The sequence below is a fragment of the Dendrobium catenatum genome, unplaced genomic scaffold, assembly GCF_001605985.2.
Source record: "Dendrobium catenatum unplaced genomic scaffold, ASM160598v2 fragScaff_scaffold_1263, whole genome shotgun sequence".
Taxonomy (NCBI): Eukaryota; Viridiplantae; Streptophyta; class Magnoliopsida; order Asparagales; family Orchidaceae; genus Dendrobium; species Dendrobium catenatum.
The window spans coordinates 604,310-748,488 of NW_021319725.1; the positions used below are offsets into that span (position 1 = coordinate 604,310).

The 144,179-nt window shown below is 35.4% G+C and overlaps 7 protein-coding genes across 17 annotated transcripts; 3 read left to right on the forward strand and 4 right to left on the reverse strand.

Moving 5' to 3' along the window:
- Nucleotides 1–3,558: 3,558 nt before the first annotated feature.
- Nucleotides 3,559–32,048, forward strand: LOC110106244. Of its 2 annotated transcripts, XM_028699363.1 has the most exons (10): nt 3,559–3,996; nt 4,220–4,320; nt 4,427–4,811; nt 11,835–12,740; nt 14,247–14,304; nt 20,101–20,232; nt 24,674–24,735; nt 24,813–24,919; nt 25,004–25,091; nt 31,346–32,048. In XM_028699363.1, the coding sequence occupies exons 1-10, from the start codon at nt 3,859–3,861 to the stop codon at nt 31,613–31,615; spliced, it is 2,247 nt and encodes a 748-aa protein (XP_028555196.1). In that variant the 5' UTR covers nt 3,559–3,858; the 3' UTR covers nt 31,616–32,048. The 2 variants fall into 2 exon arrangements, with proteins under 2 accessions (XP_028555196.1, XP_020691732.1); XM_020836073.2 differs by lacking the exon at nt 20,101–20,232 and having other exon boundaries at nt 3,561–3,996.
- Nucleotides 32,049–46,956: 14,908 nt separating this feature from the next.
- On the forward strand, nt 46,957–47,977 carry LOC110106233 (zinc finger A20 and AN1 domain-containing stress-associated protein 5-like). The gene has a single exon (XM_020836046.2). The coding sequence runs from the start codon at nt 47,038–47,040 to the stop codon at nt 47,725–47,727; it is 690 nt and encodes a 229-aa protein (XP_020691705.1). The 5' UTR covers nt 46,957–47,037; the 3' UTR covers nt 47,728–47,977.
- A 190-nt stretch (nt 47,978–48,167) lies between these two features.
- Nucleotides 48,168–51,694, reverse strand: LOC110106241 (protein POLYCHOME-like). Its single transcript, XM_020836059.2, has 3 exons — nt 51,586–51,694; nt 51,253–51,498; nt 48,168–48,801 (listed from the first exon to the last, which is right to left on the reverse strand). The coding sequence occupies exons 2-3, from the start codon at nt 51,490–51,492 to the stop codon at nt 48,415–48,417; spliced, it is 627 nt and encodes a 208-aa protein (XP_020691718.1). The 5' UTR covers nt 51,493–51,498; nt 51,586–51,694; the 3' UTR covers nt 48,168–48,414.
- A 4,759-nt stretch (nt 51,695–56,453) lies between these two features.
- LOC114578318 (ras-related protein RGP1-like) lies at nt 56,454–67,043 on the reverse strand. Its single transcript, XM_020836033.2, has 2 exons — nt 66,509–67,043; nt 56,454–57,020 (listed from the first exon to the last, which is right to left on the reverse strand). The coding sequence occupies exons 1-2, from the start codon at nt 66,733–66,735 to the stop codon at nt 56,576–56,578; spliced, it is 672 nt and encodes a 223-aa protein (XP_020691692.1). The 5' UTR covers nt 66,736–67,043; the 3' UTR covers nt 56,454–56,575.
- Nucleotides 67,044–69,054: 2,011 nt separating this feature from the next.
- Nucleotides 69,055–83,701, reverse strand: LOC110106222. The gene is made up of 6 exons (XM_028699364.1): nt 83,176–83,701; nt 82,432–82,671; nt 82,213–82,347; nt 70,126–70,254; nt 69,959–70,045; nt 69,055–69,757 (listed from the first exon to the last, which is right to left on the reverse strand). The coding sequence occupies exons 1-6, from the start codon at nt 83,554–83,556 to the stop codon at nt 69,311–69,313; spliced, it is 1,419 nt and encodes a 472-aa protein (XP_028555197.1). The 5' UTR covers nt 83,557–83,701; the 3' UTR covers nt 69,055–69,310.
- A 5,953-nt stretch (nt 83,702–89,654) lies between these two features.
- On the forward strand, nt 89,655–111,545 carry LOC110106181 (probable glucosamine 6-phosphate N-acetyltransferase 2). 8 transcript variants are annotated; one of them, XM_028699366.1, is made up of 3 exons: nt 89,655–90,211; nt 106,121–106,141; nt 111,443–111,545. In XM_028699366.1, exon 1 carries the CDS (start codon nt 89,692–89,694, stop codon nt 90,193–90,195), a length of 504 nt encoding a protein of 167 aa, XP_028555199.1. In that variant the 5' UTR covers nt 89,655–89,691; the 3' UTR covers nt 90,196–90,211; nt 106,121–106,141; nt 111,443–111,545. The 8 variants fall into 8 exon arrangements, with proteins under 8 accessions (XP_028555199.1, XP_020691678.1, XP_028555200.1 ...); XM_020836019.2 differs by having other exon boundaries at nt 89,655–90,202; XM_028699367.1 differs by lacking the exons at nt 106,121–106,141; nt 111,443–111,545 and adding an exon at nt 103,447–103,718.
- A 6,035-nt stretch (nt 111,546–117,580) lies between these two features.
- On the reverse strand, nt 117,581–120,211 carry LOC110106166 (transcription factor bHLH130). 3 transcript variants are annotated; one of them, XR_002304205.2, is made up of 7 exons: nt 119,282–120,211; nt 118,775–119,037; nt 118,529–118,702; nt 118,372–118,437; nt 118,167–118,235; nt 117,837–117,986; nt 117,581–117,701 (listed from the first exon to the last, which is right to left on the reverse strand). XR_002304205.2 is itself a non-coding variant. In XM_020835945.2 (6 exons), exons 1-6 carry the CDS (start codon nt 119,718–119,720, stop codon nt 117,912–117,914), a joined length of 1,086 nt encoding a protein of 361 aa, XP_020691604.1. In that variant the 5' UTR covers nt 119,721–120,211; the 3' UTR covers nt 117,716–117,911. The 3 variants fall into 3 exon arrangements, 1 of the variants encoding a protein (XP_020691604.1); XR_003702342.1 differs by having other exon boundaries at nt 117,581–117,704; nt 117,833–117,986; XM_020835945.2 differs by lacking the exon at nt 117,581–117,701 and having other exon boundaries at nt 117,716–117,986.
- Between the last annotated feature and the right edge of the window lie 23,968 nt (nt 120,212–144,179).

The following is a 144,179-nucleotide window of genomic DNA, read 5'->3' on the forward strand; positions in this document are numbered from 1 at the left end:
CTACAACTGAGTTTGTGATGGATAACATTCAAATCGTGAAATCAACTCACACTGTAAATCTTGGCAATCAACCAGGTTTAGAAACTTCTTTCGCTTATCTCTATGTAACAACTTCTTTAATGTTTGCTTATACAAGTCTACAATGAAGGCATCCTGAGATAGATGCCAAGGGTGATAAAGAATAATATTGTCTACATCACAAGGTGGCCAATCAACAACATTAGAAATGTTACATTCTCTGTTACATCGTAGCTCATAAAAACATATTTAAATAAAATAAACACTAACTAGGTGGTGATATTTATCAAAAAACTTACTTTTCACGTATCTCCATCCTCTAGCATTTAAGAAATTTCATGTTCTGTTTCCGTCCACCCTCATCACCTCTCTATATGAAATCTTGAGTATATAATCACAACATTCATGCAATGTGTGCATGTAACATCTATATATTTTATTTGCACTTGCTAGTTGCTCAAGAGAACCATCAAAACACCTTGACATACATTTGTGTATCCTATTGTTAGCGATTTCCATAAAGTCTTTCATTAGTATACATTGAGACTTCTCAATATCCGATCAATACAGGTGATAGAGTATAATCAGAATAAAAAGAAAGCTGTTAGAGGAAACTTATAATGCACCTTAAATAAATCAAATGTTATAACTACCAATCTTAAAGAGATAAAAAGTTACAACTACCCACCTTAAATATTTGAAATGTTATAACAACCCCGCTTAAATAGCTGAAATGCTACAACTACCAACCATTAATAGCTTTCAATATCAATAGTGCATAGCGATAAATAATGATACACAACATCACACAACGATACATATCAACATAAAAGAGGCGATACATAGTAATGGTATGTATTTCTCTCTGAAGCATTCTAGTATATTTGAGAGCTTGAAATGACTCACTGATGAACACTATTATGTTATGGTGGCCTGGTTGTTAGGTTTCCTTAATTTTTTCTTCTCCTAGTGACTCTTCAATCTTGCATTAGAGATGTATTTATGTCTGCACTTTAGTGGGTCTTTCAATTTTTTAAAACCACCTTATGTGTTGCTTATAAGCTTATGATTCTTTCTCTTTCTATCCAGAATTAAGTCTATATTTTCAGTCGTGTCATTCATTACAGCCAACATATATTATTCTGCCTCCTAATTTCCCTGTGCTTATGTGTTAATTTGATATGTAAATCTACTAAGATGATTCATAAATACCATACCACTATATCCCTCATAAGATGTACTGTCTTTCTTTCCCATACCTGTGAAAATGTGGCCAGCATAAATATCTTTTCTAACTATTGCTTACTATCTCAATAGTAGGTACTTCGTAGGAATATTAACTATATATAAATGTCTTATAACTTTTGTGCAGTGAGAACATGAAAAACATATAATGTCAAACTTCCAACATCTACATTAAATGATAGCCTCTTTTACAACAAAATGAACAATCTAATGGATCGATTGATGAATCTTCTCAACTCTTTTGACGAAAGACATTGATGAGTCACTTGAGGCATAATCTATACAAATTTTTTGAGTAAAATCATACAGCTTAATTTAGTATTAAGCTACTTTTTATTACATGTACTATTTTAAACTTTTTATATATGAAACCTTCATCGTATTCATTCTAATGCAAAGTCATAATCACATTCTCTAAGCTCACATAATAATCAGTTATAGAATTTGTTGGCTTTGAAATACAATGTTATACATTGTCAGTGGGCTCGCTATGCTGTTTTGAAAGAATGACAGTGTTAAAATAATTCTTATTGAATATTGTTGACTACTTGTTTCTGATCCTATAAAGCTCCTTCAATCAATTATGGTTATGGAGGCCCCCTTTTGTGACCATTTTGGGCCAAGTTCTCTCGAACTCCTCCGTAGAATCCTTAAACATCTATAAAAAAATCCTCTAACTTTAATGTTGCTATTGAAGCACCACACCTTGGATTGAGCCTTCTTGGTGATGTGCCTTAGCACAACCTATGACATGTCAGAGATAAAACAAATTCTATTGCCCTAGCCATTACCTGATCCTGACCACTAAATATTATTATGGGATATTTATTATATATTATTCGTATAAATGTTCTAAATAATCACATAAATGATTCAATTGTCTCATCCGATAGAAAGGCCACCCCTAACAAAATATTACATTAATGATTATTAACTATAACAAATGATGTATAAATTAAGTTGTATTTATAATTAAGCTTATAACTAGTATAAAAAATAATAACATCTCCAAAATAGTCATAATTTATTCTCCCCAGCCCACCAGAAAAAAACAATCTATCATCTTTATCAGTTTGGACGTCCAATACAGACATATTGTCATCAACGTGTTAATTTTTAAATAGTTGAATTAGGGAATTGGTGTCCCCATACTCAATATTCACATTTTTCTTTTTATGAATATAGTTATATGCATCACTCTTAGAGAATCCAACATTTTCTAAATCTCCAACTTCATCGGGTAGGTAAGTAAATGCATCAACGATTCTTATCTCGGCTTATGTCATTGATTTAAGAATTGATGCATTCTCACCACTAATATTCTTACATGATCTAAATAGATGTAGATCTTCTAGTATAGCTAATTCGTGATTTTGACTATCTATACATTGTTGTACCATCCAAATTTCATTTTCATCCACTGAAAATCTGGTCATAGCGGGACAACTCGTTATGGTATTTGATTTTTTATATTTTGATTGAGAATTTAAGTCAATTCCCTTCTTAAAGCTAACTTTTGAACTGATAAAGTCCTTGAATTTAATTTTTTTAAAATTAGGCCAGTAAGTGTATTATTCTTTACAAATTTTAGAACCAACATTATGAATATAATGACATAACATATCATATGCTTCATTATCAGAATTATAAATACCATGTCCACAAGAGAAATATATTAAATCATATTGATATAAGCATGGCAATACATAAAAGTCACAATGGTACACATCAGCGGTACACAATAAAATTACATAGTACTAATATACAACAATATTACATGATAATATAGGGTTGATCTAAATTTGTACACAAAATTGAAATTGAATCTAAGCTTATGCAGACCATCCGAACTTTTGAGGATAAAAAAAGATTTGAACGATGCATCCTAAACAATTAAAAACTCTATATTTATAGAAAAATAATAAAATCTCTCCGGAGTTTGAAATTTACCGATAATATCGTCAACTTATCTCCCATGATTCGCTGCAGTAAGTTTTCTTGGACATTTTACATAATGCCTTCCATCTCCTCTGAGAATTTGATGTCCTCAAAATCGGTTTTCATCCACATGGCCTCTTCCACTATTTTCTTTCTCAGCTTTCTTTTGAGAAAAAATCCATCTCAGGTGATGAAAATTAGTCAACTAAAATTCTAAACTCTAGATATTAGGGCACTAACGTGGGATTTTTTTTAAATAAGCTTAAATTTTTATGTCTGAACTAAATCGGGCAGTCGCCATACGGAAATTGGTAAAAACATTTGGACAAATATTATAAATATAAGTGTCGGCGCTATATCGGAGCACATAATAATTTCCCCTCGTCACTTGGTGCGGAATTTCTGATGGGTTAGTCGATTGGAGCTCTGTGAATCGTCTGTAATCGGTTTTTATGCAGCCCTACCAATAAACCCTCGCTAAATTGTTTCCTAATTTCGGCGTTTCGATCCTTCGAATCGGCTATATAAAGTTTCCTTTGAAATCAGCAAAGGGTTAGTGGGTTCAGTTTCGTTTAGGAATTTCCCGAAGAAATCTTTCAGGGACGAGGAGGATTTAGGGATTTGGCTTTTGGGGATTCTCTTTTGCTTCTGTAGGTAATGGGAGAGGTTGAACGTGCTGGTGATGATCGAACCTTCCGGTTGAACTGCGCCGGTGAGAGCCTGGCGGGGTTGCAGGAGAGGGTGAAGGAGAAATTGAAGGAGTTTATGGGAGATTACACCGACGACACCCTCGTGGTACGATGTTTTTCACTTCCCCACCTTTCTCGTCTCCGTGATTTATTTTGACTGTCCCTGCATGTTCATAATCATGTGTACTTTAGAAATGAAGGGAATTTTCTGTTGAAATCTCTGCAAGCAAAACGAGGGATCTTTATAATAGTTGTTTTTTTTTAGTTTTTCTAGCTGAGTTTCCAATGGAATGCCTACCTTTATTTGCTACTTGATTTCAATTTTGCAGGAGTATGTGATTGTGCTGCTCAGGAATGGGAGGGGCAAAGAGGAAGCAAAAAGGGAGTTGAATGTTTTTCTAGGAGATGACAGCGACTCTTTTGTATCCTGGTAAATTTCCCTTCTTCAAATGCTTGGTGGAACTCCTATTGCTTTTGAGATAGTCATTACCTTCTTTGTTTCTATTACTGCGTAAAGAAAACTCATTCCTTTACAGGTTATGGGATCATCTATCTCTAAACTTGCATCTATATACCCAACCAAACGAATCCCTTACTGAAGAAGTGGTTAACAGAAAAGTGACAACAAATGACCATTATGGGATATCAAATCTAGAGATGGTGCCGGCTGGTGGTACTTCATATATTGATTCTGAACACGAGGGTGAAAAATCAGTTAATATCTCCAGAAGTAGGCGTAACAGGGAATGGAAAAGTCTCGCAAGTGAAATGACTGGAAGTTTTCCTCTCAGAAGCACTGTGATTGAGGCTTTGCATTCGCGAGAGAAGACAGGTCAAAGACCTGATGTTAGTAGCTCCTCTTCTCCTAGACCTCAAGTCAGTAAAAAACGGAGCAGAGATAATGAAAGGCAGCCATTAAAGGTGCATGCCTTTTTAATTTGTCATGTTGATTGATTTCTTGTACGTCTTTTTTATTTCCGAACAGATTTATTTAGCAATATGATAGGAAATACTTGAGTTCGCAAGTAACCCTAAGGTAATACTTGAGTTCAGAAGCAAACCTAACCCAAATCGGCGAACAAACAGCAGCCAAATGACTGTCCACAGTAGGAAAACAGCAGCAATCTGCTGTTTACAGCAGAAAAACAGCACTTGTCCGGGAAAATCTGAGAGAAAACTCAAGAAAAGACTTGTATTCCACTTAGACGATGAATAAAATAGCAAGATACAATTGATCCTCAATTCAAGAGGAGGATCGATCTCTCCCAAATCTCTGGCAACGCTAAGAGCCCAAAGAAAACCTAAATTTAAGAGATCTCAAATTTCAGCCAAATTTAAGATGATCAAACCCTATGAAAATCAACTATTTAATGAATACAAATCAAAAGGAAATCCCTAAACAATCCCTACATTCAAATTCCCTCCTAATCTTCCTCAAAATTTCTTCTTAAAATGCTCCGGCAAGGCGAGCGGCTCGCGTGGCCTCCGCCCAGGCGAAAAACTTCCGCTGCGCGCGTCTGGGCCGGTCCCGCGTGAATCGACTGGACCGGTCCCGCGTGAACCGATTGGACGGTCCATTGGACCGGTCTAACAATACTCCCCTCCCGAAAATTCACCTTGTCCTCAAGGTGGAGATATGCTCGTGTTCCGGTGGAGGTGGCCATCCTTGAGAGGACTGAAAATCCTTACTATATTGCTGAACCAAGGGCTGCACTGAAAGAGAAACATCCCCTCCCTCTTCCAATCTGATCGCATCCAGCCTGTGTAGTCCCACCAGATAATTTTCCCCCACCTCTTGTACGTCCCTAACTGTGGTCTTAAGTGATGTGATGGCTTTGGATAGCCCTGCATCTCCCCTTATGACCACCCTTCTCCCATCCATCATTAATTCCATCGTGAGTGCTCCCCAATTGTCCTTGGTTTCCCCCAAAGTTTGCAACCACTTCATCCCCAGGATGACATCAGTGCTTCCTAACTCTAGTTGGAGAAAGTCCTCCCTTACTTGAATCCCCTGGATAGTCTACACCACTCTTTTACAGATTTCTTGACCTTTCTCCACCTTGCCTGTACCCGTCATCACCCCATAACAACTAGTGTCCACCAATTTCACTCCCAGTTGGTTGACAACCTGAGTGGAAATGAAATTTTGGGTAGCCCCACTATCAATTAGCACCACCTCCTCACGGTCAGCTATCTCTCCTTTCACTTTCATAGTGTGACTCGGAGTGAATCCCACTACAGAGTTCAGAGAGACTTTTGCCACATCCAGGTGCAGCTTCTCCTCCTCTTTAGATCTGCTCCCACCTCCCTCCTCGTCTTCCGTGTCTTCATAGACAAGGAGAACCTGAAGAGTTCGGTCCTTGCACCTATGCCTCGGCATGTACTAAATAAGTCTCGAGGCGTTTTTCGTCTGTGAGGCGAGGCGTAAGCCTCGAGGCGGTGTGAGGCGCGCCTCAAAGGAAATTGCGCAATAACGCTTATGAGGCGCGCCTCACTCCACCTAAGGCGTACGCCTCATGATGCCTGAGAATTGCGTAGGCTTTGAGGCTATTTTGAAGCAAATTGCGCAAAGGCGCACCTCAAATTGCGCAATTTTAAACTATGCTTGTCCTCTTATCCTGCATCTCCTTCTCTGTCAGCCTCTTGAAATTTTCCCCACTCCCTCCTATCGGCTTCTCCCTGGTGGTCTCATTAATGTTGCCTGATGCAGGCCGCTTGGGTGCTAGAAGAGTGGTCGTCGTCCCACAAGATCCCCATGAATAGTTTCCTTGAGCCCCTCTTTCTGATTTCTTCTGATCTTCCACAAACTGCGCCAGCTCCATAGCCTTCCCTAGGTTCCTCGGCTCCAACACCCTGACTGCTTTTCGTATATTCGGTTTAAGCCCCTTCATGAAGTTCCCTTCCAGGGCTGACTCTGAAATGTGATCCAATCTGCTAGCCAAGTACTCAAACATGTCGTGGTAATCTGCCACAGTCTCCTCTTGAGTCAAGGAAAATAATTACTCATAGAAGTCTCCTCCCCCATCGGCTCGGAAACACTCAAATAAGCAATCTTTGAACTCTCTCCAGCTCCGGATGGGCTCCCTCCTGTCACGCCACTGATACCATGCCAAGGCTTTTCCTTCCAAACACAATCCCTCCGTTGTCAGTTTCTCTTCCTCTGTCAACCCGTTGACAGCAAAGTAACGCTCCACCTTGTAGATCCAGCCATGACCGTCTTCACCCTCAAAGACGGGCATCTTCAGCTTCCTCACTCGTGGGTCTCCCCAGTTTCCCCTGAGTCCTTCATAACCTCCCATTTCTCGAAGAGGAGGTGCTTCTCAACTATCACGATCCTCCCTCCGGCGATGATACCCGAACCCTTCATCATATTCCCCTCTTTTCCCTTCAAAATCAGCACCCCGGCGATGAAAATCTTCCCTTCTCCCGACGAAATCAGCACCTCTCCGGTTATTTTCCAAACTCATCTCCTTTCTAGAAAGTGGCTCTAGAGGTGGCATGTCGTCTTCTCCCCCAATGACCTCCACTTCCGGATTTCTCCTCCCCCTAAACGGGTTCGAATTCCCTCCTACTCCATGGCCTCCGGTGGTCCCTTTTGCTTCCGATGTCGTAGGATTGGTCTTCAACTCCAACAATTTCTTCAACATCTCTTCCATCACTGTGAATTTCCCCTCAATCCTTTCATTGTTGGAGGTGATTTGGTTTTGAAAATAATTTTTTTTTTCTCCAAATCTGACTTTAGTTGCCCGATCTCGCCTTCCAGTACTTCTACCTTCTTCCCGGCCATCTCTCTTCCCACGGATCACAAAGATCTTCTTCTGATTGTCAAAAAACCGCTGAAATTTCCAAATTTCAGCCGCCGAAGGTCCCAAATCGATGCTTTGATACCAATTTGATAGGAAATACTTGAGTTCGCAAGTAACCCTAAGGTAATACTTGAGTTTGCAAGCTAACCTAACCCAAATCGGTGAACAAACAGCAGCCAAATGGCTGTCCACAGCAGGAAAACAGCAGAAATCTGCTGTTTACAGCAGAAAAAACAGCACTAGTCCGGGAAAATATGAGAGAAAACTCAAGAAAAGACTTGTATTCCACTTAGACGATGAATAAAATAGCAAGATACAATTGATCCTCAATTCGAGAGGAGGATCGATCTCTCCCAAATCTCTGGCAATGCCAAGAGCCCAAAGAAAACCTAAATCTAAGAGATCTCAAATTTCAGCCAAATTCAAGATGATCAAATCCTAGGAAAATCAACTATTTAATGCATACAAATCAAAAGAAAATCCCTAAACAGTCCCATACATTCAAATTCCCTCCTAATCTTCCTCAAAATTTCTTCCTAAAATGCTCCCGCAAGGCGAGCGGCTTGCGCGGCGTTCGCCCAAGCGGAAAACTTCCGCTGCGCGCGTCTGGGCCGATCTTTGTCATTTTGATCACTTGAGTATATTTCTGGAATAAACAATATCCTGATTAAATTATTTCCATAGTGATTTGTATGCAGTTTATTTTGGTTTGTAAAATTTGTATCAACGATTTGTGTCATTTTTCATGAATATAGATATCTAAAATAATATTTTCTAACATTCAAGCATTCTAGCAAATGCCTTTCACATTGCACTATTTCTGTCTATTTCAACAAATGATTTGGTACCTTTGATAGATGTAAAATGAGCATTTTGTCTTTATATAATATCATCATCTAAACAGAATAAGAGGTTTGCCTTTAATCTGAAAAATTGCAGGTTTGTAGAGTTTAATTGCACTATCTACTTTCTGAAGTTTTCTTAATGTTATAGGGGACATGTTGTAAGTAGCACCTATTATTGAACCAATATTGCGTTTTGGCTCATAATTTTAAAAATACCTATATTTAATACCCGTATTTTTGATAAGCAACAATTTAGGTTTTTTCAATAGGTATATTTTTATTCTAGTGAATTGATATGAAGACCTTTATGCAACAAAGTTATCATTCACTCTTGCCCTTCCTTACTCTATGTTGGATAGAGGAGTGATGCAAGGAGCTTGTTTGGCTAATGTTCTAACTCGCTTGATCTCTCTCTTTATCTCTATCTCTATCATACAAGCACTTACACACTCCACCTGTCTCTTACTGCCCCTCTCCTTCTACAAATTATGATAGGCAATTGTTGGCCATATATGCGGATTCTAATGATGCTACTAATTGGAGGAAGCTACCATTATTGACGCTTGTTAAAGGGAATATCAAAAGGATGCAACTTAAATCAGGGATAAAATTGCATAGCAACCCAAAACATGAAAAAGCATGACACATCAGAATATCTAAGTCAAACAATGAATAGAGAAAGGCGTGAAACATGATAGGGAAAAAGTACCATGCTCTTAAAATGTGATATTGTTAGTTTATTCATAAAAAATACCTAGAAGTGTCACACGAGCCATGTAACTTAATCCCACATGAAATAGGAATAGTGAAAATGGATTAGATTGATGAGGAAATGAAAAAATGATTATGACCGAGACTACCCTCTCAAGTGCTTGCCTAATTCGCAAGTCCTTTTCATCAATTATTGACTACAGAAACTCAAATTTATTCATATTTCATGTTTTAGGGTACACATGAAGAAAATGTTGAGAGACTCTTTTTGCCATCTTTAACTTGTCATGAAATTCTTCAGGTCTATTGCATTTTCCTTTTTTTAATAAATTTATTATAAGCTTCTTATTACAATTTTTTTAGTTGCATTGGGAAGCAGTAAACAGAAGCTATGAAATTTGTGTAAAAATGGCATTTTGAAAGATTTTATTTTTTTGGCGATCATAAATGTTGTAGATACTACTAATGTAATTAGGAATGCTGTTTATGTGAATTAATGATGTTCAGATGCACAACAAATTTTTTAAGCAGTATTTTCTTTTAAAAGGATTGAATATTTTCTTAATAACCTTACGGCTCCTATGTGCATGGATTTTTTTGTGAAAATCCTTAAAATTCCGAAAATCCTTAAAATTCCTGATTGTAAATTTTTCTTCAATAAACATATTCAATGAGAATATTTATGATGATGATGATGCATCTTTAATGTTGACTCAAATTCTTGTAAGTCTTTTTTGCATAACTTATAGCTAAGTTATCTTTGTTCTCTTCCCTTCTTTCTTTTTCTTTCACATTTATTATTTTCCTTGGGTTGTCTCTTTAATTCTCCACTATGCATACTCGAAGCACCTAACTTTATTTTCACTACATTTATCTTCAATACATTTGACATAACCATCTCCTTAATCTGATTATTTAATGCCGCACCCTTTCTAGTTTAAGCCACCTATCCATCTTTTTGATAGAGATAAACTTCTTTTGTGCTTTGTGCTTCGCAATTTGACACACGTCTATCACATCACTCATATTTATGACACCAAACTTTGTTATTACAGTGATTATGTATTTATTTATTTTGTAAATGTTGATGTTGACTTGTATATTTGATTCCTATTTTCTCCATGTTCTCTTGCATTCCCTTTGCATGTTTCTAGCAAGCATTCTCATCCACTTATGATCATAGTTTAAAATTGCGCAATAAGAGTCGCACCTCTGCGCAATTTTACCCTAAAAGAGCCTCATTGCTTAAGCAATTTCTGGTCTGGGTGAGGCTTACACCTCATGGATCCTGAGGCGCGCCTCAGAGGGTTAATTGCGCAATTTTGGTTGAGGCTTACGCCTCATGGAGCCGGGTCCCACACACTTAAGTTCTTAAAAAAAGCCATTTCATCCCTTTTTTCTTTCCACCCACCCGAATTGGACGGAAGAGCTCCGCAAGCTGCAGTCCGCACGCCCTAGCTTCCCTCGGCCGGCCTTCCCGCCGCCTCTCCCACCGGCGCCGTCTCACGCCGGTGAGCAACTTGAGTCCGGCCGCCCTCTACGACACTTATACTATGGGTTTTAGGTATTTTTTTTTTTAATTCAATGTTTGATTTTTCAAGTTATAGAAAATCTAATGTTTAAATTTTTTTGAGATTTTTGGTTTGATTTTGCATTTGTGCATTAGGAAACATGGTTAGGGGAAAGGAAAAGTCAAATACGTCATTGCGGATGGATCATTCTTGGAAGTACAGTGTACATGTTGACGTAGGCGGCGACGAGAAGACATACGCGTATTTGAAATGTAATTTTTGCGATGAGACATGATTGGATTTTAGATGTTATTTCTTATTTGTACTTTTGGGAGTTTTGACTTTTGATAGACTTCAAGTTGTGATTTTGTACTTTGAATTATGCTATGAGATGCATATATTGCATCTATTTTATTGTTTTCCACTAAGTTCACTTTTCATTTAGATGTTTTTATTGTATCATAGTTTCTTACTGTTATTTACATGCTAGAATACTTAAATTCCCATTTACGCAATTCTTTGTCCGTGAGGCTTACGCCTCGCACCGCCTCAAGGCTTATGCCTTGCCTCACGGACGAAAAACGCCTCGAGGCTTATTTATGCAATTTTAAACCTTGCTTATGATAATTGGATGATGCATTATCCTACCTTTAGGAACTTAAGGATTAAACTAATAACATCTAATTAGTTGTTTTATACTTTAAAGTTTCAGTTTTTGATGATCATTAGCTGTTTGTTTGGATCAGAGAAGTTTAAAAAATATTTGCTTTTTTTTTCTTGGATGTTTTTTTGTTGCATTTAAATTTAAGCTAGAGTAAACTGTAAAGAATTTGGATTCAACTTTAGTATTGGGAGAAAGGAAGAGGATTGTTTAAATTGCCTACTGTATGAAAGAAACAATGGTGGCTAATTATTTAAACAGTTGACATGCTGAGCTAGGTACTAGTAATAATTTTGAATTTATATCATGTACCTTACATTTTTAATAGCTATTTTCTCCTTATTATTATTTTTTTTTTTGCTGAATGGATTCTGTGCAACTTCTCTGATGCATATGAAAATTGATGCCAGAGAGATGTAGCTTCGCTTCCAAAACTTGCTCCCTCTCGTCGGCTTCTTGAGTTTGCTGTTAGAGATGCTGTGAAAATCGTCCAGAAGTCCAGCTCTAATAGAGATGCTGTGAAAATCATCCAGAAGTCCAGCTCTAATGTTGAACCAACTATGAAGCGACTTCGTTCTGTAGTGTCTACATCTGTGGATACTAAGTTAGATGAAAGACTCCAGAGGCCTAGATCCAAAATGAGAATACCAGTTTCAGCATCAGTGGCACTCAAAGCTGCTGCAGAAGCAGCTGAAGATGTAACAAAGAGTAGAAATGCTGGAAGTGTTTTTGATAGATTGGGCCGAGTTAAAGACACTCCTGGCTCCATTGATCAATCACCTAATATGAACAGGGCTATCTTGCAAGATGCAGAGGATGAAGAGTTTGGTCAAAGTGCCAGGTCTGCCCATGTAAACTATAATCATAAAATTGGTTATGATGGAGATTTTGATGGGAGTAGTTCAATGTTGAACAAGGTTGATGACATGGCTGTTGATTCAACTTCAGATAATGATGGCTATGATGATTTTGGTATTTCCAGTGATCATGGTTTGGATGCTTCTCAATATGCTTACTCTGCAAACAAGGAGAGTTCATTAACAGTGCACTATAATGTTCCCGAAGAGACTGATGCTGTTGTAAAGAAAGCAAAATTGATCCAGCAGGAGACACCACCTACTACATTAGCAAAGCCTTCCAGCAAGATTGTGAATATTTCTGTTAATGTAAATACATGGAAACCTGCAAATTATCAAGTATCCAGGAACAGTAATGAGATTGAAAATCAAATGGTTGACGATGGTGAGCAAACTATTGCAAAACCGAATGTTCGGATCTTGAAAGATAACACTAGCTCCATTGCCGGGAATGACAATGTAAGTTTGTTTTTGGTGATATGTAACCTCCATGTTGTTTAATATTTTTTCCATTGATGCTAGCCTGCATGAAAACAACTTGGTCCTATTAAGTTTTTCAATTTTGGCAGAAATTAATGATCATTATGTATTACTTTGAGTTCACAGAAATTAGTAGTGGACATGAAATGAAGCTTGTTTCTTACATTCTTGTTGGCTAATTTAAAGAACGTTTTTTAATTGAAGCAGGGCATTGGTGATGTCGTTTCCCTAAAATATATTGTTTGGTATAATGCCATATAATATAGTTTATTTAGAGAAAAAGCCCAAAATAGTCCCCTACTATTTGTATGTGGTCTATTTATTCTCGGAGTATCACATTTGTTCAATTTAGTCCCTTTGTTATGCAAAATTCATTCCAAATGACCCCTCATGGAGTAAATTGGTATCAATTTTATACAATCAACGGACTAAATTCGGATTTATTTTGTATTCTAATTTCTATGAATTTTTATTTGAGGTATCATTTTAGATCAATTATGGATAATTACTTTGGGACTTAATTGGCTACATATGAATAGGAGGAGGTCTATTTTGGTCTTTTTCCTATTTTTTATTGTTGAAATGAAAATTAAATACATTGATTATTTTTAAACATGCAATTAAACAGTTAGCAAAATGAATGTTGAGAGATGCTGATAGATGGTAAGACTTGAGAACATAGGAAAAAAGAAGAAGAAAATTTACATGATGAGAGATGATGGAGGTATTGGAGGGTATGATTTTAAGGAGATCTTTTGCTATTATTTTGTGTGCAATTTTAAAGAGAATATAAGAGAGGAGGTAGAGGTAGCAAGTATTATTTTAACATCTATTCATGCAAAAATTCTTGTAGCTATTATGTGAGGGTCATGATTATTCGGCAAGTTTTACGCTGGCTGTCGACTACCTAACGCAATCTTCCACTTAGCTCGTCGAGGACTTGGGACCTGGCAACGACAGTGTTAAGAAAGGTAGAGGTAGACCTAAAAGACTTGGTTAGTATTAGAAGTGATATTTCTTTATTAGATTTAAATTAGAATTTGACTTTTAACCGGACACAATGGCGAAAAAGGATTCATGTAGCTGATCCCATGTAGTGGGACAAAGGCTTGATGTTGTTGTTGTATTATGTGAGAGTTAGAGGGGCGATAGTCAAACTAATGAGTGTTTTATCTTATTATGGAATCCTTAAAATTTAAGTTTCATAGAGTTTGGCCTTATAATCTCATTGAAAGTGAACATGGTTCGGTTTTTGTCATATTGTCATAGGTAAAAGAATAGGATGCACTGTCCCACCTTTTTGATTTTCTACTTATTGTTGGTATGATAATAGTTTTCATTATTTATGTAGATCTTCGAGATGATTAAATAGCTTTTTTTCTAAATCATTTGTACTTGCACACTTCTCTTCATCTACAGCTTACTGCCTGCACATGTATTATATTGATCTAATTATTGATATAATGAATTCATGATTTTATGTAGGAAATGGCAGCCACAAACATTCAAAAAGAGTCCCAAAAGCCTCAATTATCAACACCTGGTATGTTTGACCTTGAACCTTGAATTTCATATCCAACAATTATGCTCGTAGAAAACTAAGATTTTGGTTTTTGATATGCTAAAATTATTTTTTTAATTTTTTTCACTACCTATAAAATCAGATTATATTTTTGACATAATTATGAGAAAAGCTGGTGTATTATCAACCAAATATTGTCTAGAGATATATAGTAAGAACTAGGCTAAATAAAAGAAACTCTTGTATGACCTAATCCTCACAAATCATGGTTACCTACCGGGATATACATTTGATGGACCGGCTGAGCCGATCCAGCCAATCAACCCGACCCCAACAAAGGTGCCGATCTAGCTGGCAGTCGGAAGAGCCATGTGAGGGGTCAAAGGGGATTAATTCTATTTTTAATTACTTACCATAGAAAATTAATATTGAGAGAGAATTTGGAAGGTTTATTTAGGTAAAGAGGACTGATTTGAATTTAGATTTGTGAATGAATTTGGATTTATTTAGGGAAGGATGACTGATTTGAATTCACATTTGGGAGGGAATTATAAATGTTTATTTAGGATTAATTAGGTTATTTTATTTTCATTATGTGATTTTGTGTTTTGCAGTATTTTTCTTTGGAGTTGTTACTAGCGGCGCCTAGGGTTTCTCGAGAGTCGATCTATCTCTCGAATAATAGATTAACTTGTATCTTGGTTTGTTGTGCTTGCCCATAATCACATTCTTTCTTGTTGATTTATGTTGTGTTTTCTATTTGTTATTGCTATTTTTTGGCTGTGTGAAGATCAAATTCCTATCAAATTGATATCATAATACCTTTTTTAGGAACTATGGCGCCTCAGAAGTTTGATGCATTGGAGGAGAGGCTTGATGGGGAAGTTGGAAATCTGAAATATTAATTAAGAGATCGAATTTCAGCAATTGAGGGCATATTTTAGAACCTGGAAGAGATGATGAAAAAGTTTTTAAGAGTTTCAAGCCAAGACAACATCATCGGAGGCAAGGGCACCGTTGATCGAACAAGGAAGTGGTGGAAAATCCTAGTATAGGGACAATGAGGGAGGATCAGTTGGTGAAAATTTTGTGGGAAGAAGAGGAGATGCCATCTTTGGAGCCACTTCCAAGGAAGGAAATGGGTGAATGGTTATGGCCGACAAAGAAATTGAGATGGTGAAAATTGTAGAACTGATTTGGGGAGAGGGAAACATGGAGGGATCATAACACTCGATACACTAGAGGAGAAAGAAGCAATTGGGGCGGTGGCGATCCTAGGGTGAGAAAGTTAAAGATGCTGGTTTTTGAGTAAGAAGATGCTAATGGGTGGATTTATTGAGTGAGAGATATTTTGCTGTAAATGGGTTGACATAAGATGAAAAACTCATTGTAGCCGCTCTTTGTCTGGGGGGAATGCTTTGTCCTGGTACTAGTGGAAAAACTCGTGAGATCCGATTTGATCATGGAGGGAGTTCAAAAACTGTCTACTAGAACGTTTCCGAACCAGTCCGGAAGGAGACTTCTATGAATAGTTATTTGCTCTAGTGCATTGGGGGACAGTGATATAGCACCGGGAGAAGTTCGAGTATTTCTGAAGCCGATTGGAAAGGTTGTTAGAGGCTGTGCTAGAGAGGAACTTTATGAAGGGGCTCAAGCCTGATATTCGAGCATTATTCTAATACTGAAACGATGTGGCTTAGGGGAGGCTATGGAGTTAACTCAGCTGGTGGAGAATAAGAACTCCTTAGAGTGGATTAGCCGTAGCCATGGTTTAAAATTGCGTAATAAAAGGCGCGCCTCAGCGCAATATGACCTCTTTAAGCCTCAAAGCCCACGCAATAAGTTCAGGTTTTGAGGCTTACGCCTCAAGTTTAATGAGGCGCGCCTCAAGGCGCGACTCGCCTCACATTTTTGAGGCGCCGCCTCTAAAAGAAAAAAACTAACCTAACATATTTTTGTTTAGTTCGGACCCTCCAATTGCCGACGTGGATTGCCTAGTGAGATGTCGACATGGCTTCAACATTTAAACCCTGTTAAAGGTAAAATGGCAGAAAAAATTTCACAGTTCATATGGCGTTTCTGTTTTCAACTTCCGACATACATTTCAAGCATTCACTTCGGAGCAATTTGAAACATTAATTCAGTTCCTTCTCAGATGTCGTCACCCCCAAAGATGAGTTTACAAACCCTGAAATAAAGTTGGGATTGTATCATTGCATGAATCATCTAATAAGTGATGCAACTGAAAGATTAAATATTGACATGAAATTGCTACCTTTTAGGAACAAAGAAAGCTTTTTTAGATTACAACAAACAAAAGATACAAATGCCATAAACGAGTCGAGCTCGAGCCAGCTCGGTTCACTTACACCCCTAATTGGGAGACATTGAGCTCTATAGGAGAGGAGGAAGAGGAGAGAGCAGTTCATCATAATGATGATTCAAATGAAGACCCACTTAGTGATGATTGATGAGTGATGACAGTGCTGATAACTAGTGAGTTCTTATGTGATATGCCAATGTCATTGTTATTTATCTTGTGCATTTTTATGTTTTATATATTATTTACTCATTAGTATATACAAAATTTATTATTTTATGTTTACGCAATTTTTTGATTTTGAGGCTTACACCTCAAAAATGTCTTGAGGCTTACGCCTCACCTCACGAACGAAAAATGCCTCAATACCCGATTACACAATTTTAAACATTGGTCGTAGCAGCAGTTCGGTAGTCTCCTACCGCATGCCACTACATTTCTGGCACCAAAGGTGCTGACAATGCTTATGTAGAAGGAAGCCCCAAGGGATAAAAGTCAGGAAGTATGATTAGAGGGGGAACTTCAAGAGGTTGATTGAGTCAGAAATTAAGGAGAAGAAAGCCAAGGATTTATTATTTAGGTGTGATGACAAGTTGCCGACCCCACGTAGTGGGATAAAGGCTTGATGTTGTTGTTGTTGTTGTGTGATGATAAGTTCGCTCCAGGCCACTGTTGTAAGGACCATTCATTGAAGGTCCTAACAATCTACAATGAGGATTAAGATGCTGCAGAGGATAAAGTAGAGGAGGAAGATGATCATCTTCACTTAGATGTTGTAGAGGTATCCCTTAACTCAGTGTTCAGATTCACACCGAGCCACAACATGAGGGTTAAGGGGAAGATCGGACATCAAGAGGTGGTAGTACTAGTGGATAGTGGAGTTATCCACAATTTCATTTCCAACAGGATGGTGGATCAGTTGGGATTGAAATTAGAGGACATAGGGGGCTTTAGGATTATGTTGGGAATAGAAAAAGTAGAGAGGAGTAGAGGAATTTGCAAATGGGTGGTCCTAATCCTTCAAAAGGTTCAAGTATTGGAAGACTTTATGCCATTGAATTTGGGGAGCAGATATGTGATACTAGGAATGAAGTGGCTAGAGAACTTGGGGAAGACCAAGATTGATTGAAAGGCTCTAACTATGGAGTTCAAGGTTGAGGGGAGGAGAGTGGCTATTAGAGGGGATCCTAGCATGTCCAAAACTATGGTTTCACTCAGAACCATGATGAGGGCAATCCAGAGCGGAGCTGCATAGTTTTGAAGGAGAAGAGGATGGGAGAGGTGTTCCAACCAGTTTAGGTGTTGCCTCTGTCGCGGGAACACTAGCATGCTATCAGCATGAAGGAAGGAGTCTCATCTATTAGTGTTTGTCCGTACTGTTACCCCAAAATCTAGAAGGATGAGATTAAGAGAATGATCAGGGAGATGTTGGAGGCAGGGATTATTCGACCCAGTGTCACTCCATTCTTTAGTCCTGTGCTATTAGTGAAAAAGAAAGATGGCAGTTAGAGGTTTTGCGTGGACTACTAGGTGTTGAACAAGGAGATCGTGCCAGACATATTTCTTATTCCAGTGATTGATGAGTGGCTCGATGAGCTTCGATCCAGACATATTTCTTATTCCAGTGATTGATGAGTGGCTCGATGAGCTTTATGGAGCAGTGTTTTTTTTTAAGATTGATATAAAGTCAAGGTACCATCAAATCCAGATAAGGTGCGAGGATATTCTCAAGATGGCATTTAGGGCTAATGAGTTAAATTATGAGTTTTTAGTGATGTCATTTCGCCTCACTAATGCTCAAGCTACTTTCCAATCCCTGATGAATAGGGCATTCCAACCATATATGCGGAGGTTTATGTCAGTCTTCTTTGATGATGTTTTGATTTACAGCTAGGTTGGGGAGCACTTAGACTACTTGGGATTGATGTTATCTACTATGTGGGACCACCACTTGTTTTCCAATATGAAGAAGTGCTCATTCGCCTAGCTTAAAGTGGAGTATTTAGGGCATGTGGTATCACAGGAAAGAGTAGTAACTGACTTGAGCAAAATCGAGGCCATGCTTAAGTGGCTAGCACCCAAGAGCTTGAGGGAGTTGAAACTTGAAAGGGTTCTTGGGGCTTACAAGCTTCTTTATAAAGTTCGTGAAGGGATACAATTCAATAGCTTGGACTTTGACCGAACATCTAAAGAAGGATAATTTCAATTGGGGTGAAGTAGCTACCAAGTCCTTTGAGGAGTTGAAGAAGACGATAACCAGTGTGCCAATGTTAGCTCTGTTCGACTTCAGCCATCCTTTTGTGGTGGAGATAGATGCTTTGAGGTATGGGCTAGGAGCTGTACTTATGCAGGACCAGAGACCAATGGCTTATTTCAGTCAAGTGTTGACTGCCAGGGCGAGACTCAAGTCAATCTATGGGGGGGGGGGAAATGGGGGGGGGGGGGGGGGGGGGGAGCTGATGACGATTGTTCTGGCCATCCAGAAGTGGTGACCCTTCTTGTTGGGGCGACACTTCTTTGTCAGGATTGATCAAAGAAGCTTAAAGCTTCTTCTGGAGCCAATGGAAGTGAGTGGAGTTTGCTCGACAATCATAGGAGCTAGAGAAGTGTTGATCGAGTGGCAGGATCTGCCTAACTATGAAGCAACATGGGAATCGTAGCAGATGATTCAATACAGTTTCCTTCGTTCCACCTTGAGGACAATGTGACTCTTTGGGAGGGGAGTATTGATGGACTAGTTGAGTTGATCCAGTTAATCAACCCGGCCCCAGCAGGGGGGGTATAGCTGGTGGGCGGAAGAGCCCTATGGGCTCCACTAGTGTTGGCAGAAGGCAAGGAGAGAAGGGGGCTCAAAGGGGATTACTTCTACTTTCAATTACTTATCATACAAAATCAAAATTGAATTAGGAATGTTTACTTAGCTATTTTGAATTCCGATTTGGGAGGGAATTAAGAAGTTTTATTTAGGGAAAGATGACTAATTTGAATTCAGATTTGAGAGAAAATTAGGAAGGTTTATTTAATATTAATTAAGTTGTTTTATTTTCATTATGTGATTTTGTGTTTTGTAGTAATTTTCTTTGAGTTGTTCCTAATGACGCCTAGGTTTTGTGGAGAGTAGATCTACCTCTCGAATAGTTGATTAACTTGTATCTTGGTTTGTTGTGCTGATATCAATAAAATTTACCCATAATCTCATTCTTTTTCGTTGATTTCTGCTGCATTTTCTCTTCGTCATTGCTGTATTTTGGCTGTGTGAAGATTGAATTCCTATTAACATTCTAAATTCAACACACACACACACACACACACACATATATATATATATATATATATATATATATATATATATATAATACACATTTTTTCTTTATCTATTGTGCTATATAATCTATGTTGTTTAATCTCAACATATTTATTAATTATAGCAATCTCTGTCAAGCTTGTTAGTGGATATTTTCCATTTCCAGTTTGTTGATTATAGTCTAAAAATGCAGAACCGTCCAATTCTTTTGTTTGGACATGCACATTTTTGAATCAGGTGGACAGGAGTAAAATCAGTGTGCTATCCAACTTCTTTATAAAATGTTTGCCAACTTTCCATATTGGGTGCGGTCATGTTGCACAAGGTTATGTGCAATATCAACTGCTAACTTTTTATCTTAATATAGTTTCATAGGTCCTTTCCACAAAGTCTTGAGATCTTCCATAATTATTTTCAGCCATAGAAACTCACAAACTATTAATGTTTTAGCTATGAAATTTGCTTCTACGTTTGATCTTGCAACTACATTCAAATTCTTGCTTCTCCATATAAGAAGTTTACCTCGAAAGAATGTTTAATATTTTAAAGTAGATCTTTTATCGTCAACTAATTCAACATAACCTGCATATGTGTGTGCTTTGATTCATTGGATCTTCTAAACAACATACTTTCTCTTGGAGTACCCATTAGTACTATATAATTTGATTGTTGCTTGAAGATGTACTTGTGGGTTTTACATAGATTGATTCACCACTCCTACTACATAGGCGGCTATATCTGGTTATGGTCCGAGGAATATAAATTAGGTTAAAAATTAATCTTTAGTTGATTCTCTATCCACCATTGCATCTTCTAGAGCTTAGAGTTTCCACTGATTTTTTACCATAGTTCTCTTATTTCAAATAATAAATCAACCATATATGATGGTTGAGATATAACGATCCCATGTTGAGAGTGAGCCACTTTAATACGGATTAAGCATTTTAACTTGTAGAATTCTTTAATCTTAAAGCTAGCAATAAACACTTTTTCAGTGCCTCATTTCCTTGCAAATTATCTCTTGTTACTACTATGTCATGCACATTGATTTATAGATCTATTACTTACTTTGAAGTAGAATGTTTGACAAACAATATGTAATCACCATGACTTTGTTTGGAACCCAAAGTTTCCGTTATTCTAGCAAACATGCCAAACCAAGTTTTGTGAAATTATTTTAAGCCATAAAGTGCCTTTTTCGAATTACCTTATTCTTCTCTGGCGCAAAACCAACCTTCGAGGGATCTCAATATAGATTTCTTTGTGAAGTTCGTGTAAAAGACATTTTAACGTCAGCTTATTACGAATTCCCACCACGATTAACTACTAAAGATAGCAAGCTTCTTATAGTATTCATTTTTGCAATATGAGCAAATATTTTAAGTTAATTTATCATGTAGGTTTGAGTTATACCCATCACCTACAAACCTTGCCTTACTCAATTAGGAAATTCAACTACGTTGGATTTCACATTGAAGAGTTATTTACACTCCAATAGCTTCATTCATCGAGTTAGTTCCGCCAAGTCTCAGATTATGTTCTTCTCTAATGGAACTATTGATGGTCTACACGTGGTTGTACAAGTGGTGAATTGGGTCTCGTTGTTTAACAAAAACTTATTTTGTTGTACGACTAAGTATTAAAATGAACTTCTACCAAACAACTTTTCATATGATACAGAGCTAAATTAGGGGTCCATAGGTTGTTGAATACACTTTACTATGACCTTTTGTCATGCAATATGAAGATTACAATCATTAACAATAGGCACATTATTTTCCTAATATGTAGAATTTAGGAGTTAACCTCAATATTATCGACACCATAGATTGTAAATAAGAAGTCCTAGAGTGTACCTACAATGGGCAAGTAGCACTTTGAATCTCCTTATCCTTTGCTATTAGAATAGGAGTATTCAAATTTGACTCATTTAATGAAGGAAGTTAAACACATGATGATGTAAGATTTTGATTTTGTGAGGATGAGGATGAAAGATCAAGGAAAACTAAATATCTATCCTAATATTCCATGAATGATTTCTCCCCCAAATGATAATGATCTGGAAAGTATTCCTCATTTTCAAAAAAAAAAATGTTACATCCATGGAGACAAAACTGTTTTATTGGAGGATGATGCATGTACCTATTATTTGTGGAAGAACATCCCACAAAAATGTTCCCATGGGTGCATAATCAAAGACCCTCAGAACCAAGTGATTTGTTTTTATGAAGTTTGAAAAAAAAAAAAAAAAAAAAACTAGTTGCGTAGAGCTGTTATCATCAAGAACTTGTGGGGGTAATCTGTTTATTAAATGGGTAGTGGTTGAGAAAACTTGTCTCTAATATTTATTTAAAAAAAAAAAAACCGAAGCTTGAATACTAGCTAGAATATGATCATTTTTTTTAGCTAGAATATGATCATGTTTTCAATCTATCCTTCCATTTTGTTGTGGCATATTGATGCATGAAAAATTTTGAATTACCCATTTTGATTTGGGTACAATCATTAATAAATGAAATATTTTGTTATGGCATATTAATGGATGAAAGTGTAAACTTCTGATTTTGTGCATGAAAACTTCAAATTACTCATTTTTATTCGAGTACAATCATCAATAAATGGAACATGCCAATGAGCCTCAAAATTATTATTAACTGTATAAGATTTCCAAACATCATGTGAATTAGAATAAAGGGTATTGAAAGTCTAATTTTACAACTTAGCAAACGTCAAAAATAAATGAGCATTTGATTTGCATGTTAACAAACATCAAGATGATATTCAAATCAAATCCTTTTAAACAAATCTGAAAACATTACTTTTTGAACCCTAGAAGGGGAATGACCAAGACAAAAATGATACAACCATATTTTGTTTTTATTGGGAAGGACTCAAAAAGGAAAGACAACAATATAAGATCCTTAGTTCTATTTTTCGCTACAATTTCCTATTTTTCGCTACAATTTCCTAAAGAAGGTAGAGCTGATTCTCTCCTTGGCAAGTTCAATCATAAGCCCGTGCTCTGATGCTGAAATTTACAAGTTGCGTAAGTAATGTTCATCATAAAGTTCAGCTTGTGAATTGATACTAGATTGGTAGACGATTTTGACAAATTTAGAACATTTTTTTTAAAAGGAACTTCTTATTTATTGCTACATCCCCTCAACCAGCAACCAGAATAATTATTCCATCAGCCATAGCAATTTCTTATTAGGACAAGTACTATAGGAAACAAATCTACGAGAAGATTGAGCCATATGATTCACAACACTGGAAACCTTAGAGTTGAGAAATATCTGAAAGGACAAATGAACAAGCACCTGCACCACTGATAGGTTTTCCAATCCCCCCAAAAACTATCTTAGCTTCTCAATCTCTACTCTATTGAACTTGTATCACTCCTGAGATAATTCTCCTCCTAATTTTGTCAAGGTCAAATGTGCTGGTCCCTACCCTGCTTGTGTACTCTCTATTATCAAAGAAGTATTTGGAGTATCTGGAGGCTTACCATGTAGTTTTCAGCACGTATTCCTATTGTATCATGGCTTTTTAGAGAAGGTAAAGAGCCATCACTCATGACAACTCATTATTTCTTCTTATTTCGTTTGAATAGGCATTCAATTGCTGCTGCCCTGATTTTACGTATATGCCTAAACCCTATAACCTTTGTAACGGAGGCTAAACAATCCATACATGGAGGCTCCAACATTACTCTTCGTTCTTCTTTTTCATGAATTATGGCAATTGTTTCATTGAGTGAAGGAATTTCTTCCTTTCTTAATACTTGCACTCACATGATTGAACTCAAAGTTTATAAAGCAAAAATGTGTAAATCCTCTCTTTTTCTATACAAGTTAAAAACTTCACCAAAGAGGAGTTTTCATCCTATGAAACAGACTTCGGATCATCTTATTTTGATTTTTTGAAGTTTAATTTGGTTCTATCCCATGAAAATGATTTAGTTTGACTTTTCCCTTTAAGAAGTTTCAAACAAATTGAGACCGCTTCAAATATTTTTTGCAGTTGAGATGTAAACTTGGTTGAATATTTTACAACTCTCTTGCCGTAGTGTTTGTGATTTCATTTTGTGGATATAAGTTGAAAGAAATATGGGCCAAAGAAAATCAATTTGTTTTTTTTTTTGAAGAAAATTTTTTCACGGCCATGCAGGCCACAAACTTAGATTCCAAGAGAGCATTCATCTCTGATACAGCACTTAAATATGGGAAAACCTTTTGTATTAACATCGTGAAATATGGGAAAATCTTTGTATTAACGTCTAGCGAAGAGTGTAAAGAGATACAAAGGAAGAAGTATGCAATATAAAGGAAACTCTTCTATGATTTAATCCCCATAAATCAGGGATATTAAGTGCCATAATATACATTCTAAATATTGCATATATATGTACACGCGCGTGCTCACAACTTTAATACACATTTTCTATCTACTAAGCTATAAAATCTGTTATCCGGTCATACCATATTTTCTAATTCTAACGGATTTCTCTTCATTGGAATTGTACATATTACCTGTAGTGGCCATATTTATAATATGAATATATTATAGTTATCATTTTAGCTTGTCTTCATCGAAATATTTGCCTTTCAAAGTGGCTTTTGTAGTGTAGTTTTGTCCCAAGAATCTTAATATGCTGATTATCTTGTCAAGGTGTTTTATTTTCTTTTATTTTCTGCTATAACATAGATGATCTTGCATTTTATTTAAACATTATACTAACTATGGCCCCTTTTTTCTACGAATAGGTGTTTCCTACACTGCAAGTCCTTCTGAGGATGTTGATTCTCGAACCATTTTTGTTAGTAATGTATGTGTTATCTATACCCTAGTTTATTTTTTATGACTATATTACTGGTGTATGGCCCTAATAATTTTTTTTTGCAGGTCCATTTTGCTGCTACTAAGGATACCCTTTCCCGACATTTCAATAAGTTTGGAGAAGTTCTAAAAGTGATAATTGTGACTGATCCTGCAACTTGTCAACCTATAGGGTTAGTGTTAAGGTGGCTAATGGTTGGTTTTCCAGTTTCTATTCCAAAATATGTAAAATTTAAACTGTTTTTCTATTTAAACAGGTCAGCTTATGTGGAGTTCCTGCGTAAAGAATCTGCAGAGCTAGCACTTTCATTGAATGGCACTTCATTTATGTCTCGTATTCTGAAGGTATGATGATTATATTGTTGTATATTTTCTTGAAAAAAATGAAAAATGATTTTCATGTTTTGGTTTGTAAGTGGCATTCTTGAAAATTGACTCTTTAATGTGACATTAGTCAACACTTGCATATTATTATCAAGACATTTATTAGATTGAAAATATTTAAGTTTTAAGCATTGCCTTTATTACTGTTATATGCCCTCATTATTGAGGGTATTTTCATCTTTATTTTTCACTATTTCTTTCTAGTTCTCCAATTGTGACTGGTATCAACACCAATATTGTTGCCCATTTTCTTGACGGTTGCCTATTTACACCTTCCAATTACTTTTGAAATGATTCATGACATTGTACTTATCATTTGATACAATTTTTTACATCCTTTGATCATTTATCCTTTTCGCTTCATTAGTTTTCCTTGTCTGTTTCTATAGTATTTATTTTTATAACTTATCATGAAGCATTGCTCATTTCTTCTAGGAGCATGCAATAAATATTTAAATGGGGGGCCCTTTTTATCTGCTCCCCTAGGACCTTTTTCAATCCCCTGATAGAACTAAGATCTATTTCTTGTTGTTGGGTTTTCATGGTCAAGTTCTTTCTAGATGGAAACCATTGAACACCTGTCTTCTATAAAGCTCCATTAGTGCCAAAAGGTTGCACTTTTTCATGACATTAATTTCATTGAGGCATTTTCTCCATTTGTTTGACTTAGGGTATATTTGGGATAACTTTCTTACTGCTTTGCTTTTTATATTGCAATCATATTTTTATTGACTATTGCTTTTTTGTTGCTTTTTCCTTGTTTTCTAGAAGTTTTTGTATTGGTAAGCTATTTTTAATAATTAGACTTTCACTATTGTGTGATAGCTGTATGAAAGCTGTTGTTTGACTTCTTAATAAAACATTATAATACTCAAAATAATTTTCAAAAAGGTTACTTTACATTCAATAACTTTACATCCACCTTTATAAAAAGTTGCAACTGTCTTAAACAAACTCTTAATTTTATTCATCTCCTCTCTAATGTCATTAATCGGGCTGAAATTTCAAATAGATGTCAACAATGCTTTTACCCACTGAGAATTATTCTAAGCTCTTTATATGGAACAACCTCCATGGCATTTCTTCCATGGAGGGACAAAATTTATAAGCTTTGGAAATTGTATATTTGTTGAAACAAAGCCCTCATTATTAATGTTGAATCACATAGTCAAGGGAGGGCCACATCAGTAATCCGTGGGCTGCAGTTGGAGATTTGTGGGATGTTGAATCACGCAGCCAGGGGGTGGGGGGCAATAATTCGTGGGTTGCAATTGGAGATCTATGAAATTGAAATCCGCGCCGGGGGGGGGGGGGAGGGGGGGGGGGGGGGGGGGCGGGGGGGGGGGTTGCATGTCAGCAATCCGTGGGCGACAATCCATGGGCTGCAGTTGGAGATCCATGGGATATGATTTTTATAATTAATTAAATAATTGGATTAAATGTCTTTCCTCTTTTATTTGTTATAATTAATTAGATTAAATGTCTATCCTTTTTCTATTTACTCTCCTAAAATTTATATGTAATGATTCTAAGGAATACAATAGAATTTGAATTTGGAGATCCGTGAGATGTTGAATCACGCAGTCGGGGGGGGGGGTTCATGTCAGCAATCCGTGGGCAACAATCCATGGGCTGCAGTGGAGATCCGTGGGATATGATTTTTATAATTAATTAAATAATTGGATTAAATGTCTTTCCTCTTTTATTTGTTATAATTAATTAGATTAAATGTCTATCCTTTTTCTATTTACTCTCCTAAAATTTATATATATGTAATGATTCTAAGGAATACAATAGAATTTGAATTCCCTATAAACAATTTCTTCATGGTATTAGAGCTTAGGAAAATCCTAAGCCTTCTCTGAGTGCCGGTGGCAAACCATCATTCTTTTCTTCCAAACCCTCATCCAACGGTAACACATGTCGATAGTCTCTCTTCAAGCACATGTAGTCATTTTCCAAAATTCATCTTCTCTTTCAATCGAGGAAACCTAACCATGTCCATGTATAGTGAGATCGCATATTTCGACCCAAATACTTCTGGTTTAAACACTAGAAACTCTAGATCTGCAAACAACTATTCTCCTCCTCCAGAACTTGCTACCAGCCTATACAGTCACTCAGGTATAGAACAGTCAAAACTTTGGGTTATTGACTCAGGAGCATCATATCACATGATGAGACATTACACTCCTAGCCTTATCATTCAAATCGAGTAGTCAAGGTTTTTGATGGCTCAACATCCAAAGTTTTGGGAACTGGTTCCGCTTTTGTCATAGAAGCTATCGCCTTTAAATCAGTGCTTTATGTGCTCAATCTTGAGTGCAATTTGATTTTCATTAGTAAATTGATTCGTGATTGTAGTTGCTTAATAATTTTCTCCAATAATGTATGTAATATTCAGAAACTGAATTCAGAGAAGAAGATTGACAGTGCTGAGATGTGTTCTGATTATATTACATCAAGACACCCAAATGCATACAAACCTTAATTGTTGCTAAGAATCATCCTATTGTAAGTTAGTTGGTTGAGTCATTCTAGAGTCAGTCAAGATAGATAGTTATCATGTGGCATTATAGGTTAGGTCATCCAAATTTCATGTATCTTGAAAAGCTTTTTCTCCATTTATTTATTAATAAAAATTCAAGTTTGTTCAAATGTGAAACTTGTTAATTGGCTAAACATACCAGATCATCTTACCCAATTGTTCCTCACCAATCTTTCTAAATCCTTTGCCTTGATCCATAGTGATATTTGGGGACCCTCACGAGTTAAAAATAGAAGTAGAGCAAGGTGGTTTGTGATATTTGTTGATGATTATGCTAGACTCACTTGGGTTTATTTAATGAATGCAAAATTTGAAGTTGAGAGGATATTCAAATTATTTTAACTTTTGATTCAAAACAAATTTGATATAAAAATTCAAATCTTAAAATTAGACAATGGGAGAGTACTTTCATTCTATCATGTGAGAATACCTATCAAGCTAAGGGATATTCCAAGTGAGTTCATGTGCATATACGCCTCAACAAAATGAGGTATGTGAGAGGAAAAATAGGATTACGCTATTCAAAAAAATACTAAAATATCTATAGGGGGAAGTAATTCTTATTGCTGCATACCTAATAAATGGGTTACCTACTCGGGTATTAAAATTTGAAACACCTTGACGAACTCTACTCAAAGACTGTCCTCATGCTCGATTCATATCATCAAATCTTTTACCTAAAGTTTTTAGGTGCTCTACCTTTGTTCATATCTATCTACAAGATAGAAGTAAGCTTGGCCCAATATAAAAAAAATGCATCTTTATTGGCTATTCCCCGACAAAAAAGAGGTTACAAATGCTTTTACCCTATTTCTAGGAAAATATTTGAAACCACAGATGCCACCTTCTTTGAAAACACCCCATACTTCACTAGTTTTGAAATTCATGAGTGTAATTCTTTATTATACAATCAAATAGAGTCTAGTCAAAATAAAAAAATATAACAAGAAATTCAAACCACTAATATTTATCAAGATATATCTCTTATGTCTCAAACCCCGCCTTCAAACCTATTACCTTCACCCATAAGTTCTAATCAACCCTTGCAAAGAGTAACAATTAAGTAACAACAATATGTATACTCAAGAAAAAGAAAGAAAATTAGCATAAGCCGAGCAGTGAGATGCATCTTGCACCTGTCAACTCTCCTTTAATGGATCCAACAATTGTAGAAATTCATAGAGGAGAAAAATGAGGAAGTTCAAAAAGAGAGAGAGTCGTTAAATATGGGTGATGATGAATCTCCCACAAGAAAAGAAAGTTGTGACTTGCAAATGGGTGTTTACTGTAAAGCATAAGGTGGATGGTAATGTTGAGAGGCTGAAAGCTAGACTGGTTACAACAGGATTCACTCAGTCTTATGGAATAGACTATCAATAAATTTTTGCTCTTGTTGCAAAGCTCAACACCATCAGGATTCTTTTTTTTTTTAGCAACAAATTTAGATTGGCCCCTACATCAACTAGATATCAAGAATGCATTCTTGAATGGGAACCTGAAAAAAGAAGTCTACATGGAGATTCCAATGGTGATTCAGAAGTCTTATGGAGGGGACAAAGTGTGTAAACTACTGAAATTCTTATATGTATTAAAGCAATCTCCTAGAGCATGGTTTGGAAGATTCTCAAAACATGTAAAAGATCATGCTTTTAGAAAATGTCGGGCATATCATATCTTATTTGTGAAGTCGTTAGAAAGAGACAATGTAGCAGTACTGATTGTATATGTGGATGATATATCCTTACTGTAAATGATATAGAAGAAATGATGAAGATCAAACAGGCTTTGCCCAAGGAGTTTGAAGTTAAAGATCTAGTATCACTTAGATACTTCCTTGGTATGGAGGTAGCTCGATAAAGCAAATGTATATTTGTTTCCCAATGCAAGTATATCTTAGACCTATTGAAGGAGACCGACATGCTAGGATGCAAATCAACCAATACACCTATGGATCCTAAGAAGAAACTTGGGATAGAAAAGGAGGGGGTTCTAGTAGATAAAGGAAGATCTTAACAGCTGGTAGGAAAGCTTATATACCTCTCTCACACCCGTCCAGATATTGGGTTTGCTATGAGCATGGTAAGACAGTTTATGAGTAATTCTATAAAGGAGCACATGGAGGTAGTATATCAAGTCTTGAGATATCTCAAGAACACTCATGGAAAGGGATAATTATTCAAGAAAAATTATATATATATATATATATATATATATATGTATGTAATGATTCCAAAGAATTCAATAGAATTTAAATTCCCCTCTAAACAATATCTTCAGTTAGTTTGATAGACTTTACAAGGTCTTTGTTGATATTGATTTTTGAAGTAGATCATTGATTACTTTATGTTCTTCGCCATCGTCCTCTGCGACATTTATCCCAGAGGAGTATGTTGTCAATAATCGCCTTACTAGCAATGATGTTTCTAATATTCTTACTAGAAATGATGTTTCTAATATCTTTAGAAGATATTTGTTACTTCAAATGTGGGGTGTCCATTATTCTTTTTCTCATTGAGTTCTGGTTGCAACTACAGTATTTTTTTTTCTTTCAAAGAAAACGTCACAAACCTGCTTGAAGAAATTGGGCTTGTCGGTTGAAAACCTATTAACTGTTCTTTGAATATTCTACAAATATCAAATGATGATGAAAGCTTTGAAGTTATTTCTCGTTATTGATGCTTGATTTGAAAGCTTATCTATCTTACCTTCCACCTAACCTTATATATTCTTTGCTGTTGGTATTGGTATGTTAGTGATATGCTAAATAAATAAAAAAAGAAATGATGGGAAGCTATCTTTAGAGTTTAGAAGTCTATGGAAAAAAGTTTGCTTCATCTTAAATACCACCATTTAAAATTGAAGCTTGTTTTAAAGATTGAAGCTTATTATGATGTTGGTTGTTCTGGATCCATTAAATATTGAAAGTACCTTGGGAATTTCTTTGGGAAAAAATGTTATTTTTTTGGATAAATAGTATGCAAATTGTTGTCAGTGGATATACACCATTGAAGATTATTATATTGTTATGGTCACAAACTACCTATAAAATGATGTGGACTAACACTAATAGAAGAATTTGGCTTCCTTCTAACTCAATTATGATCCCTAATTGTGATAATCCAGCATCAATTCACATCACAAGCATTCCTATTTTTCATGAACATACAAAATATGATAAGTGGATTGTCACTCATCAGAGATGCTGTCCTATCAAATAAGATCACCACTCACAGCTCCATCAAATAAGTATTAGAATATATTTTAACTTAGGCTCTAGCATATTTTTACTTCTACAATCTCTAATGCAAACTCAAATCCCTTGATATATATGCTCCAATTTGAGGCAAATTATTACGTACGGTGTCCGGACCTTCCAGAGGCGAATTCGGACGCGCCACGTCACCCGGATGCACCGGGCTCTAGGTGATGTGGTGCGTCTGGATTCGCATCCGGACGAATCCAGACATCGCACGTAATAATTTGCCCCAACTTGAGGGGGTGTTATCTCAGAGATTTTACAAGGTTATAAATGTTTAAATTTTCAATATTTTAATATATCTTCATAATGGAGGATAATATCTTTATTTTTAGTATATTTTTTCCTATTTATCACTTGTATTGGCCTATGTATAACTATTTAACGTGCATTTGCAAACACTTAACGCAGGTTGTTCGGAGAAGCTCTGTGGAGGCCCCTGTGATTGGTTGGCCACGAATTGCTCGTGCCTCTCCATTTGCTTCAAGGTTTGGTAGAATGCCATTTCCAAGGGGCATCCTCACTGGTGCTTTCCGACCGCGCCTCCCTGTGAAGCCTGGAGCCAGAAGTTTGCAGTGGAAGCGCGGCACTGTTGCTCCTCAAACGGCTGGATCACCTCGAAATACTCCAAACTCCATTGCTGGACGAAATCTCACTTACGTTCGGCCTGAAAAAACCTAAGAAATTCTGGCTGGCTCTGTAAGTAGATCTTCAGGCGTGACTTAGAAGGGTTACTTATAAGGCCATCTTTCTTCCTTCCAGAACTTCTGCGTTGCCAAGCAGGAGAGATGATTTCTAAGCACTTCGAACACAGTAATTTACCTTGTTCGGAGAATTTCTACTTTTCAGATCTTGAAGAAAAATTGAGCTCCAGAAATGGTGGCTTTTTTCAGGTGTTCGATAGATGATTTGCTTGGCAATTTAACTATTCAGGTGGGGTTCCATGCATAGACCGTCATTGCAGTAAATGAACAGCTACTATATTTTCGGTTTTTTTTTTTTTCTGTTGATTCTTGCTTGTATTATGAATTTGATAGTATGTTTATTCTAAGAATCAGCCAGAGTAGTTATTTTCCATTTCTCTTTCAATACCTATTGGTTCTGCTTATTGAAAGTTGTTCTCAAATTTTATGTAGCCATGCAAATTTTCATTGCTTTTTACTATACTTAGTGTACATATATATCAACGGCTTATAAGCTATTAAGGTTTTATTTGGGATAATTTTTTTATTGTTTTATTTTTCATTGCTCTTAATAAACTTATGTATTAATAAGCTACTTTTTAAAATGTCTTTAAAAAAATATTTTTTTATAGCAATTTAATCATAGCCTTTAAAAACATCATAGCGGTCCCAAATTGACTCTAAAGCGGCACTTAATATGGATGTTTCTGCCGCTTATGATTTCATCACATATGGTTAAAAAGATTGATTCATGGGGAAAGACTGTAGTCTGGTGATGTAGGTCGGAAGGACCGTAGTATTTAGGAAACTGAGGTCAGAAATACCATTATTCTGCAATGTAGGTAGGAAGGACAGTAGTAGACGATGGAGGCTGGAAGGACTATAAGCGGCAGGAGATAGAGATCAGAAAGATTATTGTCTTACGATGTAGGTCGGACGGACTGTAGTATACAGGAGACCGAGGTCAAAGAGTATTGTCTGGCGATGTAGGTCGGAAGGATCATAGTAGGTGAAGGAGGTCAGAAGGACCGTTGTAGTAGGGCGGTATTCTGATAGAACTCTAGTCATCAAGTGGTGGTCCGGCAGAAGTTTGGACTTCAAGTGGTGGTCCAATGGAAATGTTTCTCTGCCGCATATTGATTTCATCATAGACGGTTAAAAAGATTGATTCATGGGGATTTTTTTTCCTTATTTTAAGGTTTCAAAGTTTATAATTATGGGCATTATAACATTTGAATAAGTGAAAACTGAATACAACAAGGTATTGCCGCTACAGGAACCTTCAAATTGCTGGCAGCGGCAGTTCTCCATGAGCTGACCTTTTTGTTGCGTTACAAATTGTGCAAAAAGAGGAAGATACGTAACGATAAGTAAAATAGTTTCAAAGTTGTTGGCAAAAGCTTTGCGTAGCCTGTAAAATACATTTCTGTGAGATTGATAAATTTGTACGCGTCCAAAAAAAAAAAAATGTACGCGTCGAACATTCTACGTCATCAATTATGTGTCGGCCAAATGCCGTGAAAATGCATGTCTGAAATTTTTTTTCTTCTGTTTGAGAGTAATTTCAGTTATTAGAATTATTATTATTTTTTAATTTTGATTTTTAAATTTATTTTTAATTTTTTTCTTTTACATTCTTAATAAATAAGTGTTAAATACAAGATTAAATATTACTTTCAACATTCTCACATGACTGATGATTGATTCATAATTAAACAAGTGACATATTTTTTATTTTAAAATTTTATAAAGTGAAGAAGCAACTCATTATGATCTATTAGTTTGGAGCTTTGACTACCAAACAAGAGATCTTCGTTTAAGTCTTCTATATATGATGTGCGTGTGAGTTTATCTTAATTGACTTAAATGTCCCTAAAAAAATGACATTTCTAGTTCAATTGTTTAATCAAATGATCTTTCATGAACGATAAATGTGACGGTGGTGATGCAAGGAAGTTAATTAATCAGGTTGGGATTTCTAAAACCCCAACAATTTAATATTATTTTTGGACTTCTTGAATTCTAAGTTTAAAAATACTTCTAATCTTGAAAATACATGTTTTAGGAGAATTATAGTAAGTAATCACTCCTTAGACGTCAACATGAACATCTCATCTGGCTATGAAATAAGTTCCTCGTCCCCTTCAGTGGTAATGATATGAAGCTCCAGAGTTTGATGGAGTTTAGGAAGAACATTCTAAATATATTAGATCTCTTGATCAAATTGGTCAAGCACTGCTAGTTGTTCTCCCTTGGCCTAAATTAATTGTTCCAAGTCCACTTAACTAGCTTGGCCATCCTTACCCTGACCTTGACCTATAAGTTGGCCTAAGAGATTTTTAAGACAATTAAATTTCACATTTCATACTCATTCTTTGTTACTTATAATGATGAATGTAATGATAAGAGAAACTAAGAAAAATAAAATAAAATAAAATAAATGATAAGGGAAACTAGTAAAATTAAAAAAAAAAAGAAATTTGCCCCTAAATATTTTATACTTGAAAAATTCACGCATGTAATAATCTTGATCAAACTCTCATTTAATTGAACAAGCGATACCATCTTGTTAGATTTGTTGAGATAACTCACATAGGTTTAACCTATATGCATCACACCCCCTTAACTCTCTCGCTCCTCACAAACCACAATTAATATCTTCCAAATCATTCTTGTGCATGTTGTTTCATTCTATAGTCGCCAACCACTCGTCTTCACAGAGTCGATTATCTCGCTGAGCTTCACAATTAACCTTCGCCACCCATCACTCTTCCTAAATATCTTGCGGAAATAACAAAATCGATCAATCGTTTCTTTTCTTTATCAAGAAATTATTCTATGCGGATACATTCATCGTCCTATAAAAAAATTAGAGGATTAATGATCAGATTGAGTTGTAATTAAAAAAATTAATTTATATATAATATGTCACCCTTTATTGAATGATAAATGGTGCATCTTTGCGTCCATCATCCATACAATAATTTATCCTCTTCCTCAACTTTATCTCGGTTTGTAAAAACAACATCCATACAACAAAGATAATAACCTTCTCACCTCCATAATTTATATAAGAATCTCCCTCAAAGTCCTATCAATCGGTAAAATTCTACGAGAATCTATGCATTGCAAGTATATTAAATAAATATAAGTTTATGTTAGGAGTAAAAAAAGTTATGCAATTTGATTCAATTTTATATTTAATAAAAATAAAATTTAAAGATGTAAAACTTAAGAAATCATTCATTTCTTATAAAAGCTTATTAAAATATTTATTATGTTCAATGTTATTGATGCTTGTTAATTTAATACTCTATTTGAACTAAAGCTCGAGAAAAATGAGATAAATAACTAACATAAATTAAACTCTTACTCTTTTTTTCAAATTTATCAAATTTATTAAGAAAATATAGTACATAAATTGAAATATGAATACACTTAAAATAGGTTGGTAAATGAACAATTTAAATGATGAAGTGATTTAATATTCAAATTTATTTATTTATACAATTTTTTTTATTTTTTATTAAATTATCTTAAATATATAAATAATTTAAAAATAAATTTTATATGAAAAAATAATATTTATATCAAGTACATTAATTTTTCTTACAACCCTATTTTCAACGCCAATCATTACAACTCTTTTAATACCAAAATACCATACACCATTAGTGCTAAGCCGGTTAACAAATTAAAATATAAAGGATGGTTTTTTAATTATTTTAAAAATTATAAAGTAAAAATAAGGCAGATATTTTAAAATTTTTAGATGTTTAATTAGATGAGAAGTAAATTCAAAGCAAATTTGTTGATGTATTTGAATTCATAATTTAATTTAATTTTGATATATTCTGAAATCATTTAAGTACTCGGATGATTTTTAAATACATTTCATCACTTTTTTTACCAACAATTGTCACTCGCTAATCACCAGCTTATTGCTGATTATCACTGCCAGCCACCAGTTCTTAGTCGCCGATCGCTCCCTCCTACGACAAATTATTGGTTTCAGACATCGAACGTGTTCGGAGCCCAATGAAAATACGCCACATCACCTACTACTCGGTACTGAGCAGTACCAAACAGTACCGAGCTCAGTAATGCTCGATACTCAGTACTTCACAGTACCAAGCTCAGTACTGTGAATACCGACTTAAGCTGTGTCAGACGTCCGACCCAAAAATCTCTCCCCTCCTACGGCCTTCATCTGCCTTACATGCCGTATTTCAAAAATGAATGTCTTATAATAAATAAAAAATTCATATATTTTAAGAAAATATATTTATTTACATCATATTTAAAACTGTTATGGATTTCAAATTCATCCAACGAATCAGCTCATAAATTTTCCCAAAAAAAAAAATCAGCTCATAAAATATAAAAAAATATATATTATAAAATACAAACTGTAAATAACGCATTAAAATATTCACAAAATTGTGCATTTTTAATTTTTTATTATTACGCATTAAAATAAAAAAGGCAGATAATTGATAATTTGATATTGAACCGTATAAGACTCGCAACTGCTGCATTGAAATTCTATATTGGAGCTTAGTTGGATTCCACGTAAGCTTATTTGACATTTAACAAAAGTGTACAATAAATGAAAGCAAAATAATAAAATCTTTTATTCTGAATTATGTGAGCCGTTCATTTTATTTTGAGCGGAGGCAATTGAATTTCTCAATGCTTAAGCAAGAAAAAACAGGTAAAGCAAAATTCTAGGACTACCGTTGTGACTATAATCATTTGATCATCATTGTCCAAAATACAATCTTTCGATCATTTTTGTTCAATCACGATTCTCCAAAATCTGTACCCCCACTACAAATTTCCAACCATCGACGCTCAACTATAGACCTCAAACTTCCATTGTTTGACTATGGTCCTCAAATGTTTGTCATCCAATTATGTTAATTTGATTATCATCAACAACTGACTATAGTCCTTCAACTTATATTCACCGACTATGATCATTTCGATCATTATTGACCAACACCATCGCTCTACTTCATTCATTCGATCATCATCAACTGATTATGATTCTCCAAGCACAATTGTTTGACTATGTTCCTTCAATAACTTTTCCAATCTACATTCCTTTGATCTCTATTGTCCAACTATGATCATTCAAATATCATAACTCGATTATGGTCCTCCGATTCTCATCGCCCAATTATAATTATCGAACCTCCATTGCCTTACTAAGGTCCTCAGGCCATCGTCGATCGATTATGTTTGTGACCACCATCTCTAGCTAGAATACATCCTTTAACCTCATCCCTATGAAGCTGGTCCTATGACCATTATCGCTCGACTACAATCCTCTAAATACTACTGCCAAATTACGATTCTCTTATCCCCATAACCCAACTACGACCTCTTATTGATTATCATTCAACTATGATCTTTCAACCATCAACATTAGACTAAGGCTCTCTTTTCATCATCGCACGACTACAATTCTTTAATATTATAATCTCGCTATGATCCTTTAACCCCAACTATGACTTCACCCATGCAAATCGTTATATTGAGGCATATTGCATCATGTCAAATTCATGATACTCAATTATTTTCTATTTGAAATGATTTTTCTTTAATATTTATAAATAAAGAATATTTTTTCTATCATCAAATAAATCGTTGTTTCATCCTGGAGTATTCGCAGCGGTAGAGAGATATATAAATTACTGTCTTAGCATTGTACGAAGATTAAATACACAATCAGATAAGAGAGATGGTGTAGCGTTCATAAGAGACACCATAATTTTTACGTGAAAACTCCTGAAAAGGGGGGAAAACCACAGGGCCTGGCCTAGCTTGAATGAATCCACTAGTCTTTGCAGTTGATTACAAATGAGGCCCTTCCTTGGGAGGAGGCCTTGGCTTGATGTCACAAATGTACATCATATAGAGCGCATTGCATGGTGGGAGTTACAATAATCAACATATATATGTTTGCTTGGTTTGAAGGGTAATAGTCGGCACGAGACAGGGGTCTGAAAGATCGTAATTGGCAGGAGACCGGGGTCAGAAAGGTTGTTGTCTGGCGATGTAGGTCGGAAGGACCGTACTATGCAGTAGATCGAGGTCAGAAAGATTGTAGTCTGGAGATGTAGGTCGGAAGGACTGTAGTATACAGGAGACCGAGGTTAGAAAGACCATTGTTCTTTGATGTAGGTAGGAAGGACCGTAGAAGGTGATGTAGGTCGGAAGGACCATAGGCGGCAGGAGACAGGGATCAGAAAGATCATTGTCTGACGATGTAGGTCGGAAGGACCGTAGTATGCAGGAGATCGAGGTCATAGAGACTGTTGCTGGCGATGTAGGTCGGAAGGACCATAGTATGCGAAGGAGGTCAGAAGGACCGTTGTAGTAGGGCGGTACTCTTGTAGAACGCTAGGTATTAAATGGTGGTCCAACATAAGTCTGGGCCTCAGGTGGTAGTCCAGCAGAAGTCTAGGTAATAGGTGGTGGTCTGGCAGAAGTCTGGGCCTCAAGTGGTGGTCCGGCAGAGCAACGACGTCAGGCGGTGGTCCAGCAAAGGTGAGGGCTCAAGTGGTGGTCCAGCAGAGCAAAGATGTCAGGCAGTGGTCCGGCGGAGCTCGGGCCGTAAAGTGGTGGTCCGACGGAACTTCGGCGTCAGGTGGTGGTTCAGCTGAGGAGAGGTCCTCAAGTGGTGGTCCGGTGGAGGTGAGGGCCTCAAGTGGTGGTCTAGCGGAAGTCCGACGGTGGTCGAGGAGGAGCTTCTTCCTTCTCTTCTTCCTTCTTCTCTTCTTGCTTCGGTCCCCTCTCAAGAGAAATGAGAGGTCTATTTATAGATTTCTAAAGTGGCATGACCCATAAATAAGTGAGAGATTAAGGGAAAATGAGAAGTGGTTGGATGGATGGCCGATATTAAATCCCTTGATTGTGGACTGCTCGTCAGACATTTGAAAGTTTATATAGTTTTGATCGTCAAACAAATAAATCTATTTTTTATTTTTTATTTTTTTGTCAAACAAATAAATCTATAATGATGAAAATACAGAAGATCAGGGTCTTGATAATATGTTTCCATAAAAAGTAATTATACAAGCATTTCTTTAAACATAACACAAAATAATATATAAATTAGGGTACCTCTTGTTTTAAACTTTCTTATAAAATTAAGAAACTAAGGTCTTATTTGGAGTGACTTTTTTTCCGATTCTTAAAACAATTTTTTAATAATTTTTTTTATAGTAATAAAGCAATTTCAAACGAAATCTAAATTATCTTTCTCTAGCATCATGAAAATTTTAGCGCTTGTTAATTTTAATCAAAGATGTATAATTATTAATTTTTTATTTTACCAATTATCTTTACATAAAATACTTAATATTATTTATTAATAATTAATTATCTTTATCTTGTCATTTAACTGATTCAATTAGTCTGTTCCCTAATCTCCAAACCAGAGGATTTTCCCACACAATTAGCCATCACATGTGTGTCCACCTCAGTCACATGCACCTCAACTAAACTGTTTGCAATCGGAAGAGCTTCCTCTGAACCCAAAATTGGAGGTACCGCCCCAATTCCAGCCGGAACCACATCAGTAGACACAGAAACAACGCCATAACCATCCGAATCTTTTAACACTTGAACATCCCCAATTGAGTTCACAAAACCTAGGACCGGCGAACCATCATCATTCACCACATTACCCTCAACAGACACCGCCTCCGGCACCAAAACACTCACTGGAGGATCCGCAATCACTTCCCCACGAACACCCGAAGGTAAAAAAGGAGTAGCATTAGGAGATAATAAAAAATCATTAGCAGAAACCGACCGATTAACACCATCGCCAACCTCCACCGGACAAATACCCATAGAATCAACCAAAAAAGCAGGAGAAATATTATTCCCCAACGCAGTTTGATCCATCCCAGTATTCTCAATTTCCGAAGAACAAGTAATCGGTACAGGACTGCTACCCACATTAACAGTAAGTGGGTGAGGCGGAACATTGAACATGTTTACCACGTGATAAATCGAACAACTAGCGCATTAAAATATTAATAAAAATGAATAATGCTTTTTTTTTTTTTTTTTTTTTTTTTTTGAAACAGACTATCCACCCATTACAATCCCCGAAAAAAACGTTTGATGACATGACTAATCATCAGCTGGCTTAGAATAAACACCACCAAAGAAACCTCCTAACCCGCACTTGATTGATCCGCACTTAAGAGGTAATGTCCTCTTGACCGTACTCACCCACCAACAGAGCTAAACAATAGTGGGTGAATAATGCTTAATAACTTACACGACAATACAAAATTCTATTTTTTTTTTTAATTTCAATTGGCGGTCTGTAATTTTGATTGGTCTGTTTGAAATAATTTTCTCCAATTTATTTTTTAGATCATAATTATGTTTAATTATTAGTTTTTTATAATTTTAAAAAAGTATTTTTGCAAAAAATTTATTTATCGCAGCTTAAAAAAATGTTACACTTTTTATAATAATTTTTCAATCATCATCTTTATAAAAAGTTGCAACTATCTCAAATAGACCATTAAGGCTTCCTTTGAGACTAATTTTTTATTGCTTTTCAGAGCATTTTTTTGGTATAAAAGTTTTTAATTTAAAAAGATTACTTTAATAATAAGAAGCGGTAAAAAAGTCGTCCCAAATTAAGTTTAAGGTTTCCTTTGAGAAGACTTTCCTACCTCTACTTAAAGAAGTTTTTTTAGTACAAAATTTTTAATTTTTATACTAAAAAATTACTTTAAGAAGCAGTACAAAAGTTATCTGAAATGAAGTCTAAGGCTTTGTTTGGAACAGCTCTCTTACTGCATCTTAAAACAGCTACTTAATAAAAAAGTTAAAATTTTTGTGCTAAAATTATTTAAAAAATAGTAAGAAAATCTTTCCAAATAAAGCCTAAATCCGCCTTAATCAAAGTTTTCATAGCGTAAAAGATATGAATAATAATAATAATAATAAAAAAAAAGAAACAGAAAGAAATGGAAAAAAAGGTCAGTGGCTTCGCTGTGAGCCTGTGAGCCATCGAGTCGTTTTCATTTAGAAGCGTAAAAGACTCGCAAGTCGCAAATCCAATTGGCAATTTGGACTTGGGAAAATGTGAACAGAGATAATTTTTAGGAGATAATTTTTAGGTGCAGGATATCTTATGTTATTATATTCTAAAATGTTTTTTTTTTCTTTTAATTGGAGCGTTATAAGATAATAAATTAATATTAAAAAAAATAAAAAGTGTATTATCTTATTTTAATAACAAAATAATAATTTGAATATCATATTAAATATCAATTTTATTTGTTATTCATGTCCTCTATTTCTTTGTTCTCCAATAAGACTTTTAATGAATATTATTGATATGGCTCAACAAAAAAAATTAATTTGATTGAATATAATTTATGATGCATATTAAAATTAAAAATTTTTAATTAAATTTAGGATGAACTTAACTTTGATATAAGCAATTAGATAGATTATTTTTCTATTTTTGAATTTTCATATAAATAACTATGCTATTTCTAACAAAAACTTTTATCTATATATGCTAAATTTTTGTAAAATGCTAAAACATTAAACATTTTATGATCAGAAATCTTTTAGCACATAACAAATATAATTTCTTAAAATATAATTATTTTCATAGAACCTTTTAGTATGAGGAAGACAATAAATATGAGAAAAGAACATAATAAAAATTATTATTTTTCTTTTGAAAAAAAAAATTTAAAAAAGTTTTGTGAATCTCCTAAATTTATGGATTCATATAACAAAAAATATTTTCATTAAAATTAAACATTAATGAGCATAATTTTTTAATATTTTATAATAAATATAAATATATCATGCTCATCAAGTTTTTAACGAGGATTTCCCTCCTTTTGTGATCATTGTAAATCTCTGGGGCACAGTAAAATGAAATGTAGTATTCTTCACCCACATTTAGTTAAAAAGCTTCCTTCAAATGTATCTAAGCCAATTGCTCAAAATGTGGGAGTTATCCTTGATGCTCAATAGATATCTGTTGATGTGAACGTTCAAGATACTATTGAGAATCAAAATTGTTTGCCTCTTGACCATGTTACGTCTCCTATTTTATTTTCTATGACTGTTGATGATAATTTGGTAAATGGTTGTAATGTTTAGGATGGTACTAATACCCCCTTGGTCTCTAACCATGTCTCCCTTGGTCGGGTTGAAGGTTTTGCCGAAAAGGATGTTGGGGTTTTTTGTGCTTGGCCGGTTGTTCCTTTACATATTGTTAATTCTATGGCTTTGTCATGCATTAATATAGAGGTTTTTAATGATGATTTGAGTTGTACCGTGAATCACTTAGCTAGCCCCACTTGCTCTCATCCTGCTCGCAATAAATTGCTGGATTGCCAAATTGATGGGTTTACAGTTTTGGGCCGGGTTGAGCCAACTACGGCTGTTGTTGTTTCTAATACTGATCCTTATGTGGATGCTTGGCATTGTGATTTTAATCGAGTTAATGTCCTTTACTTCAACAATGTTAATGTTTCCACTGCTTTGGCTTTCCTTTTCAATGTGGATGACAATGTTATTTCACCTCTTATTGATGTACATATTTCACTTGTGGATAACGATAAGTTGCTAGCTCAAGTGGAATCAAAACTAAAAATACTACTGAGCATCATGGTAATTGGCTTACTGAATGTGGTTCTTTTGCCAATTGGGATGTTGGTGAGGAAATATATGTGAATAAAGTTGATTATGAAGGTCTTTATGATTTAAATGTGATTTGTAACATGGAGGAAGGGTTTTACAAAAATATTGCTAAACGTCGTCGGAGAAAATCCGAAAAGAAATTTTTTTTTTCTCTTTTGTTAAGTCTTCTTTCTATGATGTTGGCCATCTTTCTCTTTGGTGGTGTGTGGTCATTTTGATTGGTGGGGCTGAATGGGTGGCTGGCTCACTGGATTAGTTATTTTTTGGTTTTGTCCTAATTGGTTTTGGCTTCGACTTATGTTGGATCCTTTGCTAGTTGGTGTAATGGTGCTTTGCCTGTGGTGGTGGCTTGTTGCCTTGGCCTTCTTTCTTTTTTTATATTTGCTTTCTTTATGTTTCTCCTTTTTTGTAGGTTTATGTTGCTGCTTCTGTTGAATGCTATTGTCTTGTTGATCTGGTTGTCCTTCGATGGTCAAACTTTTGGGTGGCTTCTTGGTTTTCTTGTTTGCCTTTTTTTTGTTGGTTTTGGTACTCATTGATTCTATTTGTATTAATTTGAATCATTAGCCCATAGGTTTTACTTCAAATGATATAGTTTTAGAGAGCTGATGATTCCTTAAGGACTTGTAATCCCCCCCCCTGCCTTCCCCCCCCCCACCACCTAATTAATGCGTAGGCTTCTGTGTTTTTTTACCACAAAAAAAAAAAAAAGGCCTAAGATATGCTGCTAAGATGCTAATGTCATGGGCTCATTAAGACTCATGTCCTCTCCTATAAGCATGCGAGATTTAGAGACAATTTAGTTTTTCAATTAATGTCCTTAAGCTTTCAAGTATGTTTCAAATGATTGATTTGACCTTATTTGGAGTTAGATTGAATCACTTACAATATTGATGGTTTTTTTTTTCATCAAAATGTTTAGTTCAGCAACAAGTTGTTGAAGTCGAAATTTTGGTGGTCCAGAATTTAATCCTAAAAATTTATATAATTCAAATTTAACTTTGGAATTTATGTCAATCATGTGAATTCTTTGATGACGTATCAATAAAAAATTATGAAAATTATATTAATATTTTTTTGTCTTTCTTTATGTGTTGTTATGCGTCAAATAAGTTTAAAATTTCATTTGAGACAACTTTTCCACTGCTTTATACACTAGTTTTTTAGTACTTTTTTTTGAAATAAAAAAAAATGACAAAGTTATCTCAAATAAGAAAAATTATTACTTGCGGACACCAAACACGTCCAAACGTTAATCAGGAGCCGCCACATCATCCAAAACACAATACATTTCGAGATGTGGCGGCTTCTGATTGACCTCTGAATGCGATTGACATCCTCACCTAAAAATTTTTCCTCAAATAAAACCAGAATGGAGGGATTCATATGAACAGCTAATCAAAACGTTGTTTGAATGGTTTCATATTATAGCAAAGTGTGACGAAAACAATAGAAAATTGGGGTGCAAATGCCCTATTTTTCACGCACCTCTTGGACCTTCAAAGGGCCAGTTTGATTGCTTGAAGTTAGACACCGCGTTGCAAAATAGTAAATTTAATAGACGCTATTTTTAGATTAAATGAACTTTAAATAAATAAACATTTAAAGTTTCATGACTAAGCTCAAAACTCTTCGCAATTTGACCATTATGTGTATATATAATATAAAATAATTATTTTTAAATACATATTTTTCGAACTGCTAATAATCAAGGCTGAGATGATTATTGTGATGTTCACGACAATTTTTTTTACGTGTAAAATAAATAAAAAAGGAAAATCACATCGAATAGCCAAATTAGTAAATTACAATATTTCACTATATAATTAAAGGCACAAAAATTCTCTCTTCTTCACTATTGAAGAGGATGGAATTACATAAGAGTTGTCTGATTCTTTTATATATATATTAAAGGAGTCTTGCACCACTTTATTCAATAAAAGGAGAAAAAACAACAGCCGAGAGGCATATAAAGCAAAATACAAGCTGAAGAAAGAAAAAAAAAAAAAGAGAAAATCATCCTCCAACAAGGAGCCAAAATTAAAACGACCAAAAAAACCGAATACTAGTAAAGAGGGCACAGATACCAGCCGGAATCAGGAAAGCTCGTACAACTAACCAAAAAGCCAAGCAAGAACCATCCAATGACAGTAGCAAATGATGAAGAAAGCAAAGTATAACAAAAAAGCATCAACCCACAAAACAAACAAAGAATCTCAATAAAAAAGGTAAGAGTGACCACCATGGTTGCCAGCAAGTGAAAGCTATCAAGGCGGTGAATAAAAAAAGCCTCAACATTGTCTAGATCACTTCCTCTTCGATTTTCACCTACGATTATTCTCACTGCCATAGGAGAAGGTGTGATCCACAACACGCCCCACCTTCTAACCATATAACTCTTGAAAATCATCTATATGCTCAACGACAGCAACTCCAACACCCCCGTAGGCCGAGGATAATAACTCATCCAACCAATCAGATAGTTACACAATATTGTTATTCAAATTTAAAGCCAATTGGGTTTTCAATTTAACATTAAAAATAATTGAAATTAATTGATAGTCCCTGTTAAATGAGCAACTTTATTTTTTTAAAAATCAAATAAAACATAAATTTAAATAAAAAACATATTACGTTTTTATAAACTATTCAATTAATTTTAATTTCCCTCTTTTTTTAATTTTTGACAGGTTTGTTTCTTTTTAATTATAAATTTTTAAAAGTAGCATTTAAAATTTTATTAAATATTTAAGAATACTAATATTTCAAAAAATGTTACTACAAAGATTTTTATTCCTAATATTTTTATTTTAATAACTACTAAAACTTTTCAATTATAAATAAAATAATAGTTATACTTAAAAAAAGAAACAAAACTGTAATATAACAAATTAAAATTAAGAAAATAAAGGAGGAAATTAAAATTAATCTAAATAAAAAAAAAACGTAATATATTTTAAAGTTTTTTTTAATAAAAAACCAATTTAAATTTACGTTTTCTTCAAAAAATATAAAATTGATTTAAAATATATAAAAAATTAATAGTGTGTACTATGCTATAACAAATCGCTCGTTCAAATGAAAACTTGACAAAATGTTTTAAAAATTTATTTTTATAATATTTAATTACATCATTAAATTTTTAATCATAACTAATTTTAAAATTTCCCAAATCTACTTCAACCCATAATTAATCACCACATTTTAACCAAGTATCATATTACATGGCCTTTGAATTACAAGTTTTAATTACGTCGGTAACCATCTTGAATAATTTTTGTGGCGATGTGAAGGAAAATTGAATAATTTGAGTCTTCCCGGGACCTCAAGGGCACATTAGAAGAATAAATAATCCCTCTTTTGGTCAACCACTACAATAGGTAAATATAAAAAGCTATATCATTGATGACTAACCAATGTTTTAAAATTGATGAGTAATTAAATTTTTGGAACCCATAACCAAAGCCAAATCTATAGAGTCCATCAATCCGACCAGACCTGAATAAACCAATCAATATCAAATACTGATCAACAAAACGTCTGTTGCATGGCCATAGACATGCCATATGCCAATCACAAGATGTTACCCGCATGTCAGATGGTTCGGTTCCAAATGGTTAGAGAAGGTTATACTTTAGATAATTTGAACCACAAATTTTTTTTTTTTTGAAGTATTTTATAGTTTATTGCTCATTTTCTTCCGGATAAAAAAATTTATCCACATATAGGCTACCTTAGCATGTTAGTTAAAAATTTTTGCAACAAAAAAAGATGTTAAATTTGAAGCCTTGGATATATAGTGAGATTATTATTTTTTATTTGATTGAAGTTCAAATGAATTTAAATTTGTGTAAAGTAATTTTTATTTTTTATTTTAAAAAACCACAAGAAGCTATATATTGCAGATCAATCGGAAAAAGAAATCACCACAGATGGAGCAGAAGAAATACCTCCAAGGTTGCCAAACAAGCTAAGGTTATCCAAGGAGACGTGCAAGAAACTAGCATACCACCCTATATTATAACATCCTATTTACATATCTAACACCTAAAACTTTAATATTACATCCATACCACCCTATATTATTTTAATATCAAATATACCACTTATATTTCTTTCCTACCACTCATATATTTCATTTCTACCACTCATATTTTGTATGAAAATGAACTATGAGTGGTATTTATGTAATATTAAAGTTTTAGGTGTTAAATATGTAAATAGAATAGTATTAAGTGATATGTATGTAAAACTCCCTAAAAAAAATTTAATAACATTTCAAATTTCTTAGAATTTTTTTTTTGAATTTATTTTAAGTTATGATCAAAATATTTGAATTTTTCTCATTCATTTATTTTTATATTCTATACCCTTGATAGTTAATACAGCAAATTAAATATCATTTAAATAATTTTTTAAGTTTTTCCTACAAGAGAAGTTTTATGCCGAATTGGTACGATTCAAATCTATAGACGAATGGGTGTACCACGTAGAACTAATACTACTTGCCAGCTGGCCGGCGCACGAGAGAACGCCGGCAAACCAACACATCAACGGTGGAGCCCGGCCACTCCTGTGCGGGACGGCGACGCCTGCCCCGTGAATATAATCATGACGGGCGCCAAGGTCAGACGGGGCGGCTGAACTAATAAGACCCCCTTTGCCCTCACAATTACAACTATTTCAACCATGTAAGGCGATTTTAGCAAGAGAATGGCCTGCAAACCGTGGATAAGGGTTCGATTTGTAAAATCGCGAAAAGAAGGATGTTTTTGTGGTAAAGTGCGCAGACGCGGTTCCATTTTCCTATCGCCATTACCGACCTTCCCTAGCTTTAAAACCCTAGAGCAGCAGCCAATTTTTTTCAGCTCGCGGGTGTTGCTCGTCGCCGATCCTGGTCGAAACGCTAGTTCCAGTACTAATAGGCTTGAGTGCATGGCGCAGAGGGAGGAGGAGACGGAGATCCGGGTGACGGAGACGCTTACCCTTTGTGTTAACAACTGCGGGTTCTACGGCAACCCGGCGACCAAGAACATGTGCCAAAGCTGCTTCCAGGCTGCTCATGCCAGACCGCCATCTCCTCTGCGCCCGACAAGCTCGGCGATAGCTAGATCCGGAGAGATCCGGTCGGCTGGACCAGCGGAGAAGGGGATTGACGCGGCTGTGGGAGAACAAGCGGAAACCAAGGTCACGGCAGCTCAGGCGAGGGTGTCAAACAGGTGTTCGGGGTGCCGGCGAAAGGTGGGGCTGACGGGTTTCCGCTGCCGTTGCGGGGAGCTGTTCTGCGGAGAGCACAGGTACTCCGACCGTCATGATTGCAGCTTTGACTACAAGGCTGCCGGCCGAGAGGCCATCAGCCGGGAGAATCCAGTTGTCAGAGCATCCAAGATCGTCAAGATTTGATCTCCCAATAAAGATTAAAGAGGTTTCTGCTGATGCATGCTTGTTCTCTCTGAGGGAGGGAGATAGAGACGAACTAAAGAACTATTGTTATACGATCAAATCAGTGAGAGATGGATGGACTTCTTTTTTATTGCCTTCTAAATAGAATTTAATTTATTGGAAAAGATGAGAGATGAAAGTCCTCGTAGTTGTGAATGTTCTAGTCATTGTATTCTCTGATACAAAATGGTGAATTATGCGCTTTTATGTAGCTCTCTTTTCTCATTTTATATAGTTTGCGCACTATATTTCTTCCAGTTTGAAAAAAACAAGAAACGATCATCTAAAGATGATTCCATATAGTAATTCTAAAATGAAAACATGTCCATATGCAACAGCTGAGGCTAAGATTGGCCTTCATCTGTTGCAGCGATCAGAGTGCCAAAAGTTTCTACAAACGATCCAATCAATAGGTAATATTTACACATAGTCACATATGAATGGAGTTTACCATTGACTCAAAAAAAAAAAAAAAAAACGCAGCAAGTAATGAGAGATGATTACCTGGGGTTGGGGTTGTTCGTCAGGTCCATCACTAAGCCCACACAGGAACTTGCAAGACTGAAGCCAGGAACCAAGTGCGCCACCACTGCTGAATGCCTCAGGTCACAGTCAATACTGTAGTGAAAGTGTTGCGAAACGAGTGTTTCACCTCATGGACATGAGATTCCGCAGCTGTGTAACCCGCTTGCTCTCGGGCTTCTTCATTTTGACCAAGTTTTTCTTCACAGCCTTCTCAATCTGCTCAATGGAATTCAAAAGAGTGCTTCCAGTTTCTGAAGTTTGTCCTTCGTCGACGTGACCGGTCAGAAGGGCTGGAGTCAGAGGGGCTGGAGTCTGAGGCGACTCATCAACTTGCAGAGGTGGTTCGGTGGTGATGCGAGGGCGAGATTTCATTGGCAAATTCATGGAGGGTTGAGAAGCTGTTGATGATGATTCCTGTGACGGTGGGTTGGTGATTTGAAGGTCAGGTGCGACTGAAGAAGAGGCAGCAGCTGTAACTGCTTGGATGCGCAAGCGCTTCTTCTCATAAGCCTTGAAAATTTCGAAACAAATAATGGTTGATAAATGCTTGACATGCGTAGAAACTACTGTGCAAAAGATTTATCTCAATAAAGAACCAATTCTAAATATTGAGACCAGGCTAATGATGATTAACAAAAAAAAAAAACCAGGATTTCATAGAGAATTTTCTTGAATCCGACATTGTAATCTTAAAAGTTAATAGGAGCCTGTCACAATTGAATGGTTTCAGACATCCCATTCACTAAAGTTCAATTGAAGAGCATTTTCAACTTCTGAATCACTAATATAGCAGGTTTAAAAAAAAAAAAAGTTGAAGCATTATTTCATACTCATCATGATTTTTAATTTAGCTTGCCTAAGTAAAAAAGAAATTATTATCAAATGACAACTTCTTATTAAGGTAAATTCTTCAATATGGAAGTGAATTGATGTATACCATATCATACTCGATTATTAGAAACAAAAACAAGAGTATTTCGCCACCTCCAAATCCAAACATATATGTATACAATATAGGTGAAATTGTGTTCTGTAAAAAGGAGATTGTTTTTGAGGTTGTTCATAATTCACAAACTAAAATAGATGTTATAATATTTGTTAAAATGAATTGGAAGACGCTTTGCCATCTAAGATCAACTTCATTTGATTATCCTCCACCTTTCTAAAAGATGGTTTTAAAACTATTGTTTTAGAAAACTAAATTTTCAAACGTAACAGTAAATATCCTAAAGCTTTTGAAAACAATATAAATATACAGTTCCCTAAAAAACATTTATGTAAAAGTGTCACCAACAAACAAAATTTCTGGATTTCGCCATTTGTTTTGGTGCAATCAGAGTCAATATGAATTTATAAATCTATAAACACCTTCAAAATCCCTAAAAATTGGAGATTTCGGTTTCACACTAAAAACTTTCTAAAACACGCTATTCCATATACAAGAAACAAAAGAGCGCATAAAGCTTCATACATGAAACAAAAAGAAATGCAAATAAACCAAAACATGTGCGGCAATTGGAACTGATTGCAAAGGAATGCACAATGCAAGCCTCATTGAAGTTTTTATTTTCATAAACAAGATATCAAAAAAGAGATAAATGCTGGACTCCACAAACCGACCTTCATAAAAAATTTAAAGGTTCTCAGTTGATGTGGGATATTGGGCTTCACATTCTCTCAATTTTTTATTGTATAAAGGAGGCATATAACCATTCACATTAGCCATGTGAAATCTGTATGATTAATGTAACAGAAAAAAAAAAAGCATCTGCACATAATTGAAACGAGAATCAAAACGTGAAATCTTTATCAATCAATGGTGCACTATTATTTGACGTTGGTATGCCTGCAGCAGCATATTACAAAAGAGAAATATGAAAGAAGTGACCTGTAAAGTTGCAATTTGGTAAGGCTAGAGTAATTGGCCGTAGATTATAAGTCAAAAGGCTCAAAACAAAGGATAATCTTTGAGGATTATTTTGGAATTAATCAATCCTAACTTTAAAGCTCTCAAATTTCTTTCATACGAAGAAGTTGGTCCCAAAATCTCTTCAGCAGAATTAGTCTTAATTGAGGGATAGGATTCAATATATTTAGTATACTAGCATAAAAAAAAAATACAGTTGGAAAAAAAAAAACTATTTGGTAGAAATAACAAATCCACATCTATTCTTAGGTGATCTTGAATCATTCTCCAATTGAGAATAGACTCTTGCCCTTTGCAAATGCTAGCTCCTCTACTCTTGAAAATTGATTGAGCGGTGAAAATAACAAAATTGAAGAATAAATCAATGATGCATACAGTGACTACTAGCGTTCACAAATTTCCAGAAGCGTGTAGTTCAATAAGATACAAAAAAGATACCATCTTACAAAGTTGATGTTCAGCAGCATATTACAAAACAAAACATCAAAATTACAGTGCAGTTAGCTAATTAATTTATCAAAAAATATCAACATTAAAACGAATCCAACATTTCAATCGTCAGAAAATGCATTTAATATATATAATCAATTATTCTGTAGTTCTTTAAACTAAAATTTTAATACAACCAAACAATTAATTAGTCCAGAATACACTACAAATCTTGAGGTAAACTATCTTGACGTTAACTAAGAAAAGTTCTTGAACTAAACTGAAGAGAACAAAAATATCAGTCATTTTGCATAAGAGAAATTATTATTTTAAATATTTGAACATTGAAGAACATGAACATGTGACAAAGGTTGCAAGAAACAGAAAACAATGAAATTAAATTTCTAAATTACCATGACGATTTATGAGAACTACTAATAAACCTTCCAAAAACTTTTCGGAATAGAGAGAAATCCTTTCTCAGGTTATCAAGAAATATTCCAATAAAAGAAAAATAGAGAAACAAACTGATGAATAGAAAAAACCCTAACTAACCGATGCATCCAAGAACCAATCGAAGTGGTGAAATAGAGCTAGTCGCATACCTTCACTATTGATGTTATGTCCCGAAGTGGTGTCCGTGGGTACCATTCTGGGAGTGGGCTCTTCCCCGGTCTCCGATGCCTCCCCGCCGGTGATCTGCGCCACCCATACGGGATGTTCTCCTTGTTATTCGTCGGAAAAAAGCGTCTGACCTTCCCCTGAGCAGCCATTTCCGGGGGAGAGTAATCCACTCGACGGATCCAGTATCCCCCGCCCATCATCGGCTCTCTCAACTCCGGCATTGTCTACTGCAAAAAAATTCAAACAAGACGCTCAATCGGGAAAAAAATCAGAGAATCCATAACAGAAACAGAACATGTGTCTTATGATTTTACCGATAAAGGGAGGTCGGATGGCCCCTCTTCTTCTCCGATGCTCCCGTCTTCGTCTTCTTCTCCGGAATGAAGTGAAAGGGAACTGGAAGCGCTGGGGATTTAAGAAGAACAGTGATTAGTAGCGGTGAGCAGATCGCGGAAGGGGCCAAGACCACTGGGATTTTGCGATGTGGTCACCATAGTCCGCCAATTTTCAAATGTTCAAAAATTGCAAAAGTAGAGGATGACTTGTTGACGGCAGGGTCCCGTTGCAAGTCCATCGGAGGGCTTGAAGTAAGCCACTCCTAATCGGACGATCATAAGTGACCGATGAATCGGATTGCATTCAAATGCGAGTGACGTGTCCTTATTTTAGGTTTGTTTGTCGGCCGTAAATTTTTATATATTAAGTACAAAATTATCGTAAAAAGTAAAAACTAAAAACTAAGGAATATTTACTCAAATCAGTTATTTAAATATCTAATACTCAAGAAGAAAAATTTGAAAAATAAATTCTATTTTTATGCATGCAAAAAAAAAATGATGAATTTTATGTAGCGAAATTATAAAAATGTAAATAAGTTATTATTTATTTACGTTCCAAAAATAATAATAATAAATTACAAAATCATAAGAGCCTAATGAAAGTTATGTTACTCCATAGCAGGTAAAGTAGAGTGCAAAATATTATTTTTGTTGTGATTTTGAAAATATTGATACTTGATTCGATGAAAAAAGAATGTAGTATAAATCTCCAACCGAATTGCTAACACTCTTGCAGCTATTGCGATCTGTCCACCCGAATGACATTCATTGTGCTATTTATGTGGTTGTGAACAATGTGACCCTAATATTAGCACCGCTAAGTTCACAAAGCCTTTTTTTTAATTATTAAATTATCTTAAATTATCAAATTTTAAGATTTTGATTCCAAATATATTAGTTTTAACTTATGTTATTAATTTTCTAATTTTGATATGTTTAAGTTTTTTTATGTAAATAATTTAAAATGCAATAGTAGATATGAGAAAATATACACATAATATTCTTTTTTGGTGTTAGAAATGGAGTTCGTTTGGAGTTGAATTGCAGTTTTTGAAATGGAAAATGAGTTTTTCGGTAGGAGATGCCCTAAATGTAATGCAAAGTATTCTAGCTTATTTTTTTTAGGTAAAGTAAACTAGCTCATTTTTTGTCGCCGTCATTTACCATCGGTGACCACCACACCCATCACCAGTCGTTGGCCACCACCGCCATCGTGGGCTAGTTTCCACCTCCAGCCGACTACCGTCATTTTGAACTCTACATAATATTTATTCTGCTTTAAATAATAATAATAAAAAAGCTCAGACATTTTTTTATACTCATTCAAATAACTTCAACATTTCAAATACATTTTATTCCTATTACTCTGCATTACTTTTTTAACAAATGAAACAACCCCTAAAATTTTTATTTTTATTTTTTTATTTTTTTATTTTAAACTAAAGACATTTAGAAAATATTTTAGTTTAAATTTATTTTATGTTCTCTATAATTGAAATGAAAAATAAGTAGAGCTAAATTGGCTCTATTTCTTCTGTATTAATTTATTTTGCAAGGGATTTTATAGTTGACTAATCAAATTATTGTAATAGCTTAATTCTAACGAAAAAAATATATATAAGAATATTTCGATGTATTTATATATGTTAATATAAGTTACACTAATTCAACAAAATAAAAAGTCATTTAAGCTCATTTTATCACAAATTAAATCAATATATTCTTATATAAAAATTTTTCCCAATTCAAAACATCTATGGATCCATAATCTTATTTAAATACGACCAATAAATCTCAATCATTTATATAATAATAATAATAATAATAGAGTGGGAGTTTAATGTCACATTATTGCTCAAAAATCTAATTCACACAAAAAATTATAGGGGACTTAAATTTTTATACTGGGAAAATCAAGGAGGGGAAAATCATGAAATCTGGCCAAATTGCAATAATACATTATATAATAGAAGATAAAAAAATTCTCCCTTCCTCAACATCGATTAATTCTAAATAGTTTGAAGAATATCAAAAATGGTTGGAGACTTGGAGTATAATGTACATAAAGATGTTGTGTTTTGTTTATACTATTATCTATTCAAACATCAAGAATACACAATTATAAGTTAAGGTGTTGGTGATTCATTCATTGGTGAAGAATTCAAAAAATAGAAGAGAGAAGAAAAATTATTAGCTAATGTTGGGAAACATAGTAGAGGTCACAACAAAGCAAGAAAGAACTGTGAAGATTTAATTAATATGAAATTATAGAGTGTTCATACTTTATGGCTTAATAAAATTGATAGGAATAAAAAAGAATACCGGGTCTTATTGTGTGCTGTTGTTGAAATCTAATGCAATGTTTGTCATTTCATGGTCATGATGAGGCATTTGATTTCGATAACAAAGGCAATTATTTTGAGTTATTTCATTTTCTTGCTGATGATAATGAAGAAATCAAGCATGTTAATTTTAAAAATGCAAGTGCAAAATTATAGTTGATTTCACCAAAAGTTTATAAAAAAATTTGTTGTGCAGCAGCTACTGAAATATTAGTTTCCCTAATGAATAACTTTGACAATTCTTACTTCACCATTCTTGTAGATGAGACTCATGACATGTCAACAAAAAGACCAGTTGATTGTGGTTGTGAGATATGTGGATAACAAAGGAAAAGTTATTGATATCAAATATATTTCTTCAACTAATGCAGTTACACTTAAAGCGGTGTTTGAAGCAATACATGACAAGCATTCATTGAGCTTTCATAGGATACGTAATCAAGGTTATGATGGGACATCCAATATGCGAGAGAAATTTAATGGTTTGAATGCACTTATTCTAAAAGATGGTCATCAAGCATTGTATGTTCACTATTTTTCCCATAAACTCCAACTATGCGTGGTAGCTATAGCTAATAATCAATGACAAGTGAAACATCTGTTTGAGTTCAGTTCGAGAATTATAAATACTATTGGGGCAATCTATAAGAGATTAAGAGATCAAATGCTCTTAAAGCTATTCAGCATGATAAGATACATATACATCTTAAAACTGAGAATCTAATAAGCGATTGAGGAAATCAAAAGACCAATTTATAAAGATTTAGTGATACTTGATGAATTTCATATTTTCATATTTTAATTAGTCTCAAGAGAATATATGCTTCTGTAATTGAGGTGCTTGAGATTGTTAAAAAAGAAGGCGGATGATCAACATTCAGATGAAGTAGGTGTTTTGATTGATGTAATGAAGTCTTTTGATTTTATTTTCACAATTCATTCCATGAAATTGGTGCAAAAATCTAAACAACAACTATTAATATTGAGGGATAATGGATGGAGTACTTTACAACATAAAGTGTCACATTTTTGTAATATTTTTGAAGTTGATGTTTCAATATGAATGATACATACAAAGCTCAACGTCGATCAATGTGAAGAGGTGAAGAAATAATAAACTTATATCATTATCATGTTTAGCTATTCTATATTATAGTTGACATGCAACTTTTAGGGCTAAATAATCATTTTTATGAATTTAGTATTAAGTTGCTTCTTTGTGTGGCATGCTTAAACCCAAGTGATTCCTTTTTTTGCTTATGATAAGAGAAAATTAATATGTCTAGCATAGTTATATCTAAGTAACTTTTCTACATTTGAGCTTGTGGCTCTTAAAAATCACTTATTAATTTATATTATTGATATACGTATCTGTGATGAGTTCTCCCCTCTAAAAAGTATTGTCGATATTGCAAATCAACTTATTAAGGTCAAGAAGGATGTATATTTCCTCTAGTTTATGGACTTATTTTTTTGCATTATGTTCACCGGTTGCTACTGCTACAGTATAGAGCATTTTCTGCAATAAATATTATCAAATATCTTAGGTCAAACACCATCAAACGGTCATCATGACTAATGAAAATAGTTGCACTATGAAAAATAAAAAGAAAGGATAGAATAATTAATGATGCAAAAAGGAGATTGTTTAACTTAAAAGTGTTTTTCCCTTTTTTAAGAACTATATAGAACATAGGAGGATGTGCCACGCTTTTATGATAGTCAAAACATACATAATCTATCTATATGTATATAGTCTAATTATCAATACATTATTAGCCAACTATTTAAAGAATTTTTTTGCAATTAAATAAAATCATAAGGGCCAAAAAATCTTATTGACACCTCCAATACATCTTAAGCTTTTTTATTCATGTGGGAGATTGTTAAAGTTATTGAACCAAATTTTCATCTTTATCAAGTCTTTAGATGATCTGATTAAGATCTTCCTTGAATTAAAAATATTGTATCACTATTTGTAAATTTTTGTTTACATAATTTTTTTATAATATGGGATCATTTGTTTTAGCAGTGCAAACAAAACATGAAAAATTGAAGCAGAACTATGCCAAAGTGGAATTGAACTGGACTGATTGGTCTTGAGCTTGTTACTACAACTCTACTCATCTATACTATTTGATTCTTAGCAGCTTTGTACTCATCTCCATAGAACGCCCACACACCAGTGCACAGAAATAGTACGGCCCTTTTCAATAACTTCTTAGTAGATAGTAGATACAACATGAATAAGAGCACATCAAAATGTGCATAAACAAAAACAGTTTGCTCACTAAGGCTTCGTTTGGGACGATTTTTTTCTTGCTTTATAAAGCAGCTTTCTAATACAAAAATTTTTTGAATTTGAATTTTTTTGACTAGAAAGCGGTTTTAAAAAGAAGTACGAAAGCTGTAGGCTTTGTTTGGGACAGCATTCTTTTTGCTTCTTAAAGCAGTTTTCTACAACAACAACCACATCAAGCCTTTATCTCACTACGTGGGGTCGGCTACATGAATCATTTTTCTCCATTGTGTCCTATTAAAGCAGCTTTCTAGTAGAAAAAAAAATAATTTTTGTACTAAAATTTTGCTTTAAGCAGCAGTAAGAAAGCCGTCCCAAACAAAGCTTAAGTAGACATACAACATGAACTCTGGTTTCCACCTGTTGGCTCTGGAGGGATAGCTATTTCGGTTCCTTTAAGAAGGCTGGAGTTTCCACTAGATTCTGACTCATCATTGGCAACAAGAGCCTTCTTACTGATTATACGGTATATCTCTGTGAGGACAGTAAGGAAGGCAGCTTCAACATTAGTGGATTCAAGAGCCGAAGTTTCCATGAAGAATAGGTTCTCTCGCTGTGCAAATTCCTTTGCATCCTCGCTGGGGACAGCCCTAAGTGTGCTTAGATCAGACTTATTTCCAATGAGCATAACAATAATGTTCTTGTCAGCATGGCCGCGTAGTTCCTCCAACCACCTAACTACATGATCAAAAGATTGTCGTTTGGTCATGTCATAAACTAGCATTGCTCCTACAGCTCCTCTATAATACGCACTTGTCACAGCTCGGTATCTGATGATAAGCAGTAATTCAGAAAAAAAAAAAAAAAAAGAGATTAGATTTCATATATGAAAGATTTACATTTGAAAGGTTACATACATACAAACATTTTCTAGAACTTTTGCTATCATTCAAACTATGTTCACTGAGGCTTCATTTGAGACGGGTTTTTTACTACTTCGTGAAGCAGCTTTCTAGTATAAAAATTTTAATATTTGTGCTAGGAAGTTGCTTTATGAAACAGTAAGAAAATCATCCCAAATAAAGCCTAAGACTTCGATTGGGATTGCTTTTTTACTGATTCGTGAAGCAGCTTTTTAATGCAAAATTTTTAATTTTTGTACTAAAAAGTTGCTTTAAGAAGCAGTATGAAAGTCATCCCAAAAGAAGCCTAAGCCTAACAAGATTAATATTTTCTGGAGAGGAGGTTACTTCATTAAAAGCCTTAGCAATATGAAAGAAAGAGTTTGCGAAGATATATAATTCATGATGATATGATCATTCTTCATTGACTTAGATTTTGATGGTTTAATGAAAGATCAAAACCGCTCATTCTCTATAACATCATTAAAACTAGTGGTATGCGTGATTTTCGTAGATTGTAAGATTGGTTGAACGACAATTGAATGCATCAAAATTTTACAATAAATGGCTTCAATTGCATAATAAAATGATAAATGCAAATAAATTGAACTTAAATAAATGGCTTCATGAAAATATCTTGCATGTATTGAATGTTTTGATTGGTGAAATATATGAATAAACTTAGACTTTCAAAAAAGTTTTTATATGCCGTTTGAATATTTCTTATATTTTTCATATGCATGATAAACTATTAAATTATCATTAAAATTGATGGAATTCATCCACATTATTTTTATATTGTAGATCATAATCAACAACTTGATTTGAGTATGAAGATTATATTGTAGAAAGTTTGCCTTTTGATTCATATACTACAAAGTATAGAAAAAGTTATCCTAATGGTTTAAGAAAAAATCATATAAATTTAGTATTTAGAAAGCTATTTTTCTCTATATACAATGGTTAAATCGATCTGAGTTAACCCCAAACTCAACTATTATATTGTTTCAATTAAACAGTCTTTTTGGAGTATTGCTTTAGCTGATGCAGTGATAAACTAATAATTATGATTTGCATTTGGTACTAAATGTGTGCATTTAGATTACTTACAATTTAGACATTATATTTAATCTTTTATTTTGAGTAAAGATTATGTATAATTATATATTTAAAAAAGTAATTATTGATGCTGTTTATATTTATATTGTGGTTCGACAGCATATTTCAGTTGTCATATATTATCTTATTATGTTTCATAATGTGGAAGTAGTTGTATTTCAATCATTAGATCTCTTACATGAAATTAAAACAAATGATCTAAATAATAAAAATCAATAATCTTTATAAAACATAATTACAAGACAAAATGCACATATAACCTAAACTCAATAGAAGCAAGATAGAAATAAATATTATGTTATTAAAAAAATTCATCATGATCCACAACTTTTTCGTCTAGCAGAATGTCCCTTCTCCTCATACCGGTCGATCCTCCGCAGCTTTATGTGAAAGCCTCCGTTATTATTAAGGGAGGAAACATTGTTAAATTTTAAAAGGAAGGCATGCTTAATGGAGCTACCCAAAAAATCCTCTTTTTCACCTTCGACGTTAACTTTGGCTGAAATTTCTGTCAAATTCTAAGAAAAGGACTGTTTTGGATTATATTTGATGAGTCAAGAGACTAAACTTAGTCTGGAATTAAAATGACCACCAAAAATGGTCCAGTGATCATTTGCAAGTGGAATCAACAAGACCTAAGAAGCTAACAGTTTCATCATCTATAAAATACATACCTGGCTCAATCACTAGAATATGAAGAACTAATTGCTCCTGAAGATTCAACAGGACTAATAGGAAGTATGGATCGATAAGGTTTAATAGTTTTCATCAATCTTTTAAGTCAAATGAGAGCAAATCTATTCTGTTATGATTCCTGATTGTCAGTGACAACAGGGGTTGTGTTCTTGCTCAAAAAGAGAAAAATGAGACAAATGCTAGCTGCCAATTTTTATTACGGAAAAATTAATATATATTATGAAAAAATTCATCCAATTAGGCACGAATTCTGACACAATATTCAGACCTCAAATTGCACAAATCTTCAAAACAGAAATCTTCTTATTTAAAGTTGATACCATTTTAGCTTTGTTTATAACAAATTTATAATCAAAACAGGCATCTCAAGGAAATGAAATCAATGATACTAAATTTAAATGGATCTAAATTAAACACTCAAAAAGTATAATTGAAAATTTCTCAAACAATAAGAGCCCAAGATCACTCAATTATGATATTACTAAAAAACTAAGACATCTAAAAAATCTCAAATGATCAAGGGGGAGCATCTTCGACGATAGGGTGTCCAGATTTCTAATAAAAATATCAATTACAGAGAAGCATTACTTCCACACATTCCAGAAGGATTCCAAACGAGATAATTTTGATACTCAAACAATTTCAAGGCTCTATCTGCCAGCACTTGACATTTATCATCGACTGTCACTGATATGAGTAAATGTTTATCGACGAAACCCATTGGTATTTGCCACCGATCGCAACGATTTTCATCGTCAACCATGAATCACCACTGAAACCCATCATCATCTATCATTCATGCCCCTCATCAACGTCCATTATGACTGCCATCAATGATCGTTGTTGAATCAAGTTAAAGTATGTTGAGTTGTACCAAACCAGTCTAAACCCTTCGCACAACCCAACCAACCTCCTCTGCAATCACGTGAATCGCACAATATCTCTCACTCAAATCCAAAGTCGCTCATCATGCTTCTTTCATTCTTGATATAAGGACAAGGAGAGTGTTAGGGCATTGCATGCCCTTTCTTTCGCATCCAACCTTCCTCCAGAGCTGCCAAGCTTCCCTCCTTGCTCCTAACTCCTTTATTGCAGCCGCCAATTAGAAGCCTTCACTCTTCGTCAATAAAATTTCTAGTTTCTTTTGATTCCACTCTCTTTCACTGTTTTCTTCTTCCTCTTGTCATTCTCGAATTCCCTCTTTTTTTTCTTTATAGTTGTACCAGTGTTGGCACTTCAACCTTTGAAATCATTTGTCGTCTTGGTCGTCACTTAAAATTGGAGAAACTTGTAGGTAATCTCATCATTCTTTTTCCTTCTCTTTTTCTTTAGTTCATAAGCATAGATTAATCAAAGCTAATTGTTTTTTTTAATTATAGGTTTAAATATAAAGTTAATTAGTTTTATGATTGCATTAGCATCAGGATATTAGTATGGCTTAATTCTATAGCATCAGGATATTAGTATGGCTTAATTCTACATCAATAAAAACTTTACCTGACTAGATTTTTGGGTATAAACTAGGTCAAATAAGGTCACACCTATTTCAATCACTATAGTTTTTAAGACCTTTTTTGTGCATGTTGTGTAGGAATTTCAAGTTGAATCTCATTTGGTGTCATTATTTTATATCAATTGACATTAAAATTCGTATTACTTGCTTAAGGGTTAGTAACTGTTGTTTGTTAATAAAGGATAAATATATTATTATGAGAATTATCCTAAATATAGGCTGTTAGTTCTACTTTCAGTACTTAATTAATATATCTTGCTTATTATTCATAATGAATTTATCATGCAGTATAAACAGCATTGCCTTGATATCTTCTTACACAGACTCCTATCCATTGAATTTAATATATGTAGTAGAGAATATATTTTACACATATTAGTTCTATTAAATGTAATAAATGTTATCCCAACAGATTATATTTGTTATAGAATTAATACTTGTCATATTGACTATATAATACTTATTGTAAATTTGTTTATGAAAAACATGAAAATTATATGCATGTGTATAATGATATGTAGGTCGATAGAACCCTTTTGGGTATTGGCTAGCCAAGCCGACAAGCTTATAAAGGACTAACTCAAGAGGAAATTAATGGGTCTTCTTAGGCTAGTGTTTACCTTTTTAGTGCAAGGTGATAGATAAAACCTACTATAGATATATATAAATAAGTATAAGTTGAAAATAATAAATGACCGATAAGTTGTAATTTGAGAATTATGATAATATGATGATATGGTGGTGGGGCTTACATCACTGATGTGATTAATTGGTGGATGTGGGGAGTATTCTAAGATGATTAGAAGAGTTAATATTAATTTAGAGGAGTTAAATTTGAATGTGCAAATAAGACTTAAAGAGTTTAGGAAGTAAGCTATAATTTTTACAATTTGCCAGAAATAGAAACTCAATCCTCTTCCAAATGATTCTTTCACTATAGAACCCCAAATCAAGCAAACTTGTACTGGATTTGTAAGAGAGGATGTCGTCTTTAATTTTAGAGAGTTTGGCAAGGATTAGAAAATATTTGGTGGGTAAATTTTGCTCTGAAGTAGTTTAGGTCAATTTTGCTCAGAACTGATCAAGGTTGGGGATTTGACTGTCGATTTCTATAGATCAGGTGGAATTCCAAAATTCTACTTGAATGACTCAAACACATCCTCAATATGGGGTTTGAAAGTTTTTATATTTTTTGTGGAGTTATGATTTTTTGTGGGTATTTTGTTGGCTGAAAACTTGCTACATAACTGAACTAGCAAACAAGAAATATAATTTGGGTTGCACTGATCTCCAAAATTTGACTAAAAGTGCCCAAAATAAATTTAGGGTTATTAAAGTATAAGAAGTGCACTAAAGATCAAAAGATTTTGGTGGGGTTTTGAGTAGTGTAGGCAGGTCAAATGTTTCCAAGAATGGAATTGGTCCAACAACTCCAAAAAACATAGCCAACCCTAACTATGGGGAATTTACTTGCACTAAGAGGGACAATTGGGAATTATATAAAGTGGCTCGTAAGGATTCTAAGAAAGCAATATGCGATGCAAAGACATTAGCTTTTAGCGATTTATATAATAGATTAAATACTAAGAAGGGAGAAAGATATATGTATAAGTTAGCCAAACAAAGAGATATGAGTAGTAAGGATTTAGTTCAAGTGAAGTGTATTAAGGATGAAGATCAAAAAATACTTTTCTTAGAAGATGATATTCAACAAAGGTGGATGAGATATTTTGCTAAACTTTTTAATGAAGTGTGTGATAATAAGATTGACTATAGTGACCTTAGCACCCTAAATGAAAGTAAAGATTTCTGTTTTTATCGGCGTATTAGTAAAACTGAAGTTAGAGAGGCTTTAAATAGAATGAAGGGTGGAAAAGCTGTTGGACCCGATGATATTCCAATAGAGGTGTGGAAATGTTTAGGAGATGAAGGGATTTCTTGGCTTACTAAACTTTTTAATACTATTTTGAAGACTAAAAAGATGCCAGATGAGTGGAGAATGAGTGTATTAATTCCTATTTTTAAGAATAAAGGCGATGCACAGGATTGCACGAATTATAGAGGTATTAAGTTAATGTGTCATACTTTAAAATTATGGGAGCGAGTTATAGAGCATAGGTTGCGGCGTGATACTAATGTTTCTCAAAATCAATTTGGATTTATGCCGGGTAGGTCGACTATGGAAGCCATACATTTATTCAGAGGTTTGATGGAAAAATATAGAGGAAATAAGGAGGATCTACATATGATATTTATTGATTTAGAAAAAGCATATGATAAAGTTCCAAGAGAAGTGCTATGGAGAGTTCTTGATAAGAAAGGAGTCATTAATGCTTATATTCAAATCATTAAAAATATGTATGCAGGAGCTATTACTTGTGTTCAAACACAAGGTGGTTTGACCAAGTATTTCCCTATTTCGGTTGGGTTACATCAAGGATCAGCCTTAAGCCCATATCTATTTGCTTTAGTCATGGATGTTCTCACTAGACATTTGCAAGATGATGTACCTTGGTGTATGCTTTTTGCTGATGATATTCTTCTTGTTGATAAGACTAGAGAGGGAGTTGAAGGTAAACTTGAATTATGGAGGTCAACCTTAGAGTCTAAAGGTTTTCGCTTGAGTAGATCTAAAACGGAATATATGGAGTGTAATTTTAGCAGTAATAGTCCTAGTGAGGGGATTGTGACTTTGGGCGATCAAGTCATTAATAAGAGTACACGTTTTAGGTATCTTGGATCTATTGTTCAGAGTGATGGTGAAATAGATGGGGATATTATCAGCAGAATTCAAGTTGGATGGTTGAAGTGGCGGAATGCATCGGGCTTGTTATGTGATAGAAATGTACCCCTCAAACTTAAGGGAAAATTCTATAAGATGGTAGTGAGGCCTGCAATGCTTTATGGTGCCGAATGTTGGCCATTAAAAGAGAAGCATAATACTAAGTTAAGTGTGGCAGAGATGAGGATGCTTAGATGGATGAGTGGCTTTACCCTTAGAGATAGGATACGAAATGAGCATATACGTGAAAAGGTTGGAGTAGCTCCAGTAGAAGATAAGATTAGAGAGAGTCGCCTTAGATGGTTTGGTCACATAAAAAGGCGGCCTTCCGACGACCCAGTTAGGAGAGTAGAGGTATTAGATTTGACTTGTGTTAAGAAAGGTAGGGGTAGACCTAAAAAGACTTGGTTAGAAAATATTAGGAATGACCTTTCTTTATTAGATTTAAACGAGAATTTGGCTTTTAATAGGACACAATGGAGAAAAAGGATTCATGTAGCCGACCCCACGTAGTGGGATAAAGGCTTGATGTTGTTTGTTGTTGTTGTTGTAAGAGGGACAAAGTGGGATTTAGTATTTTTCTAAGATGGAATACCAAAAATAGAAAACAAAGAAAGAAGATTGCAATAAAGACAAGTGTAGAAAAATATAAATCATGCTTACCAAACTAGAGGATCAAGTAGATCACCCAATCTCCTTGACTATGGCCAACCACCAAATTAGTTGAAATTTTCTCCAAAACATGTAAGCAAATCAATCTTTTTTTCATTTCAACCAAAAGAAGTTCTTATAAACGAACACAACTTGAAGAATCACATCTCTTCATCCAAATTCAAAACAAAGAGGGAAAAGGAGAGGAGGGAGAGCCAACCCCTTGCTGGGCTCACTAGAAACCACCATAATTACTTGTTCTTTCATGCTTAGCCGGCCCCATCAATCCTAGCCACTTGCCTGGCCAACCACATCACTCCCTACCCACTTCACTCTACTCTTCCCAGCCCTTCTAAACATAAAGTAGTCATTTGACATATAAAATCCACACAACAATAAATCTCACACAATATAATATTTAAACATGAAAATATCTTTTAAAAAATATCATAAAATAATGTAATATTTATAGCTTCTTCATGGCTTGAGCTTCATATGCTCTTACCCTTGTTCTAGTGATAGAGTCACCACCATGTGATACATCAAAATAACTTGTATGGTTGCAAATAGATACAGTTGAATGATACTTTATTAATAATAGTTTGACATACACACTTATAATATCATCATACTAGAATATGGCTTAGAAATTATAACATGTTTCATTTACACATTGATGAAATTGATTATTTGTTGTTATGCAATCATCAGTACCTTTTTTCATGATGTTGTTTATGCTTTAATAGATAGGAGTAGCTTGTTATGTTTAACTTATTAAACTCATTCGTTACAAAATTTTCTCATAGCAGGTTCTATCGAAGCGCTTAGTGGACCATCCCCATAAGAACAGCTTTATCAATAGTAGGATATTTTAAGATTTTATAGTAGGCTATTTGTATTTTCTTTTAGGTTTAGTTAGCTTTACTTCTGCAGTTGTTTCATTAAATTTTCTTTCATTTGTTGTTATTCCTATTTTATTGATGTACTCTCATTTTAATTTATAGTAATTAAATGAAATTTTAGTTTATTTTCCTTACTCTGATATATTTTGTTTATATTATTTATATATGAACTTTTTTTGTGAATACAAAATATATTTTTTTTATCCCTTTATCATATCCTAAGTTGTCGGGGTGTAACACCTGTTGGTATAATTTTGTCATCATACTCAACAGATTGAGATATTTTGTGATCAAGCACGATATAGAAAATAATATATTATCCCAAAGAACAAAAATAATATTTAGCTATGTATTATTTATAAAAATAAAACATCTAATGTATGCATAGTTCAAAAATTGCACAGCTTGAATTCCACTTAATGTATTTAATGAAAGCCTGTAGTGAGCTGTTTTTTTTAGGTAAAGGTGCTTTGTTCTTTCAAAAAAAAAAATTATTTTTTAAAACCTGCTCCTCTTTTCTCAATAAAAAAGCATGTTCTTTCAGCACACTTCTTCTCCTAATGGGCGACCAGGCGTTTCAACTTCTCTGACCGCTATAGCTCCGGCGAGGAGGCATTCTAAATTCTCCGGCAAGGCAAGCTCATGAATCGAGCTCGAGCTCGAGTTCAAGCTTATCTCAGAATTGATGAGCCGAGCTCGAGCAAGCTCAAACTCATGCTCGATTCGACTTGATGACACCCTTAGGCTGGACGCACGTAGGAAGAAGATGAGTCCTTTGCTCTCTCTCTCATTTCCTTTATCTAGACACACACTAGCAGAAGAACTGAATGGCCTCTCCCTCCCTTAACTTCCTCTATACATGAAATGAGGACCTACTGGCCAATCATGCTGTAGCCGCTTGTATCTGCTTCAAATTGAGGAGATCGTGTGATTTGACAGGTCAACAGTGGCACAGGTTTGAAAATTGTGGGCAATCGTAGCTTTTGATCACAAATATTTGATTTGGAAGTAGATTTGAGCCCAAATTGAACCCAATTTGGATAGATTTGATTTGATCAAGCTAATTTTATAAAATTGGACTTGAATCGATGCCAATTTGAATCAATTTGGGTTTGACGGGGCTCAATTAAGTTGATCAGATTCAATCGAACCCAATTCAACTCGATCCAAAATTTGTGTGAACACCGCCTTCCAAACTTGAGATGTGATAGTTGTCAACTGCCTCTAACGCTCATCATTTGTCATTTTTCATCTCCTACCATTGAATGAAGCTGACATCTATCATCGTCCACCACTATCACTTGTTACCTTACTAGTAATCTTACGTTCTTTGATGGCCGAAAAGGGTGAATTTCAACATATGTAATATAATTATTTCAACTGAATCAGAGTTTGTGGTTTTTTTTTTTTTCCTTCTTGGCATTTTTTCACCTAAAAAGGATACTGAATCTTGTGAGTCACAGATTATGTATTAAATTTCTATACAACACTAAGACTATAAATCATTTCTATCCCATCCATTCTCAAAGCACTAATCCAAGTCATGTATAACCACAACTCCAAAAATCAAATTTAACCGAAACTTCATGTATCATGCACCAAATTCGGTCAACAACTTTACAATAATCAAAACCAACACACATACAACTCTAAGATTTTAATCACTCCTTAAAACCAATAATCGATCAACAAGAAAAACCAAGATCCAATGAAAAGGAACAGGAATCCGAAGGAATTAAAAACCCCTAAATACCTCTCCTGTCCAGCCGTGTCCCAAATCTGTGCCTTGATGGTCTTATGATCTATGTTGAGCGTCCTCGTTTGAAACTCCACCCCGACTGTAGCTTTCGAATCTAAGCTAAACTCGTTTCTCGAAAACCTCGCCAACAGCTGCGACTTCCCCACCGCAGAGTCCCCAATCAACACCACCTTGAAAACGTAATCGATCTTCTGGTTAAACTCCCCATGCTTGTTAGCCATCGCCCACGATCCGATTGATCCAAATAACCTTACTAAATACTCACAACAAATCTCGACGGGACGGAGGAGATCTGGAGAGGAGAAGGGAGAAGTCCCCGTTTCTCATGAGATCTCTATCCCTACTCCAATTTGGTACCTACTGCTTCGCTTAACCCGCCGGCGCGACTGTGTTTTGATCAGCATTAGACTTTCGATTTGTATTGTCTTTACAACGGTGGAAGGGAGTGGAGGTCAGATGAAGGAGAGACGCAAAATGCGGGAAGAGGAGGTGGTGAAGAACGAAAGGGTTATGGACAAATGCCAACGGCTCTTGGCCTCAACAAAACTACTTTGTTTTTGTTTTGTTTTTTTTTCGTTTTTTTTTTTAATCTGATAGTTTCTTAACTAAGTCATTCCGAAAGTGAATGGAATAATGATTGCGTGGTTAGGGAATTTTTATTAGGTCCGGACATCTGATGTAGCTCTACATTCAGACGCCAATAAAAAGTTGCCACGTGCTCTTATTCTTTACCGCGTGGCCCGACGACCCGACCCGGACCGGAACCCGGTATTGCTATGTTCGTGTATTGCTAGGTATTGCTTGGCAATAACAAGAAATATCGCTCTGTCAAGACCAATACCGAGCAATACCTAGCAAAACCAAAGTATTGCTCGGTATTGCTAGGTATTGGTTTTGAGAGAATGGTATTTCTCGTTACCGAATAATACCGAGCAAAACCTAGCAATACCCTGGTCTGTACGAATCAACTAATACATAACAATACCGGGTTCCGGTCCGAGTCGGGTTATCGGGCCGCGCGGTAAAAAGTAATAGCATGTGGCAACATTTTATTGGCTTCCGGATGTAGAGTTACGTTAGGTTTTCGGACCTAATAAAAATTCGTGGTTATGGGAGGCTAAAGTTAGATAAGAAGAAAAAGAAATGGGAAATAAAATGAAGTAAATAACTTGCTTGTCCGTCGGCCAAACAAACAACTCCTTCATAAAATTGACTGCCAAAACACAAATACAATCATACATAGTAATATTAATTCTCGCATGGTAAGTGGTTAGAGGATTCTCTCTCCATTATTAATTCAAATTCAAATATAATAGCAACTACTAACTATTATAACTATTCTTTGTTCATATATAGTTTCCTCCTCTAACATTGACTACGAGTTATATATTCATTAAGATAAATTATTTTTTTCTGCATTTTGACGCCAATTTTGACTTGAATAATCAGTTTTTTTTTTTTTTTTTTCATACGAGGGACTATTCTTCTTCCCCTTCACTGCCAACTTCACAGTATAGCGTCCCCTTCTTTCATGAAACAAACTAATCTTCCTCCTTTCATCATTAGGTTATTCTCTCCTTCCATTGATGGCTCAATGTATGTAGATTATTTCGTATTAAACTACTCTAAATATCATCTCTCATGTTCTATTTATCTTATACTTTCTCTTTCTAATTTCAAAATATATTTCTTCAAACAGTAGCATAGCTCATAATATAGCTCCGAATATTGCAAATCTTTATTCAGAACCTAACTGTCTTCTCAAATAAGATCAATTATCACCATCTCTATAAGAATGCAATAAATATCACCACACATTTGGTACTGTCTATGCAAACCTTATCATTCCATTATGAAAAAAGAACATAATAGATGAATCACAGCTATACAACAATACTCCTCAAATTGATCCTCTGTATTTTTGGAGAAATTATTCTGTACTGAGTACATATCCTATAAAAATTGATCACATCATCTGTACACATAAGGGCTGTTTGGTAGCATTCTGGATTTGATTTAAGTAGGATTACGTGAATCCTCTAAATCCGGATTTCGGAAATCCTGAGAGGCTTAAATCCTGAAAACTGTTTGGTAACATTCATGATAAATCCTCTTAACTTTCATGTGACTGTTTTGCTACAGAGCAGGATTTACTGAGCAGATTCTTCATCTAACACCATGGATTTCAGAAATCCTGCAAAATACAGGATTTCAGAAATCCGGGATTTAGAGCGAATCGGCGGATTTTTCCGTCTACGGAGGATTTCGTTCGCCGTGAGATTTGGTTTTACATTCTAGGTCGTTTGGCTGGATTTCGCTCAAATCCGCCTCAAATCCAACCTAAATCCTGCTACCAAACAGCCCCAGAGTGTGTATTATACACACTCTATGTATAAGATTGTACACATGTTGTGTACAGACGACATGGCCTATTTTGATTGGAATCCAAACATAAGTTACGTCCATACTCCGCACAAAATAATTTCTCATATTTTTGAAGGCATCACTCCAAGAGTCTCTACAACATTAAATCATAGGTCTCATGAAAATTTTTAGCTTTACTTTTCAATGTCAATCTCCGCAAATGTCACTACATCAAAAATCCTCTGCCAAATTCACTGGCATGGGAAAAGGGTATCATCATATTAATAAATTAAAAAAAAATCATTAATTCTTTAAGCTACATCTCATTGAACCAACCATGATATATTTAATAAATAAAATTGCTACCAAAATCTGAAATCATCAAAATAACAATAATATTACCATCCAGAAAAAATTGGATCAAACCGCACCTCAATCTGTTTTCTTCTGAGAAGTCTTCATGTTCTTATCTTCCTTCAAGCTTTTTCTCCGAGACTTCTTATTATCCATACTTGGAGAAACTAATTTCCTTTGCCTCACTACAGGATTTGCTTCAAATTGACTTTGCCTCACTGTAGTATTTGCTTCAACTTTCCTGCTCATACGATTTTCCTTGAGAGGACTGATTGGCCGCTGTTCTTTTGAGACAAAAGAACTCAGAGGCATTGCTGAGACTTGCCTGCTCTGTTCCATACTTCGCAGAAGAACCGGATTCACTCTATCCCTGTCAGGAGAATCACGGTCCGAAGAAGAGGAGCTGGTGCTGCTCATGTCATAGAGAATATTTTCCGTCATGCGTGGAAGTTGTTTGGTGGTTGAAATGACAGAAGAAGAAGAAGAAGGCGAGGATTGTCTTCGAAGCCTTAATAATTTGCTAATCTGAACCAAATGTTGAAATGATGTTTAGACTACAAAAATCTTAGGCTTCGTTTGGGACTCTGTTTTCTTATTGCTTCTTAAAATAGCTTCTTAATACAAAAGTTAAAATTTTTATACTAGGAAGCCGCTTTAAAAAGCAATAAAAAAGTCGTCCCAAACGAAGCCTTATACTTAAAGCCAAATATATGAAGGAATATTTACCTGTTGCTCTAAAAATAACATATCCTTCCTCAGCTTTGTGGTTATCATGTTTTTCCTTCTTATGACCTCTTCCAGTTCTGCAATCCTCTATTTCAACCAGAAATGAGAGTAATGTAAGATAGGGGGATGAAAAACTTAAATCATTGATAATGGAAATGAAAAACAACCTTAGAGTAAGCAACACTGGAAGCATGGGCAGTAGCAGTAAGTTCCTTGATGTTGGCATCCTTCTCTTCACATTCATTTCGAAGGTTGTAAAGCTCCTGCTCTGCTGCTAATGTGCTCAGCTCTACAGGCTACAAGATTTACCAATTAAGAATATATGGCAAGACAAGTATTTATTATTAAACTTTCTGAATTATGGCTAAAGCCTTCACCATCAAGAAAAAATATTCATTGGTAATTTAAAATGAATTTTCTATAGAGGTTCTAAAAAGAGCACGATCATCAGAAAATGAAGCCAACATACAACCAATGCAAAAAGCTAGAACATCATATTTTCTTAATTTGATGAACACAAAAGTTTAGGAGAGGTTACAAGAAAAGCTCATTAGAGGATTATACAATTAACATTTCTGGTTCATATGGCTTAGGAAAGTGTATGCGATGAGTTGAAGGTTGATTCTTCTTGAAAACACATTTCCTATTAGAGATTCTCTGGGAATCTTCTCAAGGGATATTTTGAGGGCAGTCATATGATTTTTTACATCTTTTTTGGAAGTCTTGAACTTCTAGAATAAAGAACGCCATCTCTTTTAATTGTAATCTAATATATATAGTAAGATCTATGAGCTTGTACATTTAACATTGAAATTGCATAAAAATATTGTATTGTGTGAAATTCTGTGTGATTCCTCAATTATTTTCATTCCTTAAATGATGGTAAACACTTCTTGCTACTGTTCCATCCAACATAGATCGAATAGGCCAGTTCAACCGATTTGATCGTTTCACTAAAATAACTCTTATAGCATCGAACAAATAAAAACCGGCAATTCAACAAAAAAACCAATGAATTAGGTATGGTTTTGCATAACCGGTCAATCCTACTAATTTTACTTTAGAATCATTTGATCTTCATCCATAAAAACAAATTAAAGCAAAAAACCTAAATTTATCTAACCCTAAAATACCTAATTCTAAACCGCTATGTGAACTCAAGATCCTCCTCCATCATACTTAGCCTTCGGCACTTCACATCATAGCTTAATCCCTTCGCCCCATTCGCACGACCGCAATCGCCGCTACGTTGGTTGCCTCCATAACATTCATCGATGCACATTAGAGGATTCATCCCTTCACCCATCTGCACTTGCAAGAACCACCACACTGGGAATCAACCTTTGGAGATTTTTTGGGCTCCGAAAATTTGCATCTTTGCTGAAAGAGTGTTAATTTTTGGGCCAAATTTTCAGAAAGCTGATTATATTGAAGATAAAACTTTACCTAAGGATTTCATCCTCATTTTGCAATGACTTTATGATATGGTTCCAGGTGTCTTACAAGCATAAGACTGTGGTTATTCCCCCACCCCCAGCGATGTAAGAGAGAATTTTTAATTAAGGCAAATTATTAGAAGCTAAGTACTTAATATATAGTAATAAAAAATTTAGCGTATAGCTTAAAATTTACCACATTCCACTTAAAACAGATGATGGAAGAAATAATGACGAACTCTACTAAGATTCTATGGTTCCATCATCTCAGGTTGTCACAGTCTCAACTCTACTTAGTCAATGAAAGTAGTTGATTCAAGCTGATGAAGGATCCTCATTGACAATTATAAGTTGTTTTTTCCAAGGGAACCTTGTAGATTTAGGCTTCATTTGGGATGACTTTTTTATTACTTCTTAAAATAAATTTTTTATAAAAAAATTAAAATTTTTATACTAAAACTTTGTTTTAAGAAACAACTAAAAAGTCATCCCTAATGAAAATCTTAGAGTAGATATTTATCTAAGAGGACAGATTTAAGCAATGATTCCAGAAAATCTCTAATGAAACCAGCCATCTCAGCATGTAACACACCTCTTGCTCCCAACAAGACGCCATGTATCAACCGCTTGCTTGCACAACATTTAAGATATCACAAAGCTCTCAATCATTCAAGATACTAATTATATCAGTTTGTCATGCAATTGTAAGAGGATTTTGTTTGACCATCAGAACTTCAAAGTCCAATCTCCACAACCATCCACCATCAAAACCTCGAGTGCTCACTTCACCGTGAGAGAAGACTCACAAGATTATATTCTATTTTTCTTTCATTATATATCCACATTGTGGTGGGAACCTCCTAATCTTTTTTACCATTCTCTTGTGAGGTCCATTGCAATCCCGTGTGCATAAATTTTAGTGCATTCCAAGTCAAAATATACCAATAGTGGATGCAAGCAATCTAGCTAAACTACCATAAGCCTTGTGCTCTTTGTTTGGGTGTCTATTCTTCCAGGTGCTCACTATAAAATATTCTTGTAGCTCACAGTAAGCACTCTAATTTGGTAATGGGTCTGGGTTAGGTTAACAAATTTGGTAGAGGCTAATATGAGTTAGATCTGACTTTGGTGGTTCTAGGGACAAGAGATGGGAATTTGACTATGAAAAGGGAGAATCAGAAAAATCACTCAAATAAAAGTTGTGGGGACTTCTAGCAATGCTTTTGTGACGACCCCAAGATCCGTGTAGCGAAAGGATTCATCTGATCGTTCTATTGCCTCTTTTTTTTTTTTCTTCTTTTCTTTCTATCGGTTTCCTCATCTGTTGTTCATATCAATCCATACATACATATATCCAGACCAGAATAATACAATAAAAAAAAACAGCAGCGGATACTATAATTCAATATAGTACAACAGTCAGAGTACAGCCAAAAGAGAAATCTACATCTAGCCGTACAGGCTACAAAAGAAAAGCCTACCAAGGCTACAAAGAAAAAAGCTACAGAAATCGGCAGAAAGATCTTCAAGCTGGAGGCTGCACCTGAAATCATTAATCACATATAATGAGCTTACAAAGCCCAGCAGTCACCAAAGCCTACAACTAAATCAACGCACGACACTGAAAACAATTATGCGAGGTTAATCAAATAATCAAATCAATCAGTCGTACATGATCAATGATCAATGCAATACAGAAATCAATACGGAACAGAAATCAATAAAATCAATAGCCAGTAGGAAATCCATAAAGCTCAAAAATCAATGCGTCAATCCATTCTCTACAATCTCTATCATAGCAATCGATAACATCAATTACATCAATACAATCGCTGTATCTCTTACTTATCGTATCACATCAGTAAATCAATAGAGTGGAATCGTATCGGAACATATACTTGCAAATCAATCTATCGTTCATCTCACACTTCTTATCAATACGGCAGTGTATGTATCCACTAGCATAAAAAGAATCATCCATTGACGACCACGAACGAGCTACAACAGTGAAATCGTATCAATCAATTCGGCCAGTCAATAGACCAATCGGCTCAAAATCCCAATAAACGATCAAATCAAACGGCGAAAGACAATGAAATCAAACAACAATCAGCTTCATAAAGAAATTCATTTTTCGATAAAGTTAAATCCATACGGCAACAATCCATTCAATCAATCAATCGATAATCGACGACGAATCAATACAATGTATCAATAGCATGTCAGGATCTGTCGTATCAATAGTATCCATATAACTATCGTACTATACATTCGATCGATGTTCTAGTCAATCGGTACAATCTAATCAATATCAGTGTCAAATCTATGAATCAATACGCAGAATCCATATCAAATCGGCCGTATCTATGAATCAAACAGTCACATATCATCGGGGAAATCGATCATATCAATCGGAAATCAATACGATAATCAATTAATCGTTCAAGTAATAAAATTCAATGAAATCCATCAATATCAATAAGTCAATCACGAAATCAATAAATCGATGCATATCAGAAATCCATACGATGCAATATCTACACATGCAATTCCATACAAGGTCTTACTCGACAAGCACAAACACTAGCTATATCAATGGTGCTGTTGTAGAAATCATTATGCTGTTGTAATATCCGCACGTTGTTTCTATCAAGAAGAGTCGTCACTTTTGCCCGTCGGCATATAAAACTCCTTATGACTCACATCAATAGTGCTGTTGTAGAAACCATAATCGATATTTAAAGGAAAGCCCGTCGGCCCACCATCCTGTACAGGTCAAGATCTATCTCCAACCAACGTTCAACCAGGTTCCCACTTGTCTTTCAGAACAATCAATCAATCAATAGTCAATCAATAATCGATGCAATAAGCAATATGAAAGAAATCTAGAACAATCATATCAATAGTCATACGCATATCAATCCAATCTATCAAATCCGGGAAAATCAGAAATCATACAAATCGGGCAGAGAAACGACAGTCTGTTCAAAATTACACAAAAATCTCAAAAATTACAATTCACCAAATTAAACAAACGAACTGCACAGTAATATATTAAGACTATTCTTCTACTGCTCAAACCAATTCGGACATCATAATAAATTGCAGTCAAAATAAAACTCCGGCAAACCAAAACGGACCGGCGACAAATCTGCCAGAAAATAATCAAAACGTGCAGAATAATCACATCTACAACATACCAAAGTTATCGCGTAAAATCTTCGCCAGTACCAAACCGGGTACGAAAATCACTTACAAAACACAAATCTGAGCACCATTTACAAAACCTCAAAATCTTCGAAAACAGAAGTAGGTTCGGATCCTTACAGTGAGACAAAAAAATATCCAACAGCAGACAACGACGAAAATCGCTCCGCGGGCCCCGAAATCGGACTCTTCCTTTGCTTTTCGCTCTTTCTCTCTCTTCAAAATATCTGATATTTTAAAATGATTTCTCTCTCCTCAAAACGAGCTCATTTTCATATATCATTATGCATCGGCCGGCCGATCGCCAAATCGTCCCGGGACGATCAGACCAAAATGGATCGTCCTGGACGGTTCCCAGAACTAGTTTCAAGACGATATTTTGAACAGTACAGATCGGCCTGGACGATTTCTCAGACGATGCTCTCGGGATTCTTGTCGTATCGGATCGTCCCAGGACCGATCCAAAATCGTCCTGGACGATTCAGTCCAGAAATCACTCCAGAACATTCCAGAAATCAGCTTTTTCAATGCACTGACGGCCTGATCGATCCTCACCATCTCCAGCCGATCCTGAAAAATCACTTTCCCAAGCACACAGCAAAGGAACCTACAAGCTTTATGGTGCTGAAGTGGCCATTAAAAGAGAAGCATAATACTAAGTTAAGTGGCAGAGATGAGGATGCTTCGAGTGGATGAGGCTTCCCTAGAGATAGGATACAAAATGATCATACGTGAAAATTTAGAGTAGCTCCAGTAGAAGATAAGATTAGAGAGATCGTCTTAGATGGTTTGTCACAGAAAAAGGCGCCTTCCGATGCCCAGTTAGGAAGAGTAGAGGTATTAGATTTGAATTATGTTAAGAAAGGTAGAGTCAAGCCTAAAAAGACTTGGTTAGAAAATATTAGGAGTGACCTTTCTTTATTAGATTTAAACGAGAATTTGACTTTTAATAGGACACAATGGAGAAAAAGGATTCATGTAGCCAACCCCACGTAGTAGGATAAAGGCTTGATGTTGATGTTGTTGTGGACTTCTAGCAATACAAACAGGAAGAAAAATCACGCAGAAAAGATGAAAATTAATAGAGATACGCTCAAAATATATAAAAAGAAAAAAAAACAATTAAAATAAAAATAGTAGCATATTAAACACGATACCAAATCATCTCATAAAATGTTGAATTTAGGAGAGATGTGATGGACCGGCGGCTGAGCCGGTGAACTCACTAGGGTGGGCCAAGGAAGCGGGGAACCCCAATACCAGCACAATGGGGGCTGATCGAGAGAGAAATTTTGGGCAACAGGGAAAATATGCCACCTCTTGAACTGATAACCATGAGAGAGATAGGTGAAGGATATTGCACGAGAAGAAATTGGAAGGAAGAAATGAGGAGGGCTGATTTTGGAGAAAAGGATATCTATAAAGGAGAAGGGGTGAGAGAGAACAATGGAGAGATCACAACAATCACTACATGAGAGGAGCCGAAGGTGGAAGAGGAAATGGGGCAGAGGGGATCCGAGAGTGAGAAAATTGAAGATGCTCATTTTTGAGAGAGGAAGATGCTCATGGGTGGATCTAGATGTATGGGGTGGAGAGGTATTTTGTGATGAATGGGCTGACGTTAGAGGAGAGACTCACGGTGGCGGCTTTATGCTTGGAGAGGAATGACTTGTCTTGGTATTAGTGGAGAGACATGAGAGATCCAATCTGATTGTGGAGGGAGTTCAGAGATAGTTTATTAGAACGATTATGAACCAATCGGGAAGTAGACTTCTACAAACAGTTCTTTACTCTGGTTCAGTAAGAGATAGTGATGAATTAGCTAGAAAGGTTTGAGTACCTTTCTAGTCAATTGGGGAGGCTATCTGAGACGGTGTTGGAAGGGAATTTCATGAAGGAACTCAAGCCAAAGATCAAGACCGTTGTCCGGTTATTGAGGCCACGAAGGTTGGGAGAATCTATAGATCTACCTTAGTTGGTGGAAGACAAAAACTCGCTCGAGAGAAGCAGCAAGGGCAGTAGTTCGAGAGCTTCATACGGACGATTACTACTTTTTTGGCACCAAAGATACAATCTATATGCCCATTCAGAGAGAAGTGCCCAAAGATAGAGGATAGAGAGAACGACCTGGGGGAAATTTCAAGCGGCTCGCTATGGTAGAGGTTCTGGAGAAGCCGGCTAGGGGACTGATTTTTTGTTGAGATGAGAAGTTTACATCGGGCCACCGCTGCAAGGATTGTTTGATGCACGTACTTATAGTCTGTGATGAGGAGACTCTATAGCAAGAGGTGGTCAAAGAGGATGAGGAGCATTTGCACCTAAATGTGGCAAAAGTTTCTCTGAACTCAATGGTGGATTTTACCTCATATCACACCATGAAGGTGAGGGGACATATAGGGGGAGAATAAGTGATAGTTCTAGTGGACAATAGAACGACCCACAATTTCATCTCCAACCAGGTGGTGGACTGGTTGGGACTAAAGCTATTCGACACGGGCTGTTTTGGGGTAATGATGGGAACGGGGAAGGTGGAGAATAGTAGAGGCATCTGCTCATGGCTGAGGGTGACACTACAAGAGATCCAAGTAGGGGGGTTTCCTTCCCTTGGAGTTAGGGAGCACTTATATAATTTTAAACATGAAGTGGTTGCAGACCTTAGGGGAGACCAAGGTGGATTGTAAGGCATTGATTATGGAATTCATGGTGGGAGGGGAGGAAGGTAAGGATCAGGGGGGAACCTAGTCTATCCCAAACCAGGGTTTCTCTTAAGACCATGGTAGGGAAATCCAGGTAGCAGGGATGGGTTTCTTTGTGGAGCTCTAAAGCCTCAAGGGCGGGGTAAGCATGGTGAAAGAGGAGGAAGTTTCAGAGAAAGTCCAACCACTCCTACAACAATTCAATGATGTATTCCAGCTGCCCCAAGGCCTACCTCACTCAAGGGAGCATGAGCATGCCATCATCCTGAAGGAGCGGGTATACCCTATCGATACCCACAGGTTTACAAGGAGAAAATTTAGAGATTGGTCAAGGAGAAGTTGGAGGCCCAGATCATTCATCCTAGTGTTAGTCCCTTATCCAGTCCTATGTTGCAGGTGAAGGACGATAATTGGAGATTTGTGTAGATTACGAGGCTCTAAATAAGAAAATAGTGTTGGATAAGTTTCATATACCAGTCATTGATAAGTTGTTGGAAGAGTTATATGGAGTGGTGATGTTATTCAAAATTGATTTGAAATCGGGATAATATCATATTAGAATGCAGCATGCTAACATCCACAAGACTGCTTTCAAAACTCATGAAGCACTACAAGTTCCCTTTGGGCTTACCAACGCCCCAGCTACCTTCCAATGGCTTATGAACAAGGTATTTCAACCCTATCTCCGCAAGTTTGCATTGATTTTTTGCACTTTTGTGTATAACTAGTTTGAAGCAGAGCATGTGGAGCACTTAAGGGTCGTGTTAGTGACATTGCAGGAGCATCAACTGTATGCCAATTTGAAGAAGTGTTCCTTTGCACGGAAGAAGGTGGAGTATTTAGGATGTGATGTCCAAATTAGGAGTAGCTACAAATCTTTTTAAGATAGAGGTTATATTGGAGTGGCCCTTACCCAAAACCCTGAAGGAGTTGAAGAGGCTCTTAGGACTCACAGGATACTACAGGAAGTATATGAGGGGATATAGTTATATAACATGGTTGTTGACAGAGCAACTGAAGAAGGATAATTTCAAATGAGGGGCAACCATTGTGTCCCTGTGTTTGCACTACCATATTTAAGCCAACCATTTGTAGTGGAGACTGATGCATCAGGCTATAAGTTCAAAGTAGCCAGGTGTTGACTGCTAGGGATAGGCTAAAATTAGTGTATGAAAGGGAGAGAATGATGATAGTGTTGGAAATACAGAAGTGGCGACCTTACTTGTTGAAACGACATTTCATAGTCAAGATCGACCAGAGGAGTTTGAAGTTCATGTTAGAGCAAATGATGGTAACATAGATAATCGACGGTGGCTTTCCAAGTTGTTGAGCTATGACTTCGAGATCTGATACAAGCCTGGGCTGAAAAATAAAACTGCAGATGCTCTCTCTAGGTATGGTGAAGACCCTCAGGTTATGGCTCTAACTGTTCCCATGGTGGTGGATTGGGAGGCCTTAAAGGGTGAGAGCAAGCAGGATGAGGAGCTGAGTAAGATCAGAGGAGACTTATTGCAGGATAATAATAGTCATCCTGATTACTCTTTGATGATCAAAAGTTGTTATACCAGGGATGGTTCGTGCTTTCGAGGACATCGTCACACATCCTTCAATTGTTGCGAGAGTTTCATGGCACAACTATTAGGGGTCATTCAGGAGTACATAAGACATATCATAGATTGGTAGCGGATCTATATTGGATGGGCATGCAAAAGGATGTAAAGGAGTTGGTGGCCAGTTGTAATGTTTCTTAGAGGCACAAATACCTCGCTATGGCTCCAGGTGGTTAGCATTACCCGAGATGTGGGAAGAGGTGACTATAAACTTCATTGAGGAACCACTTAGATTAGAAGAATTCATTGGGATTGTAGAGGTGGCGGACAGAATGAGCAAATACGCTCATTTCGTTCCCTTATGCCGCCCATACACCACAGTGTTAATGGCAGTCGCATTTATTATAGAGGTGGTATGTTTGCATGGCATATATAAGACCATTATGTCTGATTGGGACATGGTCTTTCTGAGCCACTTTTGGAGAGAATTATTCAAGATGCACCGGACTATCCTGAAGTGGAGTACAACTTACCAACCCAGACGAATGGTTAGACGGAGGTGGTGAATTGCAGTGTGGAGACTTATCTTTATTGCTTTGTATCAGACACACCAAAAATGTGGGACAAGTGGTTCGCCTAGGCAAAATATTGGTATAATACTTCATATCATATAATAGCCCAGACAATGCCATTTAAAATCTTATATAAGAAGGGATCCACGTCATCTGATACATTATGGGCATGGCAACACACTAGTGTCATCAATGGAGCAGTACATGGGAGAAATAGATTGAATTCTGGCAGAATTGAGAGACCGTCTATGGAGAGCGCAGCAAATCATGAAGAAGCAGGTGGGTGGACATAGGAGAGATGTGCAGTTTAAGATTGGTGACAGGGTTTATGTAAAGATCCGATCTTACAAACAGAGAAATTTAGCTCAACACAAGAATAAGCTCTCCCCTCGCTACTTTGGGCACTATGAGATAATGGAGCGCATTAACACAGTAGCATATCACCTACAGCTACCACCAACCTCAGCCATCCATTCCATAATCCATATTTCATGTATCCCAACTGAGACGAGCTATAAAACCACACACCCATGACCGCACTACTGGCCTCACTGTTAGATGATATGGAGGTGATATTAGAACCACTAGAGTGAAATGGGTGCGCCAAGGAGACAGGGGTATTAGGGAGGCGCTGATCAAGTGGAAGAATTTACTAGAGTATGCAACGACATAGGAGACCTACAGTACCATCCAGAAGCAATATCCCTCTTTCAATCTTGAGGATAAGGTGGCTTTTTAAAAGGTGAGTACTGATAGACCGACGGCTGAACTGGTAAGCCCCACTAGGGTGGGCGGCCAGCAAGAAGCAAGGGGGGCTCAAAGGGGAATAATTCCACCTTTAATTTCTTACCATAGAAAACTAAATTGAGAGGAAATTAGGAAAGGTTTATTTAGAGAAAGGGATTGATTTGAATTCATATTTGGGAAAAAATTAGAAATTATTTATTTAGGGAAAAAGGGTTGATTTGAATTCAAATTTGAAAGGAAAATAGGAAGGTTTATATTATGGTTAATTGTGTTTCTTTTTTTTTTTCAATTATGTGAATTATGCTTTGTTGTAGTTTTCTTTGGAGTTGTTCCTAGAGGCACCTAGAGTTTGTGGAGAGCCAATCTACCTCTCAAATGGTAGATCAACTTATATCTTGGTTTTTTTGCCGAAATAAAAATCTTTCTTGCTGATTTCAGCATCGTTTTTTCTTCGTTATTGTTGTTTTTGTTGTGAGGAGATCGGATTCCTATCAAGATGTTTTACACAACTGCAGAAAGATTTCAAAAAAAAAAAATCTCAATTTTTTAAAATATTTAACATTGAAATCAATCCAAGCAACGAAAATTTTCATAAATAATCAATAAGCAATAAAAGGGTGAAACTTTAGCACCAAATCAAGTTTCTCCAAAGGGATTCAAACTGTTCAAATGCCAAATGCTGGATATTGAAAACGAGAACAGTAAAACAATGGAAACAACAAAAGGAAAGCTAATATTAAAAAAAGAAGTTTTAAAAGAAGGAAAAAGAAGAACACCATCCATACTTGATTGGAGCTTGGTAGTTTGATATATGAAACTGACACGCAATTGGAATTTGATCCTCGCCAGAACTCATACAACAAGGAAAGAAGGTGAGGGAGAGACCCAAAAGGATGCAGTCGTATAAGAAAAGTATTTTTTTTTTTTTTTTGAAGCTTCATGAAAAGAATCATAACTCTTATATATATATATATATATAGCCAAGGGAAAGGTACAAAAACTAAAATACACATATATCATGAAATAAGCATAAAACTAAAATAAAACAGTTCTGAATGGCACAATTACACAAAGAGATAAATGGGTGATAATCCTATTGCATATAGTGAGAAAAGATAATGTAATGTTACCCTTTTTTTTTTGGGTCGCCAGAGGATACTGAGTTGCAATAGATGAATCAACTGCTACATTATTCTATCTCTTCTCTTTATCCAATTTCCAAGATAATTTTTGCTCTTACACTTCTCACCCACTTACATATTCTCTAGCAAAATCTCTCTACATATTTAATTAAAAAAACCAGCACAATAAATTTCTCCTTCAAAACAACCGCCGGATGTTTTCACAAGCGCAAATCAATGTTCACATGAATAATATGCCGACTCTCTACATGCAAACCAAGGCCATGGCACACCGTGACAACCATTTGTATTTATAGAGATAATAACGATGTTCTTTCGATACAACAATCAGGTTTAAAATTTTACTTGTGTTATTCAAAAGAACACATTATCCTAACATACTTTCAAACCTGATTTCATCCCAAATAACAATTAGAATTTGATATTATCCTAACAACCTACCTATTTAATTGTGTGCTTATTTTGACTAAATTATATAGTAAAAAAGTTCTAACAAGCACAACCTATATTTTAACTTGTGCATAAAAACATAGCATAAGCATATAAGAACTTCAATCATTACCTAAAACACAGAGTGAAACCCTGATAAACGAATTTTTATTATGTGCGGAGTCTGGACGTCGTCCAGAGACCAACAAAAATGAGCCACGTCACCTCAAAAGTGTACCGCACTCGGTACCGAGCCAGTACCGACGCTCGGTATCAAGCGGGTACCGGACGGTTCTCCGGTCCGATGTCCGCACAGAATAATCTCTCCTAGTAAACGGTATAGAATCTTTGGAAAAGTAGGCGGAGTACAAGTTTGTAAGAAAGAGAGACAGAAGCTTCAAAACATGCCAATGAAATGCACATTTATATTCCATTCATAAAGTGATGTGACGTATTTATTATTAAGGTGTCTTACCTGAAAATCTGCAGAGGACGCAACACTGCAACAAAAATCTGACAGATCGGACATTCTGCGCTCCTCTAGCTCCGATGCGATTTCGTGATTGTTCACGGACAATCTTCCTTTGCTCATCTCATTCATGTAAACATCCTATAGCAGATATCATTGGTTAGATATAGCTAAGGATGAGCATCCAACAACAAAATGTCCTATCCCTGATAGCAAAGCATTTACCTTTGTTTTAATTGATTGGCTACTACAAAGAGGGACAATACCACTATCAGGATTGAGGTGAAATACTCGAGTATCGCGATGACAGAATTTGTCTTCATTTGCCTCTGTCATTTCTCCAATTATAAAGTGCTCATTATCCTGCAGAAAGCGGCAGCCTGGTGTAGGAAACTGGTCTTTGATAAACCTTATTTGCTCGCACAAATTATCAAGTTTTGCTTGGATGTTTTTGAGAGCCTCATCCTATCCAAGAAATATAAAAATAAGATTTTCTAACAGACTGATCTCTATTCTGAGAGACGACAAGGATTATAATCTAACGCCAGAAGAAACTCATTCAGTAAGTTCAATTTTCCCCTCGATCATATCAGGATTGAGAACATAATCTCAAAATTTCATTCAACAGTCGATTATTGAAGAAACTCATTCAATAAGTCCTTATTCAAGATTCATTCTTGGGACTAATCATGAACCGGAAGGAAACACAGCATTCTCTGCAAATTTTAGAAATTTCTTTCACTTGAATTCATTTCAGAAAGTATTTGTACCAAGAATTGAATTCAAATGAATAGACAAACAATGGAGGAAAATCCTTATTCAAAATACATTATATATAACAATCGATTGAAAAAGTCATTACCTTTGAAGAAATCTTTCAAAGAAATTAATCCAAAATATTAGAATAGCCAAGTTCAACGGTCGATTAGACAAATAGCGATGAGAGTAAAACGAATGAATGAAACTAACCCTAATTTCTACAGTACGCTGAAGCTGCGAGATTCTCTGGGACCGCCTTGACTCCGCAGACGCAATGGCAATGATGGAGACGAGGAGTACGCGGTGAAGCGGCGTGAAAAGCTCCCAAGCAACTGCTTCAGCGGGGTCCAGATCTTTCCCAACAATTTGTGACGAAGTGGCCTCCGCTTCGCCGACAAGGCCACCCTGAAGCGTAGCCCAAGGTGCTCCATAGGCGGGTTGGCTCAGAAAAGGTTGGCCCCGGCGGGTTGAAACGATCGGACGAGTCGGCTCCGAAAAGGTGCTCCATAGGCGGCGCAGGGAGGGGGGAGGAGGGAGAGAGATACAACATAATGCAGCCGACGTCGAGGAGAAGGTATCTTCGGCGGCCATGGCGAGACGGAAGGTGGGAGAGTAAAGGAGGGTGCGGGATATTAAGGGTAAACCCCCGTATAAAGGGTAAATGCCCCTGGAAATAAATGGTTCAGACGGTACCTTTCGAATTTTGGTGGCGACAACCAAGCGGCGAGGAGGCCACGACAATTTCAAATGTAGATTTGAAAAAATAATAAGAAACGCCACGTTGAGAAGGTTAACTTGCCGGTTCAGTATTCCGCTAACGGTTATTAAAAAAAATTAAGCCTCCTTTACTCTCGTTTTGCTGACATAAGAAATTGAGTAGTTCTTTGAATTTTTATTGGAACAGTAGTACTGCCACTTCAAAGGGAGTTTTGGCATCATAACTATCCCACTGTGGAACCTAACAAGGCCATCCACCGGCATCGAGCTCATTTTTTTTTTTTCAAAAAAAAAAAAAAAGACGAGATCGATGCAGAGGGGATTCGAACCCGGGATGGGGTTCCCAACCGTGCTCACTCACCAATTCTATGAAATTTGACAAAAACCTTTGCATTGTTCATAAATATATATGTTATTTAATTTCATCAAAAAATATATTTAAATTTTATTTTAAATTAAAATACACATTCAAATGTATATTCTTTTATTAGTAAACTATTTATATTGAAATCAAAATTTGAACTTCCACAAACTCATATTCTCATTCACGGTGAATTATTGTGTACGGTCACCTGATGTCCGGACAACCAATCCAGATGCGCCACGTCACCCAAATACATCGGGGTCCAATGCATTTTGCTGATGTGACGCGTCTGGATTGATGTCCAGACAAATCCGGACACTGGATACAATAATTTGCCCTCATTCACACGATATGTCAGAATTTTGATGCATTCCCCATTAATTCCTCTTTACACGCAATACTTTCCTCCACAAGCTCCGTCACACATGCCCCACTATGCCTGCTCGCAATCTCATTTAACATAATCTTCCATGTGGTTCCAACAAGATGTTTGAACTAACTTCAAACTATATTTGAATTTAGGTTATAACCGCAGTACAAAAAAGTTTAAATTTTAATTAGTTCGGACCAATTTTGAATAGCTTAATCAAATGAGCAAGCCAAAATAAATTTTTCATCATATTATTTTACAAAAAAAATTAAAAAATAAACAAAAAAACAAAAAACAAACATATTTGAACAATTATGCATAAGGAAATTGGATTTTAATATTTTATATGCTCCTTATTGCATCAAATTGAAAAATATATATATCTACTGCTTCGTTTGCTAAGGAAATATGCTCGAAAGTTTAATTCATATTAAAATATACGCATACACAAAGACTCAAACCCTAGACCTCTTGGTTGGAAGCCTAAGCTCTCAACCAACAGGCCAAGATGAGCTGTGTCTGACATAGTACTTGTATCCGACTGTATATGCAGGATGATGTCTCACCTTTTCCAGTTTAGCTTTAATTCTTTTTTTTTATTATTATTGTTGTTTTTTGTAATAACTTGTTTATAAAATAACCTAATTTGAAATTTCTAAAATTATGAGGTGTAGCACTACTGCGCTGGGATCACCGCTGTGTGGAGGTGGTGGCACCCCAACATTGAGCTTTTAGATTTTTTGTACGAAAAATGAGTTTTGAGTGAGCGTTGTGGCACCAAGGCAGCTTTTACACGGCGCCCGAGGCAGCGAAAGCAGCGGCACTTGAAAGTTGAGCGTCAATATACTAAGTCAGAATGGTGTCTTTTAAAATAATAAAAATGTCTAAATCTTTTTTAATTAATCTCACCACCACCTTAACCATACCCCTCATTTGCATGCCTTGTTAGGGAAGGAAGAGGAGAAAATGGGAGGAAGAAGAGAGAAAATTTGTTTCGAACCATTTTGATCCATCTTTCTAATTGAGAAAAGTGTTTTAATAATAGTAGATAACCCAAATCCTATTTCTACTTTCAGTAATTTTGATTTCTTAGATTTTATCTCTCCTAAATTTGATTAAAATATAATATCTCCAATTATAATGATTTTTTACTATGTAACTTTTGAAATGTGATAGATTATCATTAATGTCATGAATATTTGACTTGTTATGGTGTCGTATAGAGCTGTTATGGCCCCAAGTAGAGCTTTTGTGGTGTAGCGTCGTTGCAGTGTTGGGTCTAAACTTGGGAGATTCTTGGAGAATCATAAAGATTCTCTATGGACGCTGCGACGCTATAATTAATTAGTGCTTTTAAAATATTAAAAAAATATTGATCCATTTATCAAAACCAATTGCATCTTCAACTTACAGAGGAAGAAGAGAAAGAATGGGAAGATAAGAAAAGGGAAGGAAAGAGAAGGAAAAGGAGGAAATTTGGAGTCAAAGATCAGAAAATCGTTCGTTCAACCAGCTGAGAAAATTGTCGAGCTCGAGGTAAGCAACATGTTAACTATTTCTTATTTTAATTTTCAAGTATTTATAAAAAGATATGCTTTTAAATTTATATTCCTTGAGTTTGAGAAAGGTTGCATCATATAACACTTAGTATATTGTTATATTCTCCGTTTTAGATAATTTGATCATAAGAATACAAATTTTGACCGATTTGTTCATTTTGTATGAATTCCTAATGATTATGAAAATAGTTACATATATAAACCTTAGTACAATTGGCAAAGTATGTTGATTTAGCATGTCATAAAATCTCTATAAAATTAACAAAAATCTGATTACTCTGTATAGTCACATTAAATGTGGGGGATTTTATAGAAGCGGATATTTAATTTCTAATTGCTTTAAATTCTTAAATGACATATTACATTTATATTATAATGCATTTTATGATATTTTGAAGCTCTGTTGTGGAAAATAAGTATACTCTAAAATTCTCTGTTTGGGCCCAAGATGAATATATCTTTGTTTTGGATTATTTTGCTCTATTCTAGCTCTGACTCTCTATTGGAATATACTCAACTCTATTTTGGCTTTATTATGCACCTTTATTTAGCATATGGGAGATTAAATTTGGGAGTTATATGAACATTAATGCATGTGCATTCTTTCATTCACTTTTTTTATGTGAAAAAAAATAACTGTAAAGTAAATAGTACTTTTATTATTTTATTTATGTTTATATTGAATTGTGAATTGAATTTTATTATGTGGCGAAAAGGATGGCCTACTGAGTATCATACTCACCATGTTTATTATATTTCAGGTAAGGATAAGATTTCTCATGAATAGATTGAGTCAGAAAATATGATTTTGAAAGATATATATAATTTTATGATTTAGATAAAATTTTTCTTATTTTATTACAATAATTATAATTTAATTATTTTGAAAGAAATATTTTGTATTTACTCTCAGGGTATATATTATATATAATTTTGAACGATTAGTTGTCTATGGTGTAATCATAAAGTATAAAAGAATTAGCAAGTAAATAGGAAAAGTAGGTTTAAATTTTTGTTTTAGGCCTTGGGGTGTTACACGGCAGTATCAGAGTAACGGTTGGGAGGAATTTAATAAGTACTTGAGCCGTAGGAAATAATTCATCAGGATAAAGCAAGAGATAGATAGTTAATGTTTATTGAATTACTTATTCTTCTTCTTTTTAAGTATGAAGCATTGATGTGAATGGACCCTCAAGATCATGAAGCTGCTAATGGGCAAAGTTCCAGAGTTACTAGAGTCCCTTGTACAACAGAAGTTGTAACAATAGATTCATTGACATGTTTTGCTAAGCTAGTAGCATAGTTGATGGGAGGAGCCCATAGCATAATGTTAAGTGTGAAGGGGGATGAGTAGACCGTAATTTGTAGCTATTTTTTTAGACAAAGATCTCCCTAATTTTAAGGAGTCATAGATCCTCATGCTGCATAGGATAGGCTGTTGAGGTTGAAGAAAGCCTTTGATAGTATGTAGTGTTCTTAAGGTAGGGAAGCTTCCCTTAGCAATATTTCATATAGATTAATAAGCTAAGCATTGGTGGGTAGGTCAGCAGAGTGAAATTTTAGGGAAGAGGGAAGAGTGAATAATGAGATTTCTTGGGAAGAGTTTGTAGAGACCATTAGAGATTTTAAAGGGGTGACCCCATTTAAACGAGCTCAAGTCATTGACGTGAATGACCTTTTGAGGTTATTGCAAAGGTTACCCCTCAGTCTTAAATCATTTTCCACATACGACACTAAATTGTTACATTCTAAAAAAATTGTGATAGTAAAGAGATATAGAATTTAGTTTCCTTTCTTTGTGCAAATATTCAACATACAAACATATAAGATAGAGGAATACCAAATTCATTAGAGACACTAGAACTTTTATGTATAAACACTAAAAAAGAAGGAAAATCACAGGGACTTACCTAGTTTGAATGAATCCACTAGTCCTTGTAATCAATTACATATGATGTCCTTCATCGGGAGAAGAAGGTGTTGGGTCAATGTACCAAGTTTATATCATCTAAAGCATATTATATAGTTGGATAATGACATAATAATTGCTCTAAAGTCTGTTTGTTTGATTGGCAGATTCATAATCGGATGATGATGGCCAAAAGGACCATAGTTGGCAGATAACGGAGATTGGAAGGGCCATAATCAGGCAACAAAAGCCAGGTGGATCATACTCAGCAGGCAATAGATGTCAGTAGGACTGCAATCGAGTGATTGTGGTAGGAAGGATCATAGCTGGATGGTGAGGGTGGTTGAAAGAATCATAGTCGAGCGACAGTGGTCGGAAGGATCATAGTCAGGCAACAGTGGTCGGAAGGATCATAGTCAGACGACGGTGGTAAGAAGGAACTATCAATGGCCTCCAAATGGAGGTCTTACAATGATGGTATGGGGGATATTCAACAACGACAGCCTGGTGGTGATGATTTGTCGGGGTGGAGCTTCAAAATTCTATAAGACAAAGTGTCGTTTCTCTTCTTCGTTCCCCCCTCCTCCTCCTTAAGAAAAGAATGATGGTATATTTATAATTTTTTTAGTAGTGACATGACTAATAAATATGAAGAAGATCAAGGACATGTTGGGAGAGTTCCATCAGGTGATAATTGATAGCGATTCTCTTGATTATGGAGTGTTTATTAAGCTTTTTTTTGCCTTAATGATGTCAAAATTAAGTGATCTTGGGCTTGTTGGATTTGTTTCGTTGAGTCGCTCTATTCGACTATAAGCATGACGTATTCAACGATCATTTGGTTATCAATTTAATGCTTTGAACCATCCAAGTATACTTTGGACTCTTGATTTGGGCTTAGATTAGACTGATTTTGATGCAATTGGGTTTGTCTCTTCGTGATGTTCAATTTGACTATAAGTTTGTTGAAATCAAAACTTGGATGGTCCTGAATTTAATTATGGAAGTTTCTAATTCATATATGCATCAAGATTCGTGCCAGATTAAGGCGATTTTTTGTGGCTTATCAATTATGTTCAAATTTTATATATAGAAATCAAGATATGTAATATAAAAGAAGAGACCTAAGATATTCCATATGAAATAAATACATTTGTCATATTATCTTCATTGATGAAATATATGAGCAGTCATGAAATAAAAAAAAAGCTAGTATAATAAAATAAAAAATCATAAGATCCATTAAAATTCACATCTTAATTAGAAGAAAACCCTTTAAATAAAAATGCAAATAAAAAATTGATAGACCATTTGATTTTCTTAGAAGAACTAATTAAAATTATGATAATTTTATTATAAAATATATTTTGCATTCCTGTTCAAATGGCGACCGCTTGACAATACCTAGATAAAAATATTTAGGAAGGTGTAAAATATTTTGAGTTTTATTAAGTTTACTTGTTTTGATTGAATATAGAGATATATTATCTATATATAACATTATAATTAATAAATAAAATTAATTGTAGTGAAAATATAGAGTTACTTTGAAATTAATTTTGCATTTTAAGTAAAATATAAAATTAATTTATATTTTGAATATAAATTTATATTAATTTTACATTTTCATTTTAAATAAAAAATGAGAATTGTTTTTACATTTTTACTCTTTTTTTAATTTAAATTAATTTTCTATTATTTATATATTTCTATTATTTATATATTGAACATAATTATATAAAAATAGTGTCGCTACTTAAAATTTGAGCGTAGAATTTTACTTGCCGGCAAGGCTACAATATTTTCCATGGATTCGGAAGCATCAAACGATACGCGGACTGGCGACACCGACCCCTATACCGACGATCTTCTTCCAATCCGATATCTCGAGATCTCCGACCACGCCAAGGGTTTCGTGGAGCTCCTTGGTCAGCTCAGTCCCTGCCCTCCAATCTCCGTCGCTGAATTCTGCTCCCGCTTCGCGGAACTCGCAGCCCTCGGTGACGATCACATCATCTGCGTCATTGAGGATCCGAAAACTAGTCGGATCGTTGCCACCGGCAGCGTTTTCGTGGAGAAAAAGTTCCTCCGCGGTTGCGGCAAGGTAGGCCACATCGAGGACGTCGTCGTCGATGGCGCAGCTCGCTGCCGCCGTCTTGGGCAGCGAGTTGTGAGGTTCCTTGCGGAACATGCTAGGGTTGCAGGTTGCTATAAAGTTATCCTTGATTGCACCTCGGAACTTAGAGGATTCTATGAGAAGTGCGGTTTCGTGGAGAAGAATGTGCAAATGGCGATGTACTTCCAAGATTGATGTGGATGTATGTAAGGTTGCTGAGTTATTGATCAATGCTTTTGGCCATTTTTCAATTTTGGTTTAAACTAGCTTCTATAGTTTAGTTAGTTTAAAATTTTAGCCGTTTGTTAGCCCTTTATTATGTTCAACTTTATCATATATTTGTGTAGTTTCGAGATAAGTTGTTGGTTTTGAATAATTAATTTCTCTCATATGTTTTTCCTATAGATGCATTCAATCTCTTGCATTGGGAGCCTGAGTCCAATTTAGAGTGGTGAAAAAAACTTTAGAAAACAAAAAGTGGCTAGGAAATTTCGAGTTATTTATTCCTCTAATGACTATTTATACATAAAATTACATATAGAATAATTGGAAATAACTGAATATAATAACTCATAAAAAATATGTTTATCAACCTTCTACCCCCTTTAGGGCTTGTCGAATGCGTCAATTGGTACAATGCAAGTAATACGAGTCTTCCTTCATTACTTTCTTTTACATGGATCCGTGGAAGAGTTGTTTTCTTACTTGGACGAGTGATCTGTGGAATTGGATTTGATGTTTGTAAGAAAGATTTTATATATATGGGAAAATTTTTGAAGAGATATATATTGATATGTGTGATACAAAGTAGAAGTGTGTTGATATGTTGATCATTATTACTTGGCGATGGTTTTGTGGCTTGAGCTTGTTGGAGACTTTAGTTAGGCTTATTCCTCCTTGCATAAACTTGAAGTGACATTGATTCAAATTTACGTAGTTGGGATGTCAAGATGGAAATGAGTGGGTTTCTTAAATTTATCTTATAGTTGGTTGTTCTCCCTCTGAAGATGAGTTTGATTGAAAAAATTCACTTTTCATCATACATGACATCTTTTGAAATGAAGAAATTTTTAGTGAACGAAGGATGACACTTATATTTGTTTTTAGTGGAGAAATACCCAACAAAGACATATTTGAGTGCTATTGGATCAAGCTCATCCCAAAGTTGTTTATGGATATGGACATAAGCAATACACCCAAATATTTTTTGAGAAAAATTTGAGAAGAAGTTGTTTGTAGGGAAGTATTTCACAAGGTAGTTCAGGGAACTTTTGAATTAAATTACTCTTGAGGGTATTTGATTAACCATATATGTGGTGATTAGGAATGCTTGATTTTGGAAAAAAGAAGATTTTCGATGACTTCGAGAAGGTGATGGTATTTTCTTTTTATGATCTCATTTTGCTGGGGGATGTCAGGATGGGAGGATTGTTGAATGATATGCCATTTATTTAAGAAAGAAGATAAACTTTGGTTATAATAATCATAATGCAAAATGCTTGATGTCATCTTATTTTTGATTTTTTATTATATCAATAAAGATCGTGAGGGTAAAGCCGACACCAAAATTTTGTTTGATAATATATATCCATGCCATTTGAGTACAATCATAAAAAAAAGTGATAAATGTTATGGATTCTTGAGGGCCCTTAACTATCAGAGTGAATTAATATGAAAAGAGTAGATCTGGAATCACTTTCAGTAAAAGAATTTCAATGATGTTTTATTATTTCAGAAGTCTCACTATGAAAGTCTTCATTTTGAACATTCATCAAATACAAGAAAATATATATTGTAAGATTTTAAAAGAGGGATGCCTTAGCTTGTAATGATATTCTCAAATGATTTCTATATTGAAAATGAATGTTTTTATATTCAAGAATGTATAACACATCATTTTCTTTAGCTTGCCCAATTATTTTCCTCATATTGAGGTCCTAAAATAATTTGTGAAAAATGTTACCTTGTAGTTGTGTTATTTAGTCTTTTTATACTTCGATAGAATATTTACTGCAACGTTAGGAATATGAAGTACATCGTTGAAGGTAAATGCTAGAAAAATAAGAATATTCCTTTGATCTACAATAGTTGTTAGTGAATCATCAGCTATTTATATTTTTCTATTGATGGGCAGGGTTTTTAGGTTTGGAAAAAATTAATAAAGTTTTTCATATGATCACTAGCTCTTAAATCTAGGATTTAGATGTGAGGGGAATTTGAGATATTAAAAACACAGGAATTAGAATTCATACCATTTTGGGTTAGAAAGTACGACTCAAATAATTTTTCTAGAGAGTTAGAGAAAGTTCTTGAGTTTATCAATTTTTTCTGAGTTGAACCTTTCTAATTTCAAATGGCAATTTTGCTCTTTTGAGTGACCTCTTTGTTTTCACCATTATCTTCGAGCTTTCCATGAGATTTTCAATATTTTTCATTGATTTGCTCTTTTTTCTTGTAGTAGTTGCACCGGAGATTTCCTTTGAGAGAAGATTTTTGCCCCTGTTTTTGGGAAGAAGTAATTACAAGTTCTTTATCTTGAGCTTCCATGGTCATTATAGCAGATATTTCTGAGGTTTTGTTGTTAAGCATTTCCATCATTTTTTCTTCTTTGGCTCATGTAATTGAGAAGACTTCATTCAGAGATGGTAGATTTTTTCAGCTTAAATTAAATATCAATTGGTTGAATTTATTATCACGTTTTGTAAGAAACTCAAAAAACTCTCTCTCTTTCTACGAACGGCTTGGGAATCATTGCATTATTACTACATGTCATGTCTTAGTTCAAGCCATTAAACATTCATTGCATTAAAATATTCTTTGATAGGAATATTACCTTGCTTGGTTGTTAATATTTTAGTTTTGATTTCATAGATCAACATCCTTAACTTATGATTACGTTTGTTTGATGGTATCTCAAGCGCCTTTTGCAGTTGTTAGGAACATATATGACCCACTAATTTGAGAATCACAATATTAATAACCATGTCATGGTTATGGAATTTGTTTCATTCCGAAGTGCGAACATTGAGTCTTTTGGCGCTGGAGAGGATCCATAGGATGATGGATTTTTTCCTTTCTTTTAAGAAAGGTCTTCACACATTAGGATCACTTCATGTAATTTCTTCTATTCAAGGAATATGAGGCATATTGCTCTCAATTAGTCTGATTTTTTCCATTCATGATTTTTGACTTTTTAGAAGGAAAGTCAAAGAAGCTAGTCATGTTGAAGAGCGAAAAGAACAAAAGTGAGGTCAAACAAAGGATGAAATAAAGATAACCCTAAGTTTCCTCTAATATCATGTAGAAAAGATGAAATGGCTAGAAATTTTGAGTTGTTTATTCCCTCAATGGGCATGTATACGCAAAATTACATAAAGAATAATTATAAATAATTAAATATAATATCTCTAAAAAAAAAAAATGCTCATCAACTGGTTGCCTGCTTTAGAGCTCGCCGGATGCACTAATTGGCACCACATGAGTAATCAGAGGCTTTTTTCTATTCTTGTATATGGATCTGTATGAGAGGTGTTTTCTTACTTGAACGAGTGATTTGTGGCTTCTTCTTTCCTCCCAAGCATTTTTTTTTACCCCACTAGGCCTGTTGGCCTTTGGTCCCCACTAGGTCCTCCGGCCTTTCAAAAAAACCTATTCCATGCCCTCCAGCCACATCAGTGGTCTTCAATATCTAGCCAATGCCACTTCGTTTACTTCTATGTCATATGACATAACCTAAGTTACACAAGGATTCACATAGGTAACAAATATCAATGATAGATTAGTGGGTCATGGAATCCATTTGTCCTAATGATTTTATGCATCCGTGACAGTACCTTTGGCTACAAAAACATTGAAATTCTACCTGAATGTCACAAATCCATCATCATATTGTTTGACTTGGAATATGTAATTCCTGCTTTAATGCCATGCAATTCCTGTCTGAATTTGGAATATGCAATTATTCCATTATTTTCTGTGCACCAAAGCTGCTATAATGCTGTAAGTAAATATTTTCATATTAGCAATATTGTTACTTTGTAAGAAATGGAACAGCTTCCTTATTGCGGTATACTTTGAATCTATATGAAACTGCGCTCTCCATCTGTCCCACAATTCTTTTGACCTCAAATACATGCTGATTTAAAGTTTCTGTATTAATGCGGAACAGTAGTTTATCATTGAATGTCAATTTTTTGCATTGAGGAAGGCCCTAAAGACTATCCCATCCGCAATCATCCAGACGAACATTTAATTTTAGGCCCACATTATTCGACATCCAAAATCATTGACAGCTTGTATTATCTGAAAGACTACTAACTAGGAGGCATGTAGATTGGAACTGCTATATTGATAAAGAGATATTAGGAAGAAACTTGGCTAATTTTTATGACGGTATATGTTAATGCAATACTTGCATAGGCAAATGCATTCTCTCTCTCTCTCTCTATATATATATGTAGTAACGATAGAAAGGGAATAAAGAGTTTGTTACAGAGCATAGGCGTTTTATCTATCAGTGGTTGTGATCAGCTGGTGTGATTATATCTGTATGGTTGATATTAATTTATAGAGGTAGTAGCTGCTCTTGTGTGAGTATATTTGAGCATGTGTGGTTATTACCTTCTGATGGGGACATCAAATCATGCAAAGTATATCAGAGACGTGACCGATGATCTACGGCCACAATCGTGCCGATCTATTTTCGAGTCTTCATTTGCATTTGTTTTATTTATTTGCTTTATGTATTTGTTTTAGTAGTATTTCCCGCTATACATTTATACCCTTACTTAAGGGTTTTGTCATATGTAAGCCCTAGGGGCAATATCGTCTTTTATTTTCTCTTTCATTATATGAGGCTATATATAGACCCCTTATGTTTCTTTTGAAGTTAATGAATGAATGAATTATAATCAAATTTATGCAAGTTAAGTTCTTGTGAGAGCTTGAGAGTCTTTGGAAAGAAATCCCTAGGAGAGGGAATCGAATCACCCACCAACCTTGGAAGCATCCGGGTTTGTGGCTATTTTCATCCCTATTCTCTCTTCTCCTCCTCCCTCCCTTTCCTTCCACCACACAACCCAACCACCGCTTCCAAAACCGCCGGCCACCTCCAAAGCTTCCCATCGCCGGCCAACCATAGACCCCCATCCCTTCCTCTTTGGCTAACACCCCAACCTCCCCATCTCCCAACTGACCTTATTCCCCACACACCAAACTGGCAGCCCATCCAACCTAGCCGCCGGCCCCTTTGAATTCCCCCATCAATGCATGCAATCAAAGCCCTTCCTAATTGGGTCTTTATATTTTAGGTAACACAATTAATTCATAATTCAAATCTATTTGAATTTGAATTTGTTTCCTAAAATACGAAGTTCTATTTTAGGAAAGTTTTCAAAATTAATCATATTTGAATTTTAAATTAGATTGGAATGAGATCCCTCCTTCCTAATTTAATATTCCAAATTAAGTAGGCTTGATTTCTTTCCCCCAAATCCTTCTTCCCTCTTGATGCCGCCAACCCCCCTGCCCCACTTAAATGCTTTCCAAATTTAAAGCCTCATTGGAAAGAATTCAAAGCCTCTCCCTCCCTCTTACCCGCCCCCTCCCTCTTTCCAAATCCCTCTTAAATCTTTACAAATTAAAGGATTAATTAGGGAAACAATTTTTTAATTTCCTTCCATCCACCACCCTCTAAAATCTGAAACTAAATTTCCCCCAAGCATCTACTCTCATTGTTAATCTAGGGATGTTATTGAAAATCCCCTAAATTTCCTTATGTTGAAGTTCTAATTGTTTTGTGATCGTAATTATTATTGTGTGATTTGGCTTAAGCAGAGGCACCCCTCCCTTGTTTTCTATTGTCGTTAAGTGACTAACGTTTTAATTCTTATTGCTCTTACTTAAAAGCGTGCAAATCTTATTTCAATAATTCAAAGCATAAATAGTCATAACTGCGGAGTTTCTTGATGAAATTCTGACCATTATATCAAAAGGTGACTCGATGTTCAAGAGTTTAACTTCTTTTACTTAAGGGATTTCACACATTGAACATCAAGAATTTGAGAGATAAGGAAATGATGATACCATTGATTTTAATAGGTGCAGCATTGTCATTTACTTTGTTCATTCATAGATGAGGTTTTGGATTGATCCATGGGAAAGAAGAGTGTGGGTTGAACACTAATTGCTGTTAAGCAATTTCTCTGATACCATGAAAGACTACTAGTATAGTAAGCATGTTGATTGAGATGGGAAATGCTATATAGAGAAGGAGATAATAAGAAGAAACTTGGCTAATTCATTAAGATGGCATATTTTGGTACAATTCTTACATGAAAAATGCATTCTCTATATATATGTAGTAACATGAAAATGGGGAAAAAGAATTTCTTACACAGCAGAGGTGGTTTATCCATCAATGCTTGTTATTAGTTGGTGTGTTTATATCTGTTTGGTTGATATTAATTTTTGGAGCTATTGGTGGCTCTTGTTTTATGTATGGTTGTCATTATATTTCAGCAATATCTATCTACCAATGTCAATTTCAATCATTCTATGTCTCATTCATCGCAAAATAGCTTTGGCACCAATTAAGAATCTGGTGATACGCCTTGGGATAAAAAAACAGCCAACGAACAAGAGAAATTTAGCACAAAATAGATTTTTTTATTGCTAGGAATCAAATAACAAAAGTAAGATACAATGGTCCTCTTTTGAGAGGAGGACCTTCTCTTCCAAACCCTAGACGCCGCTAGGATCCCTCATACAAAGAAAACTATAGCCCTTAAAATAAAATCTGCATGAGAATAAAATAAACCCTACTATGAACTTAAACAAGCATCCTCTCCCTCCCTCCAAAATTAGCCTCCTTCCTAATATGTTTCTCTCATTAACTTGGAAAACAATTTAATTAGGAAATGTTTCAATAAGGAAAGTTTCTCCTAATATAATGCTTTAATTCTCTACTGGGCCCCACTCCCTCATCCGCCTCTCTCCGTGTCCGCCGGCCCCACCTAGGTTGGACTTCCTTGCTGGGTTGGCTAGTCTTTCCCTACTTTTGCTATATCAATACTCCCCCAAAATTTCCACCTTGTCCCCAAGGTGGAATGCACTGAACTACTGCTGCATAGTCTAGTAGGACTCCAACGTGACCTCGTGCTTCGGTAGACCCTTCCACATGATCAACATTTCCTGTCTTCCTGTTTCTCCTGGTAGCACTCCTGCTACATCCAGTGGTTCCAACAACACCTCCATGTCCTCTATCAAGGTCGAGGGAAGTATAGAGGAAGGAATGAGGCTCTCTTATCACCCGTCGCAACTGGACACATCGAATACTGGATGGATGGCTACAGATGGTGGTAACTGTAGGTGATAAGCCACGGCCCCTATATGCTTCACTATCTCGTATGGCCCAAAATATCAGGAGGATCGCTTATAATTCCTTCTTCATGCCAAGGTTTTTTGTCCGTAAACCTTATCGGTCATTGATGAGCTGCTAGATGGGTTGCATGGCTCAGTGGTGTTCTCAAAGATTGATTTGAAGTTCGGGTATCACCAAATCTGAATGCGACCATAAGACGACTTTCATAACTTATGAGGGACACTATGAGTGCTTGGTGATATCTTTTGGCCTCACTAATGCCCTCGCCACTTTCCAGTCACTCATGAATAGTCTGTTCAAGCCTTATCTTCAGAGGTTTGCTATGATATTCTTTGATGAGATCCTTATAGCAAGTCGGAGGAGTAGTTGGAGCACTTGGGGATGGTGTTGGGAACTTTGAAGGAGCACCAACTATATGTAAACTTGAAGAAGTGCTCTTTTGCGTAGCAGAGGGTGGAGTACTTAGGACATATAGTGTCCCATGCCAAGGTATTAGTAGATCCAGCCAAGATAGAAGCAATGGTGGATTTAGCCCTTGCCTAAAACCCTAAAGGGGCTAAGGGGGTTCTTAGGACTCACAGAACATTACAGGAAGTTTGTGAAAGAGATACAACTCTATAACCTGGCCATTGATGGAGCAACTAAGGAAGGATAATTTCAAATGGGGGGAGGCAACCACTCAGGCATTTGAGCAGCTAAAGAAAGTTATGAGTAGTGTCACTGTGTTAGCACTACCAGATTTCAACCAGCTGTTTGTAGTGGAGATTGATGCATCATGCTATGGGTTGGGAGCAGTTCTCATGTAAGGGCAGTGACCCATAGCTTATTTCATCCATGTGTTGATTTCTAGGGCCAGATTAAAATCAGTATATGAAAGGAAATGGATGGCAATTATGTTAGCAATTCATAAGTGGTGACCTTACCTGTTGGCACTTCATAGTTAGGACTGATCAAAGGAGTTTGAAGTTCTTGCTGGAGAAGAGGATGGTGATAGAGGAGCATCAGCGGTGGCTTTCCAAGTTATTACTTAGTAGAGTATAACTTTGAGATCCAATACAAGCTCAGGGTGAAAAATAAAGTGGCAGATGTTCTCTCCAAACGTAAAGAAGATCCTCAGGTTATAGCTCTATCAGACACCATGGTGGTGGATTGGGAGGTCTTGAAGCAAGAGAGCGAGCTGGATGAAGAGCTGAGTAAAATTAGATGAGATTTACTTCAGAACAAGGATAGTCATCCTGGTTATTTCTTGGTTGGTCAGAAGATGTTATACCAGGGATGGTTTGTGCTATCAAGACATCAACACACATCCCTCACTTGTTGCAGGAGTTTCATGACACAATTATTGAGGGACATTCGGGAATCCAAATGGTATATTGTCGACTGGTAGCGGAGCTATACTGGGTGGGCATGTAGAAGGATGTGGAGAAGTGGTGATTAGTTGTGATGTATGCCAGAGATACAAATATCAGGTTATGGCTCCAGGTGGTCTTTTACAACCTTTAGCTTTACCTGAGAAGGTGTGGGAAGAGGTGATTATGGACTTCATTGAGGGATTGCCTAAGTCAGAAGGATTCACTGTGATTTTAGTGATGGTTGACAGATTGACCAAATACACTCATTTCGTTCCCCTACGCCACCCATACACTGTAGTGTCAGTGGCAGTTGCTTTCATTAGAGAGGTGGTCCATTTGCATGGCATACCCGAGACATAGTGTATGATCGAGATAATGTCTTTCTAAGTCTTTTTTGGATGGAGCTATTCAAGGTGCATGGGATTATCTTGAAGCGAAGTATCGCTTACCACCCCCAGCAGATGGCCAGACGGAGGTGGTAAATCACAGTGTGGAGACTTATCTTCGTTTCTTTATCTAGAATACCCAAAGATGTGGGCCAAATGGCTAGCCTGGGCAGAGTACTGATATAACACTTCATAGCTTACAACAACCCAAACAACATTTAAAATCCTATATGGGAGAGATCTCCTCATCACCTACATTATGGGCATGAAAACACACCAATATCATCAGTGTAGTACTTGTGAGTAAGGGACCGAATCTTGGAGAATTGAAGGGACATCTACTACGAGCACAACAAATTATGAAGTAGCGGACAGATGAACACATGAGGGATGTATAGTTTGAAATTGGAGACAATTTATTTGAAGATTCGACCTTAAAGATTGAGGACTGTAGCTTGACAAAGGAACGAGAAGCTTTCTCCCCGATACTTTAGACCCTACGAGTCATGGAGCGCCTAAAGTTGCCTCAAACTTAAGTCATTCATTTAGTATTTCATGTGTTGCAGCTGAGACAAGCCATTGGAGACCATGCACCCTCACCTGCACTACCGGCTACATTGTCGGAAGATATGAAAGTAATATTAGAATCGTTGGAGGTGCAAGGGGTGCGCCAAGGAGACAAGGGGATCATAGAAGTTTTGATCAAGTGGAAGAATTTACCATATTATGAAGCGACATGAGAAGCCTACAACGCTATCCAGAGGCAATTTCCTTCTTTCCACCTTGAGGACAGCAAAAATGCTGACTAATTTTGCACTCAAGCGGAAGTCTCAACCCATATTTGAGATAATATATTTACATACAAAAGAAAGAGGGGGGGGGGGGGTTAAAATGTATTTTTCTGTAAAAATATAGTTCTTATCAATGCTCTGCAATTCCTTTTTTTTCAGTGTTTGCAAAGAGTTTCACTATTAAGAAAATCACAGGTTTGTCAGAAATTTCATTCACTATGAAAGATGCATTTCTTAGATGCATTTCTTAGACACACAACAAAGGGAAGATGAAGTAAAGAGAAAAGGATTATGAATCTTCCTTGGAAGAGGGCTTAGCATTTTTGCCACTTCAGTTCGACAACCCTAGAGAGAAGATGTGTGTGATGCAGGACATAAATGCAAAAATGATTGGAATAAGAAATTTGCATGTTTTAAATTTAGAGAAACAATAATAAGCAAAACTTATATTGATTTAAACGATAAGATTAAACACTAAGGTGATAAAATAAACTTAGGCTAAATCACATGCGTAGAAATTACGATCATAAAATAGTTAATTAATCTAACATTGCATACATGGAAGGTTTTCAACAAAATTCCTATGCTAACAATAAGAGTAGTCACTATGCAAGGGTCCCTTACTCGACATTCTAAATGACTATGCTTTAGTGGAGGGATCAACAAGAATTTTTGCGAATCAAACTATAAAACACAATTGAAAGGTGAATTAAGAAGATAGAACAGTAGGAGGAAAAGTTTACCTAAGGGAAAGACAAGTACGGAGCTCCGACATAGTCGTTTGGATGCTTGGAAATGAATGGACAGCTGCACGATCCTCCTAGCTGTCTTGGGACAGCATTTTGGCAATCTGCAGGTCTTGGAGAACAGTTTTGATACTTGGAAAAATTCTGGACAGCAAGGATCTTGGCTGGAATTTTCTGGCCAGCAAGGAGAGGTCTTCAAATAATGATTTTGGACAGCAGTGGGGATGTTCAGACAGCAGGACAACCACTTTTCTTTGCTGAAATTTCCCGGTTCGCAAGCAGGTGGTTCAGGAAAATAGGGAGAATTGTGGAGGGAAACTTGGGGTGTCGACTAGGGTTGATGGGGAGAGGTGGCGGTTGGATTTGGGGAAGGATTAAGGGAATTGATTTGAGAGCTTAATGGGGAATTAATTAGATAGGGGAGATAGGGAGGGCCGGCCATGCATGGGGAGTTAATTGGGGAATTCAAGATTCCTTCCAAATTTAGGTTGCTAATTGGGGAAAGAGAATTAGAGAGAAATCTCTAATCAATTTTAGATTTGAGAGGATTTGAGAGTTTCCAAAAATAAATCAATCTATTTAGGAAAGGATTTCAAATTCAATTTAATTGGAATTTGTAATTTGAATTCTTTCCAAAGTGAAGATGATCTAAACTAGGAAAGTATTTAATCCTTCCCAAGTGAGAGGTTTTTATTTTGGAAAGCATTAAGGAGGTGGGAACAAGGAGTGGCCTGCGGCATCAAGGCTTGGGGGCTTGGGGAGGAGTTATGGCTTACCAAATAAAGACCCTTTAATCAGGAAAGAGAAATTAAAACCAAGTCAATTTGAATTTGATTTGAGCTTAATTCAAGGGATTTTCTTAAAATAGATTTCTATTTTAGGAAATATTTCAAATTTCAAAATTAATTGAAAATGTGAAATTACGGCTCTCCAAAGTGGGAGTTATACAAGAGGAAAGTATTGATGAGGTGTAAGATATGGGGGGGGGGGGGGGGGGAAAGAGAGGGGGGGGGGGGGGGAGGGAATTAGGGTTTGGAGGGTGGCGCCTAGGGCTTAGCTTGCTATGGCCGGCGGTTATGTTAGGGTTTGGGGTAAGGAGAGATGGAGGTGGGAGGGGAATTGTGTGAATCAACCAATCAAGGGATGATCCTCCTTGGATGACCGGCGGCTAGGTCGGAGGGGGAGGAGTGTTGGCCGGCGGTGGGGATTTTTTGGAAACCCTAAGCCAACGATAAGGGGGGAAGGGAAGGAAGGAAGGAAAGGATTGAGAAAAAAAAAAAGAAAACCACGAATCCTTACTCTGCCAAGGTTGGTGGGTGATCTGCTTACCCTCACCTAGGAATTTCACTCCAAAGCTCTCAAGCTCTCACACAAACACAAGAGTACATGAAATTTCATTATCATTCATTCATTAATCTCAAAAGAAACATATGGGGCTTATATATAGCCTCCTACAATGAAAAGGAAATAACCTAGGGCGTATGATAGGAAATACTTGAGTTCGCAAGTAACCCTAAGGTAATACTTGAGTTCGCAAGCAGACCTAACCCAAACCGGTGATCAAACATCAACAATATTGCTGTCCAGAACAGGAAAACAGCAGAAATCAGCTGTTTACAGCAGAAAAACAGCACTAGTCCGGGAAAATCTGAGATAAAACTCAAGAAAAGATTTGTATTCCACTAGACGATGAATAAAATAGCAAGATACAATTGATCCTCAATTCGAGAGGAGGATCGATCTCTCCCAAATCTCTAGACGCCGCTAGAGCCTGAAGAAAACCTAAATCTAAGAGATCTCAAATTTCAGCCAAATTCAAGATCCCCAAACCCTAGGAAAACAAACTATTTAATGCATACAAATCAAAAGGAATTCCCTAAACAGTTCCTACATTCTAATTCCCTCCTAATCTTCCACAAAATTTCTTCCTAAAACGCTCCTGCAAGGCGAGCGGCTCGCGCGGCCTCAGCCTAGGCGGAAAACTTCCGTTGTTTCGCGTATGGACCGGTCCCGCGTGGACCGGTTGGACCGGTCCACTAGACCGGTCTAACAGCGTACATACGAGAAAGCCCTTAAGGGCAAAACGGATAAGACTACTAAAACAAATACATATGAATACTCAAAAGTAGATCGGCGCGATCAAGGCCATCGATCGTCGGTCACGTCTCTAAAAGATCTTTCATGATCTGATGTCCGCATCAGTGTGAATTGAAGAGTCTAGGAGATTAGCTATCTATAAGTTGTCCTTGTCATCCACAAACATGTCAGCCAACTGCATCTCTGTCAGTCATTTCAATCTTAAGAAATGGTTCAAATCTTATATGTTGGTTGAATCATCACAGAATCTGAACAGAATCTATTTCTTACTTCCATGATATGTATCTTTGAAATAACCTCAAAGACCTAGAAACCATGTTTCAAGATTTTTTTTTTTTCATAATGCCCAAGTCTTATTAAAGTTTAGGGCTGGTATGTTACATACATGCCAAAAAAATTATTTGTATTTCCGTATCTAACATCAAAATTTTAATACTTATATGTCATTTTGGTGTCTATAACACAAAAAATACCACAATTATTAACTTATTTAAAGTGGCAGCATCAGCTTGCAGTCGTTGTGCAGTCATCATTGGCAAACTATCATTGTTTTTATATTTTCTTATACTGAAAACATGCATGTTTCTAATTTCAAAATAAATAAAATAAAAAACTTCGCTTTCCAATTCTCAATTTTTTTTTAAAGCTTTGATAATGTAAGCAGGCATGACATTGGTCCATTTTTTCAATTAGTTTTCACTTGTGGAGATGGTGATGCTCCAGTGGATGCCACGGCTTCTCCAGTTGGAAACAACTAATCTCTGCAATTCTTCTATCCACCCAAAGATTCAAACCATGTACCTTTAATTCTTTTCCTGTTTTATGCACGTCTATGTTCATTGCTGGATGACATTATGCATTTACTGGAATTCAACAGATAAATACTGTTCACCACAAACCGTAGCACACTCTACTTTGAACCCTCTCAGGCCTCTCATAGCACTAACTAACCTTTCCAGGAAAGGAAATATCATAATCCCTCTTTTAAGTCTGTCTTTATTAGTAAAATAGCAAAAGCTCCGTTGTGTCTTGATGTGTTGGTTCCTTTCATATTTCAAGTTATCTTCATTTTTTCCTCTTTTCTACTTCTACAACATATATTATTGGGAAAAAAATTAGCTTAGGATATCCTAATTAAAATTTTGGATATAATGAGTCATAAAATTATTGGATTAACTTTGAGATGTGTAACATAAATTTTAATTGATTTTACATATATTAGACTCATCTCAAAGAGAATCTAATGACTTCAAGACCTTTCATAAATAAAATTTGATCTTGAATATGCTGACCCAAAATTCCTCTTACTTGTTTATCTAAAACATTTCAAACACCCTTAGCTTGGCTTGGCTTGGCAAAATTTAATGTGATAGCTATGCCTTACTTGAGTAAAACAAAACTAGTTTGCAGTGTCTGCCTGATTTTGTACGGATGTTTGTGAGTATTGCCTGATGGGACAGTCTTTTTATGACCAGCGTGGAAAGGTTTTATACTTTTTTCTATCAAAGCATCTTTTATCTTCTGAGATCACTGGGAATCAAATCTTTTTCTTTTAACTTTAATCGATATATATATATAATCCTGGAGAAACCAACCAGAATGTGCCACATCACTCCTTTGCTCGGTACTGCTAACGTGATGCATTCTGGTTGGTCTTTGGACGGCGTTCTGCGTCCAGTCTTTGCACAGAATAATTTATCGCTGACCAGAAAGGATGGGAAGCTCGTCCCATAGTCCGTTGGTAATTTGAAAATTTTGAATCACTTTCTCAAGTTGATTTTGAATGGAGTGAACTCACAACTATTATATTGATAATTGCCCATTTGTGATTGTATGCTTTAGCTAACTAATTACTAGTTTAGCCGCTATTTGGAATCTTAGATCGTGGCCACGTGTAGGCCCGCTTTTAGGATTCTGGTAAACGTGAGAGATTGCATGCTAAGTTTTTTTTTATTATAGTGTATGTTCAGAGAATATTCAAGGCTATAAAGTTTGTTACCTTCTAGCTTAAGAATATCTTTAATATATTCTTTGTTGCTTTTTCGTTTTGCTGATACTGCAGGCACTATATGTTTTATAATTCTCAACTTCTAAAGAAATGTTTTCCTGTGGACCAATTCTTAGGTAGAACTTATGCTTGAAAGTGTTTTTTTTTTTTTTTAATTGAATGTAAATTTCAAGTTGGGTGCATGCGGTTTGGATCTGTCTTTGGCCTGTAAATCCACCCCGCAGGAATATTATTGGTCTAGTGCCCTGAATTAGAGAATTGTCCCAGCAGCCACTCTTACCCTTGCAATCTTGAAAAGTCAGATTAGTTATGTCTCAGGCTTGAACTTAACAGCCCAAAGCCAGCTTAGAAGAAATAACAAATATACCATTAAATAGATTCTAATTGGATTGAAGTTTGGTCATATCCATTAGTACATCCATGCCTATGAGAAAAGCTAAGCTTCTTAATCAAGGTTTCTTTTGGGACAACTTTCTTATTACTTTTTAAAGTAATTTTTTAATTAAAAAAAAATTCTTTTTAAAAGCTACTTTATAAAGTAGTGCGAAAGCTAGTCCAAACGAAGCTTAAATCTAAACATAAAATGAATTTTCTTGATTCTTGTTATGGGGCAACCCAAACCGACTCAGGTGGGGCCGGTTCAAACATACAGGAGGCGGGCTAAACCACCTAGTGAGGCCCCCTTCTTTGCAAGTTCAAGTATTTCCTATCAACTCTTTGGAGTACATAATCGCTTATGTACTACCCCATCATATATAAGTCCATTACACAAAAATTTATAAAATTCCATAATTTTTGGGATTCTATTCAGTGACTGCTGCCTATGCATGCATATGTGCAAGAAATTTTGGATGTACCGCGTGCATATAAGAGTGGTAATTTGACTTGTAAGATAAAGAAAGACTGGATTGATTTTGGTATGAATGAGAGAGAGAGATAGAGATAGAGAGAGAGAGAGAGAGAGAGAGAGAGAGAGAGAGAGAGAGAGAGAGAGAGAGAGAGGGTGCAATGTGAGGAGAGTTAGGTTAAGGTGTTAAAAGACTTTTTCAACTTTGCAATGAAAGTACAAGTGCTTTTGGTCCACCTGTTTTTTAAATGTGGTCCAATTTCTCTTCCTGGCTCCAACCCCAATCTTGAGAAGCGGGACCATCACACCACCTTCTTCCTATGGTGATCTACAGGCAAATTCAAACCCCTAAAAATCTTCCCACACTGACGTCTGTCACGCCTAGGGAATGAGATGTTGACACCACTATATTCTGTTTTTTTTTTTTTTTTTTTTTTTTTTTTTTTTTTGTATCTTTTAAAGATTTTTTATTTGGATTATGTCGGCCTAACCCTCTAAATTGTCACTCGCAGGATATGAAACGTAGTTCTGTACTAGCGAGAATTTGACTTTTAATAGGACACAATGGAGAAAAAGGATTCATGTAGCCGACCCCACGTAGTGGGATAAAGGCTTGATGTTGTTGTTGTTGTTGTTGTTGTGGGAAAAATTGGGGCCGAAGCCCATATATTACTATCAAAAGAAATTACAAGTAAGATAAAAGACTACCCATCATAAGAAATAAAATCTAAACTTATGAGGGTCAAAATAAAAACCTATACCACCCAAAATTTTTCTTTACAACAATAAAGAAAACAAAATAGTGGTAAAAACATATGTAGAAGTGGATACAAAATCAGATTGCTGTAACCAGATATCATCCAAAACATCATCCACACAGTATGTCCAGCTCCAAATAACAGCAAGATTGCCGCCTAGCCTGAATGAAAATATCCGAAAATGCCAGCCAAACAACTGACTCCCATGCCCATAGATACCTGGACTCAGGAAAATAATTAGCAGAATGGCAGCTCAAACTCAACCCTAGTTGCATATGGAGAACCATACGCCATCCAAGGGTAAGTGAGGGGAGTGTCATCATCGTCCAGGAGAGCATAGCTGCATATGCACGAAGGGACAACAGAGATACCGCAGCAAGATTGCAACGAGATATAGTGCGAGACAGCCTCATAATCTGTCCAGGAAATTCATATCATTCTTCCATTGCATAGTTTTCTCAAAAATAGCTCTCTTGATGCATAAAAGTAATGTTTTATGACATTGAAATTGCTTGCCAAAAATTCTATTGTTTCTCTCCTTCCATATGAAATAGATCAAGGTAGAAATAACCAGCTTGTAAAAGTTTAAAACCTCCAGATTCCCATGATATTTCCCATTTATCCAATCATATACCTGCCGAATATTAGGCCTAAGCAGAAAACTAGACATCTCTGAGAACAAATCAATCAGAATATTGAATGAGAAAGGACATTCAAAATATATATGTGATACAGATTCATCACCATTATAACAAAGACTGCATTGAATTGGAACAGAAATATTCCTAATTCTAAGAGCATCAGCTGTCTTGAGACCTCCCACATTAGCCAGCCATGCAAAAACTGAGAATTTTAAAGCATTTCTCTTATGCCAAACCATCTTATACCAGCTGCAATCTGCTATATCAGAATAAAATTCATCAATATAATTTTTAAAATAGGTTTTTTCTTTATCATACCAGATCAGACAGTGCCCCTCTCCCCCCATAAGATGAATACCCGAGAAAACATCTATAAGGCTGGGAGTGAAAAATTCAGGAAATCTCCAAGCATTATTATAAATGATTTTAGAAAGCATAATATCAGGTATTTGATCCATAGAAGCAATACCAATAAGATCAACAAGATTGCTGCCATCAGCCCAGTGATCCCATTTCAAAGATATAGGAGATAAAATGTTAGCTTTCCATCCAGTAAGTTTTTTATTTATACTATCAACTAAAGGCATATAATCCTCCATTTTAAGCCTATAAAAAGACAATGGAATTCCCAAATATGTAATCTTGGTAGTTTTGTTCTGAATGGATAGAGCATTGCAAATAACAGACTGATTGTGAACATACTTGGGAAACATCAAGGCACTTTTTTCATAGTTAACTTGTAGCCCAGAGACAGCAGCAAAGTCTTTAAGGATAGAAGCCAACAGATTGCAATTTTCAATGGAAGCTTCACCAAAGATGATAACATCATCTGCATATAGCAAATGAGTGATGGTATAATCATTTATAGTAATCCCCTTGAAACCTCTTTCCTCTAATAAATTGGAGAATGCATCCATAACAAGACAGAAAAGATAAGGGCTCATAGGACATCCCTGTCTAAGCCCAGCAGAAGATGTGAAGAAGCCCTCAAGAGCCCCATTAATGAGGAAAGAGAAATTGACATCAAATATGCAAGCTTTTATCCAGTTAACCAGACAACTAGGAAAACCTTTTTGAAGGAGTCTAGCAATAAGGAATTCCCTAGAAACTGAATCAAAAGCTTTCTTAATGTCTAGTTTGGCACAAAAAATCTTATTTTTTCCTTTTTTTCCTGCATGAAACAATATATCAGAAGCCAACAAGATATTATCAGTAGAGACTCTGGATTTTAAAAATCCAGCTTGATTGTCTTTGACAATGATGTTCATTACCGGCTTTAACCTCATAGCAATCACTTTAGCAATTATTTTGTAAATCACATTACAAAGAGCAATTGGTCTATAGTCGGAAATGCTTACAGCATTATTGTGTTTAGGTATTATGGCAAGCACAGTAGATTTAACACCACGAGGCATATAGCACTTAGTGAAAAAAGATTTTACTGCTTTACAGACTATAGGACCAATAATGTGCCAACTAGTTTTGTAGAAGTGGAAGTTAAAACCATCCGGCCCAGGAGCAGATTTAGAAGAACCCTTACAAACAACAGATTTAATTTCCTCATCAGTCACAGGGAAGGTAAGAGAGAGTTGATAATTATTTGGAATGACAGCTCCAGAAGAAATAACCAGAGAATCCGGATGAATTGCAAAGGGAGGATTATATAAACCTTGAAAGTATTGGATAATAGAGTTAATCACACTTTCTCTGCTGGAGGAGTTGACAGAGAAAAGGTTAATAATAGACTTCCTACTTCCCATTCTGCTCCTTATCTTCCCATATAGAAATTTAATGTCATCTTCACCTTGTTTGAGCCAGTTAACCTTAGCCCTCTGAATAATCCAAGAAGCATACAAATTGTTGAAACTAGCCAGCATGGAGTTGCAATTTTTGAAAGCAATATTAAGCTCCGGATTGTTATGATCACACGACATTTTTTCCAGTAAAAGCTTCTGATAGTTGTTCAAAAAATCAAGATGTCTGGATACACTATTAGAAGTAGCCCAAGATTCTTTTTTGATATTACTTTTTAAGAGCTTGAGAGATTGACAAAAATGGGTGAGAGGATTACCAGAACAAGGTTTGGAACAAACCTCTAATAATAAATCCCAATACTTGTCCACCTTAGTCCAGTAGTTTTTAAAAAGAAAACGGTGAGAGGCCTTGAAATTGCAACCCGAGTGCAGGATGATTGGACTGTGGTCAGAACAGGAAGGATTCTGAATAGAACAGAAAGACTCAGGGAAGTTATCCAGCCATCCTTCATTAACAAGCACTCTATCCAGTTTAATGTGGATAGGATTATCAAGTCTTTGATTATACCAGGTGTAGTTGCTTCCAACAGAACGAAGATCAATCAAACCATTTTGAAAAATACAGTCATTGAAATCTCTTAGAGCTGAAAGAGAAAGAGGAGAACCACCAATCTTATATGTAGCAAATCTACAACAGTTAAAATCACCAATAATTATCCAAGGCTTATGACTTTCTGGAGCAGCAAGAGAGAGCGAATTCCATAGCAATTTACGCTCATTTATGCTATTAGAGGCATAAACGACAGAGAGCTGAAACAGGGATTGATTAGCAACATAGATCAAGCCAGAAATCAATTGAGAAGTAGTGACAGAAGGAGAGAAAGAGAGTTTAGAAGAGTTCCATTTCACCCAGATTCTTCCAGATTCTGTGAGATCAAAATTGTTGCAGCTTGCTTCATTAGAAAAAAGAGCATGCGAACTCTCAAAAAATAGATCAGCCAGAGAATGAATGTTAATCCTGTTTTCCAAGATGCAAACTAAATCAAGCTTAAAAGATTGAATGAGACGCTTAAAGCATAAAACTTTATCAGGGCGATTAAATCCCCTAATATTCCACGCAGCTAACGGTGGAATAGACATCAGGAATTCTGTTTGGATTGAGGTTTTTTCCCCTGCTTGCCTCTAGCAGGTTTTTTAGCTGTGGAAGTTTCTTGATTTTGATTTTTCTTGGTCATGTTTACCAGAATTTTCTCCTTCCCCAATTTTGCTTGAACCAACGTATCACTCTCATTGTCATCACCAGAAAAATTAGATTGTTCCTTCAAATCACCCTCTGAATTTAAAAGATCAAATTTGTTTGGTGAAGTAAATACTTGCCCAGTCGAAGAAGAATTGATTTGAAGATTTGTGGAAGAAGAAGAGGTTGCTGCATTTGGAGAGTTGAGGTTTGGGATGCCCAAATTAAATTGATCCCCAATCACAGGAGGAGATATCATAGATGGTAGCGTCGAATCTGTGTCTCCAGGTATGGATTTTAATTTGTTAGAAGTGGGGGAGTGTGGCTGGTATTGAAGAGGTTGCCCTATAATTATAGATGGAATGACTTGTTGGACATTAGAAGGTTGAGGTTTGGGAGGTGCTAGACTGTTGCTGTTGGAAACCTGCACTTTTTCAACGACTACAGAGTTGGAGATAGGCATGCGAGGAGGCTTCCTACTAGAGCTCCTCCCCCTATTATTTTGCACATTCTTACCCTTTTCCGAATCATGATCATTTGTGATTTTCTCCGGATTTTTCAAGCAAGCAGATGAGTAATGCATTAACGACTTACAGTGCTGACAAGGAGATGGGCGCCATTCATATTGAACTCTCAGCCTTACCACTTCCCCGTCCAACGAGACTTTAATCTCCTCCGGATATGTAGCTTTGCAGTTTACCAAAACACATATTCTTGCATATGTAAGTCTTGTTTTTTGCTCCGTTAAGCTATCAGCAGCCACTGGGAAACCAATTTTACTAGCAATCCTCGATATACCCTCTGAGTTCCAGCAAGCAAGAGGGAGGTCGTGTATTTTCACCCATATAGGAACCGTAGCAAAGTCTTCCCTAGTAGGAACAAATTTCGGATGCCACTTTTGTAGAACAAATGGTTTCCCCAAAATATACCAAACACCTCGAGTCCAGACCAATTCGAAATCTTCCGCACAGGAGAAACGGAAGAGAAAAAAGCCGTCGTTAAGCGATAGGAGTTGAATCGAACCTTTTAAACTCCATGTTTTTTTGATCGCAGCCAGAAGAGCTTCATAGTATGGACGCCTCCCAACAGAGTATCCAACCAAGCATAGCTTCATATCATCACCCCCAGAAGAGAGTTTTTCTCCAGAAAAGGGGATAATTTCCGGTTCCGAAGGGAAGTGAGAAAACTTTAGGGGATTTGGAGAAGTATTTGTGGATTCAAACACTTTGTTCCAGCATTTAGAGATGGCCTTGACCTTACCACCAGGAGAGTGAACTAGCGGAGGAAACTCGGAGGAGAAAGGAGCTTCATCCATGAGAGGAAGAGAAGAAGAGGTTCCCTCCGGCATCGCCGGAGGGAGGGAGGAAGAAGAGAGTCGAACAGAAGAAGAGCGTGGCGGCTAGGGTTCCGGTATTGATGATTTGCTGCGGATTTGTCATTATTCCTTTCATTCTTTTTCGTGAGCGAAGAATTGCGACTATCAAATTACCCGATGGTAAGTGCATTATTTTATTTGCAGAACTAGTAATAGATGAAAAGTTCCTCAATTTCTCCCTTGCTATTTTGATGTAGTTTTTGTAGGTTCCTTTGACAATGACAATGTTGTTGACTTGAGATTTCCGATATTTTGGCAAGCTCTCGTTTTCTAGGGAAATTATTCTGTGCAGAGTCCGAACTTAGAGGATATTCCGGATTACTGCGTACCTATGCTTAGATCATCTCCAACCGAAAATCTCATTTTTCACTCCAAAATGCCGGAAACTACAAAATGCCGTGATTTCATCTCCAATGGAACGCGTTTTTCACCCTTTTGCAATTAACCGTCGCCTCTTTTTTTCCCGCGACAAGTTCGGTAGAGTGGTAAAAATGGCGGAGATGAACAGTGCAACACCAATATTGGCGTCCCACTGTTCACCCGCAGCCATATAGCGGAAATTTTGCAGTTCGGCTGGAGCTGGTCGGGAGCTCCATTCAAGCGTTTGGAGGTCGGTTGGAGATGCCCTTAGGCTCTGCCTAAGCTCTGCATATTTAATGTGTATATATTGTGTATTTATAGATGCACAGTAAATAAGCAGCAAATAATTAGTTGTGAGGATTTGTTGCTTATTTGCTACATATCTACAAATACGCAAAGTGTAAGCAGAGCATACGTAGAGTGTAAGTAGAGCGTACGCGCTATATCCAGTAATTCGGAAGATTCTCTACGTTCAGACTTCGCACAGAATAATTTCCCCATGGGTGATCGGTCCTTGTGAGTCCGAGATCTCACTTCAGAGTTCTAATTCACAATGTTGGTAACTTTGGTTTTTGTGAGCATGGGATCCAACGACAATGCTGAAAGGATTCACTCACGATTACATTGTTCGTAACTCTAATAAGATAATCTTCATAGATATAGGATCCTCTTATGCTTCCATCAATCCACAGTGGTCAACCCCGATGAAATTTTACCTCTGTCAATCACAGATTCACAACTACAAATAATAGCCAAAAAGGTTGGCTTTGGCATTGTTTGCTCTCTTTTTTCCTCTCTCCACCCAAATTGTTCTAATAGAATATCATTAATGACTTCCTTAATATCTTGCTTGGCAATGATAATCTATTCTTCAATGGACACTCAGTTGATAGACAATCTTTAGCTCAATGAGGATTATGCCCAACAATTCTATTAGATGTAGAGGAGTGTTGTGCTTAACAATTCCTAGATAATATAATTGGCAAAATAGTGCTTCTATGAAGGTAGGCATTTAATTCAAGGATCATTATGAAAAAAAAAGGACCAATATGAAATGTTTTTAAAAATAAGCATCATTGTTAAATTAAGCTGTATTTGAGACAAATTTTTTATTATTTTTATCATTAAATTTTTTTAAAACAAAAAAAAAAAAGCGGTAAAAAATTATGTCACATAAAATGTCTACCTTGTCTGCACAAAAGAATTTTTCATTTTTAGAAAAAATTATTATGTGCGAACACCAAAAGCTGTCCGGAGGCCAACCAGAAGGCGTCATATCATTTTTTTGTTAGTACCATTGTTGTGCCGTTGTGTATCAAGGCGAAATGGTGCGTTTTGGTTGGCCTCCGGACCGCTCGGTGTTCGCAATTAATAATTTCTCTTTTTTTAGGAAAAAATATTCGGTGCGGACACCTGAGGCCAATCAGAACACGATATATCATTTTTTTTGCTTGGTATTGGTATTGGGTACTATTGTGTATTTGGCAAAGTGCACGTTCTGGATGGCCTCCATGCTGTTTGGTATTTGCACAGAATGTTTTCTCATTTTTGAGGAAAAATTATTTTGTACTAACACCGTATGACGTCAGGAGGTCAACAAGAACATGACACGCCACTTTTTTGCTTGGTAATGGTATTGGGTACCGCCGTACCGCTGTGTACTTTGTGGCATAGCATGTTCAGGTTAGCCTTCGGACCCTCCAGTGTATACGCAAAATAACTTTTTTGGTATTTGAGGACCAGCGGAGTAGCTTTAGTTTCTTACCATCATTCTCTTTTTAATCTATTTATTGATCAAATTAAATATTCATGCGTATGTGTGTATATTTTTTATTCTTTTCTTTCCCCTCCTTTGTGGGCCCTATGTTGGATTATGTTTTGGAGGTAAATAGGTGATTTGGTGGCTTGATGGCCACCCTGTCTTTATCATTTTTTTTTTCCTACTAGAAATGTCATTCCACCAATAAAATAATCGGAAAAAAATGTCGAATGTGTAAAAAATATCTTATAATAGGTTAGTGATAATTAGGACCGAATTTTGGAAACAAAATTAAGGGTGAAATATAAAACTTTATTTATAGTTATTTAATTTATATTTATTTTTTTATAATTTCAAAATTAAAATCTATTTACTTTTAACTGAGAATGAGTTTAATTTCTCAAGAATAATTTGATTTAAATCAAAATAGACTCATTTAGTATTTTTCAGTTATAATATTAAATTTATCTTTAAATAAATTTTCAAAAAATAATTGTAAGTGTAAGGGATGGACGGCGCTTGAATAATACTGCATGAATAGCTCATGTCTTTTTCAACAAAATCAAGCCTTATCTTTTGAGCATCACGGGCTGTCCGTTGTTCACAGGACCAGCTTTTCAACGGCCGTGATCTGGATATGGATGCCTTTCGTTATCTCTCCCACTCCTGCCGAAGTCTCCACGTCGAAGCTGACCACAAATTAGTACTCTCTATTACGTGGCCCAGTTTTTCACAGAACAGTGGCCCGAGATTGCAGTGGCGGTTGAAAGGACAGGTTCGTCGTATTGCCTGCCTACTATTTTGAGATGAATTCTTAGGCTTTTTGTGTTTTGATTTTCTGAATGTATTTTTTTTTTTTTGAAAAATTAGGAGCAGAATTTAATTTTTTTTTTTGGGAAATAATTTAATTTCATTAACTATATAACTTAATTATAAGTACATGAGAAGTTTTTTTTGGGTTAAAGCGCACAAAAGTGGTCTATGCGTTAAGGGGTAACAATTATAAGTACTTGATGAAATAAAAGTTCCTTAGAAATATAACAATTGAAATAAAAAAATAAGAGTCATTGTTTCAATCTATTACATAGAACAAACAAAAATAAATGAAACAATCAAAGCTAAACAAGATAACATGAATGAAAACGAAGGCCAACCAAGCAAATGCTCTGACAGAAGCTCTCGGCAACAGCATGAGAAACAACAAGAGTAAATTATTCACAATATCAAAATTACTTCTTAGCTTTTCTTCTACGATACTGGGCATCATGGGAAAAGGATTTTTCAATAATGCGACTCACATTCAAACTATATATATCTTGAAACTCATCTGTTGGGTCATCTAATTCCTCCTCAACACCCCTGCAAGGCGATGATAAGGATTCTTCTAGCCAGTCAGAATGATTCACAAAAGTGTCATCCATATTCAAAGCCAATTGAGCTTTCAAGGCATCACTAGAAATAAGAGAAATATGAACATCAATCAATGGCACATTAACATTCGAAACCTCCTTATTAGGTGATAAAGCCACTTCAAAATTAGCCAAGGGAGAATCATGAGATGCAATAAACAAACCACTATCAGAATTAATTAGTGCCACCGTATTAACAACACACACTCCATTGTTCACCACCTCCACATGAGAAGCAACCAGAGTAAATTCAAGACAAGAATGATAGCAGGAGAAGCCACAACAATATCCGAAACCAACATTTCAGGCTCATCCGAAAGCCCCACATCAGCATTTGAATGATGAATCAAATACTCATTATCCAAATGACCCATAATATCATGATTGACATTTTCATGCACAGATAAATCAACACAAACATCTCCAGGCACATTTTCATACACATCATTAGCAACCTTCTCAGCTTCATTGAAAAAGTACATGAGAAGTTGAGAAAGAAACCAAATGAGAAAACAGCAGTTTTTTGATGCAGGAGCAAACAGTTGATAAGACTTTCAATTTTGAAATCAAACCTACTACCAGTCTACTCTCTCCAGATACCTTCTGAATGTACTCATTTCGCTTTGTTTTATTTTTTTATTCCTCTATTTTATTTAGCCAAAAATATTTTATAATGATAAATTCGAATAAAAAAAGTAGGAGAATTTAGATGTGAGGTTTTGTTACTTCAGGAATTCGAAAAAAATAAGAAAACTATATGGCCTTGCTCCGTTGATAAAAAAATTTATTAGTTGAAAACACTTACGCGTTGGGGTAAAAAATTTTATAAATTAATTAAGAAGTCGCATATTTTGATTTCAAAAAATTTATATTCAATCAAGATATATAGCACTCCAAGCAAAGTCAATATCTTGAAGATATTAAGGTTTTTGTTAGGGACAATTTTTTTTGGTGCTTTTAAGTAACTTTATAGTACAAAAATTTTTAGTTTAATAAAATTTTATATTAAATTAAAAAAAAAAGTTGTCCTAAACTAACCTAAATCAGTCCATTAAGCTTTTTGAAACATATTTAGAAATTTGTTCCATTTGAGATGTCGGATGTCCTTAACTTAGGCTTCGTTTGAGACGGCTTTCTTATTACTTTTTTAAACAATTTTCTAGTAAAAAATTAAATTTTTTAGCTAAAATTTTTTTTTAAAAACAAAAAGGAAACATTCCAAAATAAAGCCTTAGTATATTTATATTTAGAATAAAAGTCTCAAGATGAATATGAAGGATTTAAATATGCACGCTTTAAAGTTAGGTAAAACATTGAAAAATTAAAAAAAATATGAAAGGATCAAGGACGATCTATTCATACTATTAAATGGAGTACCCTGATATGATAGAATAGATGATCGATGCTGCACCTTTGAAAACTGTGGGGTTGGACTTTAAACGGAGAGAAATTTGAAAATTAAGTTTTTCTTCATCTACTATTTCTTATTTCAATCGCAACATCCCTTCGTTCGCCACTCAATACCAAATTTTGGTTGTGATCAAATTTGGCTGCCGCCTAGCACTAAACTTTGGCTACAAAGCATTGCCGGCTATTAGTTGCCAACCAAAATCTGGAGAGATTATTCTGTACGAAGTCCGAATGCATCTGGAGATTAATTCGGATATGTCATGTCATCCAATGCATTGTGTATTGGGTGATGTGACACATCCAGATTGAGTTGCGGATATGTCCAGACACTGTAGGTAATAATTTTTACAAAATCTAACATTTAATACTTTTCATCGATCGACATCCGTTGGTTGAGATAAATTATTGTGTACGCAATCCGAACGCAGAGTAAGGTTCGGATGCTGCGTATTTACTGCTTATTTTACTGCGTATTTTTTTATACATATTTTTTCTACGTATTTTAGCAGAAAATAAATAATACTCACTAGATGCACAATAAATACGTAGAAAAAATTATGTATAAAAAATACGCAGTAAAATAAGCAGTAAATACGCAGCATCCGAACCTTATTTGCGTTCGGATTGCGTACACAATAATCTCTCGTTGATCACAAACATTTGATGCTAGCCTTTTATGGCATATTCAACCGAACTCCATACCCCTACTTGACCTCCACAAACTTCTCCCATTCGGGGCACCATTCTCTCGTTCATGAATAGTGTGACGCCATTGGCGTCGCACTATTCACAAATGCATTTTTAACGGAAACAGAGAAAGCGGATGAGAGAAAGGCTAACACGTGTGATTGAGAAAGAATATACACATTGATTAATCTCTGACATCCCCTGTTGATTGCCATCCGACGTTTGCCAACTATAAGAATGTCTTATGTTTGCAAACCATTTACAAAGACGATATGGTCTCCTACTTAAAGCAGGCCAATTTCTTCCCTGCCATATTTTGCCACTCCTTGAACTTATAACCTTCGGTTGGCATTACGACCTATGTTGTAGATATACTATACAAGGCTAACAGTATATGATCAAAAATAAATAAAAAAAGATTATTTGCTTGATCGAACTTAAATTGAAACTCTAATCAACTTAGATATAGAGAATGGGCTCAAGATATGATCTTTCAAATCCATAATTTGCAAATAATAATAATAATAATAAAGCTACATAAAATCAAAGAAGAGAGTAAAAACACAGACGCAACATTTCTCCTTCATCCAATCTAAATTAGATAATTATGCAAAAAAGTAATTAGATAATTCTTATTTCACCAAAAAATAATCAAGAAAAGAACATATAAGTCCACTTTCTGCAGCTGATTAGTAGTTGGTACCTGGTGAATTCTAACATAATCAGAACATAGTACCCAAAAAAAAAAAAAAAAAAACATAGCTGATTTTTACCTATACATTTCTCCTCTCCCCCAAATTATATATATATATATATAAAAGTGAATCTAGGAGTTCACCTTACTCAAAAGTCTTCTGCAATCCTTTTATCTTCTTCTTATCTTCTTAATTACTCTGTACAACAAGCTGATTTATTAGCTTGTCGGGTTCTGATAAGTCTTCTGCTTGCTATCTGAGCACGTGCAGGTTGCCTTGCTATCTGTTAATGTCTGCAGAAAATATTAATTAATGCCAAAATTAGCTTAATATTTCGTTCAAAATTTCCTATATTAAATTTCCCTTAAAAGTATCTAGTACTGGAAAAAGTAGTAATTTCTGATACTGTAAATAGAAGAAATTTAACGGGTTCCAGATTAGGAGGAAGTAGGTTGAATTCCAAGTTTCCGTACCTTGACTTGTCTTTGGAGATCTTTGATGTAGTCAACGGCCAAATCCAGCATGTCCGCAGTGTTCGTTTGCTGCTAAATCGAAGTCAATTAACGAACTAATTCATGAATGAAGAAGAAGCTCCAATAAACTTCGAAGTCGCAAAGCCTGAGAACTAAAAATCATTCCCAGCTGATCGATCAATCAATCACTGTTCCATTAGCTTACCTTATCCATGTTGGGCACTAGCTCCTGCAGCTTCCTCATCCTCTCACTAATTCGTGTTCTTCTCACCTGCAATGATTCAAACTTGCGTTTTGAGCATTTGGTTTGGCTATCAATCGGTGAAGATGAACGAATTGAGGATTAAAGTACAAATTTATACTCTCTCAGCAATGCTCCTGGGATGTGTAGCACAGCCTCTCTTAGCCCTGATCTTACAGGGAACGGAGTCCTGAAACTGGAGGAACTTCTCGATCGCCGCTATCTCCGACGAAGTCTTCGGCAAGCTGAACTGGTGAGTTAGGCCGGAAACTTGGTTGTTCTTGACATCTCCTTCCTGTAAAATCAGAATCAATTAAGTCTAAGAGCGGAATATGGCCGGAGAAGTATAGAAGATGAGATGCAGTACCTGTAGCTCTGTTTGGTTCAGGCCGACGATATCTCTTGACCTCTTGTAACCAGAGAAGCTATCAGATAGCAAGGAATCCTCCCAAGAAGAAACAGCGTAGCCTGGGATGAGGCAACGGCCATTGCTATTCTCCACGGGGCTTTCGTGGTCACCGGAGATGCCGTCGCTTTCCATCTCAGATATTTGAGACAGCGAGTTTTGCCGGGAGGAGAAGCTAATCTGTCCCTTGATACCGCCCGTCATCCCTCTCATCAAACCATAGCCTAAAATAAAATTAAAACCGTAACGAATCAAATCATTTATACGGAAAAGAACAATTGTTTTGCTGTAGTTTTTATGGCAAATAAGAGACAAAAGCTTATCCGTGAGATAACTGGAGAAGAAATTGCCATTTTTATCGAAACCAGATGTGTTTACAGTGTGGGTAATAAATGAAAGCTGAAACTTCTATTGCCGCAGTTGGATTTGGTATAACTTGCAAGAGAAGTTGAATGAAGTAAAGATTACCGTTGTCGACGTTCAAGTGGGAGAAGAAACCAGCAGGAGAGCTGCTCTGCCGGATTAGATTTGCTCCATCCGCCATAGATTGTTGATGCTGAGAGTGATAAAACATCTGGGGCGGAGCACAGGAGAACCCACCGTTCTGCTCTGTCTCCGGCGACGGCTTGAAGTGAAGATTTCTCTCGACGGCGGCGGGCTTTTCGCGGATCTCTTCGCGTAGATCTGGCGAGAGAAAGCGCGCGAACATGGATTCTGTCTCGGGGCTTGAGGGTCTTACAGGAAGGAAGTTCTCGCATACCTCCCCGAGCAGAGAACTCGGAGCCGAGCGGTACCGTAGCAAACCGGAGCTCATCTGTTGCTGCCTCTGAAGATCGGATTCTTCTTTCCGGCGACTGAACGGGAGGTTTAGCTCTTTAGTTGCCGCCGCCGATGGAGATCCGTACATCACTATTCCCTTCCCTTATCCCCCCTATCTCCCTCTCTCTTTTCTACTTCTGGATCGTACTGAACAGTAACAGATCCGAATCAGAACTCAAAGAAAAAGCTTGAATTCAGTAGGGAATATGATCTTCTTCCACTTGGCCATAGACTAGGAGCTCGCAGGAAATCAAAGCCGATCTTTTTATAGCTTGACCTGCACAGTAATATATCGATCGGATACAGGGAGAAACCTAGCGGAGCGGAAAACTCGCAGAAATCGCAGCGAAGAACGGTGAGAAATCGGTAAAGCAGTTCCTTTTACGCTTCGTCTTCGTCCTCCCTTCCTATTCTCACTGCTCTCGCTATCAAAAATGATGAAGAAATCGATCAATCCTCTATTCCTCTTCTCCGACTCAGTCCAAAAAATATATATATATTTTTTTTCGAACCTTATGGGTTCATTATTTACCCGTCCACTCGAAGCACCGAAACACGGATTCGTTTCAGCTGTTTTAAGTGCGGGAAGGGCAGTCATTCAACTATTTATACATCTGAACTGACAAAAATACCCTAAGTATCTTCTATTATTTCCCCAACGCCATGTTGAAATGACGATTGACCTCGTAATGGGAAGGAACTTTCCGTTAAGTTGTTCTGGCTACGTGGAAGAAGGACGTTGATGTGATTAGTAGCGCAGTGTCAGCGGAGCAGGATAATGTGTTGGGTGGCAGTGGGGCCTTTTTATTTTTGGATGAGTTTGTCGTTAAGCTGAAAGGAAATTTTTTTTTTTTCTAATTTTGGAATTGCAACGATGTTTGTCATTATCCATAACACGGAATGGTTCCGTCGCACGTCACCATTTTTTTTAATAAATTTCAAGATTACAATACAATATGCTAATGGACGGTTGTGATTCGGTTGAACCAGTACATCTATCCATTCATCGCTACCATCTGGATCCGAAAAACTCGCTTAACAACGCAATTTGGCGTGTAATAACCGCTACACTGCGGTAGAGGCCTGTAGCTTGACTCTCACAAAACTTATTATATAATGTGTAGAGAGGGAAAGAGACGGAACAGGGAAGAAGAAGGATTTCTTCTTCTCCTCTGGAAACGGAGCAGGAGGCAGAGAAAGGAAAAGTAACAGTAAAGAAAGTAATTTCTATTCTATTCCTTTAATTACAGACCATTGGGTAATATATAGACAAATGAATACAAGAATTGTACGACCTACTCTAACGGTACATTAGAGACCCAACCATGGGATGACACGTGGACAGGTTGCTAACATAATGTAGCTAGAAATTTAATTTTTGGAATGTACCTTAAAAAGTCTTAAAAATGTTTGTTTATTTTAATTTGAGGCTTCATTTGATAATCTTTTTATAGTTAATTGATTAGTTATATATTTAAAAGTATTTATTAACAAAATTAGTTTAATAACTTGCAATTTATTCTGATTATTTTTTTTCTCGATGGCATTCATTGTAATATTTCAAAAAAGAAGACTAGTGATGAACTGGTTTGAATATAGCTTCAAGCACTTAGCGTGTCAAATAAAGTTATACATTGCTCCAATATTTTGATATTTTTATTTAATTATTAATTATAAAAAAAAATTAAATTTTGAGTTATAAAATGAAGCTCTGAAAGTAATGAAATATAGGCTACAAGAAATTACATTAATTTCAAAAAAAGAAATTTAATTTCACGTTAGTGCGATTTTTTATCAAGAAATTTTTTTGTGAAACGGGGCGGATCCAACCTTAATTTTTAGGGTGGACAAACTTATTATATAAAAAAAGAAGACTCTAAAAGCCGAAGGTTGTGAAAACACTGAAGGCTAGGAAGATGTCGAAAAGCGAAGCTGCAATTCGCAAACCTTAGCATGTGAAGTGCTGCACATGCAAAGACAAAATTCTAAATGGAAAAGGGGTAGGCGCACACGGGATAGGATGATATTAGGACAAAAAAATATTTTTGAGAGGGGACAGAATTTCAAAATAGACCTTTATATACATTTTTTTTATGCTCACCCTCGAAACCCTAACTCATATAGGGATATGCCCTTGTGAAGAAGTATAGATAATGAAAGAAATAATAGATTTTATGTTATTTTCATTAATATTAATATGAAATATGATCAAATACTATATTAATTAATTTGGAGTACTTGAAGACAAAATGTATATGAAAGATATATTAACATTATTAAAGAATATGTATGATGAAGCACTAATTAATATTAAAATTTTCTAATAATGTAAATTTTTTAAAAAATAGCATTGAGTTTGTATTTGTTTATTAGTTAGATAAATGTTTATAAAAATATTCAAACAATGCACCTTGGTGAAAAATAGACAAATTAAGATTTAAAGATATTAATTAAAAAAATTAAAATAAAAAATTTAACTTTTGTAACTAACATAACTGGACAAAAAAAATTAAGAGCACTTAGTAAAGTTAGAGAATACCTCTTTTAGGCTTCGTTTGGAACAATTTTTTTACTGCTTCTTAAAACAACTTTTTATTTTAAATATTAAAATTTTTGTATTAGAAAGTTGCTTTAAAAACTGTAAGAAAGACATCACAAATGAAACATTAATCTAGCTATTATGATTAAATATTTTAAATATTGTTAGTCGCTTCTTATTTGCATAAAAATATCAATAATTTGTTTTAACTCATTTTTTTTTTTTGTGATATCATTCTTAATATATGTTATTAATGAACTTGCAAGATAGAGAACTTTGAATACATCCACCTCAACAATGGAGCCATGGATATATCCACCTCAACTGTGGCGAGTTTTCAATCCATTAAGTAGTTATACATCACGTCAAAATTGTTTTGAAAATTTGATGACAAAGGGAACTTTATCATGTGTTGATGTGAGGAGATGGATGTGTTGCGCTCTTTGAATCTGGAAGAAATTTTGGAAAGCAATGAACGTCCTAAGGAGATTTCAGATAAAAAATTAACTATCTTTGGAGAATAAGTATGGGGTGATGATGGAGACTTATAGAATGAAACAGTGGAAGACTTTGGAGAACAAGTATCTAACGAAGAGCATGGATAATCATATACATATGAAACAACAGCTCTAGAGGATTTAGATGAGACATGAGATTACGATTGATAAGCATTTGAATGACATCACAAAGCTATTGATAGATCTTTTAAATTTGGATGAGGATGTTGGAGATGAAGATAAGACGCTCTTTTTGTTGAATTCACTCCCGGATGAGTATGAAAATTTTACGATGATAGTCATTCATGGGAAGGAGGTCTTGAAATATGGTGAGGTGACTACTGCGTTGCTAAATCATAAGTTCAAGCATCGGGAGGTCTTGAAATATGGTGAGGTGATTACTGCGTTGCTAAATCATAAGTTCAAGCATCGGGATAAATAGTCTGCAAAGATGGATTCAGGAAAGGCTCTCACACTCCAACAAGAAAGATCTGAGAAACAGAAGAATAAAATGAACTGCAGTGGCAAGCATGGCAAGTCTAATGGGCACATTCGTGGGAAGAATCAATGTGTTTTTTGCTTGGAAACTGTTCATTGAAAGAAATATTGCCCAAAGCTTAAGGAGAAGAAAAAGGGAGTTTCCTCTGAGGTTAACCTAAGCGTGGAAGAGCGTGATAAATATTCAGATGTATCACTATCGACAGTTTATCAGAATTTGTATTCAAATAGTTCATGCTGGATTCTAGATACTAGTGCTACCTATCAAATTTGTCCGACTAGAGAGTGGTTTTGTACCTACAAAGCACTTGATATTGGTGTTATAATTAGGGGAAATGATTAGGCTTATCTTACATTTGGTGTAGAGAGGATCTCATAAGAATGCATGATAGTATTGTGAGAGAGCTGATTAATGTGAGGCGTGTTCTAAATATAATGAAGAATTTGTTATATGTTAGGCTTTATAGACCAATGGCTACAAGGTAACCATCGAGGAAAGAGTTCCAAAAATTTATTATGGAGTGCTGCTTTTTTTGAAAGGATTTTGTCAGCACAATTTTTACTATCTTTAGGGAAGAATAATGATCGGAACATTTGTTGTTGCTGATGATTCTTCTGATGCCATATCATTGTGGCCTAAGTGTCTAGCTCATGCTTGATAGGCTTCACTTAAGGCTTTGCTGAAGCAATGATAGATTAAAGGAGCAAGCACCTGAAAGCTCAATCTTTGTGAATATTGTGAGTTTGGCAAGAAGTTACATGTATCCTTTGGTACTATATTCCACAATACAAAGAATATCTTAAAGTATGTTCACACAGATGTTTAGAGCCCGATGAAGACATCATTATTCGGCGGGCGACGATACTGTCTCCTTTGTTGATGATTACTCCAAATATATTTGGGTGTATGCTATGAGGCGCAAGAGCAATGTACTTGAGATTTTTAAAACTTAATAGAAGTGGATTGAAACTTAGACTGACAAAAGTATTCGGTATATCAAATTAGGCAATAGGAGAGAATACATTTCGAATGCATTCTTACAAGAGTGCTAAAGATCTGGGATTGAGCACCACTTCAATGTTAGAGAGACATTGCAATAGAATGGGGTGTCAGAAAAGATGAATTGAACTTTAGTGGACAAACTTTGGTGTATGTTATATCCAATGCTGGACTGGATAGAATTTATAGGGTTGAGGCAATATACTATAGCTATCACTTGTTGAACAATCTGCCTTCTGCTAGTATTGAGAAGAAACCCCCAAAGGAGATATGGTCAGGACATCGTGCGTGCTAGAGATTACGAGCACTTGAGATTCTTTGGATGTCCAACTTACTATCACGTTTATGATGATAAACTAGAATCACGAGAAAAGAAGACAATCACGAGAAAAGAAGGCAATTCTTACAGAAATGCTAGAGAATCTTTAGGATGAAAATATAAAAAATACATAAATTTATAAAATTGTGTAAAAAATAAACTCATAATTATCAGGGCATATCTTCTATATCTTTTTCATTTATATCTAATAATTTTTTTTAAAACCGAGATTATATTACTCATTACCTCTCAGTAAGACTTTGTAAGGGATAGTTTTATTACTATTTATTTGTATATTACAATCACAATTTTTATTTGACACTAATAAAAAACCTTTATGAAACGAAGTCTAAAGCTTTGTTTGAAACAGGTTTGTAACTACTTTCATAAGAAAAATAGTGCCAAAAATCGTCAGAAACCAAGCCTAAATCTTAAATAAAAAGGTGTGTAATTTTAGACTTTAAATAAGTTCACATGGTAATCACATTGAATTCACGGGCTTATGTACATTTTTTGTGATTGATAGATCATTATTCACACAAAGAAAGTCATGGGAACAGTGCCATTTTTTTTATTCAATAAATTTAATGGCGACGCAGGCCCTTACTAAAGAAACGCTGCTTCATTTTCCTTGAAACTTACAGTTATAACATATCATTCATTGCGTAAATGACACATAAAAATCCAAATTACTTAGCAAAAATCTGCGTTTTGCAAAGCAAGGAAACTTTGCACATGGAAGGCAGCCGCACCTCGTCCGATAGAGCAAATAGATAGCGAAATTATGATTGGCTGACAAAGTTTATATTTGTTGCCTTTGAGAATAGGTTTTTACTCAAAAAGGGAACAAATATACACTATTTGTTGTCTTTGTGAAGAGATTATTACTATTTCGAGAGAAAAAAGAAAGGTTCTTTTTTTGGGAGAACCCGAAAGTCCATGTATTAAAAATCAAAATTCAATTACAAGTAATCTGTAGGAAGAAAAACTTAGAACAAAAACTATCAAAATTACAGAAAGAGATACCAAAAGACAACAAGGGGATAAAAACAATCCATAAGACTCAGAAAATAGGCATGAACCCAGTCATCAGAATGGTCAGAATAAATCTCACGTAACCGAGGCGGTGGCACTGGTTGCCAAAAAGAGCAGTAGAAAGCTTGGTCGAATTGTCGTTAGACTGGCCATCACAGGACCTCCAGCCAGCGACAAGAAACCCAAAAAACGAGACAGGTTTCCACTTCGGCCGTCCATGGCTCGAGTGGAAGGAACAGGCCTTGCTCATCATTGTCGGATTGTCATAAGAAAGGTTCTTAGTTCTTACAATTGTTAATGTCTATAATATTTTATAGAATTTTTAAAAATTATGTAAAATATTGAGATAAATTTTCTTACGTATAATTTGTAACGCCACTCATCTTGATCAATTGTTTGAAAGTTTTGAATATTAATCAAGAAGTATTGGATTTGAGTCTTGTGTATATTATGTGTGTAAGAATTTGTCTTAATGGGTTGTTTAAAAAAATACATAAAATTTGCGCTTCAAAAAAAGAATTTTATCATTAATATTGGTCTCAAATGACATAGAATTTAATAGTTGTTCATCTAAGCTCGCTGAATGTTATTTTTTTTATAAATTTCTCATCAAAATATGTTGAGGTTCTCTACAGTTAATCTGGTCAAAAAATTATTTGAAAAATCTCATTGATCAGCCTTCTTAAGTTGATGCTTCAACAAATAGTCATAAAGAGGGGCGGAACCTCATGTAACCCGGGGGGCAATTGCCCCCCATCAAAAAAAAAAAAAAACATATAGGAGAGCAAAAAAACCTTTTTGCCCCTCATAAAAAATCATTTTTCACCCTTAAAAAGCCTTTTTGCCCCTACCTGCCATTGTTGTTGTCCTCTTTACATTTGAGCCATCTGATTCTAACAATTTGATTCATCTCTGTCATACATTGCATTTTTTATTTTATCTTCTTAATTTCAATGTATATGTATTCTCTGTTTTTTAATTGCTATGAAAATAGGTATTAATGAAGGCTCATTTTTCTATGCAATAACTTTAGTTTAGAAATACTTTTTGAAAGTGAGATAATTAGTGCAAAAAAAATCTGTAGGATTTGATTAATAATATCAATTATGTATTTTTTTCCCTATTCTTGCAATATTTTTTTTAACTTTTTTTGTCTGAAAATATGATGATTATTTTGATAGACATTTTATTTGCATTTGGAAGCTTAAAAAAAAAATTTAGATCAAATATAAAGATTAAAAAAAAAAATTAAAACAACTTCTCATAATATTATATATATAATATTTTAATATTTAATTATTTTTATAATGAATTTGTCCCCCTCAAAAATAGGGCTGCTTCCACCCTGGTCATAAAAAAAAAAATTAATTCCTAAAATAGCTCAAGATCATAATTTACAACGTCTACTACTCATAATACAAGCACAGACCTGCTAATATTAATACAAGAAATTATTACTTATGCATTGTTTTGCGAATTACATGAAATGAAGATTTTCATTCATTAAAGTTTATTTTGCAGTTGCATTTAGGGTTCTCAAAAGGAAAAATTATTCTATGCGGTCAAATTTGTTGTCTGGATGCCTAAGTATAAGGCTCGGTACCACACGGTACCAGAGCTCGGTAGTGCTTACTTGGCCCATTCTGGTTGGTATCCGGATGAGAGCTGTGTTCGGCGTCCGCATAGAATAATCTCTCATCAAAAAGGGCTGACGTCTCAGGTTCAAGATCAACATAAAATTGACCGATGCGAATCCAATATATCCGAACCTAAGAAGTTTAATAAAGAAGTCAAAAATATTAACTGAAACTTAATTTGCTAGCAACCCAAATGACCTGAATTCGATCCCATGATCACACGAAGTCAAAGCAACTGAGATAGCTCTCATCTCACTTAAATTAAAACTTTAAAACAAATTATTTTAAATATAAATAAATTATTTTTTAATTTTTCTTTCAATTTAAATCCGAATTTCATCGCTCATCTCACTGCTGTGTATAACTGCGCCCAAATATATTTAGGCATCCAACTTCTTAAGTACGACGGTCATATAATATGAATAATCTCGACTAACAAAGCTTAAATTAAGCTTGCTTACAAGCTCGGCTTTCCGAATCATTAGTAAATAATTAAGCCCTTCCCGTTTGGGAAATGCCGAAACGCGGTTTTTGTCTCCCCGCACGTGGGTCCCTTCTCGAGCGCACGCGTCGGTACGATCGCGCGCACATGATCCAACGTCTAAAAACGATCTTAGTGCGCTTTTGTTTAGAGTATCTCTAATCGACAAACGTGGCAGCGTCACATCGTTCTTGATGGCATTGCTGTTCCGTGTTTGGCGATGATTAGTGCTTTGTTTTTCTTACATCATTAATGTATATAATCTTTGAAGAATATATTAACGTTACTCGTTTGAGAGTATGATGTGTTATGATATATTTATGATAATGACGAGATGTTCAATGGTGAGCTTTAGCTTTTTATCTGTATTGGGGCATCACCGTACGTGTAATAATAATGAAGAAGAATGTGGAAATCCTTCTTTAATAAATGAGAGTGTGGACTAGTTAGGCCAACTAAGTTTATTTAGGTTGATTTGCCAGTGGTTCAATGAACCAAAAAAAAAAAAAAATAAATAACTTGACCTTTGCTTCATAAGGATGATATTGAGCCAATTGTTTTTTCGCTTGCCGACCTATATTTTTATGTATCATATTGTTTAGGAAATTTGAATGGTGAATATTAGTTTTATTTGTAAATGTTCTGTGGAAGGCATTGATTTTTTTGAGTTGTCTCTTCTTATTTTTATTTGTATATACTATATATCATGTTGTTTGAAATTCAACATATTACTTAATTTGTGTGTTAGGGTGCGAGAATTCAGTTAACATATTAACTTTTTATAAGAAAATTATTATTTTATTGTAGTTTATAATATTTCTAAAAAGTAAAGGTCTCTTGAAAGGGAAAGAAAAATTATTATGTGTGGAGACCGGACGCAAAACATCGCCCGCAGACAAAATAGAATGTGCCACATCAGCGGTATCGAGTAGTACCGAGCCGCGGTACCGAATGCACGGGTGATGTGGCACATTTTTGTTGGTCTCTGGATGGCGTTTGGCTTTCGCACAGAATAATTAATCCTTGAAAGAATATATCCTACATGATCCACGATCACATATGCATTATAAAGGGGATGAGAAGAAGAAGAAGAAAAAGAATACAAGAATCCAAAACCCACATTCCTTCGAAGAGTTGCTTCAAATAATAGTTCAGAGTTAAGATTAACATCCAAGTGGTGGTTGATTAATGACTACGTTACGACTAAAAATGGTACACATATTGCAATTAATAATTTGAGAGGTGTTCAAAATGTAACATATTTTATGAAATGTGTTAGCTAATGATATGCAACAATAATGAATCTTACTTCAGTAAGCTTTGAGAGGAGCTAATTAATTAAGAGGCAATGGTGGGAGAGAGTAAGTGCTAATAAACAATGGCATAACTAAAATTTTGAATGAGCAAGGGCGAAAGTATTAGCTCAAAATCTAAGGCGGCCTAAACTTCTTTAATATATGTGTGTGTAAGAAAATTTATAGATAAAATAAGAAAAAGGTATATAATTCTTTTTTGAAATCATGAAAGACAAGAGCCAGCTCCAGCCTCCATGGTTTCACCATCGTTAACGAGCATATTTACATGAATCTAAATGAATGAAATAATTCTTGATCAATATAGAGCATGACTCCATAAGTTAGATGTGTTTATTATAGTTTGTCTTATTCTAATTAATGATATAAAATAGGCTTTATTTGGATTAAAAAATAAATAAAAATTAATGATTTATGAATTAATTATGAATTTATAGTGATTACTTCATTTTAGCCTTGGATTCTCTCATATGGTTGATCTTGACACTTTTGGAGTACATTATAACAACAACTGATGCCGGAATCCATGTATATGGATTATGGATGGACCTTCCAGGAAACAAGCTTGCAAGCAAAACTTACACGAATCTCATTGCAAGTTGGTATGAAATTCTGTTCATTATGGTTTGCGGGAGCAGCCTCAAGATTCGTGTGCAATGCGACAGAGATCTGTGGCATAGAATCTCCAAATGCTTGTGCTCTAATTTTTCTCGAGAACAAATTCCATTTCATGCTTGTAAGTGTTAAGAATAACGAAGATATATACAATGAATTTTGAATTTTTGGCTGCAAAATTAATTTACGGGGCGTCTCTCCTGCCACGTTATTGGCCGGCTACAAAGATTCTATGCGGGCGATAACAATAGATTTTTATTTTATTTTTATTTTTATTTTTATTTTCTATGCGGGCGATAAGCATATTTTTACAAAGGCTTATAGGCTAATTTCATCAGAACCTCGAGGCCCAATTTGTCTCAATGAGCAAAGATCATTCTTAATTGACCGGTTATAAAAAGTATCACGACTATCATCAATAATTCCACACAGGGTGTCAATGAGTCGAATCCTTTTTCGAGTCATCTTGAGCTTAACCTGTAACTAGGGTTGTCACAATCAGGTCATGGGTCGAGGTTGGGTCAAATCCGGATCTGACCCGTTTTTGAAAATGAGTCAGTTTTTCAAACCTGAACACGACCCGTTTCGAGTTCAGGTCAACCCAAGCCGACCCATAAGTCTGTCGTCGGCCCTCCGTTCTCGTGCTTATTCAGCAAAATCTCATAAGGAAATGGGCGATGCGCGGCAACGATGCGGGCATATGCGATAGCGAAGAGACACGAGACTCGTTGTGATGTGGGCATACGTGGGCAGGCGCGTGCATACGTGTTTTTGTTGGGTCATTATGGGTTGTTCCATGGTTTCTAGACGAACCCGAATCTGACCTGTTTCACAAACGAGTTAACCCTAACCCAGAGTTTTCGGGTCGGGTTCGAGTCGAGTTTAAAGTCGTGTCAAACATTGACACCCCTACCGGTAACTTTTTTTTTAGACATTTAAGACAATTAGAGCAAACACAAACACCACATATGTAAGATTTAAACCTAAGACATTTTAATTAGTAGTCAAACATCCTAATCAACAGACCAAGGTGAGCTTCGTTGACTTGTAACTTTGATTAATTGATGGAGTTCGAGATCGAGCAAGAGCATATTTTACGAGTTCCGATCGGCTCAGCAGGTGCTTATGCATTACGAAAGAGACATGATAATTATGATTAAGTAGTTAATATAATAAACTAAGACATTTTTTTAAATTTTTTTAATAATTTTATACTCTCTTAAATATAAACAATATTCTAAGTAATTTTATATTAATAAAATTTAAATGAGTTTATTTGTGAGCTAACAAGTCGAGTCGGAACGGTCTCAAAATTGACTCGAATTAGTGCATCAAGCTCGGAATCATGGTTGACTCACTCATGCCCTAATAATATATGATAATACTATTTAATAAAAAAACACGTGATGCATCGAATCAAAGCATAAAGTTGATAATATTAAAAAAGTTGAATGGTCCCATCTTGCGGATAAAAGTATAATTAAAGGGCAAATATGCAATAAATGAACTTTGTTCTGTTCACTTCAGTAGCTCGCATTCAACCACGTAATCTCAAAGTGTGCGAATGCTGATGCTTCGATCACTTTATCGAATGAGTATATGTATGCTTGACATATTATTTTTTTTAAAAAAAAAAAAGTAGAACACTTTTTTTACTAGGATTCATTAGAGAATAATTTTTTAAAGATAATTTTTATAATAAATTTAGTTTAAAAAAATTTTATACTAAAAATTATTTTAAAAAACTATCAACAAATAAAACTTCAGATTTCTTTGAATAGATTTCAACACTGATCTTAAAAACGTTAAATGAGAAATAATCTTTTAACTGGTGAAAAAAATACTTTTTAGTATAAATAAAAAATATTAAAAAAATAAAGCATCAAATAAATTTTGGATTATCATTACAATAAAATAATAAATAATAACTCTTATTTTGTTATTTGTCTTTCTTAATATTTGGGAATTTAAATTGATTTGATATTTTAAATTTGACATATATTTTTAAAATAAGAAACTGATGAGCTAGTTTTAAATTTTAATTGTGCAAAAACTAATGAGATTTAAAATATATGAAATAAGATTAAATCATTTAATAATAATAATATAATTGTGCGTCCAGAGTATCGCGGCGGTGAGAATAATTTAAACGCATAGCATTGTATCAAAATCTGGCACGCATCAGATAAGGAGAGAGGCCTAGCAATTATGCAGACACCAAGATTTTTACGTGGAAAACCCCTGTAAAAGGGGAAAAACCACGATGCCTACCCAGTTTGAATAATCCACTATATTGCAGTCAATTACAATGAGGCCTTCCTGGTGAAGTCTAGCTGAATGTACATCTATGGGTACATTTAACATGATGTAAACAAGATCACTATTGACATGTTCCACGTCTTAAGAACGGACTGCAGTCGGCGGGCGACGTAGTCAGGAGGACCGTAGTCAGCAAGCGACGAAGACTTGTATCGCGTGCGACATAATTAGGAGGACCGTAGTCAACGGGTGACGGATGTCGGAAGACTGTAGTCGACGGTCGACGTCAAGTCAGGAGATCGATGTCCGGCGGCGACGGTAACGGTCGGAAGACTTTGTAGTCCTGACGACGAAGACAGTAGGACAACGGTCAGGTAGAAGTCCAGCAATGAAAGAAATGCATCTTTCGCATAGATGTCCAGTCGAAAACCGGTAGAAGTCTGGCATCGGGTAGAGACTTGGCGAAGAGTGAAGGTCCGATGTCGGGTAGAAGTCCGACGTCTGTTGGTGGCAGAGGAGAAATCCGGCCTCCCTTGGGCGGAGTTTCGGCGTCAGGAGGGAACTCTATCGTTAAATGAGAAGAATTTCAGCATCACGTGGAAGTTGTGCAAATTCCCAGAGTTTCCTGAAAATCCGACAGAGTTCCGGCGTCTTCAGGCGGCAGGAAGAGCTCCGGCGGTGGTCAAGCTAGGAGGTGAGGAATCTCCTTTTCCCCTTTCTCCTCTTCTTCTTCTCTCTCTTCACTTGAGTCCCTTTGGTGTAGAATGAGGGCTCTATTTATAGTTTTTCTGGAGTGGCATAGCCCGTAAATAGGCATGAGATCAGGGGCGAATTGGGAGTGTTTTGAATGGACGGCCGATATCGAATCCTTTGATCATGCACCGTTCGTTGGGCATTTGAAGGCCTTAATTCATGTCGGAATTCGGCGATCTTGGGCTTGTTGGATTCGTCTCGTCGAGCCGTTTGATTCGAGTATAAGCTCGTCAAAATCGGAGACCATTTGGTAACTCAAATTGCGGTTTGAACCTTCCAACAGCGCTTTGAGCCCTTGATTCGGACTCATTTGGGCTCGGATTGGGTTGATCTTGGTGTAGTTGGGTTCATATTTATGAGACGCTCAGTTTGACTGTAAGCTCGCTGAAATCGGAGTTCGGGTGCTCCCAAAATTAATTTTTTAAGTTTCCAACTAGCTTTTGCCTCGAGATTCGTGCCCGATCAAGATAATTTTTGGAGTATGCATTAATCATAATTCATTAAATATAATAAATTTCTCGTTGTAATGAATTTTACCTTCTGACCTCAAAGGTTATCATGCAAAGAGTTGCTTATGCTTCTTTTTATAATTTATTTTCTAAAAATTATTGTTAATTTTTGGATTTTGATTTATATACAGTTTGGTAAAATAAATATTTTATGTTTAAGCATTGCAAAAAATCCACAAACATAGATAAAATGGGGCCAAGAGCTTTTATGTGATAAACTCATAAAAGAAAAAAAATAAAATCAAAAGATTTGGCCCAATTAAAACAATTTATTTTGTTATAGAAGTAAATTCTTTTTTTTTTTTTTTGGACATTTAAGTCATTTAAGACAAACTCACACATACAACACATACACATTGACTCGAATTCTAGACCTCTTAATTAGAAGCCTAAACCCTCAACCAATAGGCCAAGGAGAACTGTGTAGTACATTCTTTTTCATAATTGAAAAAGACAAGTGACAGTGATTGTTGTGATGATCATTGCCATTGATCATCGAGAAGATCCCATAATTCTATTGATTTCTAGGCTCTATCTAATTTTCAATTCTTTTCAGCTGGCGAATAGATGCTTATTTATAATATTTATGGGTGATATTTTAATTATTTTTGTCAAAATTTCAAAACATTGTAAGAAATTGATTATATTGATTCTTTTATTCATAATTAAAACTTTGAGAATTTAAATCCCTTGATGATATTTTGGTATATTTTAGTCATTTTGGGATAATTTTCTTATTATTTTCTAAAACAGTTTTTTAGTACAAAAATTTCTTGAATATCAAAAAGCTGTTTTACAAAGCATTAAAAATGTTGTCACAAACGAAATCTTAGATTTCATTTGAGACAACTTTCTTATCATTTTGTGTTTCAGAGTGTAATCACAATTTTAATTTTGGTACTACTTTTTGACTGTTTTTAATAAATTTTTGTGCTAGAAAAATTATTTGTTAATGCTTCTTAAAGTAGCTTTTTTATTACAAAGATTTTAATTTTTGTACTAAAAAATTACTTTAAGACGTAAGATCAAAGCAATCCCAAAGCAAGCCTTCATTTGAGTGCTGCTTTTTTTCAACTTTTCATTTGCTTACCAAATATTTCTGTGGTGGGAAATTGCTTTTTATGATCAGAATTGTTAATATATTTTTACTTTGAAATCAACTATTTTATTTTTTTAAAAAGAACATATTTAAAACATTCATACAAACTTTCAAAAAAAGTACTTTTCTTGCAATAACTTCACAACCATCAGTACAAAATATTATAGCCATCCTAAAAAAAAGCTTTAATACTAAAACATCCATTTAATTGGCATATAATTTCAAAATAAAAATTAAAATTATATAATATAAACAAACTTCGGAGATGTTTACATACATATCATGGAGAATAATTCTAATATTAACGAATAAGGCTTCGTTTTGGATGGCTTTCTTATTATTTTTAAAAGCAAATTTTTAATGCAAAAATTAAATTTTTTACTAAAAAATTACTTTAAAAATAGCAAAAAATCCACTCAAAAGAAGCCTAAATCAGTAAATAAAATTTAGTAGATAATAATATATTATAGAAGAAACCCAAATTGTCAACGCTTTTCAAAATTAGGTATTGACTTAATTTCGTTAAGCATTCTTAGTTAATTTCTCTAATGTCTGTAATCATTAGGTGGCACAGACCAATTAAATAACTTTTAGTGACAGCCTATCATTGTAATGGTAAGGAAAAAATAATAACCTTTATTGAACGTTCTGTTAAGAGACTGTAAAAAAGTTGCTTTAGGTTATTGATAAGTTAAAATTATATTTGTTGTCAAAGTCAACAAAATGAGTTCGTAGATCAAATTAGAATAGCACTTTGAATATGATCAGAGATTATTGAAGGGGTTAGCATAAAAAAGAAATTTGTAAGGGGTTTATTGCGAGCTGGAATAATTATGACAGTAAAAAATAGCTTCAGGTCTTAACTTTAATGAAGATCCCACACGCATAGGTAAAAATAATTTAGAATAAACATCAAAATTTGTATATAGAAAATTTAAAAAGGGAAAAAATCAAGGGGTCTAACATAGTTGAAGTTGTTCATTGTATAAGTAAACTTACATAAGTCTGTATTTCTACTAAATTCTACGTAATTGGAGAATGAGAGATTATTATTTGCAGAGTCTGGATACAGACAACTGTTCGGTTATGTGACTGTGAACATAAAAAACGGAGGTGTGAACATTAAAAGCACAGTGGTGAACATTAACTGTGTTTTTATTGTTCACGGTTACAAAATTGAATAGTTCTCTGTGTTTGGACTCCGAACATAATAATCTCTCTTGGAGAAGACGCATTACGAAATATGCATTTTTCGTCTTAACTTCTTATGAATGTTGTATAGACCAATAAAGAATTTGTGAAGGGTGATTATAGTGGTCAATAGATACTTATCAAGTGACAGTGATTGGGCAATAGCGGATGAGTGACGAAAATCGGATGATAACAACTAGGTGATGAAAGTCTGACGACGATGACCATAATGATCACGGACATTTATCCTCAATCTGAACTCCATAATTCTTCAGATATTTAAGCTTTCTTCAATGAGATAGTTTTATAATTTTTTAGAATTACATTTTATTCCTTCATCGAATAATTTGTAATGTTTTCCTGAATTTAATTGAGTGCTTTAATGACCTTTGAATTGAGTAATCTTTTACTCAATATCATACAAATAAATTTCTTACATGAAAATTTCTACTATATAATTTGAATTAAGAAAATTTCTGAATTACGAAGTATTCATAAATTGAGCAAAATTTTGCAGAAAATTTTGATTCATAAGATGCATTTTATTTCTTTGGCTTTATGATTCGAATTATATCACATTTTGGCTTGTTTGAGACGACTTTTTTATTGATTTTTAAAGCAACTTTTTAATATAAAATTTTTCTTTTTTTATTAAAAAACCACTTTTAGAAGCAATAAGAAAGTCGTCCTAAACAAAGCCTTACTTTTCAACATTTTCGCTGATGCAAAGAGCATGAAAATATCTACAATGCACATGCAATATAAGGATAGTTTAATTTTGTTGACTCTAAATATAAATAGCCAACTTGCATATCTCTCAAAATTTAATAGTAACATAACAAATAAAGAATTTCTTTGATATTTAAAAAGATAGAGAATGGATGGACAGAAAGCGCCTAAGAACAAAGATAAAATGTGTGACTATTATGCCTAACATGACTTCTCCAATTTAAATAATGGTGAAGAGTATAAGCAAAGGCATATTAATTTCAAAACATCATTCCTTTTTCAAATTTCACTATCATTTTTATTTGTCTATTCAATGGATTTTATTGAATTATTAGAGGAGGAATTATTTGGTGAGTATTATGAAATAAATATTGCATCCCCTAAGTCACCATTGTGCATTGTATTATTTTATATTAATTATTAATCATCCTAGGCTTGCTGGCAATTTTGGTTGTCATGCTCTCGTGCTCTGTGGTTGCCTGTTTGGGTTGTGGGTTGATGCTTGTTTTTTTTTCTTTTTTGTGAGTATACTCTGTTTAGTTGGCTTGTTGCCTCCAATGGAATGTCCTTGTTTGGCTTCACGGTGATTGCAAGAAGCCTCTAACTATTTTTTTAGTACGTCCGATTGACTTTCTTTGCCTTCTTCGCTAGTTTTTCATTTTTTGGAGAATGCTTTCCTTTAGTTACTTATATTAGCTTTGTACTTTGGGTTTGTCAGTATTTGAATTATTGTTGTATTATTCTTTTATTGAATGAAAATTTATCTTTTGGTTAAAAAATATATATTAATCATCAATAATTAATTAATAAAATAATAATCTATAACTTTACTAAATAAATTTATTGATTAAGTATATATTTTATTTCTTATTTTGATGGATATAATGTCATTTATCATCGCTAAATTATTTAGAAATTAAAATTTGATATAAGCATTGTTTGGGGCAGATTCCTTTTTTTTTTTTTGGGACAACTTCCTTACTGTTTTTCAATCTAATTTTTTAGGTTTCGTTTGAGATAACTTTCATACTGCTTTTTAAAACTACTTTCTAGTATAAAAATTTTAAATTCAATTTTTTTTTACTAAAAAGCTATTTTAGAAAGTAAGAAAAAAGCCGACCCAAATAAAGCCTTAGTAAAAAAATTTCGAGTTCAAAAAAATTTTATACTAAAAAATGCTTGAGAAGACAGGAAGAAAATTGTCTCAAACAATTCATTGATTTATTAAAGATTCACATGACAAACATGGAAGCCCATATTGAAAAAATAATTAAAAAAATAGGACAAAGTTCATGTTCATAAGAAGGGGAACATCTCATGTGGGGTGAGAATTTTCTTCAATAAGCAATTCATCAAATCAATCTCTCATTCCCAATTTAAATAGGGCAACTAAGGCCTTTATATATATTAAAAATTTCGTGGGACGCTCCTAAGTACTAATCCTGTATACATATATCTTAGTTCATAAAATATATTCAGAATAGGTCCTTAGAGAGATGCAATGTTTTAAATTACTCTCACGTTTTTGTGCATATTCTTACTCTCTCTATCTCTATCTCTACCCCAAAAATAAAATAATTAAAAAAAAAATCTTAAGAACTTCATCACTCTAAAATAAAATAAATTTAATTTAATTTTTTTTATGAAAATAGAGTATTGAGATTTCTTCTCGGAACCAATTATATGATAAATTTTAAATTTCTCATATAATAATTTTATTTTTCATGTATAAAATAAATGAAAATAATAATTATTTTAGTTTAATTTTTTTTTTCCGACTAGAAATCAAATAAGCTTTAAATCAATTAATAGAGAATTGGGATAACCACTCCATTGTGATGACATAATTTAATCCTATATTCTCATCTAATCCATTCGCCATTAAGGAACCACATGGCCCACATCCACCCATTCTTCCCGGTTCTCCCTTCCCTTCTCTGGGTTTCAAAAACTTTAATATTATATTTTTTTTTCTTAGAAAAATGTATCTTTGCATTACCATGATAATATTCAAAAGGATCACATTAAGGATTAAATTAGGAGAAGGAACCTGATTAAAAAAAAAATCCATTTCTCTCTCTCCTTCTCTATTTCTCTCTCTCTCTCTCTCTCACGTTTTCTCTTACCCTCTCTATGGCTCTATTTATTTCTCTCTCCATCTCTATAAGTTGAAAACTAAAAAGATATTGTGTTTTAAAGAAAACCGCAAAATTGTTTTGAGTTTTCTTATTTTCATCAAAAAAGCAAAATCTTTTTGTGCTTATGATCCTTCTTAAATTTTTTTAGTCATGCTCCTCCTAATTAATCTTTAATGAGGATCCTTTTTTAAATTTGCCCAATTCAAATTCATATACTTGGGAATCTCTCTCTAGAAAGAGAGAGAGAGAGTGCGTGCAAAATGGCATTCATCATCAAGTATGAAGAATAAAAACATATAGTATTTTTAGGCTTACTTTGAGTCAGCTTTCATAATATTTTTAGTCTTACTATCATCATCCAACTGTCATCATGTGATCGTTGTTGTCTCACAATGTGTCACTCGGGTGTCATAGCTCATTCCCCATCGTCCAATTATCGTTATGCAACCATCGTCCATCATCTAACTATCTTTGTTTGATTGAAATCCTATGTTTGTCATTATCATCGCTCCTCTATTTCTCACACAATCTCTACCTTAATTATAGGAGACTAACCAAATGCTTTCAATTTCGTAATATCTTCTTCTCTAATTATCAATAAGATCAATTTTTTGTAACTTTCAATCCATAATAGATTATTTCAATTAGATTAGGCCTCTTGACTTTTTCATTAATTGCTTGATTTTTCATATAAAATATGATGTTTCCTGCATCTTTTACTTTTGTGTAAAACTAGAATGTAAAAATCTTTTTTAATTATTATAAATAGTCTTTCAAGTAATAATATGCATGAATATGTACTATATATGGAGCCAATTTTAAATCAAATAAAATTAATTTCAATGAATTAGTTTTGAGGTAAAACAAATAAAATTTTAAAATAAAATCAATTAAAAATTGAATGGGGATAAAAATTTAGACATAATGATTAGCCTTAATCCTCTCTCTCTTTCTACGTGAATTATTATGTGGATAAGGACTCAATCCAAAGGCAAATCAGAATGTGTCACGCCACCTGTTTGTTGTGTACTGTGGTTGTGTACCGTATGATATAACATGTTCTAATTTGCCACTAAAAGATTCAGTGTCCGCACATAATAATTTCTTCTCTTTTTAGGGTCCTAAATATGGACTTGCGCGATTACCAAATTTGGCAACCAAAAGCATACTACCCAACATAGTGGGAAAAACCAGTGCCGAGGTCATCGTCTTTGGAAGTGGACGGTGCTAATATTCTCTCCCACACTGCACATATTGGCCCACAGCCACTATCGTAATTGGGCTAAGCAAACGGGCCCATCCTTACAAAGCAACCAATCAATCAATCAAATCCATCAAGCCCAACAAAGATACCGCTCTTTATAAACTTTGTAACTAGGATTTGGGATAATGTTATACGATAGCTCTCTTTTGTTTTTTACCCAACTGAGAATGTGGAGTCTGGCTCAGCTTTAGCTTGTATCTTAAAAGCGGATTCGGATCCTCTACTTTAGCTTTGGTGATGTATCGATTGCACCAAAAAATAAATAATAATAATAATACTTAAAAATAAAAGAATCAATATATTAAAACATTTTAAAGGTTTTTCACCTTAGTTACAATTTAATGCTTTATTTTTAAGAGTTTTTATTACGATATTACTATAAATTTCTATTTTTATTAATATAATATTGATTTATTAAATTTAGTGGTATATTAGGATCAATTTATGTCAAATGCAATATTTTATAAAATTGATAGTAAAATTACAATAGACAATAGCTTTGTTACTATGATTTTAGAAAGCAACTTATATCAACAACAACAACTTATAATAAAAATGGCTCGCTATATAAATAATAAAAAAATTTCCCTTAGCAGAAATAGAGCAAATGAGGACCTAGTAATTGCTAGATGGAATTATAAGACGGTATTACCTCTGTTTTGGAATTAATAAAAATTTAGAAATATTCACATAAAATCCTATTTAATAACAAGAAATATATTTTCTTAAAATTTGATAAGGAAATAAATATTCTTTTTTAGTACAATTAAATAGTGTAATAACAATCAAATCATATTTTAAAGGATACACAAAAACTTCATTATAAATTCAACGATTTTAAAGCTGATGCCATTTGCATATATTAATGGGTTTAAACCTTATATTACAACTTATAATAACGCAGCCTTTAAAACACGACCGTTAGAATTCAAAAACCCTTTCTTCTTCCCAAATGCGTCGTTCAATTCTCCATCCATCCATCTTACGCCACCGAACTGCAAGCGTGGGCACCACTCCTCTGCTACACTATAAATTAATTCTCTGATCTTCTCCCTCTATCAATCTTCCTCCCATCCAAATCCAAAAGCGAAAAAATGGCGAGGGCGGCCTTCTGGTCTTGCCTGGTGGTGCTTTTCCTCTTCCTCTTCGCAGCAACGGCCATGGGACTGGAGAAGGACTGCGTCATTTCGCCGGAGCCATCTCTGGGCGCCGGAGCTTCCATTTGAACATTCAATTTGACTTAGAAACCGAACTGATGTATTACTTATCAACAGGACTTGGTATCATTAGCCCTTTCAATGGAAGACTACCCATCAATTCATTTGTTTCTTATGCAGTGCAATAGAAAGGGGTTTTCTAAGTTGTATCTAAATAACAATTTCTTTCATATAGATTACCTTTAGTCTTACTTAAACGTGATACATAATAAAAGGATAACTTGGTCTTTGACAGATATAGAGTCTAATATTGGTCTTAACTTCACAAGATTGGGATCTATTTTTGTAGAAGCTGTGATGCATTTGTTTATCCTCTGGTTAACAACAGAGGAATGAAGAAGTATGTTTAAAATTATGAGTAGTAAATGTCATGATTCCCTTACACAATGGTAATATTATATAAAAATAAAGCAAGTTGTACTATGTGTGCAGAGTGATGCTTTTGCTTTACATGTAAGGTAGATGTGCATTTGGTTGCAGTGAACCATTGTATGGATGATTGTTTGAGATTTTAAATAGCTTTTTTTAGAAGACAAATATGATTTGGACAATGAGGATATTGGAAGCCTTTGGGTTGGGTCATATAAATGGTCTCTTGAAGTGGATCATAAAGGGAAATGTTAGATACATCCAATTGATGTATGGACCAATTTTTATTGAGAGAAAGAGTAAGACTCTGATAAAGGGCATCTTGGCATATGAGGGGTGTGAATGGAGGTTGAGTGGGAGTGAAGTTTCGAGGAGAAGTATTGGGTTGGAATTTAGGTCTTCCGTGAGATCCTCTGTCGTGATTGCTGTAGAGGGCATAGGATGGGTTTGGAGATAGTTGAGCTTTAGATGATTCAACAGTGAGGTTAATCTCTTCATTGATAAGAATAGAATAGAAGTCATCCAGACTTACATGTTTGAGTTGGGTTCTAATAGAGGTCTTGAATGATTGGTACTAGGGTGTTAATCCATTAAGAGTGCAGAGAATAATATATTCGGGATGAATGATGAATCCGAGAGCAGATATGTGATCGACGAGTCTTGATTTTGGTAAGATATTAAGATATGGAGTTTTTCATAGAAATGTTATGCAACTCATTTTTGAGCTTTATAACTAGGGATCTGTTGGTAGCTTGGAGACGACACCTCAAGGTGTGTTCCATATTTTACAACAGGTTTTGAGATTGTGAACATACGAAAGAATTAAGTTGGTAAAGGTTAAGCAGAGGGCGGGGGCTAGACTCTGGTTTATGAGGTGCCATTATCTATAAGCGAGATTTTCGCTGATGGTGGAGCCGAGATTGAAAATGTTGGGTGATGGTATTGAGTTGGTGCCTTAGAGAAATCCTGAGAACCCATTTGCTAAGAAGAGATTAAGAATATGAAATTTTCAGACGGAATAGGTATCATTGGAAAGCTGAGTTGGAACTATGATTTTGATATTGAAGATGACAAATTTCAGAGAAGGAATGTGAGGATCGAGAAAGGAGTCTAGCTATGACGTTTCAGACTACTCCATGCTGTATAAACCGTGAGGTATCACTGCTCTAATCTGTGATATATTTGTTTATCCTTTCGTTAACAACAAATGAATGAAGAAGTATGTATAAAATTATGAGTAGTAAATGTCGTGATGACTTTATACAGTGGTAAGAGTAAATAAAGATAAAGTAAGTTATACTATATGTGCAGAGTTATGCTTTTGCTTTATAGGTGTATGGTAGATGTGCATTTGGTTGTTATGTTCCTATGGTCTGGATGAGTTGATGCTGCTCCATTAGCTAAGGTAAGTGACAATCACTATTGCTTTTCCTAATATTTGTGGTATTTGTTAAAATGAAATTGAAGATGAGATATCTGCTTTGAAATTTCATCATCTCCTATGTGCATATTTGATGGGATCTCACATTTGTCTGTTTGATTGAGCATATAATTGTTAAATCAAGCTGGGAATATCCAAAAACTGCAAAGAGGTGAACATTAAAGCTCTAAAACTATTTTGACAACTAAATAGATTATGAACATAGCTCATCTTAGTCTATTGGTTGGGAGCTTTAACTATCAACCAAGAGATCTCGGGTTAGAGTCTTCTGTATGTGATGTGTGTGAGAGTTTATCTTAATTGGCCTAAATGTCCCTATATTTTTTTTTTTTAAATTTCAAATTTATTGTTGGCTTTTTGCAATGTTTCCAATGGCATTAAGATTCTACATTTGAGCTTTGAATCAATGGATTTGCCAGAAATGAATTGGTTCGGGCTGTGTAGGTGAATGAACTTGAACTGACCCAACCTTCTCTAGTCTTCAAGACGAAAACCCCTAGGCTGTATGTGGTCGTTGCTTCCATCATTTTCATTTCTCTATAACCCTAAATTTAACGCTCAAACTAGTTTTGGAATTATTAAATTCATCGGATATTAGATTTTTAATTTATGAACTCAGTTGGAGCACTCATAGTATCAAGAACTTCAAATGCTGCTCTCTACCTATCGTTCAAATACATTATCAATATTAATCTTTGTCGATATCAAATCAATCCTAACCTAAGCAAAACATTTTATGGCTTGAGCTACCCTTCATTCGTTCTCGGTGTCATCAAATATGTACTCATCCCAGGGGTGTAAATTTCGGGTCACGGGTCGGGTTCGGGTCGAACCCGGAACTGACCCGGGTTCAAACGGGTCGACCCTAACCCGACCCGGGAAGGCAAACGGGTCGGAAATCCGAACCCGGACCCGATTCGGGTCAAACCCGCTGCTGGCGGACGACGACGGACGGCGACGCGGAGGGCACGAGCTGGACAGCGCGGGCAGGCGCGGGCAGCGCGGGCGGCAGCTCGGGCAGGCGCGGGAAATGCAAAAATTCAAATTTTTTTGAATTAAACGGGTTCGCGGGTTGACCCGGCAACCCGCCGGGTCAACCCTAACCCGACCCGTTTTTTAAACGGGTTGAATTTGTGAACCCGAACCCGACCCGTTTATCAAACGGGTCGGGTCCAACCCGGATTTTCCAGGTCAGATCCGGGTCGGATTTTCGGGTCGTGTCAAAAGTTGACACCCCTAACTCATCCTGTCATCCATTGTTTCCAAGTTATCTAATCTCCAACTTCATCCCTTAAAGGAATTGTTAAGGCCAATCTCAATAATACGCCAACTCTAATACATACTTTTTCCACTTCTTTTAGGAGAGGAACTTCATCAATCGTTACTTGTCGACTTTTGATTTCAATGCGCTCAAATCTTCTCTCCTTGAAGTTATGAAACTATCCAAACTATAGATCGATGCCTTCAAACTCCATCATACATCATTGTAGTGCATGCTCATTATATATATAATTCAAATCGTTTATATCAAACTAATGTTGACGATCTTCTTCAATTTTAACGAGATAAATTTTATGTCAGAATATCATGATGCAAAAAGTGTCAGAATGTACTTCAAAGTTCTTTAATTTGCACTGAAATCAA

Bases quoted from the DNA above. Each gene is read 5' to 3' on its own strand.
- LOC110106166 (XM_020835945.2), bottom strand. From the start codon at position 119,720: ATGTACGGATCTCCATCGGCGGCGGCAACTAAAGAGCTAAACCTCCCG. The intron at 119,038-119,281 runs GTAATCTTTACT...ATTTTATTTTAG, and splicing joins CCACTTGAACGTCGACAACG to GCTATGGTTTGATGAGAGGG. The intron at 118,236-118,371 runs GTAAGCTAATGG...TCGATTTAGCAG, and splicing joins TAGTGCCCAACATGGATAAG to CAAACGAACACTGCGGACAT.
- LOC110106233 (XM_020836046.2), top strand. From the start codon at position 47,038: ATGGCCTGCAAACCGTGGATAAGGGTTCGATTTGTAAAATCGCGAAAA.
- LOC110106241 (XM_020836059.2), bottom strand. From the start codon at position 51,492: ATGCCGGAGTTGAGAGAGCCGATGATGGGCGGGGGATACTGGATCCGT. The intron at 48,802-51,252 runs GTATGCGACTAG...GAAATTTTCAAG, and splicing joins ACATAACATCAATAGTGAAG to GCTTATGAGAAGAAGCGCTT.
- LOC110106222 (XM_028699364.1), bottom strand. From the start codon at position 83,556: ATGGCCGCCGAAGATACCTTCTCCTCGACGTCGGCTGCATTATGTTGT. The intron at 70,255-82,212 runs GTAAGACACCTT...TAAATCTTGTAG, and splicing joins CGTCCTCTGCAGATTTTCAG to CCTGTAGAGCTGAGCACATT. The intron at 70,046-70,125 runs GTTGTTTTTCAT...TGGTTGAAATAG, and splicing joins CCAGTGTTGCTTACTCTAAG to AGGATTGCAGAACTGGAAGA.
- LOC110106181 (XM_028699366.1), top strand. From the start codon at position 89,692: ATGGATTCGGAAGCATCAAACGATACGCGGACTGGCGACACCGACCCC.
- LOC110106244 (XM_028699363.1), top strand. From the start codon at position 3,859: ATGGGAGAGGTTGAACGTGCTGGTGATGATCGAACCTTCCGGTTGAAC. The intron at 14,305-20,100 runs GTATGTTTGACC...CTAAAAATGCAG, and splicing joins GCCTCAATTATCAACACCTG to AACCGTCCAATTCTTTTGTT. The intron at 20,233-24,673 runs GTTATGTGCAAT...TTCTACGAATAG, and splicing joins GTGCGGTCATGTTGCACAAG to GTGTTTCCTACACTGCAAGT.
- LOC114578318 (XM_020836033.2), bottom strand. From the start codon at position 66,735: ATGGCTAACAAGCATGGGGAGTTTAACCAGAAGATCGATTACGTTTTC. The intron at 57,021-66,508 runs GTATTTAGGGGT...GCTTATCATCAG, and splicing joins GACACGGCTGGACAGGAGAG to ATACCGAGCTGTGACAAGTG.